Source organism: Dipteris shenzhenensis, chromosome 21 (assembly GCF_047967505.1).
Source record: "Dipteris shenzhenensis isolate YYH24624 ecotype China chromosome 21, Dip_SZ_1.0, whole genome shotgun sequence".
In the NCBI taxonomy this organism is placed as follows: domain Eukaryota; kingdom Viridiplantae; phylum Streptophyta; class Polypodiopsida; order Gleicheniales; family Dipteridaceae; genus Dipteris; species Dipteris shenzhenensis.
This window is the reverse complement of record NC_141616.1, coordinates 38,746,117-38,880,207: the sequence shown is the minus strand read 5'-3', so window position 1 is coordinate 38,880,207 and position 134,091 is coordinate 38,746,117. Positions and strand designations below refer to the sequence as shown.

At 44.5% G+C, this 134,091-nt stretch overlaps 1 protein-coding gene across 3 annotated transcripts; it reads left to right on the top strand.

The window, feature by feature from the left end:
* The first annotated feature begins 26,308 nt into the window (after window positions 1–26,308).
* LOC147888832 (holliday junction resolvase) lies at window positions 26,309–98,489 on the top strand. Of its 3 annotated transcripts, none has more exons than XM_087392537.1 (8): window positions 26,309–26,389; window positions 26,600–26,688; window positions 27,091–27,183; window positions 31,797–31,937; window positions 32,092–32,181; window positions 51,444–51,593; window positions 95,295–96,892; window positions 96,984–98,489. In XM_087392537.1, exons 2-8 carry the CDS (start codon window positions 26,638–26,640, stop codon window positions 97,906–97,908), a joined length of 3,048 nt encoding a protein of 1,015 aa, XP_087248663.1. In that variant the 5' UTR covers window positions 26,309–26,389; window positions 26,600–26,637; the 3' UTR covers window positions 97,909–98,489. The 3 variants fall into 3 exon arrangements, with proteins under 3 accessions (XP_087248663.1, XP_087248664.1, XP_087248662.1); XM_087392538.1 differs by lacking the exon at window positions 26,309–26,389 and having other exon boundaries at window positions 26,410–26,688; window positions 96,984–97,588; window positions 97,697–98,489; XM_087392536.1 differs by lacking the exon at window positions 26,309–26,389 and having other exon boundaries at window positions 26,410–26,688.
* Window positions 98,490–134,091: the final 35,602 nt, after the last annotated feature.

Sequence of the window (134,091 nt, the reverse complement as noted above, 5' to 3'; positions counted from 1 at the left end):
TTCCCTGCACATGTCACGGGAGGTGATTTATTACTAACTTGGTGATGTCCATATTTTGGAAGTTGAAGCCCAATAAATACATGAATAAGGTGATGCTCGTAAGAGCTCATAATTGATCCTTCTTGCAGTGTATACAATAATGTGACTGCATGGACTACAACCATATGAATAAAGGTGTCGTTTCGATGTTGCCTCCAGCTTGGATTTCTTTGCTCCCTTGCATGGAGAACATGCATCAAAAGAGAGGATTGTTGTAAGAATTCATATTGAAAACAAGCAATTTTGAATATGAGTAATTAAATTAATTTTTATGATAATATATAACATAATTATTATAATCACACATACTATAGGCGGGGAGGTGGCGCTCTTCCATCCCCAAAGAGTTATAATCCAAAGGAACGGGCCCTTTCTTGGGTGCCAAAAATATTAACACCAAGAATAGAATATTAACGTCGAGAATATTACGTCGAGAATATTAGCGTCGAGAATATTTACGCTAAGAATATTAGCACCAAGAATAAGTCTCGTGAGTGGATAAGATATTGGCATATTACATGAACGCTAGTGGTCGAAATCATAGTTGAACACTAGTAAAATTACTATGAGCAACGCACTAGGCGAAATTCAAATTCTCGTCTTCTTTTAGCGATTTCTTTAATCTTAGAGGCAATATTCCGAAAACTCGCCAATGTGAGCCTGAGAAAATCTACGTGTTTCCTTGAGCGGGATGATTCCAACATTCACAGATCGTTCAGTAGACTATGGACATCACAAAAAGACAAGTATGATTAGAGGAAGTCCAAAGTAGGGCTATTGAAAAGCAGAAAATAACCTTAAGGCATCATATTTTTTCGACAAGAACCTAATCAAAATACATTTTACACACTTAGATCAAGTTACAAATCTTTTAGTTCACATAGAATCAATCTATAGCATGTCACTTGAATCAAGTACCCAAGGGCCAAGATCAATCCACCTCTAGTACATGAGGCGCTGAATTTGGAGGTGCTCGTGGAGACTGCTTCGGATGTTACATCATCTTCAAATCACCATGCTGAGAATAGGAGAATCTCTTACACACAAACCACAACGCAACGCCACCCCATCTTCTTCAAATTCATGCTCTGTTGCCCTTAACGAATTGATGTGTATACTTCTTTGATCTTACACCGCACTTACCATCGATTCAAGATGGAGCTCGAAAGTGCAAGCTGATGGGCTTGATGTTGTAGGAGACTATATAGGCCTGCACGTTAAAGAAAAGCAGAGGGGAGCATCACTTCGCAGGGCATGGAGAACTCTTCTCATGGAAGGGCAATAGAGGAGGTCATGGTGTGAGCAGATGAGGTCTAGCCTGTAGCAATTGGGTTGCTTGACTGGCATGCTTCAAAATAAAATCCCTGGCGTGCCTTCTCCCGATCTAGGAGCTCGGATTTGGCCCGTTTCATATCCTCTTATTGTTGCTGACTCTACAACTCTAAGTTCTTTCTCCTTGAGTTGCAAGGCCTCAATTGCATCGTGGACATAGCCTTCTAATGAGGTAAATTCTAGATCATGCTTGCATTTACATCACTGTCTACAACTAAAATTAGATCAAGAACTACTTATCAAGGGCCACTTGGCAGGGTCTGAACATGCACTCTCGCTACTTTTGTCATTGGGAGCCTTCTCATTCTCTAGAATTGCATTCAATTGTGTGCATGGGTTTGGTTTCTAGATGCAAAATACCGTAGAACATCTTGAATAATTGGGTTTGATACAAAGGGTCTCATACACTTGTCGCTTAGCCATGTTATAGAGATTATACCACTAGTCTATGTACTATTGGTAATTGATAGTGATAGGGCAAGGCTCACTCCTATTCCATCTATATCCCTAATTTTCTCTAGCATTGATGTTTTCATCCACATATCCATTCTTAAGCAATCACATCTGCGACAGATGCACATTGTATCTCAACATCATTAAGATCTTCAGCAAACCATGAATATATCCAACCCAAGCCATGATATATAGAGTAAGTCGAAATATCGAGCTACTGCATTCGAGCGAGCACAGAGTTCGAGCGATGCTTGTGAGGAACTTTGTCTAAACCTATAGTAGATATAATTTTTACCAAAAATTGTTGAATCTACATGACACTATCAAATATTGTTTTTACTTATTTTTAAAAAGATAAAACTTACTATTGGATAACTCATAAATCTACATGACACTATCAAAGATTGTTTTTACTTATTTTTACAAAGGTACTATTGGATAACTCATAAATCCATGCAAGTGTGCAATCATTCAATGAATACCAAAGGTGAAATTCTTGGCAACATATAAAGAGAAAACCTATAATTCGATAAATAATAAATCCATGCAAATTAGTAGTCATCCAATGGATACAAAAGGGGAAATTTTGCAATGTCTACACCTCGAGGAAGTCACTCAAAATTATGTAAGGTAGCATGTGAGTTGAAGGGGTTTCTTTATTTTGTGGAGTTACATACAAACAACAATAGTTCCACCCATGATATAGAAGCTCCTCCTAGCAAAACCCATCGTAAATAGCTATTTGTAGCTCATTGATTTTTATGCTACCCATATGATTTGATCTCATTTGTACATGAAATGATCATACGAATAAAATGTTTAAACTATGAAACTAATAAATTATTGATCATCTTATGACCATGATGCTAACTAAATATAGATCACATTTATATGCACATGACCATGTATACACCTCTGGGATGGAGGGAGGAAACCAAGGACTCGAACTCTATATGAGAAAAATCCATGGTCATAAGAAAATATAGAGTTTGATAAGGTCTAGCTCTGATGAAACAAAGATAGGTATAAAGTTTCTAAAGATCTAGAATTTTGACACTTTAGCATGATAAATGGATTCATTCATATCTTTCTGATCATTTTGACTACAAACATGACCATATTTGGAGTCTGATTGATGAAGTTATGGGCCGAATAAAATTAGCAGGAAGAGCCTCCCAAGAGGCTGCAATATCGCGGTCTCCTGGAGGCTCCTCCTCCCATTATTTTTTCCTTGAAAATTGAAATTGCACAAGAAAAACACATACTTTAACCCCTCCTTCTTCCTTGACCCTAGCAAAAACATAGCCAAACATTTTTAGAAATTGTTGTTTATATGTAAGACAATTGATTACTCATAATATCTAGGTAGGACAACAACCATAAAAGTAAGCAATGCATTATGATACTTTTTGAACATAAATCATCACACTAGAATGTCAAATTTTATGAAAGTCTTCGCTCGAACCGCCACCTCGCTCGAACGTAGTCACTCGAATTTTGGTAATCCTCTGATATAGAGTGCTTTGGATAAAGCCCAAATATTCAAGCCTTGGATTGAACCCTTTGCATCCATCTTTCTAAGCAATTCCAGCAGCCATCGCGAACTGTACTGCTCTCCCATCACCTCTGTTATGCTTCTCCCACACACCACCTCTAGCGTAAGTACTCCAAAGCTGTACACGTCCATCTTGTTGGATGCATTCCTGATGATGCCAAAATTAAGCTCTAAATAGCCCATGTTCCTGCAATGTCTGAAGTTGGTGGTCGGGAATATCCTACTGCTATGAAAGCAACCGATTGGCATTGCCTTCAACCAATTTAGCGGAGGAAAATACTTGCCGTGTTCATCAATCCAGATGACAGAACTTAAAAAGCCATTAGCAAATTCAATTGCAACATCAGTAGAAAATTGATGAGGGACCTCTTTCCATCAACTCGCAAAACACCTCAACAGAAGTTCTATTAGCCCTAAAGCTATCACACAACGTTTCCATCAAATCTTTGGAAAAATCTTTCGAGTCCCTTGTTCATAGAACTTGAACCACGAAGGTAAACCGCTCTTCTGAAAATAACATACATTCTGGACTGAGACCTTTGATAGCCACCCATACACTTTGAGAGACATGATTGAAAGAATGCCACAACCACAAAAACCCATTGGACCAAGGAAAGCCTGAGGGGTCGAAGAAATTTCAACTTTAAAAGAAGCTAATCATCAAGTAGACATGCTTTCCAATAGACAAGCATGAATTGCTATAATTTTAGATGTTACAAACTCTCTAGCCCTACGATCAATTCAAGATCAAGGGCTAATAATGGTATAAGTGGCTCAAGGAGAGCTGAGAAAACCCAAACTTCCCCCTAGGCTGCCTTTGGACTATGATCACATGATTGACGGTGTTATGCATTCACCATGGTCATTACTTTGGATTCCCTAGCCCTCACTCACCAATCAAGAACATGCATTACAAAGGAGAGGCTAGTTTAGTACATCATATGTTTAAGTCTAAAATGCACTATAAAAATGGAAATCTACATATTTCAATTGCTAAATAAGAAGCTCTACCCCTTTTTAAAAGTAATGAAATAAATACAATTTTAAAAATTAAAAAACTCAAACAAATTATAAAATACAAAAGTTATAAAACAAAAAAAGAAAATCGATACATGAAGTATGGGGAGAGGTGGCACATGTCCTCTTTAGTTATTGGATATGAGAAAGGATGCCCCTCTCTCGTCAACTTTGGTATCAATTCTACTTTCATCTTTGCTTCATCTCTATTATCTGTTTAGCTATCCGTTATGCTTTACTAGATTCAAATCTCAAAATTGTTTTGTTAATAGCGATTGTGTTTGAATACCTACAGAGCAAGTTGCAACATAAACACATGAGTTCAATAATTGATGAGGGAAAATATTGGTTTCAGTATTTGTTTCATTGAAGAGAAAGGTAGATTGCTAGTATATGCAACCCAACACAAAGTCGATGCTTTTCTTCACATAGTTAAGGAGTGGCTTGGTTATGCATGTCGAAGATGGAACAACTATCCAACAAAACAAGAAACACAACACTTAAAAATCACTTTGGACACTAGGATTGCAAGATTAGTCCAATAATGTACTAAAATCATTCACCAGCCCAAACTTAGAGAGCTAGAGGAGAAGCTCCAATCCCAAAGAATGTCAAAAGATAGTTTCTCCTCTAGATGTGCCCTTGTCCAATTCTTTTCACATGGCAAAAACCTGCACAAGAAGCCAGTGCAACCTTCATGTTTCAACTTTAGCTCTAACACCCAAGGACATGCCTAATCCCATCACTAAATGCAAGAGCTCAATGCCAGCTTCTCAGCACCACTAACAACACAAGCAAGCCTTCTTAGTTGTCTTCCTCTCTCTTTCTCTTTCTCTAAAGTTGCCTCCTCTCCTCCATCTCACTTGGTCACTAACAATTCCGGCTAGTAGCCCATACAGTCTATAAATATGCTCCACAAATAGCCTAGCTAATTCTGGAGTTTTAACATCTTCACTGATAGGAATAAAATGAGCCATCTTGGTCAACTGATCCACAACTACCCACACAGAGTTGTGCCCCCTCTGTGTCCTAGGTAGTCCCACAATGAAATCCATGGAGATGCTTTCCCATTTACTAGATGGAATCTTTAATGGGTGTAGGAGACCTCCTACCTTAAGGCATTCAGCCTTGTTGACCTGGCATTTTTGGCACTTCAATACATAATCTTGGACGTCCTTACCTATTCCAGGCCAAAAGAATTGTCTTTTCAAAAGCACATATGTCTTTTGAATTCTCGGGTGTCCAGCACTCGGACTATCATGACATTTAAAAAGGATTTGGCACCTGATGTCATTATCATCTAGGACATACTCTACCTTTGTAGAGCAGGTAGCCATTTTCAATAGTATATTTTTTCCACTTGAGTCCTTTATCACTAACCTGTGGTGTGGCGACTCCTCAGTGAAAGCTTCTTGATTAGTTGGATCCCTATTTTTAATTACTTTCCATATTTCAGAGAAGTGAGGATCAAATTCAGATTTTCCCTTTAAAGACTCTAGGAAATCATTTTGAAATTGAGTAAAACTCAATTCATTAACAATTGGCATTCGGCTAAGAGAGTCTGCTACCACATTAAACTTCCCTTTCCTATGTGTTAATTGTATATCAAAATCTTGCATTAACTCAGCCCATCTAGCTTTTCTACCTTTAAGCTATGGCTGATTACAAATCCACTTAATGCTCTCCTGATCAAAGATGATCTCAAATTTTGCACCATATAAGTAGTGCCTCCACTTCTTTAAAGCATAGACTATAGCATATAGTTCCTTCTCATATGCCGAGTAATTCTATTGGGCAGATCTAACCCTTTGCTTTCAAAAGCCACTGGTCGACCTTTTTGTATAAGTACCGCCCCAACAACAAAATCACTAGCATCTATCTCAACCACGAATGGTTCATTGGGATCCACTACTTTTGAGACAGGAGCTGCCGCTATAGCTACCTTTAATTTTTCAAAACTTCTTTTTTGAGATTCATCCCATATGAAGGTGCTTCCCTTCCCCTTAAGCTGGTCCATCATTGAAACATCAATCTTAGCATAATCTTGGATGAATCTCCTATAGAATCCTGACAAACCTAAGAATATCTATAATTCTTCTAGATTTGTAGGATGTGGCCATTCCAATATGGCTCTTACTTTGTCAGGGTCCATACGAACCCCTTCTTGGGATATAATATGTCCCAAGTATTTCACTTCTTTTACAAAGAATTTACATTTGGATTCTTGAGCAAAGAGCGAATTATCCCTAAGCAGTTGGAAAACTTTTCGCAAATGTTCCAAATGCTTTTTCTTGGTTTTACTATAAATAAGGATATCATCTAAAAATACTACAATAAATTTTCCTAGATATGGCCTTAAGACACTGTTCATAAGTATCATGAAAGTTGCTGGAGCATTTGTTAATCCAAATGGCATTACTTTAAATTGATAATGCCCATACCTAGTACGAAATGATGTCTTAGGGACATCCTCTTCCCTAATTCGTACTTGGTGATATCTTGATCTTAAATCAATTTTAGTAAAGTATTTTGCCCCTTGCAATTGATCAAAGAGTTCATCAATGCGAGGCATGGGATACTTATTTTTTATGGTGATTTTATTTAGTGCTCGGTAATCTATGCATAAATGCATAGTACCATCTTTTTTCTTTACCAGTAAAATTAGTGCAGACCAAGGTGAACTACTTGTTTGGATTTGGCCGTTCCTAAGATATTCCGTTAACTATCTTTCGACCTCACGTTCCTCCATTCATATGGGGTTTACAAACGAGAGTAGATATAGGAATTAAATCTATTTTATGATCTACTTCTCTCTTAGGAGGTAAACCATTAGGTAATTTGATGGAAAAACATCTTTACGTTCAAACATTAAATTATTAAAAGAAGATTTATACTTTTTAACATTATAAAAAACAACATTACTTCTTTCCAATGCAGAAGACATAAAATCACCAATAAAAGTAAGTTCACAAAGATATACCTCGCATTCTTCTCGGTGTAGTAGTCATTCTAATTCCATCAAACAAATAAGAGGAGAGTTAGGCACTTCATGTTCTCCTTGAATCTGGAAGACTCTACCCTCTTTTTCAAACATAATGGAGTTGTTAAGATAACTCCTCTGTAAGCTATGCCCAAGACTATACAGCCATTCTTGACCAAGCACTACATCTGTTCGGTCGAGATGCATGATTTGGAAATCCAAGGCATCTTGATAGCCTTGAATATCCACCTCTACACCATATATCATGGTGTCCCAAACTTTTTTATCACTGCCCTTTGCCAAAGAGACCACATATTTATGGGCACTGGGACCCTCAGGCAATTTTAATTTCTTAACTAACGAGTACTTTTAGAAATTATGTGTTGCACTATCATCGACCATCACTCTTACTCTTTGCCCCTTAATTTTTCCATGCATCCTCATTAAATCATGAGGACCAAAGGTGGGTTGCCACATTGCCGATGATAGATAGCACATGTGGGTGCTATCCTCTTGATAGACCTCTACCTCAGTGTACTTTTCAGTACCATTAAGTGGCAACACTTGCACTGCATGCACTTGTTTTTGTGGAGGTTTATTTGGGGCTTTAGCTCCCGTTGGTTTATTTTTAGGGTAGTTCCAAGCAGCATGGTCTTTGCCCAAACATTTGAAGCAAAGATTTTCTTGCCTGGCCCTTTCATAATCCTCTTTCTTCAAGAGAGGATAATTTTGTGTTTGAGGTTTCTTAGGTGGTGCTTGAGGAACCTCCTTCTTAAAGTGCCCCTTCCTTTTCAAATTGGAAAATTTATTGAACTTTGGAACAAAACCTGTTTGCTCTGAAGTTCCAACTCTGAATTTCCCCACCGTATCATCATATATTTGGGCATACTTAATGGCTTCCGCAAAGGTTTTAGGAGAATTTCTTTTCACCTCAACCTTATAAGTATCTTTGAGACCTCTCACAAAACCCCTTATCTTTTGGAATTCATCAATTCCCTTCAACTTAAGGACTACCTCCCTATAGTTCGCTATGTATTGGACTAGAGTGTTTTTACCCATAGTGCAATTATCCCAAGCTTCCCACGCTATTTCTAATTCATTTTCCGATAAAAACTCTTTTAGGAAGGCTTATTCAAACTCAATCCAATATCTAGGAATTCTATCACTCTCCTTGAGGCTCATCCACCATTTATAGGCTTTATTTCCAAGGAAAGACTTGCTTCCACGACTTGATTTTCAGGGGGTGTATTCCTGAGTTGGTGGAAGTCTTGCCATTTTTGCAAGAATGTATTAATCGCATCTTTATTACGCTCCTTTTCTTCCCCATTGAAAATTGGCAGTTTTAAGTCCTTAAGGATGTCCAAGGTTTCTCTAAGTCGAGAGGTGGACCTCTTAACTTGATTAGGAGGAATCGGCGATTTTTTAATAATAGATATCGATTGCAAATCGGCTATCTTAGTTATAGCTTTAGCTAGGGTTTTTAATGTTTCACTGATAACCCCTAACTAAAAACAAGACCATTAGTGCTGAAACATCAGACTACAATTGATAGGTCCAACCTTATGAGCATGCGAGCATCCTTGAAGGGGACCAAGATCTACTTAGATGATGACCTCACCCTTCTACAGTAGGAACATAGAAGGGAAGGCATGACACGGGTCATGGCAGCAAGGGAAGCAAGGAAATGGGCTGCCTATAGGGTAGTCCATATTAATGATATTTGATGTCCTAAGGGGCAAAATTTTCTGACTAGGTGTGTTTTGTCTGAAACATCGACTGTCATTGGAAATGGGAAAGAGTATCCATTCCTCAAAACCATTTACATCAAAAGTATATTTGCTGGAGTCAGAGAGGGGACAATTGCAAATGTGATATACAAATTTCAATGCAATGGATACCAAAAACTCTGATGGAGAGTTTAGCATACTACGTTAAACTAACAATCCATAGGAGGAAAAATGCTACAAATTTGAAAAGCAAGCGATAGCTAGATATCACATCACGCTGTACTCGTCATTCTTCTTATATATCAAAAAATCTTCCTCAAGCTTGGCCAAAAGTAATCCTAGGGAATCTGTATCGGTTGAGAACGCGAGTAACATGTCATTTATGCAGACCTGCAAAACAGGCAAATTAACATGAGCCACCATAAAGACATCTCCCCCTCTGTTGGTGCAGAAGGCTTGATTACTTCCCCGCCTTCTCTACCTAAGCCCTCCAGTCTTTGAATACCCATGTCATGCGACTGAAATCATCCACTAATAAACCTATGAATGAATTTGTCGACATTGGGCCGCAGATGTTAACGTGAACCAACTCGAGCGGCTTTTTGCCTTCCATGCAAACCCAACAAACATCATCATTGCCTGCAATCGGTGGAAGTCCATCCGCCATCTTTGTCTTCTACATCTCGGCAAGAGTGCCACAGTTGACGTGATTGAACCGCTCATGCCACAATTTGGATCTACCATGGTTCCCGGCACCAACAAAGCGTTGAGCCGATATAGCCCATGCTCCTCGTTACCTTGAGCCACCACCTATCCGTTTGCCTTGGATGTGATAGTGACTTTGTTGTTGTCGAATAAGACCGACATATTATGCTTGTCCATGTGACAGACATACAATAGGTTCTTGCACAAGTTTGGTACATGCAATACATCAAAAATCAACTCCTCGTTTCCTGTAGTCGTGATGAATGGAATTCTACCAACACCCTTCATAGGGCATGACCGGTTGTCCCCAACAATCACCTTGGAATTGGGATGCGTAGCTTCCATGGTTTTGAACCACTCCTTGTTGGACATGTGCTTTGAAGCTCCATTGTCCACATACCAACCTTCCTCTCCTTCACTGATTACATAAGCAGAGTAGTACTCAGTGATGATGAAGAGAGCGCTGGTCGTGACGTTTGCAGATTCGATCTTTGGCTCCTCCTTGGACTTGGACTCCTTGAGATCCGCCCTAGGTGGCTTCTCGGAGACATACACAGGCAGAGACATCATCTTCTAGTACTGAGACACATGAGAGCCCAGAGAGAGGGCTGCCCATAGTGACAGGGTACATCTGGGAGTCTGCTAGTTGAGTATGAGCCTTTGGAGGTGTAGTTATCCTTTTCAAAACACACTTGAGACCACTCATATCTATGGTATGAAGAGAGGAACCATGTGGATATGAGTGCAGCTACTAGATGCCCGACTGATCTTCATTGTAGTTTGCTATTTCCCTCCACACACGTCATCATATGCCCATGATGTCACTACAGAGGGGCATAGTCCTTATGAGACGATACATGATGATATCATAGAGTTCTCCAGACAAGGAGACACCCTCCTTCTTGGAGATTTCAATGCAAGGATGAGGGATAGGCAAGTGGGCTTACTTGACTTGACATATGAGAGAGACCCCCACATGATGCCAGAGTTAGATGTAGCAGAACTTGGGATTCCAAGACTTTCTGCAAATACTTCACATGTGACAACATACGGGTGACACCTGATCATGGAGGCGGGACTAGCACAGTGGACTACCTATTGGGTCCATTGGCTTTTGTCTCACTGATACATGACCTCACCATACCCCCCCCACTTGGAGTCGGCCACTCATATCTAGCCTTCAATGTTCTTGCTACTACACTAGGCACAGGGAGAGTTCCTACTGCTGCGTGTACCCAGATCCACTTTGACCGTGCCCTTGATCCAGTTTATGTGTGTCACTTAGCCAGAGAGCTTCTGGCCTTATTGAAGGCTTATTTAGACCTCACCCACACCTCAGCCACCCTTGTCACAGTGCTCTTGGATGCTGCCACCAAATCCTTTCCTATGACTCGATCTTCACATGTACGAGATGGGAAGATGCCTCAAAACCCCTAGTTTGATGATGAGTGCAGAGAGATGCGAGCCCACCTCACACAGGAGCGAGCCTTGGGTCAGTTGATGTCACATGAGGCACAAAGGATCTTTCAGTGGTTGATGCACTGCAAGAGACAAGCCTTCCTCACACATAGGATGGATGAGATCATCAGATCATTTCACGGAGGAGACCCGACCAATGGGTGGGGATTCCTTTCAGAGGGGAAGCCACCCATCCCCATCACTGATCTGGGTGTGTGGCACACTTATGCATACTCCCTATATGATGTCCCAAGGCAAACACCACCAGACATGTCCTCTATGCCTAGGCCCACTAGTCATCTATTCACTACGTAGAATGTGCAGGCTGCACTTCGTTGGCTCCACAACCGGAAAGCACAGGATCATGAAGGCCTTCCGACAGAGCACTTCGCACATGGGTAGGAGGTCCTAGCACCGATCCTTGCACATATGTTTAACCTTGCAGTTTGTAATGGCTTACCACCACCAGCATGGAGCACCACCACTATCGTACTGATACACAAAGCAGGAGACCTCATGGACACTGGGAACTATCGCACCCTCATGATTGGCCACACATTGGCCAAGATCTATGGATCAGTACTAGAGAGAGAGATCAGTAGCAACAACAGTCATACAGAGGCACAGAGGTACCGAGCACTAGTGCAAGTAGGATTCAGGAGGCAACACTCTACTCTAGACCACATTTTCACTCTGAGGGATATCATTGAGGAGGTGAGGTTCAAACATCAGAGAGTCTACACATGCTTCACAGACTTTCAAAAGGCCTTTGACACTGTTCCACGATCCCACATGATCAGGAGACTATAGGAGATGCAAATCCTAGAGATGCTGATTTGGGGTGTGATGAGCTTATATGAGTCAGTTAGAGGTAGGGTCCATGCTTCAGGCGGTCTACTAGATTGGGTCAAGAGCACCATTGGGGTGAAGCAGGGTTGCCCTCTCTCACTAAATCTCTTTGGACTCTACATTGATGAGATCACATCTTTCATAGATTGCTTAGGTGGCGAGGGTTCACTACTAGGGGATCTCATCATACAAATATTGTTATATGCTGATGATATAGTCCTTATATCCTCTTTGGCGGAGGGTCTACAGAGAGACCTAGAGGCAGTAAAGGTGTTTTGCAGAGAGAGAGATCTGACAATCAACCTTGGGAAAACTAAGGTTATGATCTTCAACACCTCATGAGAGCAATGACTCACCGACTTAGTTTCACCTATAGTGGTGAGCCAGTGGAGATAGTGCAGTCATACACATATTTGGGAGTAGTCTTCACAAGACCCATCTTCATGATGAAACTTTCAGCCTAGGCATAGCTCACCGAGGGCGTAGTGCTTTGGTTAGACTAGAGCAACAGTGTTTCCAATGCACTTCCAAGATCCACAGACGAAGAGCTGGCTTTTCGACACACTAGTGCAACCAACTATCATGTATGCAGCACCTTTTTGGGGGTGCGACCTTCTGAGGATAGACTGGAGGAGCTTCTAGTAGCTATAGGTGATGATGGGATCCACGATGATCTGATGTAAGCCCTCAGTTCCACTTGAGATAGTACATGCTGAGTTCGCCATGACACCTCTCCAGGTTGATGCCATCTTTCAAAGAGTGACTATCATCCACAGAGTTTGGGACTTACCCCACTGAAGACTTTTGAGGTGGGCCCTAGAGTCATCCAAACAACTCTACATGGCTTGCCACTCCCTATGCAATTGATTAGAAATTGATCAAACCAAAGGCAACCCCAGCCAAATGAAGCGGGGTCACCCAAACCAAGGCCATGTGAGACAAACAAAAGTCGACATAACCAAATAAAGACTAGCAAAGATGGGTAGCCACTAGCAAAGCCACAGGATTCATCGTAGCATAGCCATTGCTACCACATGAGTACATATAGTTGCGCTTCACTATCACCGCACATATTGCAACAATTCGTTCCCACACAGTCCCGCAAAACTACCTCATGTTTGCATGTGATAGACCTACCAAAATCCTGCACATCTGTAGGGTTAGACTCCTCTAATACCATGTTGGCCCCCAAAAGGAGCCATGTGGATAGAGCCTCAGGTGCAGGATCCCAAACCCACCCTATAGCCAGTAGGCTGGAGCCTCCTCCTCCTCCCAAAAATACATGGAGGTATAGAAAGAAGGATCTCAAATGATCCAATATATCCAAGGCTCCTACGGGTACACAATTGCATATGGGATCAATTCCCACCAAGTAACGCACATGTTGATTGGTGGGATCAATTCCCACCAAGTAGTACATGTGTTGATTGCGTGAGACATCTTAAATCCAATCCTGGGAATATGCATCATCTGAAGTGCTAAGCAAGTTTGCAGGTAGACTAGTCATGAAGAGAAAGGCATTGTCACTATTATCAGTGACTGTATTAATCTCCTCGATCTTCATTTTTCCTTTTGACTCTCTTCCTTCTTATTCACACCCCAATTTGCATTCTTTTTCTTATCCTTTTGCTCTCTTTTTAGGTTGTAGCAATCATTTTTCATGTGGCCCTTCTTGCCACAATTGTAACACTCAATGTTTCATGCACTACGAGACTTCCCTCTTTCTTGGGAATTCCCTGAACTGTGATCTGCCCCTTTGCACATTTAAGGCTGCATCCTACTTGTTGCCATCCATAGACTTCCTTCTAATCTCCTCAGCCAACAAGCTACCCACAACATCATCGAACTTCAGTACTCCACTAGGTGCAGAGTTACTAACAGCATTGTATGGAAGGTATCCCCTGAGGATGGCAATGAACATAAGAGGAATATTGCCTTAGTCTTCATATCAAAATTCATCTTTTGAGCTTGAAGCTGACTGAAAATAATATTGAACTCATTCAACTCAGAAGCAATGGAGACCCCTTTCTTTACCTGCAATAGCTCAAATAACCTCTTCATGAGGTAAACTTTGTAAGAGGCATTTTCCTTTTCATAAGTGGCACATATTTACTACTATGAAATAAACTGACACTACAAGATGAAGTCTAACTTAATCGATGGGTTACGTAACCAACTAACCTAATCAAATCCAACTAACTAGACCTAACCTTAGCTAGTACTATATGTTCGTAGAAGCATGTCACATTAATGAGGTGATCTAATTTGAATCTTTAAAAAATTTATTTTTTTGTGCAGAATTTGGTGATTTTGACACCGCAAGCGCGTCCGGAACGATCCAAAACCCCAAGAACGGCACTGGAAACGCTGGAATCGGACATCCGGAGGCCCAGAATCGGCCAAAAAAAGCCAAAAATTGCGAAAGCGTCGAAACGGTCCAAAACCCCGAGAACGGCACTGGAAACGCTGGAATCGGACATCCAGAGGCCCGGAATCGGCCAAAAAAAGCCGAAAACTGCCAAAACCCCAAGAACGGCACTGGAAACGCTGGAATCGGACATCCGGAGGCTCAGAATCGGCCAAAAAAAGCCGAATCCGGGCCTTCGGATGTCCGATTCCAGCGTTTCCAAAAAAAGCCAAAAACTGCCAAAACCCCAAGAACGGCACTGGAAACGCTGGAATCGGACATCCGGAGGCCCGGAATTTTCGCAGTTTTCGGCTTTTTTTGGCCGATTCCGGGCCTCCAAATGTCCGATTCCAGCGTTTCCAATGCCGTTCTTGGGGTTTTGGACTGTTCTGGACGCGCCTGCGGTGTCAGAATCACCAAATTCTGCACAAAAAAGTGTTGCTCTTATATGAACATTGAATGTAAAGCATGTGAAATAATATATTTATTCCTTTTCACACTAACATTTCTCATGCAAGTATCCATATTTTCTTGCTTTTGTAGAGAGAGAAAAGAGAAAATAGTGAATTTCTTACAGGGCCCCAAAATGAGCTCCCTTTTTTCCTAATGTATGAGCTAATCTGGCCCAAAAGAAAATGCCAACTGCAATGGCAAAACAATGACAATCCCAATGCCAATAAGTGCTAAAATGCCTCAAGCATAACTGTAGTCCATGAGTATATGAATCAACAAAATCTCATCCAAGAGATCATAGCACAACATGTGCATCCACTGCAATTTGTCAAAGCTATCCTTCAGCATAAAATAGCATATGTGTGCTAAACTTCCATCAATAAAGCATTCCACAAATGCAATGTCTGGTCTAGTAGGGGTGTGATTTTTTGGTGAGCTTTTTGTCATGAGCTTTTTTTCAATTTTCATGAATATTGCGAGCTTTTCATTCACCTGAGAGAGAGAGAGGGGGGGGGGGGGGGTCATGGAGTGGGGTGGGTTGAAAGTCTGGGTTGTGGTTGCAGTTAAGAGGAGAGAGGGGGGGGAGGGGAGATAAAGGAAAGGGGGAGGGACGGGCGCATGGGTAAGGTGGCATGGAGAAGGGAGGGGAGGGGAGTTGGAACATATATTCATTATCATAGTGGATAACGTAGAGGGGGAACTTATAAGGTATGAAAAGAGGAGTGCAAGGAGGAGAGAGAGGATGAGGAATGTGAAAGTTATGTTCATCTACTAAATGTAAAGGGGAAGGGAGAGCATGTGGGAAATTTGTTTATTTTCAAAGTGTATAATTTGACAGATTTGACCTCATATTTGAGCGTAGACTCAAAACAGGCCCCAAACAGGCCAAAATGACAAAAACACCATTTTTCCAATTTTTATCAGAATATGGTCAGGTTGGTACTCAAAATGACCGGAATTCGACGAGGAATCCAAATATGAGGTCAAATCTGTCAAATTATACACTTTGAAAATGTACATATCTCCCATAATTCCTCCCTTCTACTTTGAATATGGACATATCTTCCATAATTTTTTGCCTCCTACTGCCACTCATATCCTCCCCCCCCTTGTGCATAGTATACACTCTTCCACCCCTCCCACATGCTATGAAAATGAACATATCCTATATTCTCTCCCCCTCTTTCTAACCTCCCCATCTTTCTTATAACAAAAACATGTATGGATTTCTAAAAAAAGCTCGCAAAAACAAAGGAAATGGTAAAAAAGCTCACATTAAAAAGCTCGTCAAAAGATTTCCCCCGTCTAGTAGCTTTCATAACATACATAAGACTCCTAACCGCTGATGCATAAGGAACCTTGGCCATCATGGCCCTCTCTTCATCTGATTTGGGACTATCTGTATGATTGAGTTTCACATATGGAGGCAATGGAGTACTCACTACCTTCCCCCCCTCCATATTGAAATGCTACAATACTTTTGGAACATACTCCTATGATGAAAGCCAAAGGAGTTTCCTACGATCACGTGTGATGCGCATACCAAGAATATGACCTGCAAGTCCCAAATCCTTCATATCAAAGGCTTTATCCAATTTGGCCTTTAATGCATCTAGCTCATAATATTCTTGGTAGCCAATAGCATATCATCCACATATAGTGCTAGGAGTATCAGGCTATTATCCTTAGCCCTTTTAGTGTAGAGGTAGTGATCAATTTCACTCCTTCTAAAACCCTGGGATCGAATGAAAGCATCAAACTTCTGATACCATTCTCTAGGCACTTGCTTAAGACCATAGAGACTCTTCTTCAGCTTGCAAACTAAATGCTCTTTGCCTTTTTCTTCAAAGCCTTCCGACTGCACCATGTAGATTTCCTCATGCAGATCCCCATGCAAGAAAGCTGTCTTGACATCCATCTGCATAAGCTCCATATCCTCTGATGCCACTAGTCTAAGCATGCATCTAAGTGTGGTTATCTTAACAACCGGAGAGAATATCTCATCAAAGTCCACACCCTTCTCTTTCTTGAACCCTTTAGTGACCAAACGAGCCTTGTACCTAGGCACATCATCACCTGTGACCTCCATCTTGTAGACCCATTTACATGGCAATGCTTTCTTTCCATGTGGCAAAGAAACCAAGTCCCAAGTCTTATTCTTTATAAGTGAAGTCATCTTTGATTGCATAGCATACTCCCACTTGCGTTGATCCTCGTGCATCATAGCCTCTCTGTAGCAAGGAGGCTCCCTACAATCAGTAAGCATCACATAGTTTACCCCTGGAACAAACCTATTAGGCGGTTTAGACAGTCTAGATGATCTTCTCAAGGGCATTTCAGCTTGCTGTCCCACCTGCATATCAGCCACATTTGGCTCATCATTTCCACCAATAGATGATCCATCATCTACCCTTGATTGTATACCTGTGGGAGTACTTGGTGGTACCATTTCTTGCACATTTGGTGCATGGACAGCTTGCTGTTTATCAACATATGTAGGTGGATTCATGTCCTGGAAAGTGATTCTCCTCATTTCCACATCCCTCATGGGTGCCTTATGCATCTTCTTCTCCTTGAAGGCTACATCATGGCTGTGTATGATCTTCTTTGCTTCTGGATCCCAGAGATGATAGCCCATCTCTTCACTTTCACCATAACCCAGAAAGACGCATTTCCTAGACTTAGGATCTAGCTTCTTTCGAAGCTCTTTTGGCACATGTGCATATGACACACCCAATATATACGCAAATGAGAGTAAGAGGGCTTCTTGCCACTCCATGCCTCTTCAGTAATACCACCATCCAAACTCTTACTAGGTGATCTATTGATCACGTGCACTGTAGTCTTCATTGCCTTAGCCCAAAAACCACAAGAAAGACTTAAATTGGAAAGCATGCATTGCAACCTTTCTTGAATGGTACGATTCATATTTTCTGTAACTAGATTTTGGTTTGGAGTACGAGGGGATGTGAGCTCCCTCTTAATCCCATGTGTATCATAGAAATGCTAAAAGTCATGAGATACTCTCCACCATTGTCAGTCCATAGGCATTTAAGTGTTCTACCTAATTGATTCTCAACCAAGGCCAGCCGTTTGTGAAATACTTGGAACACATCACTCTTATGAGCTATAGCATAAGCCCACACTTTCCTAGTTGCATCATCAATGAATGTCACATAGTATTCAGCCCCGCCTAATAATCGTGTAGGCAAGGAACCACATACATTTGAATGCACCAAATCAAGCTTTTCAAACTCTTTCTTTCCCCTTCTTTTATGGGCTGATTTAGTGTGCTTCCCATAGAGACAGTGCTCACAAAATTTAAAATCAGAGAAACTCAAATGTGGTACATAACCCAAATGGCATAAGAGTTTCATCTCATTTTAGCTCATACGGCCCAGCTGGCAATGCCATAAAGAAGTGCTTGGCTGCTCGATTATTGCAACAACAAGATCAAACACCCCTAATACATGTAAGGGATACAAAGTCCCACACTTGGCACCCTTGGCCAAGAGCATAGAGCCCTTTTGAATTTTTCAACTCCCAGAACCAAAGATGGCTTGAAAACTAGCATCATCTAGCTGACCCCTTGAAATGAGACTCTGGGTCAGCTTAGGCACATGTCTCACATTTTTCAAAATAAATGCAGACCCATTTGTAAAAGAAAACTTTATGTCACCTACTCCCACTATGTCACATGCATAGTCATTTCCAAGATGCATTGTGTTTCGAAAAGGCGAGAGAGGCAAGAGCTAACTCTTGGTACACAAGGCTACATCAATGAGCAGTACATCCTATATATCCTTGCTTTCCTGTGGAGAGAACCCGTCTGATTGTTGGTCCATGTGAAAGAGGTGTCTTCACAGATGTCAATGAGCAGTACATAATCTTTGAGTACAGCAGTCCAGGAGGAGAGCTCCCTGCCTCTTAGAGTGTTACCTAAGCTGTTCCATCTATCTCTACCGGATTCTACCATATTGAAGTCCCTAGAAGGATAGCATTGTTTTGCAGTATCTTCCCATCCCAAAGGAGAGCTCGATCTCTCATGGCATTAGGGGCATAAATGGAGAAAACCTGGCACCGAAGTTAAGGGTGGGAAAATTAAACTCCAATTCCAGTAGCTCCAAAAAGAGTTAAAGGGTGCGTGACTAACTCGACAAGGTGGCCAGCTCCACCTCTTCCTTCTTCGTGGGTGATGTAGAACCACTGCCTCTTATTGTCAATTTGGTTGAGCTGCCACCGTAGCTTATCCCCAAAAACTTTGGCCTCTTGACGTGCTAAAAAGTCTGGTTTTAGGCAAGTTGTTTTTAACCATCTTTTAAGAATGGCGGGCTTGAGGTCATTTGTTAAGTCCTGCACATTGATACCAAGAAAGGAAAAGTTGTCTTACTTCATTGCAGAGTGTTTTTATTTCTCTTCTTCTTAAAGCTTAGTGGACTGTTCTGAGAAGAAAGAGCGAAGCCTCTTGACATCCTCCTTTTTCCCCTTTCAATTGAGTTGATTTCCTTTCCCCTATTGTTTAACTCAGCCACTTGAGCCTTAGCCTTCCCTAAGCTTGTTGCTTTTCTGCCTTTGACAACTGTGAAGAGAGGACCCTCTTTGTCCGTTGACTCATGCTCTACCTGCTCCAATTGTGCCTCGAAGTCTTGGGTGGTAACCACAAATTCTTCCTCACCTGAACTATCTTCGATCTATTCTTCCCTTTCATTATCAATCTCTTTGCTTTTCCCTTCCGTCTCACCCCTTGGGCTCTCAAAAATTGGCTTACTTTGAGCCTCCTTTCATTCCATGACAAGAGGGGGGACCAGGAGCTTAGTAGGATTCTGAGTCTCCTTGGTTTCTTGAGGGTCTTGCCGGCCCGTGTCTTCTGGTTGTTTCTGGATGGGCAGCAGTCCTTGATAAGTGCCCCCCCATACAGCAAAGGAAGCAGGAGCTAGGAATGTTCTTAAAGAATACTTTTTGGATCAACTCAGCTCCGTCCTCGTCAAGGATACGGATGGCACTAGGAGGGTCGAAAGCGAGGTCCATTAGGACATAGGCTTGAGGGTTACCTCAAGGGCTTATAAACTCTTATGTTTGCACATTGAGGAACTAGCCAAGTGGTGTGCAAAGAGTCTCTATCTGAGGAAAAAGGGATAGTGGTAAATCAGGGAATTCCACCTAGATGGGGGCCTTATATGGAGGCGTGGAATCAAGACTAAAGGAGGGCTCCCAGAGCTAGACTGACAGAGGTTGATTTCTAATAGTCCATGTCCCTTTTTGCACTACTTCTGTCGCCAACTCTGATTTTTTGAAGATGAATACAATGTACCCGTTCCTAAGGAATCGAATGGTTGTGACAACCAAGCCTTTACATGACCAGAAGTTTTAGACCCAACCTTCTAGGAAAAGAGCAGGTGGTCTTGAGCCATGAATATATTCTATGACAATGCAAGAATAGAGCCATTTCATCATTTTGTTAAGAAGTCCGTTGTGTACTTTGACTGTTGGATCTCACCTTTGAGAGGCTCTGCAACCTTTGGAGCGTTTGGATCAATGGCGGCAGGGAGCTTTGCTGGTTCTCAGACGAAGGAGGGCAAGGTGCCACAAAAGATTCTCCTAGCTCGTAGCGAGAGCTGCTTCCAGGCTAACTATCTCGGCATCGGCGGAGCCTTGAAAAGGCTTCTGCCTCCTCTACTGATAGCACTAGCATAGGTGCTCTTCTGCAGCTCCTACATGGGGTTCCCCTTCAAAACCTGGTGCATTGTAGACTTGAGGGCTCCATTGGGTTGTTGATCCTTTGCAGGAAAGGAAACAAAGAGAGGTTTTTCTTTGCTCTGGCTGTTACTGTGGGAAGATTACTGGACGGTGCAGTTTTGAACTCAAAGAGAAACTTACGAAAAGCGTCCACTTTTCTACCACCTTGTTTGAGTTGAAGAATGTCGCTTTCCTCCAGGTGAAGGGTGAAGGGGGGGAGAGGGGTATTGTGTTAATCATAGTCTAGATCTTGCATGACGAAATCCGATGGACTGTTGATGTCTATTTGATCAGACTCCAGATTGACGGGAACAAGATTGATGGGATGGGACATGAAAGTTTCAGGAGAAGAAGACAGAGAACCGTTGTCTGTGCTGCCATAGCTAGGGCCGCCATCACCAGGGATGCCCTTGCTAGGGCAACCATCGCTAGAGGAAGGCATTGAGGGGACTCTTTGAGAACTTGAAACATGCTATTGTTTGTCTTTTAGGACTGTTCCTGATTCAAGGTTTGTAATGAATCTTCATGTCCACAATCCTTTGGACGGATGAGTCCACTTGGGATATTATGTTGTCCTGGCTCACCGGCTTCATAGGGATGATGGACCATAGACCATCACTGTCTGCTATTGGCTGGGATACTATAAATGTGTGCTGACATGGATTTTCTATCAAGGGCAAAATGGGGACTATATGTACACCTTTGTCCACACTGTTGATAGCCCCTTGTGTCTGAGTAAGTACTCTAACGAATGACTTGGGTTTTACCAACATACAGGTATAAAAGTTTTATGGCTCAATATTTATAGTCCCTAAATTATCGTTTTATGTGAAGTTGGTCTAGATACAATTGTTGGTAGTCCGTTGTATCTTCGTAGCCACCGCGGCTACGAACATGGCGGACGTGGAGTACATGGCTACCGCAGGCTTTTCCCTATAGTACATGGCCGCAGACTTTTCCCTTAGGGATGTTTGTGTGTCTATTTTAGATTTTGTATGTTCAGTTTTTATGACTTTGTTTGTGGAGTATTTGGACATATCAATCAGTTCTTTGATGTAGCTATTGCATGTTCAGACATGTGACTCCACTTTTGGATGTAATATTTTGAAGTACTCTGTCATATATGATTTTTTGGTTAGAGTATTTTGCTTGCATTTAAATGTTTCTTTTGTTATATTGTTGGCTTAAGAAATTTAAGCATCTTGAGACTTGGCGGAGCGGGTCTCTAGCCCGTTGTAGACGGGTCAGGTTACTCGAACAAAACCACCTCTTCTTATATGGACAACTTCAAATCAATGATGAACTTCATGGCCTGCTTATTCTCAGCTTCCTACACGTCCAACTTTATAGATAATTTGTAGAAGGTCTCCATATAATGCTTCATGCTTTGGTCCACTCTTTGCCTTAAGTTCTCATAAGACTTGTAGAGCTGCATAACATAGTTACGCGAATAGAGGAAATCTCTTATTTACAACATTCAAAAGTCTTTCTATTGAGACACCAAAGGATTTAGAGAGCTCCTTCTCTCGTACAACGAGTTTCCACCCCATGGTTGCATGCCAAAAGCTAAACCCTATCCACCACATGGTTGCATGCCCTTTCATCTTCAGTGATGCAATCCAAGTCCTACAATTTTTGGGGTTTCAAAATACTATTCTACCTTGAGCAAGCAATCCAACAACAGATGAGCATCTTATGAGCCATCATAGTCATCAATATCCTTGAGCACAAGGCATTTGCTTGGGCTTTTGGGAGATGATGGTATACTAGCATGTCTATGTACCTCTTTTTGGCTTGCCCTCTGGGTAGCCTTAGCAATGCTTCAAATTGGGCAAAGCAGAATTAGGCATTTTGAGATTTTTTAGAAGTGCATTTTTCCTAGTGGACAATATGTTAGTAGGTGGCTTGTCTTCATCAGCTCAATTTAATTGCTTTGCAGGTTTGCATTTACTTGAGTGATCTCTGCATGGTCCCATCTCCTTAGACTTCCAAAATGTTGTGAAGGCGCCAATTGTTCCTCCCATTTCTGCCATCCCTCCTCTAGTTTTTGTCTTTTGTCCTTCAATGTTTCCTCCTCAATGGCTTCAGTTTCTTCTTCAATGTGAGCCCTTGATCTATCTTATCATCGTCTACCTTAGAGTCATATCTCTGCTGTGATTGAGCTCGTTTCAATCGACCTACATGGCTTGAAGGTTTTAGCAGTGTCTGTTTGTATTATTCTTTAAATATGTCAGACGATTCTTTGCCTTTTATCCCCTATTGATGACTCTATTACCTGCAACCCTGGATGAAATCTTGCTTGAACAAGAAATCTCCGATTGTTTTGTTGCTCTCCAACTGCTGCTTCTCCTCTCCGCTCACCCACCAGCAGCCTCCCTCCCTCCTGTACCACTCCACTCTCGTTCCCTACCTACTTCATCTTTGGAGACTCCCTCGTTGACATTCATCGGCAACAATAAGTACCTCAATTGCGTCCAGAACTAATGCTCCCCCCTATGAAATTGACTTCCCCATCGGCCAACTTTATGATGGGAAAATCGCCACTGATTTTCTGTGTAATCCCCCTCAACGCCCATTATTATCTCCATGAAATTTGTTACCATTGCATTCACTATGTGGTCTTCATCCCTTTGCTTTTAGTTACGTTTTTCCGTGGTTTCCGCAAGTGAGCTCATTTCCCTACCATTCCCTCCGCCTTACCTCGCACTAGTTTTTTTGACCCACTTGCGAGTGCTTTGAGTGACGGTGTGATAGAATTAGAAGGACACTAACTATAAATGAATCGCAAAAAGCAAACGAAGTTTTGGCTTATATGTATAACCACATCTATGGCCTATCGATCACGGTGCTCAAGTAATAGTTGCGACGGTTGTCCTTTTACATAGCAGTTGAGATTGCCGTTGTGGCGTCCTAAGATTCCAAAACTTAGTCAGAGCTTTTAGCGTCGCAGATTTTTCACCGTATATGGTCCTTGGGGGAGGCCATACATGGCATATTTCTCATTCACGAGGAACATCGTGGAGGGCAAGGTAGGAAAACATGGTTTCACACTTACTCATTTGTGAAATGGAGGAGAAAGACATCGAGGGGTGAGCTAAACATACATTTGATCTGCAGCCTATAATGATCTTTCAAGGCCCTCACGGTGAGGAGTTGGCCAAAGATTTCACCTTCATCGATGATATCGTCCAAGGTTGTGTTGCCTCTTTGGATACTGTGCTTCCCAGCACAAGAAGTGGAGGACTGGCCATCCGGCAAGCCTCTATGCAACAACAAAGGTCGAAAATTTGATTCCATATGTGGATCTCCATTGCTCATCGTCAGGACCTACAACGAGCGGTAAAGCTCTGTTGCAGGGAGTGAGAACTATGGATCGGCAGCGGCTGGTGTTTTGCAAAGCACCAGAGGCACAACTTTGTGAGTGATCATCCATGAAAAGAGATGGTGTTGCTCAGTGTTGGCTCTTGTGCACGAGTGTTTAACAAGCCTCCACTTATCTGATTTTCATGTCGTGCAGATTGGGGGAGTTGACTTTGAGCCTCAGATAACTTGGTTTGCCACCAACATCCAAGAAATACAAGGGCTGCTAGGCACGTCAGCGACACAAGTCCTGCTAGCAAAGTGGTTGTATCCCACCTCGATCGCATCAAATGATTACATCAACTATTTTTTGTTATAGAACTCTCTTGTCTCTCTTCAATATACTATGAAACAATTCCAACAAGTCGAAATTATCCTCTCATTTGACGGTAAGTTGTGTCAAGTTAGACCTTCGAAGTTTGTGGCGTCTCTGTTTTCCCTCCTTGACTTTCTTTTCTTGTTTTGTGGATGGAGGTTTTTAATGCAACAATTGTACAACTTGGGAGTCAAACTCGTTACCGTAGACAACATTTGTCCCATTGGATGCATACCTTCACAACTGGCCCGAACGAAGAGCATCAATAAAGAGTGTTCAACCACTATGAATGATCTAGCTTTGAGGGCCTCTAGCAACAACTGAATATGCAACTGCCAAGGGCTAAACCTATTAATATTGACGCTTTAATACTGTTCTTGCTTATCGCAACGACCCACCAAAATATGGTTCGCGCTAGCTCGCTCTCTGACTCACATGTTTTTTGAAAGTTTTGGGGCGAAACTCTCTCTCTCACATAGATACACATATTCCCAATTACGGTATATGATTTCTTATACCGTGTGTTTGAGCAAATTTCAAGATCGATGATACGGCTTGCTGTGGCACTGGTAGATACAAAGGTCAGCTCATTTGGCTGCAATTTATCCAGCCATGTGACATAAAGGAAAGGATTACATCTTTGGAAATCCCACGACAATTTCTCTATAATTTTCAGAGGTTTTTTTACTTGCACCTACACCCATATTGGGTAGGCCTTATGAATATAATTCATCTTGTATTCTTATTCCTCTTGTGGAGATTTTAAATGCTTTTGTCTTTTGTTGGGTATTTCTCTCTAGAGATGGATGCTCTCTTTATCTCTTGTATGACACCACTCTTGCCAAAATAGCCACGTCCCCACTTTTATTTAATGGTCCATCCAACACACACACACACACACACACACACACACCTCTTTCATCTCTTTTCTCTAGTCTCTTTCACTCATCTACCTAGGTAAAAATCCTAAGGAGGCTCAAAAGGAAACAACATGACAAGATAGAAGGTGAAAGATGAGCGATACCATTCCATTAGAGGGTGTTTTCTTAAATAGGCAACATCCTCTTTTCCCAGTACACATGTCATCGATCCATTGACGTAACGTGCTTTACCAATCACATAATTTCTCTTAGTATTCTATGGTACCACATTTCTCAACACCCCTAAGCTACTTTACACTTACACTTATAATGACATTCCAATAGGCAGGGCCCTAGTGAGATCCTCACCTTGTTTTTAAACAATGTCTTGCATATTTTTATGTTGTTTTTGGCTTGCCTTCATGGGACGTTCTAATTGGAGGCTCTAGTTGGAGTTGAGAACAAGGTGAATGATATTTAATCATTCATAAGGCTTGCCCAAGATAAAAAAAGCGAAAAAGAATACACTGGAGATGCTGTTTAGGAAGACTCCAGGTGATAAAGGAAGGAGAGAGAGAGAGAGAGAGAGAGAGAGAGAGAGAGAGAGAGGATTCCAAGGGAAAGAAATAGAAAGTGGGAGGTGGACCAATCATAACAAAAAGAAATTTTTGAATTTTGGCTTTCACGGAACACACACCGGTCACTATACCCATCCCCCTGGGGGAGGCCAAAAAGATTGTATTTTTGAAATTAGCATTTTGATTTTTATGATTGGGTTAAGTTGCACTTGCTATTTGCATCCCATTTTTTTCTCCCCCTTTCTCTCTCTTCCTCTTCCTATTTCCATCCCAGCTCTCTCTCTCTCTCTCTTTCTAACTCTCTCTCTCTCTCTCTCTTGGGAAGGCCACATGAATGAAATTCATATTGTCTATAAAGTATACACAAACTGTTTTGCTTACCACTCGAGACTCTTCAACCGAGTCAAAGAGAGAACTATTTAAAAAAAATTGATGACCACATTTTGCCGAAGGAAAGGGCTCCCTAGTGGCGTTTCCCTATTTCCGAAGTTCCCGCCCTTTTTTTTTTTTTTTGGTTTAGTTGCATGTGCTGGCTCTTTGCTTTGGAATCCTCCTGCCACGAATGTAAGTAGAGAAAGCCAGGACTCGTTGTATGATTTGATTTTCAGAATTCAAATCATTTGTGCTCGCGCGAGAGAGAGATGTCTTTGAACGAGAAGATAATTTATTGTCAGCAATTTCATCGCTCCACTGGAAGTAGTTGCCATAGAAAAGACGGGCAATGATGCATGGCTTTACTTTGTGAGCTTATTTCCTCGTGCTATTGCGCGCCAGGAACGTTTGCAAGTCACGCCAGCTTTTCACAAACGCGTATGGCTTCTAACGCTATCGTTTCATGCCTGCAGAAGCTGAGGGACTCACAGGCAAGTTTTATTCCTTTCACACTCGCTAGCATGCTACGAAACGTGTAATTTGCTCGGAGTTGACCTCATTCTTAAATCGGCCTAGTCCTGCATTGAAAATTTGTGAGCTTTCGCATGTAGAAACATTGGATAACGTATTGGAATGTGAAAGTATAACGCTTAGAAGACTATAAAGATACGTGCTTAAGTTTCACTAATAGGAAGGGGAAGCGCAATTTGAGGACTCTTATAAATGCACTAGATTTGTCTCCGTTTGACTCAAAATTAGTTGCTCAGTGGACTAGCTGGGCCTCATTGTCAGTCACTGGTTTTCTCTTGGCATTGCGTATAGCTAAGTTTATTAGTATTGCCTGTCTTCAAGGAGCTAATGCTGCCGTTCCATATGCCCGTGCAAGATCTCAGGTTACTGAGGATTGCACTGATCTGTTGGAGCAGATTACAGAATTTTCTCCATGCAGCAATTCAGAGACATTACAGATCATTGACGGTCTTACCGTATCCTTTTGTCTCAACGCAGTAATCTCATACATGTGATCATATAATACGACAAGGGGGAAACTTCTGAAGCATTATGTTTGACATGCATCTTGTTTTTTTTGAAGCATGTTTGATAGCACTAGGATCAAATCAAACATTCATTTGACATAACCAGTCCAGGTGTCTTTCACATCACAACATTTTAAATCCTTAATGTCTGAGAAAACAAGACCAAGGTTGTTGGTTCTGCTGACAGACGCCAGGAATGATAAAGCCAGCTCTCAAAACAAATTAAATACGCTGTGGTTAACATGTTGAAAATGGCACTTTCTCTTTTATAAAAGCATTTATGCTAGCCCCACGTTTAAGAGAGAGATGCTGCTGATCTACTTGACACTATTCTTGGAGTTGCTCCAAGAAGTCGCACATTAGTGATCTGACTGATCAAAGATGTCTTCTTTATTGATTCCACGATTCTTTTAACTATGTTCTCTCTCGCTGTGTAAAAAATGGCCCACTATTAGTAGGCTGTGGCCTATCCAAAGTCCAGAAGCTGTCAATTTAACCTGCTCAGCTGTCATCCGGAGAAAAGATAAAGGATTATAGGAACTGATCTAGGAAGAAGAATTAGAAAGAACACAAACAGAAAAGAGCCTGAGACAGGTAGAAAGTTTGCAACATGAGGCTAGAAAACCGAAGAAAGTGCATGACAAGAAGAGGGAGAGAGTGGGCAGGAAAGCTCATGAAAACTGTTCTTCCTGCTACTGAAATTTACAATAATCTAAATAATGCAAAATGAGGCCACATACCACAGATGCGGAGCAAGAGAAGACATGCTGTACTCGAGAAGGCTAGCCTCCCCTGATACTTTCCATAAATGGGGCTTCTCAATCTGGAGTGTCCTTTCAATTGTTAATTTTGCCAGTTTACCGAGCTATTATAGAGTATAATTAAGATCAATCAGAACTTTGACCTTGTACAGTGAATGATCAACACCACTTGTGTAAAGTGTAAAATCATCTGCACAATCTGATTCAAAGGCTTCCCCTCATGCTAATGGGCAAGAATATACACAAATCCCTGGGACTACTAGCTTGCAGAACAAAAAGGAGATAAGACCTGAAATGCAATGCTGTTTAACTGAGTGGGGATCCCCGAAGGATCATATTGTCGAAATCATGAAGTATCAGGGCAATGTCTATGCGTGTTTCTTGAGTGAATTGAGTAACCTCTCAAAGAATGAAAATGCCATCTAGGATACTATGATCTTGGGAAGACCCTGACTGTGCACTGTAGTGTATGGCTCCAGTTGCAAAGCTAGGACTTCAGTCAAAGTCTTGCGCATTGAACAAAGGAGATTGATAGGGTATTCAATAAGATTTTATCACCTCTTTAGTGTTGGTGAAGATGAGCAAAATAGAGTGCATCTCTTGGCATAAGGATCCAAATTGTAGGCAGCTTGAAATTGAGGACGGTCAGGAACATCAAATCTTGGTCTCCAAAACAGAGAAGTGCCATCATCATTGGGGTTGAAGCCACATTTACATAGCAGCAAGCATGACTTGGTTCAACATGATGAGTGCATCCCCAGCTCTCATGCATCTATAAAGGTGGCAGAAGTTATGCAACAACCATTATACTCCGATCCCACGAAAAAATTCAGTTCTTATTAGGAATGGCAAACATTGATGGACACCAAGTTGAAGAGGGATAGAACATGATGGTTTCCAAATAAAATAGGCAGGTGCTGTTGGAGATGTCCCTGTCATGCCAAATCCGACAACAAGAGGTTCTGGAGCAGATTTCTAAAGGATTCTGAGTCTAGTTCAACCTATAACAGAAGAGGATGTCATAGTCATCTACACCCCACGGCCATCTACCTACAGCAACCGAAAGGGTGTCAAACAGCAGCAGCGTAGCAATCCATGTAGAATTGCCGCAAAAGTAGTCTGTAGGGGATTGCAAGAATAGAGAGCACAGGCGAATCAGCACCTGCCAACAATGATATGCTGCTGCAGAAGCATAAATATGCTGACTTGGTTCAAGATCATTGTTCTACTAGTAGCCAATGATATGTTGACTGATTGACTAACCGGCTGGCATGAGTGAGAGAATACACATGTGCACACTATGTTTATCACGCAGATATGCTGCCGCTCACAGCAGACACTTGATATGCTAAACTGTTTCTTTTTTATGGCCTTGGCAAGTCACCACAGATGTTTTTCTGTGGCTCCTCACGGAAGAAGCAGTTAATTCTCGATGAAGAAGCTATAGACTGCTGGCTGATGGACTGACTGTACAGGCTACTTGCCGACTGTGGAGAGAGATCTACTGAAGACTGAAGACTGCTGAGGCGAAGGACTGCTGCTGTTGCTACTGGAAGCTGATTCTGAAATGGGGTGTGAAGGGCTGCTTTTGATAGGTTGAACCCCCTGGGCCCCCTGCACTAGGAGAGTCTGTTAGAAGCCAACTTCTTCCTTAGTCTGTAAACAATTGACCTGGTTGTTTCTTCTTTGCCTATAAAATAGTCATACATTCAAAGTGAGCTTCCCTGCACATGAAGCCTTTGGCGGAGGTGGGGGAGGCTCACATATCTGTCTTCCCTTGCTTTGGATGAGGATAGGAGCAATTTTGTTGTTGGCTTCTATGTCTTTGCATGCAAGCTAGTCTCTCTTTCTTCTGGTTCTCTTTCATGCCTGGAATCCCTAAGGGTCTTATGGCTGTGTTGACAAAGCGTGTTGACACCATGCACTAGTAAGGTCTATTGGACTTGTTGCATCTCCATGAGGCTGAAGGAGGGAGAAAAGGCATGAAGGGGCTGTCCTTGCATTCGGGGTGTCTCAATGTCTTTCTGGCACCTCTCTGCAATCTCAATACCAATGCAACAGTCATGTAAGCTAAGATCTTCTCTCACAAGTGGCTCTGTTCTAACTTGCTGGCTGACTGGAATGTATGGATACTAACCAACACAAAAAGAGAATATACCTGTGCATATGACAGACCTACTGTGTCTGCCACACAAATATGCCACTGCTCACAGCAGCAGAATTGAGTATCTAAGTACTACTTCTTTCTTAAATTTCAGGCAAACCACCTTGTGCTGCACAAAGACTACTTATGTGGCTGATGGTCACTAGAAGGCTGAATACTGCTGGGGGCTGATCCTGAATGGAGAGTTTGTTATAGCTTATGGATTAGGAGGGCTAAAGGTCTCATCCCTTGCTGACTGTGGAGGCTACTTGGAAACTGACCGTGGAGGTAGATATGCTGAAGACTGAAGGGCTGATGAGGCTGAGGACTCCTGCCGATTGCTATCGGAAGCTGATGCTGAACTGAGAGGGTTACTTAAGGCTGCCCCCCCTAGAGCTGCACAGACTGAGCACAGTTGTAAAGAGCCAACCTGGACAGACGGGGGAGATAGACTGAGCTCAGTCAGCCTGTAAATGGCCGGGACCTCCTCCTCAGTCTGTAGCTGACTTGGCTGTTCCTGCTCTACCCATTTAGCAGCTCTATTTGCATGTCTGTGGTGCTGGCCTGCCTTTGCTTGCTAGTCCCACATGGAGTGCTTGCACGGCCGTCCTACATGGGTTGCTCTGTTGTTGCTGTAGCCTGCTGTGCTGCTGCTCTTTTGGCAGCCCTTGGGCTGCTCTAGGTATATTATATATGGTCCAAGCGTATAGATGCCCATGATATTGAGCCTTGTTCTACACTACCTTCCTCTTGATGCCCTCTAGAATTCACTCAAGTTGTTGCAGGGGAGACATGGAAACTATGGTACTATGAATAATTCCTTAGGAAACCCATGTGAAGCCCAAATTCATCCCTTATTTAGCACATCCCCAAGAGGTCTGGTGAAGAAAGGCATACTATCTGCTCCAAGCAACCTTTCTCTTGAGGCCGTGCTATTAATGTCAGATAGAGTCTTGGTCTTAGACAGCATGGCTACATGCCTTTTTTAAAAGTCCTTGTATCGTTTACAAAATCCAGTCTAATGGCAAGGGATAGGCTCAAGATGGCTTAACTCATGGCATGAAGAGACGACCCAAAGTTTACTCGTATGGAGGGAGCACGAGGGGACAAGGAGGGTGGCAGCAACGCACCAGGGAGAAGCTTGAAGCGACCATTATTTTCACCCTGTGGCTACTCATGACACCTTGAAAAGGGTCGCTAGGCTGTAGACCATACCCAAAGTACACAGTTTGCCTACTAAGTATTCAATAGAGTGCTGGGTGACAATCACATTCTATAATCAACCATCACGCTATTTTTGAGGAATGCAATTATGGTTTTGCTCCATGGATTATAACTTAATAGTGCAAAACCTTTTCAGATTTAATGTTTTGAAAAGCTTAAGTAACTTGCAAAATGTGTCAGAAACTTACCTAAACAAGGCCATTACCAATGAGGATTGGGCATGATGTTTGTGTACATGTGTTGTGAAATATTTGTCGGGGTGATCTCTTTAGGGCAAGAATAGTTTGCTTAGAGCAGTCCTGATACCTAGGGAGATTGTGTAGTTGAATTCTACAAGGATATCCATGAAGTATTCTGATCTTGTACTTGAGCCTTCTTTGCTTGTTGACCATGCTCTTGCCAGTATAACTTGTTCTACTATAACGACCTTATAGAATGTTTGGGAAAGATATGAAGACTTGGACACATCCTCTTGCAACTGGCGTCTTCTCATGTTTAGTGCTACTAGAAAGCAATTACTATGTTCAAAAGCAGGCAATGAAGTATTTTTCTTGCAGATCACTCTTGCTTCAAAGGTAATCGGTTGGGTTTTACTGCAATTGTTATTATTTTCCTTGTTCTATTCTTGTTTGGATGGCCAAATGCCAATTGGTATTTCCAGCCAGTTTTGGAGCTTTATGAATATTGGTAGGACAGAGGTGATTTCTCATTGTCAATATTACTTGGCAGATGCTACAGTGGTGTTGCAAAGCTTGTCTCCTTCTAAAGGAACAGAAAATCGATTTCCAACTGGAAGCCACCAGCTTTGAAATCCAAAAGGTGAAGAAAATGCTGCACACAGTCTCCTGCATGCAAGCATATGTCGATAATCTTGTCAAGCAAAGGGTGTCTTGAATGTTGCAAGGATGGCACTTCATAAGCTTAACAGTGGATAAGTTTAATGGGCTGTTGCATCAAACATGCACCCTTGTGCGTTAATGTTCACAAATGGCTTTCAAAGCAAGAGCGCTTATATAAATCAAGACCACATGTGAATAAATAAGTACATAAATAAATGTGTACGTGCGTACACGTGTGTGTAGAGAGAGAAAGAAAGAAGGAAAGATATATTAACGTCCACAGGAGACCTCGCGGGTCTATGGGACAAAAAACACACACCAAAAACATCAACATCAGTTAGAGACTGAGAGTCTTTGGGGGAGTATATCAGCTCAGCTCTAGTTTATTTAGATGCATAACTAGCTACTAATTTTATCTTAGAAAAAAACGGCTTGAGCAACATCAGTTTAAGACTGAGAGTCTTTGGGTTTAGATTTGAAATCACGGATCAAGGCTTGTCCATCCCTATATGTTGCCCATTTTCCATCTTTGCGTGCATCCTTCACTTTAGTAAGCTCAACATTCCTTTGTTTGAGCTAGAACAAATCCTTCACTTTAGTAAGCTCAACATTCCTTTTACCTCCGTATATAGATATGCTTTGTTGATTTTGTTGTTGGCTAGAATAGCCATCTCTTTCTTCGTTAAGCTTACCTGAGTGGTGATCATCTCTTCAACCGTGGAGACAAGTGTTGGTGCTACTGGAGATGTGTTGTATTTTTCCATAAGCTCTGCAATATATAGTGTGTGAATTCCTCAAGAGAGGTGGGATTAATGAATGTGCAAAGCATCATGTCCATCGAATAGTAGCACGTTCGAATAAGACTCCTTGGAGCGTGTTTTTCTACCGTTGTGCATGACACCGGTGAAAAACATGCAAGAGTCATTAGTATATATCACGGAGTTTCTTGCATCCATGGATCCCGATATGCCACAGGCTTGGCATAACAAGGATGATGATCGCATCGTTGGCGAGGTTCTCCAAGGAAAAGGGATTGAAAGAAAGATGGACGAAGAGCAAATGGAGAAATTCAATAAGTTTTGTATCCTCAATAGCAAGGAGATGCAGAAGTGGATTGAGAGATATGACGCGGCCAAAGCAGAAATAATAAATGCAAGGATGAGATTCAGAGTCATGAACAGGCAAGCGCAACCATATCCACGGGATCTAGCCCTTCTCCCCACTCACATGTGACTTGATTGGCTACAACTGGCTCTCCTCGTGGGAATTTTCCCTTTCTCTATTTGTAGTTCACTCTTAATATGCTTGGCATGCAGTTTTTTATTTCTTCTTGGTGGATTGTGGTTTGCTGGTATGCTCAAGCACAATGCTCAATTGCTAGGCTTTCTAGCTTTAAACCTCCTTTGAAGCTCAATCGTAAGCAATGGGGGGCATACTGCTCCATGTTTGAGCCTTTTGGTTGGAATTTACTCTTGATCTTAGAGAAATCTGGCAGCTTGACAGCTCTAAGGTCATTGTCAAGGCCAGGCCTAGGTCAAGGGACAAGGCAAGATTTGAATAAGAACACACAATTGCTTTACAACATGTCATAGAAGAACTTGAAAGTGTGATTTGTGACTGGGCTACCACAGCATTTGCAATTGGTTGGCTGGTAGCGAATCGCTGCACATTGGATATTGGACAAGCTATGCTCCTTTGGTAAACAGTGTGATAGTTGTACATGTTAGGATTTAGGCATCTCATGAGTGAGGGCTTCTACATGGGTGTGCCCGCCTTGGACAAGAGTAATATCCTCTTTGAGTTTGGGGCCTGTTTGAGCTGTATCTAGGGCTTTTTTCTCAGGGCTTGGGACCAAGTTTGGCTAACCTTGGTCAAGGCATTTGATTGAACAAGGTCAAGTCAGCTGACCTGATCTGTGATCTGGGTCAGCCACTTGGCAGCCCCTGAGTCGGCCACTTGGCAGCCCTTCCTCCCCCAATGGGAGCATAGTCAGAAGAAACGTTTCAAATGTAGAAACGTGAAATGTTTCAAAAAAGATGGAAATTTTTTGAAACTCTTGGTTGTACTCTCTAGTGCCTAAAATGTCTAACATATGTCCCATATATATCTGATATGTTCAAATGATGATAAACATGTAGAAATACCACTGACCAGTATTACTACCATAAACATGTAGAATAACAGCCAACCATTAAGATTTAACCATCAGATTTATCATTAAAGTTTTCAATAGACAATTGTCCTATAAAATGTACAGACCATGGTCCATTATCCACTAATTAATAGCAGCCAACCATTAATTAGCAATCAGGATTCAGATGTACCATTCAGCACAATTGTCAACCATAGTAAATACTAAAGAGTCAAGACTCACGACAAGTACCATACTGATACTACATAGATGATAACTCAAGACTCAAGATTCAAGTTCAACTGTTCAAAACTTCCAAGTTCAAACATGTATTTGACCACCCATCAGACAAGAAAGTGCATCCGTATCTGCTCCATGTTGTCTTAATAGGATACAACTCCTTCCTCAAACCTCTCTGTGTGTAGGTCTTGAGTGTACAATGTCTCTCAAGGTAGAGGCTTAAATGACGGTTCTGCGTCTCCCACTGCTTGCACAAACTCCATAAATGCAAGAGTACAAGCGCTTTTAAAGGGAAGATCACACTCGTAGAAGAACCTGCGACATGCCATGTGAACATTTCTTGATATAGCTGCAGCTCAATCCTGCCCTGAGCAGTGCTTTTCCTTTCCCCTTGCTGCCTTTGAATGGGTGTAGATACACCCTGTGTAGGTAATGCATCGGTTGACGATGGAAGCACAGGTGGTGGTCCACATGCAGCACTCAATAGAAGACTTGCACTTGGACTCCCAAGAGGAGATCCATGTACTCTGATATAGCATGGGGAGCCTCAATCCTCTGCCTCTTGGAATGCCGTCCAAACCAAGAACAATATCATCGGGGACATCTCCTATAAAGCCCATTGACTCCTCTCCTGAAGATGCCAAGCAAATGTGCCTTCACAGTGAGTTGCACTTCTATAAGGTGGTATACTTACAGCTGAGAAGCAGGGACGAAATCTATGCGATGGTCTACTGCCCGTTCTGGAGGCAAGCCTACCAGTAGTTGTTCAGGAGATACATCACTAAAATCACTCAACAACTTCTTTAATTCAATATGTTGTAGATTGGGCTAGGGTAGTGAGACTCCAGATTCTCATATGACCCGTAGTAAGTCGTCAGCTCCCTACTAGATTATTTAAGCTGAGTTTGGATCATCTCTGCCACAACTCGATGTAGCATTCCAAGTCATCCCATATTTATATCGCGTTAAGGCTAGCACTATCCTCCTCTATGGCCCTAGCAGCTGAGAGTGATAAGAGATACTGGTATGCGCATGCATGCAGGTGGTTGAGAGATTCAGACTCCAGATGGACATATTACCCTCCTTCTAGTACAACATTGAGGCTCCATCTCTCCTACTCCGAATATCATGAGGTCAATCAATTCATACGGGAGCACATTCTATAGCTACACATTCAGGACCTGGTTGGCACTGAGTGAGCTCCGGGTAGAAGCTTAGCTTCTACAGAGATCATTGCTTGCGCATCTCTGAGGAGGGCTTCATTGATCCACCAGGATGTACTCGGATTCACCTCCCACATTCACTGAGGATCTCTGTTCGACAGTTTCGTTTTTCATCACATCGACTCCGCATTGAGAGGACAAACTAAGGGAGTACCAGGGAGAGTCGCATCTGCACCAGGGGATTGAGTCAGAGGAGCACTTCGTGTTTAGATGCCTTGTATACTATGAGATTCGAGGTCGCTATCATTGTCGAACATTTCTCTCGATTCCTCTCCTATACAGGGATGCCTGGATACCTTCATCCATGAGGCAGTTAGGCATAGAGAGCGTTTACGCAGATTTTAGAGACAGGGAGAGGACACACAGACAGACTCATCGGAGAGTATGATTATGGAGTTCTTACAACCATATCACACAAAACCACTAGACCACGGGTGGTCGGCGAGGTAGAGATCCGCCGGAGCCATCGACACAACACACTCAACAGAGGGCAGACACACCAATCATGCTTGGTGACATCCCATCCATGTTCAAGATTGGGGCATGGGGCATGCCTCACCATCTACCCTACACTTTCACACACACCACCCGTTCCACTTGCCCACCGCCTCTTGGCTCAGTACCTCGTAACAATTGGTATGATGACGACTGTAAGGCTTTATGCCATCACTCGGATTTGAGACTAAGCATCACCTTCCCAATGAGGCAGAGACAATACGCGAGTATTGCCGGTTTGGTATGCTGAAAGAAACAGGCTTTTGTTTGCCAAAACAAGGAGTTGATAAAATTATTGTTTAGTAACAACACAAAGGACTTCTAGTCGGAAGTTTCTTCAGCGGTGAGCCCCATCTCTTCTCACAAAACTACACTTTGGCACTCTTACGCACACACACTCTGTGATGTACCTAACCAGCCTAACACCAGATCTCTTCCACTCACCACGTGTCTAAGCACACTTTTCATAGCCGGTGATGTCAAACATGTAGCTCTGAAGCTTCATAATGGCCAAGCGACAAATCATGATTTTTATTTGTTGGTGTTTCTATGATTATGATTATGTTGTATTCATTTGGGGTGTTGATGCCCACTTGAGGCTCCACCCATTCTTCTCTTTGTATCAGGCTCTTTTAATGTCATAGACCTGTCAATCTTTCGGAGATTTCTAATAGACTTTCTTTCTTTCTTAAACTTCATTTCTCTCTCTCTCTCTCTCTCTCTCTCTCTCTCTCTCTCTCTTTGCTTACCTTTTCTTACTGTTCCCTCTCTTTTCCCCTAGCTGCTCCGCTTAGCCTCCTCCCCTCCTGCTCCGCTCCTGCCGCTCTCGTCGCCTGGTGTAGCTCCTCCGCCTCTTGCAGCGCCGCCTCCTCCCCTCCTACTCCACCTCTGCTGCCCCTCCTATCTCGCCTCTCTTGCCTCTCTTGCTCTACCTCCTCCCTTCTTGCTCCGCCCCTCCTGCTTCGCCTGCTGTTGCTTCCTTGCCGGCTGCAGCTCCCTCCTGCCTCGCCTCCTATCTGTTGCAGCTCCCCCCGCTCCACTCCAGCCACCTGTTGTTGCTCCCCCGCCTGTTGTAGCTCCCTCCCGCTTGCTGCAGCTCCCTCTGTTGCGCCCCCTCCTCCCCTTCTACTTTGCCTCCTCCACTCCAGCCACCCGCCACCCTTCAGCTCCCCGCCATCCTCCTTCATCCACCCCCTCGTGACCCCTCAGCTACTTCCACTACTCCCGCTACCCCTTAGCCACCCCCGCCTGCTCTCCAGTCACCTCCCCTTCCCTACTAGCCACCCCGCCACCCCTCAACCTCTTTTCAGCCCCCTTGGGGGTACCTCCCATCATGGGGAGGGAGCTCATGCTCGTGCTTCCGCTCCCGCTCCCGCACTAAGACTTGCACCGAACATGGGTCAATCAAACAAAATGGGAAAAGGTGGCAAGGATACAGATAAAGCCACCAAGAAAAAACAGACATAGCTGAAACTCGAAGATGTGAACACACGATACAACCGTAGTGGACTTGGAGTGGACAATAAAGCAAAGGCTGACACATACATTTCCTACTTACTACAGCAGATCACGGGAGTAGCAACACGGAATATCCTCCTAGCCAAATCCTGTTGAAGCGTGAGAGCTCTCAGAGAAGTCGAAATCAGCAAAATCACGTAACAGTGCATTCTCCTTCTCTCACTAACTCCAACAATCCCCATCTCCCTAGATGGATCTAGATGCCACATGTCATCATCATAGGGCCTTTCCTAATGCATCTTTTCACCCCTCTCTTGGGATACTTTAATTTCCTTTGCCCCTAGGCACATTGCTTGCATTAGGCCCTTGGCCTTAGATCCACCTAGTCTGGTGCTATCAGCCCTCACGTAGGACCTTGACATTAATTCCCTCTCGATCATTTACATGAAGCGCAAACAGATATATTACAAACATAGATCCTTTAAGGGAAATGTCGACTGATTCTTCCGAGGTCATGCTACCTCGGCTAGAGCGTAACATTCCTTCCCTCTTCAGACATCAGCGTCCTCGATGATAAAGTCTGGGAACACTCTCCGCAACTGGTATACGGATTTCCTGGTAGCTTCTGATAGAGGCTGACCATGCCATGCAACCAACACCGTGGGTATCTTCCGATTGCGCACTTGCATTGTTCCTCGGTCCAGGATTCTTGTTGGTTTGCGCCTTGCATTATCCTCTATCTCCTGAAACAAAACCACACCTTCGATTAGTGAGTCACCTGTATGTAAAAATTTCTTTTAGCACGAAACATGAAAAACTGGGTTCACCTTGCAACCTTGTGGCAATTCTAATTTATAGGCCACCTTGCCTATTCTCTTTAGAATTAACCACGGCCCACAATATCGAGGTAATAACTTAGCACACTCTCCTGAAGTTAACGACTTCGAGTGCGAAGGAACTCTGAGAAAAACTTTTTCTCCTTCCTTAAATTCTCTTATAGACCGGTTTTCATCTGCGTACGCCTTGGCTCTATCCATAGCCTGGCGGATATTAGCTCTCGCAAGTGCTAGCATCTCCCGCATTTGAACCATAAAGTTTGCGGCACTAGGCACTCTCTGAGGTATTCCAATTATAGTTGGATTTGCTGGTCTATAGCCATAATTCAATTCAAACGGACTAAACTCCGTAGAGGAATGTTTTTCTATCATTGTAGGCAAACTCTAACAATGGCAACCACTTGTCCCATGGATGTTGCCTCAATGACACATATGCCCTCAGCATATTCTCTAAAATCTGGTTGACTCTCTCTGTCTGACCATCCGTTTCAGGATGATCCCCACTACTCATTCCTAACTCAGTCCTTAGTGTCTCAAATACCGATGTCCAAAAATGATCGGTAAATCTGACATCTCTGTCTGACACTATGGATCTAGGTAATCCATGCAGACGAAATATATGTCTAATAAACAAATCCGCCACTTGCGGGGCACTAACAGACTCTCTAGTCGGAATGAAGTGAGCCATCTTGGTTAGACGATCAACCACCTCAAGGATAGAATCATATCCACCTTGTGTCGTAGGCAACCCTACAATAAAGTCCATGGAAATGCTCTCCCACTTACTTAGTGGTATCTCCAAGGGTTGTAAAAGTCCGGGTGGCTTCACCCACTTGGCCTTGCGTACGTGACACGAAAAACACCGTGTCACATATTCATGAATATGCTTTTTTATTTTTGGCCAAAAGAAATCTCGCTTCACGAGATCATATGTCTTCTCGACTCCTGGGTGTCCCGCACATGAGCTATCATGGCGTTGTCGAATGACTCTTTGCCTGAGATCATTCTGACTAGGTACTATAACCTTGCCATTTCTTTTCAGCATACCATCCCTTATGGTATATCTTGCATATGTTTAGCCTTTTCTGGATGCCAGGTCATCCTTCTCTTCCCCGGGTCTAAACACATGAGCTTTAGGCCATAAGCTCTGGACAAACTCGTCCACCTTTTGAGTTTCTCTAATCTCGATCATTAGAGCACTCTCTAATACCGTAAAACTCATATTGTGCATAATGCGAGACAACGCATCATCAGCCTTATTATCCTTCCCTCTTCGGTACCGAATCGTCAAATTAAACTCCTGCATGAGCTCTGCCCACCTAGCTTGGCGGCCCCTCAAGTCAGGCTGTTTACAAAAATGTTTCAAAGTATCATGATCCACATCCACATAAAACTCTGAACCATACAAATAATGCCTCCATGTTTTCAAAGCATGGATAACAGCATACAACTCCAATTCATGAGTTGGCCAATTCCTTTGAGAGGGAGAAAGCTTCTTGCTTTCAAAGGCTACTGGCCTTCCCTCTTGAAGGAGAACTGCTCCTACCGCAATGCCACTTGCATCGGTTTCTAGGAACAACGGTTTGTGGGGATCAACTATTTTTAACACCGGTCCTGTGACCACAGCTTGTTTTATGGTGTTAAAACTTTCTTGTTGATTCTGTCCCCACATAAAAGATACTTTATCTGAGGTCAGATCAGTCAATGGCAATGCTATCCTTTGATATGCCTTCTATAAAATTGGACAAATCCCAAGAATGATCGCAAAGCGGTCAGACTCTGAGGGATTGGCCAAGTCGGTATCGCAGCCACTTTCTTTGGATCCATTTCTACCCCCTTTGGAGTAATTATGAATCCTAAATATTCAAGCCTAACCATACACAGTATAGTTTTCTTTTTATTTACATAAAGACTGGCTTTCCTCAAAGTACTGAACACTATTCTTAAGTGTTCACGATGCTCAGTAATACTTTTACTGAACACTAGAATATCGTCAATAAAATGTACTACAAACTTTTCGATATACAGACGTAGTAAATCGTTCATAAGCATGACAAATGTAGCTGGAGCATTGTAAGTCCAAAGGGCATTACCAAAAACTCATAATGACCAAACTTGCTTCTGAAAGCGGTTTTATGCACATCTTGGGGCTCTAATCCGGATCTGATGGTAGCCACATTTAAGATCTATCTTGCTGAAAATCACGGCTCCATGTAATGCATCTAGCAAATCATCAATTCGAGCCATCGGATACCTGTGCTTAATAGTGATATTATTCAATGCTCTGTAATCTATACAGAGGCGAAACGTATCATCCTTTTTCTTCTTTAATATCAGTGGCGAAGCAAAAGGTGAGAAACTTGGTTAAATCTGCCCCAACTTGAGGTATTCTTCCAGTTGTCTACGCACCTCCGCCTCTTCAGTAAAACTCATTCTATAGGGAGGTCTATTTACAGGTTCTGCCCCCGGGATCAGTTCAGTCTTATGCTGAACATTCCGCTCTAGAGGTAACCCATAAGGTAATTCAGCCCTAAAACAGTCAGAGAACTCCTCTGCTATAAGATTAGCCAGCTTGGCCATCTCACCACTTTGCGCAACATCAGTGCTAGCCGAAGAATCATCAACCGGCTCTACCGATGCTGTACAAAGGAATAAAAACTCTTCTTGAGCTTTTCGGATTTCCATCACGGAAACCAACGGTCCGTGAGGTACATCTTTCTCACCTCGTAATAGATAAAGCACATCATTCATCTTGAATTGATATACGTGCTTTTTTCAATCAATGGCTGGATTCTTCCTAGAATGCCACGCCATACCCAGGGCTATATCTGCATGAGCAAGCTTAGTCATTTCAAAATCAAGCTTCTCAGCATAGTCCTGAATACGAAGCTCCAACTGGGTAACCCTTTGGTCCCATACTTCAGTTGAACTTCCATCTGCCATCCTGACTGTATACGCATAGTCAGATGGGCTAGTCTTTAACTTCAGTCTCTTCACGAGCTTGGAGTTAATCACATTGTGCGTTGACGCTGAGTCAAACAACACAATGACATCATGATTGGCCACTTGCCCTTTCATCTTAATTAACTCCGTATCATTAAAGGCTGTATACCCCGTTGCTGCGGGCCTAGATAGGATGTTATCAGGTGCACTCGTTACTAGCTTAGCAACAGACACACATAACAAACAAGGTACTGACCTCTGAGAAGATCCCGCTAGCTGAATCTACATCTGTTCCGCTCTGGGACTTCCCTCCATTTCCACGTCGCATTCTGAGACTACCATCTCAGCCATCCGACGATCCTTATTTCGTAGACAATCCTTCCACTGATGAGGCTGAAGGCAACAAAAACACAAGCCTTCTCTCCTCGCTTTTTCTCTTTGCTCTGGGTTTAAGGGAGACTTTGACCAAGCATGGGCTACCATTGGTGTTACTTTCCTCTTCACTCCAATGGTGGTACTTGATTTAGGAGTTTCAGCTGGTTTCGCCTGCTTGGCTTGACTACTCGGCTGAGAACCACTCGCTTTACTAATCCACTTCTTCTTAAACCCAGATTTCTTCTGGTACCGTGCGCAAACCCACTTGGCCTGCTGCCCTTGGCATCTTCATAGTTGAGGGCTATGGTTATTGCATCATCCAACGTGTTCGCATACTTAGCCCGAACTTCCATTTTAACGCGATCATTCAATCCAAATATGAAATCTTTCACTTGGATTGATTGAGGTAGGGGTTCATCAAACTTCATTATGCTCTCTCGAAACTTATCAGTGTATTCTGCCACTGACAGATTTCTCTGACGAAGGTTTCTATACTGATCCCAAGCTTGGGATGCTTCGTCAGGAGGTAAGAAGTGTTTCCTAAATTCCCTTTTAAACCCCTCCCAGGTAGTGGATGCAATACCATCTTTCTGTTGTTTAATCCACCACTGATCCGCTGCCTCACTAAACATGTGAGTGGCCTCACGGATTTTCTTGATATCATTTCTGATTTCACAAATGGCGAACGCCTCGTGCCATTTGTGTAACCAGGTCTCAATGACATCAGAACTACGGTTATTCATCCGACCAGAATACTTTTCCGGCCTATAATTGGCAATATTAGGTACTTTAGCCTTTCTAGGCTCGACCGTATGGACATTAGACTCCGGTTCCATTGGAGCCTTTCCTTTCTCATCTCGAGAAGGTCTGGCAGACATACTGTGTATCACTCTTCTAAGTTCAGAGTGCCCTGCATTTGCCTGTAATTGTTGCGCTAATAACTGCTGCAAGGCATCCTCAAGTAATGCAATCCTGCCAGATAAGGTGTGAGCTACTGGGCGCGACACCTGCTGGGTCGGCCGGTCTCGTGACTCTACAGGGTCCATCCTGGAAGCTCCTTCTACTTCTTCCATTCAGGTCAATGGGTATTTTGGGTTTTTTAAAAAAAATAAAAAAATTTAAAACACCGCTAGAACACTGTATCTACAAACTGACAAAATTCAGTGTATTGGCACTCTGACACAATTCCCTGTTCTAGGGAATACCTGCAATCCCACATGCACACTGACTAGGCATTTGACACAGGCATAACCCAAATACTGCTTTTCCCTATACTAGGGAAATTCTTGCAAATAAAGTGACTTTACTACAAAGGCATATGCACAAGCATAGTCTCCCAGATTGCCCACAGGAATTTTAAGAAGTTAAAAAAAATCCCAAGTCTGCTATGTACCCTGTTATGGCATTGAACCTTCATGCAGACTAAACATTCATGAGACTCTCTTCATGCAAGCGGAGCATCAACAAAGACTAAGATCGGGGGGAAAAAAAAAACACAAAATTGACGAATGTCAAAGAAAGCTCCCTGGTTGATTCGCCTCTGCATACAGCTTGCACTATCTGCTAATTCGTCACGGTCTTATTCTAATTCTCTCTCTATATTTCGTCAAGTCAGCCCCTCGCGTGGAGGTCACGAGCCCCTTGACTCTTTTCCTTCGTTTGGCGTCACGCGTAGCAGAGTCGTCCCTTGTTCATCACAGGTAAATTATGCACAAAGGCAATTTAATGCACGTTTCGTCAATCACGTATCCCGCGCTCCCTTCATACGTAATCCCCTCGTCCACTTGAGTTTTACGGTATTAGAGAGTGCTCTAATGACTGGGATTATAGAAACTCAAAAGGTGGACGAGTTTGTCCAGAGCTTATGGCCTAAAGCTCATGTGTTTAGACCCGGGGAAGAGAAGGATGACCTAGCATCCAGAAAAGGCCAAACATATGCAAGATATACCATAAGGGATGGTATGCTGAAAAGAAATGGCAAGGTTGTAGTACCTAGTCAGAATGATCTCAGGCAGAGAGTCATTTGATAGTGCCATGATAGCCCATGTGCGGGACATCGAGGAGTTGAGAAGACATATAATCTCGTGAAGCGAGATTTCTTTTGGCCAAAGATGAAAAAGCATATTCATGAATATGTGACACGGTGTTTTTCGTGTCAGGTAAGCAAGGCCGAGCGGGTGAAGCCACCCGGACTTTTACAGCCCTTGGAAATACCACCAAGTAAGTGGGAGAGCATTTCCATGGACTTTATTGTAGGACTGCCTACGACACAAGGTGGATATGATTCTATCCTTGTGGTGGTTGATCGTCTAACCAAGATGGCTCACCTCATTCCGACTAGAGAGTCTGTTAGTGCCCTGCAAGTGGCGGATTTTACCCACGGTGTTGGTTGCATGGCATGGTCAGCCTCTATCAGAAGCTACCTGGGAATCCGTATACCGGTTGTGGAGAGTGTTCCCAGACTTTATCATCGAGGACGTTGATGTCTGAAGAGGGAAGGGCCTTAGATCCACCTAGTCTGGTGCTATCAGCCCTCACCTAGGACCTTGACATTTATTCCCTCTCGATCATTTACATGAAGCGCAAACAGATATATTACAAACATAGATCCTTTAAGGGAAATATCGACTGATTCTTCCGAGATCATGCTACCTTGGCTAGAGCGTAACATTCCTTCCCTCTTCAGACATCAGCGTCCTCGATGATAAAGTCTGGGAACACTCTCAGCAACTGGTATACGGATTCCCAGGTAGCTTCTGATAGAGGCTGACCATGCCATGCAACCAACACCGTGGGTAGGTATCATGATAGCAAATGACACATACATTTCCTACTTACTACAGCAGATCACGGGAGTAGCACCACGGAATATCCTCCCAGCCAAATCCTGTTGAAGCGTGAGAGCTCTCAGAGAAGTCGAAATCAGCAAAATCACGTAACAGTTCATTCTCCTTCTCTCACTAACTCCAATAAGCCCCATCTCCCTAGATGGATCTAGATGCCACATGTCATCATCATAGGGCCTTTCCTAATGCATCTTTTCACCCCTCTCTTGGGATACTTTAATTTCCTTTGCCCCTAGGCACATTGCTTGCATTAGGCCCTTGGCCTTAGATCCACCTAGTCTGGTGCTATCAGCCCTCACGTAGGACCTTGACATTAATTCCCTCTCGATCATTTACATGAAGCGCAAACAGATATATTACAAACATAGATCCTTTAAGGGAAATGTCGACTGATTCTTTCAAGGTCATGCTATCTCGGCTAGAGCGTAACAAAGGCGGGGCCCACTTCTGCCTCAACCTCAACTTCAGTCTCAGCTTCGGTCTCAGCTACATCAGCTACATCCTCATACTTAGCCTCAGTGTCAGCTCTAGTTCCAGTTCCAGCTCCTTTTTCAGCTCCATTTCCGCCCACAGCCTCTATTGTTACAGCTATTGGCTCTGATATACCCCTAGGATAGAGGGGTTGTCATTGACACCATCTCTTCCATCTCTCCCTTCTTCTCCTGCTACAGTTCTCTCTTCGATTATGACACCTACTTTGGAGGGGTCATACAGTGTTCCACACTACTCGACCTTTCTCTCTCCTCTGCCTCTTAGTCAGCCCACACTCCCTCACCCTGCTGGGATCGCCTCATCAGCCCCATACCGCACCCATCTTACCCATTCATCACCCAGTGTCCAGTCTCTTACTCACACCTTCAGGCCACATTCCTATCAGTTTCTGTTAGAGCACAGACGAGAGCTGACCCTTCAAAGGCTTGGGAGTATTTGCTGATGGAGGTCTAGAGCATCCGAGAGTGCGAGAGGGAGCTGTCATGCTTGGCACAAGAGTAGAAACATTTCACCCAGGAGCAGGCACGACTCATATAGGAAGTCTCATGCTATCCGAGTCCAAGCTGATCTTATTTAGGGGCTCAGACAGGAGATCTCACAGTTCCGACAGGAGGTCATTGCTGTACGTACAGTCCCAGGGAGCATCCTAGTTGTGGATGCATAGATTGCGAGCATGCAATCTGCCATCGAGGAGACGTCTAGATGGGTCGACGTAGCCAAACGAGAATCTGCAAGGGTAACTGTTTTGGCTACCCTCTTGGAGTAGCAGCAGCAGAGAGCTAGCAAGGCTCTCAGCATCAGAGTACGTGGAATCCCCGCATTGAGGCTACCTCGATGGCAGATGTGTAGGCCTTCGTGACCACTACCCTAGGGGCGATGGCAGATGTGTAGGCCTTCGTGACCACTACCCTAGGGGCGACTGAGCACATGATTGAGAGAGCGAGTACCAATTGCAACCCCCTCTCAATGAACAAGTAGAGGTTTGCCTCAGAAGGGCTCCGACTTAGCCCTATCTTCTGAAAGAATACATCAATCCTTTGGTACGAAGCTCTGGGGGCCTATTTCAGCCCGTATAGTGCCTTCTTCAACCTACAGACCTTTAATGGGGACCCTGGATCTTGAAAGCCCGGTGGCTGCTCTACGTATACCTCCTCCTCCAGGGTTCCATTAAGGCATGCAGACTTCATGTCCATTTGAAAAATAGGCCACTGGAATTGGGCAGCAAGGGCAATCACTGTCCGGATAGTAACCATGCGAGCTGTGGGAGCAAAAGTTTCATTAAAATCCATGCCTTCAGTTTGAGCAAAACCTTTGACCACTAACCTTGCTTTATACTTATCCAAGCTGCCGTTTGAGTCGTATTTAAGTTTGTTATAACCACTTAGTGCCAATGACTTTCCGTCGCGGGGTCTTGGCCACTAAGTCCAAGGTATTGTTCTTCAGGATAGCATCCATCTCTGCCTGCATGGCAGCCCACCATTCTGGATTGGTCCTTCGCCTCCTCAAAGGTCCTTGGCTCTTCAAGCTGAGCCACCACCGCAAAATTCACGGATGGGGTCTTCTGAAGACGTTGAGATCGTCGCAATCCAGAATTGTCACTCTCAGGTATTTCGGTGACCCGAGAGTCTTCCAATGTCTGTAGGTACCATTGGGGCAACCTCTTCTGCTTCTCAGTGGGAGGAGGAACCATAACTGCTTCTGGAACATCCTGCTCTTCCTCAGTATCTTGTGGAACATCAGCTTCTGATTTCGCCACCTCTTGGATGGTCAACCTGGGGCGGGGTGGGTGCGGGGGTTGAACAATCTCCTCCTCCTCAATCTGAGGCTCCTCCGGGGGTTCAGGTTCCTTTTCCTCGAAGACAACATCCCGACTGATAAGAATCTGCTTCTTTACTGGGTCGAAGAGTCGATAGGCCTTGAATTCTTCGCTATACCCAACAAAGGTACATTTTCTGCTCCGGGAATCAAGCTTGGTCCTGTCTTCCTTGTGCACATGCACCCATGCGTTAGAACCAAAAATACGAAGATGAGTGATAGAGGGCTTCTTACCAAAAAATGCCTCATATGGAGTCTTGTTCTTGACGGCCTTCGTCTTGGTCCTGTTGAGCATGTGTACGGTTGTATTGATAGTTTCACTTCAATAGGCTTTAGAAAGGTTCCTACCTCGGAGCATAGCAAGCCCTGTCTCCGTGGTGGTTCTATGCTTCCTCTCGGCTATCCCGTTTTACTGAGAAGTATGTGCTATGGTGAGTTGTCGCTTGTCCCATGCTTGCGACAAAATGTGTTGAACTCATTTGAGGTGAATTCTCCCCCCTTGTCTGTACGGAACGTCTTGACATCCTCCCCTGTCTCCTTTTCAACTCTGGCCTTTCAGTCCTTGAACTTCTCGAAAGCCTGTGACTTTTTGGCCAAGCAATACACCCAGGTCATTCTACTGAAATCATCCACAAAGAGAAGTGAGTACCTGGATCCTGCCCACGATGGTGTAGACATTGGGCCACAAATGTTGGCATGAACCAACTCAAGAGGTTTGCTGGCCCGAAACGAGGCCTCTTGTGGGAACTTGTCCCTGTGCTGCTTGCCTGTTAGACAAGCCCTATAGACACCATCCTTGTCTGTAATTGGTGGAAGTCCATCCACCATCTTTGACTTTGACATTTCAGCCAAGGTTCCATAGCTGACATGACTGAAGCGCTCATGCCAAAGTTTGGACTTTCCGTTTTCTTCATGAACCAACATTTCACTGAGGCGGTACAGTCCGTTCTCTTCAACTCCTTGAGCCACCATCTGTCCATTTGCTTTGGATGTCACTGTGACCTTGCCATCTTGAAAGAGAACTGCCATGTTGTTTTTGTCCATCTGGCTTACAAACAGTAAGTTCTTGCAAAGGTTGGGTACATAAAGTACTCCAGAGATATCCTTCTCCTCACCCGTGGTTGTAATGAAAGAAATGCTACCGATGCCCTTCACAGGACACCTCCGGCTATCCCCGACAGAAACTTTGGAATCCGGATGTGTACTTTCCATGGTTTTGAACCAAGTCTTTCTGTTAGACATGTGCTTTGAAGCATCGCTGTCAACATACCAACCCTCTTTTCCTTCACTGACTGCGTATGCTGAACAATGTTCATTGATTAAAAACAACTGTCCAGTCGTACATTGGCAGAATCATTCTTAGGCTCTTCTTTGTTCCTGGCTTCTCTCTTTCGCTTCTGATCCGCCTTCTTCTTTCGGCATTCTTTGGCGGAGTGGCCAAGCTTTTCACAGTAATAGCACTTCATTTTCTTCTTTCGGTTAGCGTCCTCTGACTTCTTGAACTCCTTTGGCTTGCCTTTTCCAGGCTTGTCTTTGGCCACTAATGCCTTCTCGTCGGTTTGCGTAAAGAGTTTCTCTCGAGCCTCCTCCTGAAGCAGGAGTGGGCCAAGCTCCTCAAAGGTGATTGGCTTAGTCCGTTGACCCATAGTGACCGTAGTCACAAAACTTTTGAAACTCCGTGGCAACTTTTGGAGTGTGAGCAACGCCAATTGACTCGAGTCCACCTTCTGACCAACCGCTGCGAGTTGGTCCCGCACGACTTTCACCTTTGTCAGATGGTCATGCACACTATCATCCTCATTCATATCAAGATCATAAAGCTGATGCCGAAGAGTAATGATACGGGCTGTATTATCAGTTTCATGCAGCTCCTTCAGTATGGCCCACGCCTTTGAAGACGTCTCTGCCAACTGGATATGAGGAATCACAGCATCTGCTGTCGTGCCAATTAGCATTGCTAAGGCTTGAGCATCCCTCTACTCCCATGCAGTGAGTTCATCCGCATCTGCTTTAAATAAAACTTCACCTCTTTTGTCCACAATGTCCTCCGGCTTCTCCTCGGTCCCAATCACTATCTTCCAGTGCTTCCGTGCCAACAGATGGCTTTGGATCTTGACTTTCCAGATTGGATAGTTCGTCCCATCGAGCTTTCTAGCTTCGCCAAAATTGGGAATAAATGAAGAAGGAAGATGACTGGAGAAGGAGGAACGACGAGCAGTGGGTGTAGAGGCTTCTGAATGCTGATCCATCTTGGTGAATAGCAAACTGAAAAACTGAAGCAAAAAAGATATACTGACCTCCCGTGCTAGCTTGAGCTGAAAACAGAATTGCCTTTTTGCCAAGGGACTCCTTCCTTCAGAGAGTGCTTTGATGAAGAAGAGTTGAGAGCCTATGGCTCTAATACCATGTTAGAAATCAAGAGGGAATGAATCACTCAAACCTCCACCCAAGATCTCTCCAACTCTTACACACACTCAACTCAGATAGATGATCATAGATGCAACAAACCCTCACTCAGAAATAAATATGGACGGAGAGAGAGAGAGAGAGAGTATATTCATCTACCGGATGGTGGGCAGAAAAATAGCTCCAAGGTACAAAACACAGCAAAGTGCTGGAGAATATTGATGAACTCTCTCTCTCACAAACTGCTCCAGATCTGAGTGCTGAACACAGCCTTGGAGAGGGGCTTTCAGTCTTGCACTGGATGCTGGAATGAATGGAGGAGTGGGCCTTTTATAGGCACTGCCCAGGCCCCTTGAGTTGACTGACCAGCAGGGTCGGTACCCTGTCTAGTGGCCGACCACATGGGCCCTAGAAAACTGACCAGGGTTGGCCTTGGTCGGTGGCCCTGGTTGGGCCGACTTGGCCTGCCACAGGTCCCTATATAAGGGTGCCCTGTGCAGCCAGTCTGTGCTGCTGCAGGAGCCTCCATGTGAGGCCTAAAGCCCTGTTTTACCTGCTGTTGCAGGCTGCAACCAGCCCTTGTGCTGGTTGCCTATGATGCCGGCCTGAGTCTCTCTCTCTCTCTCCCCAGCCCTCCTACCTCTCACTGCCCCTTGTCCCCTCAAATCGGGGGCTCACAGGTGGGCACAGTGAGTTTCTAACACATGGACGAGGACCTCACTCCACTACAGGTTGAGGAGAGGCATTTCTTGCTGCAGCAGCGGGATCAGGTCCGCAAAGAGGGGAAGTGGGCAGTAGTACGGGATGGACGACTCCTTACACGCTCCCGTCGAGCACCCACCTCTCCTCCCACATAGGGGGCGGGGTCTATGAGACCCAGACATCCGAGACCCTATCTTGTACCATATGGAATTGTAATGGTACCTTATGGTCGGAACCAGGAAACTTCTCGGAATCTTATACAAGTCACGACATAGTCTTTTACACAGAGACACATCAGAGTCCAGAGCGCCCCTACCAGCAGTCAGCGGGTATATATGGGAGTCTGCCTACAGAGATGAGACGAGGGATACAGGAGGGGTTCGAGGATCAGAAGGAGTCGCAGTCCTTTACAGATCCACACTTTTGGGGACCATCTCAGTGGAGTAGAGAGATTCACACTCCAGGTTTCTCTGGATTCGGATCCGACACATGGATAGTTGAGATTTGTTATCGCAGTTTGCTACTTTCCCCCCGATCCTGTTCGTGATAGAATCACAAAGGGATGCCTTGTATGCGAGTTTGACATCTGCATTTGGGTATTTACTTTCAAAAGTATACCATGGTATAGTCCTACGCAATCATATGACTGTCTTGGAAGCCACTGCCATTCAAGTCTTGCAGCCTTTCTTAATGTGCTTCTTATCCAAGCCCTGCCATTCAAGTCTTGCAGCCTTTCTTAATGTGGTGGCAATCTAATCAAAATTCCTTTAAAAACTCTCAAGATTCATTACTTTGAGGACAATAAGGTTAAGCTTGGTGCAGCAATGGTGGATTATAGAAAGCCGATGGATCCCGAGGGAGGAAGCAGAAGGAGAGGGGAGGGGGAAGCAGGAGGAGAGGGGAAGGGAGGGGAGGGAGGGGAGGGAGGAGAGGGCAAGGGAGGGGAGTAGGGAAGCGGGAGGAGAGGGGAGAGATTAAGCAGGAGGAGAGGGGAAGGGAGGGGAGGGAGGAGAGGGGAAGGGAGGGAGGGAGGGAGTACTTGGGTGGGGAGGTGGTGGAGGAGCTCGAGGAAAGTTGTGAGAGAGAATGAGGAGAATCAGAGTTTTATAGGAATGGGTAGCTTTTAGGTCACGTCAGCCTTTTTTAGTTTTTTAGGTTTTTTAGTTCTTTTAGGTGTTTGTAATTACGAGGCCTGGAAGGATGCTTATATTTATATTTGAGCATCAGTAATAAGAAGAATAGACGATGACATTAAGGTACTCTGTTCTGATGTTTTACAGGTGTTGCCTGAGGCTTTTATGCTAGCCAATGCTGTATATGCACACTTAGAGGAATGCTCATTTTTTACAGATAAGACATCTGTATGTAAAGTCGAAACATACATTTGCGAGTCTCTCAAATTTCTTAATATTTCTTGCTTGCATAGCCAGGTAACTCTTTCAGTCAAACTTGTAGAGCAATATCTGTAAAATATGGACATATATCTTCTTTGAATTTTTCTTGTGTTTCTCAGTCTGAGCAATGGCTTCAGGATTTATGATCAGTAACATATTGGATTTCTGGTTTGCTCAATGAAATCAATATTCATGTATGTCCTTTTGAGAATAAATCTGAGAGAACTTCCAAAATTGAGATAATTGGGAGTAATAAACCAAGGGGAGTATTGAGACAGCGGGGACTAATAAACCAAGGGGGCCTGATATGGAAGAAAAATTTGCAGTAAGCATTTTAGAGAAGGAATTATGAATTCTTCAAAATAATTCAATGTACTATTTTGCTAGTAGCACTATCTTGTATTGCACTAAGATCTTCCAAGAGCCTCTGAAGCCAAACTGCTTCACATGTACACTGGGCAAGATAAATATACTCAGCCTCTACTGGAGATTATGTGAGACCAAAATACTACACAATAACAATTTAGCATGCATGTGTATCTTGAACTAGACTTATAGTTGGGGCCACCTCCTCAATCTGCATCACAGAACCCTATATGGGATCTCTTTTGGATATGCTAGCTTATGGTTGGGTGTCCCATGAAGGTATTTGAAAAGATTGAAACTACACTATTTGATGTGTTTTTAGAGGATGAATTCCTTGCAGAAGCTGAGCTTCACTGGAGCTCTCTCGGTCCCAACCAGGTCTGGAATTTGTGTAGCTGTAAAAGATCCTCGCGGATGATCTGATTGACCTCGTGTGACAAGAGAGGAGAGAACAGTGCGTCAATGCTATACTGGAAGGGAGGGAGTCTATCCATGTGGAGCCCTAATTGCTAAAACCATCTCTCTGTGCGTGCATACCAGCATCTCTGGTCACCTGTTGCTGCTGATAGTGCCATAGAAGAGGACAATACAGCAATGGTAATCTGCTGCGCCCAGGAGTGCAAACCCCGTACCCCTTGACCCGGTATAGGTAGGTGATAACCTGAAATACTGCATCCAGCTGTAGTGGGGATGACCCAAACTCAGCTTGAATAATCTGGTGAGGGACGGACAACTTACCGCGGATCATCTGCGATAGCATGAGAACTTGTAGCCGCTCCGCACGAGCCCACTCTATATTTGATAGATCCGGCCCCCAACAAGGGTTGCTGTACATCCCCGTTGGAGGACCAAGGAGTCAAACAACAATCCCTTGGTCCGCGGATCCTGAAAGTGTGAGCGGAAGCATTGCCTCTCTAATCTGGCCAATGAAGCGTATCCCCTGCTCAGGCGGGCCTACATCGCGGGTCTCATGGTGAAGATAGGTCCAGAGAAGATAACCCCAAGGTATGTATATGACGAAACAATCTCAACAGGTGACCCGTCAAACGTGAAGTGCTCCTGGCGCATAACAGCTCAAGATGTATTGAAGATCATGACCTTGGTTTTACCAAGGCTGACCTTCAAATCATGGGACTCACAAAAGGACTAAAGTGCATCAAGGTGTCTCTGGAGGCCCTCTGCTGATGAAGACGAAATGCCACGTCATCTGCATATAGAAATATCCGGATCAGCGTGCCAGCTAGAGAGCATCCATCCCCCCCAGTGTCTGCATCGCCCTAGAGCTTGGGATCCCATGCTCCCAAGTGGAACGGAGGGTGTAGATGATATCCTCCAAGATGGCGACCAAGGTAGCTGAGGGTGAAACCGGATGCTCACCCATCAATAGATTGTAGCGAGAGCAACCCAAATGTTCCATACCGTGATATTGGCTACCACCTCCCATACGCTATCCTTCGGAGGAGAATGAGGATCGGGTCATGGAGCTCTATCCTTTGAATGCTCTGACCCTTTATCCGGTAAGCTGGGGAGACCTCATCAATCTAGAACGTGTGTCCTCCCTCAGTCAACCAAGCCACCATCCCCCATGTGTAGTCCCTCTGAAGGCTTTGCATACGAGTCATAATCCTGAGGGCTCCCATCCAAATCCTCGCTCCGCTACGACAACTGCAGAGTCAGTGAGGGATTGTCTCCAGAATTTCCACAGAGCAACAATGACATTGCCCCTCCACCCGCATCTGCTCCAACCATAGGCCAATGGGCAAGCCTCCGTGGGCGGCCAACCAGAAGAAGTAGGAGATCTTCCTTGGTTGCAAACTGGACCATAACCGCGTCCAAAACTGGAGCGGATTTTGTGGGGCACTCTCTGGGCCACCCAGCTAGGTCAATCTCCCTCATCCGCTGCCCTGTCCCTCGCAAATGCGCTAAGGCGCCAAGCCTTGCCTTTGCCTCCATGGGTAATCTGCTCCATTTGCCAAAGGAGTTGGCCGGTCCACTGTCCCACTGTGCCCAACCGATATGAGTCCGTTGCTTGAGCACACGCCCATCTTGATCCTTGATCTCCGGGTGCCAAGGGCTAACGCTCAAACTCCTCTTTGCAGCGGGCCTGAGCACGAATGAGGCCCCTTGCTAATCTCTGCCAGACCCTATGGAGGCTCCTCATCAAGATGGAACTCTTTCCCGTAAGGAGGCCTCTAAGAAGATCCATTTGTGTGAATGCAGCCACTGCCCCCCACCAGTGCGTGGGGTGTTCCTGAGAAGCTCTCGCTGTAAGAGGAGCTTCCAAGGCTCTGCACCTGGGGTGAGGCCGCACAAAACCAACTTGCCCAAGACGGCTCTGCTCTGCATCTCCGGATCAATGATGCCCAAGCCTCCCAATGCCGGCGGCATGATCAACATTTGCCAAGCGACCCGGGCTCTAGTATTCCTCGTGCCGTCCGATTGTGCCCAAAGGAAGTTCCGAACCAATCGTCGGAGCTGCCCAATGAACCCTTTGTAAAAACACTAGCAGGAGAGGCGATATACTAGGCCGTGGCAAGAAAGACCTGGTTTGCCACTAAGGCACGGCCCGCTAGGGAGAGTTTGGTCGTGCTCCAGTAGAAAAGCTTGCGTCGAATACTCTCGAGGATCGGGGCGATCTGCTACTCTACTGTAATATCAATACCCACCTGGCATCCTAGGTATCTCGCTGTCTGGCCTCGCGGTATCCCCACTTTTGAATCTTCTATGTCTCCTCAGAGCCTGTGAAGAAACCTATTGATTTTGTCCAATTGATCCGTGCACCAGAGACCTCACAGTAGATAGCCACGGCTCCCTTGACTCTCTCCAAGCTCGCTGTAGTGCCCTCTACGTACAAGGCTATGTCATGTAAACATAGAGTCGTGCAGACAGTTGCTCTTGTCGAATCGGGAGCCTCAACCCTATGAGGCCCGCCACTTGTGATCTCAAGTAATAGCCCAAAGCGTCCGCCAACAAACAAGAAGAGAAAGGGAGCGAGGGGACAGCCCTAGCGGATCGAGTGAGAGAGAGGAAATGCCTCGCCCGTGTCCACTGACAAGCATCTGACTAGAGCTCTTCGCATAAAGCGCATAAACTCCTCTGATCCATCTGTCTGAGAAACCCAACCTCTGCATAGTACCCTCTAGGAAAGACCACTCCACCTTGTCGTAAGCCTTCTCAAAATCCAAGAGAAAGACGGCCAAAGGTTGTGACTCCTCTCTGGTCCAATTCACTGCCTCCCAAAATGTGAAGATGTTGTCTAGGATGCTGCGCTCATGAACGAACCGGTGTGTGTGTCGTGGATGATGTCAGCGAGATGGGGCCATAATAAAAAACTCAAGACCTTAGCGAGGATCTTGTATGTAGTATCAAGCAAAGTGATCGGTCTCCATTGCCGGATGTCTGACCTATCTCCCCCTTTCGGGATCAAACAAATCCACCCCCTGCTCAGGGACTGAGGAAGGGAGCCCGTGTCGAAGATCTCCTGGCAGGCTAGGCGAAAAGGGGTGGAGATGATCTCCTAGAAGTTCCAAAAGAAGGCCAGAGTCAAGCCATCCTCACCAGGACTCTTTTGGGTCGAGAGAGCCTCGAGGGCTTCCTAAAGCTCCTCATCGATGAAAGGCTTCTCTAGACTCCTGCACAAATCTTGCGAGACCACCATCTGAATGTGGTCTCAAACTACCTCACGGGCCACAAGACAAGCTGGAGTCATCCTCTCCGTGTGAAAGAACTAACTGTAAAAACCGGTGGTCAACTCTAGAATCTCATGCGGATAAGTGTGCATAATGCCCTGTAGGTCCCGTAAACGCTGCAATTGGTGCTTGTGTCGATCGAGGTCCAATGGTCTAAAAGAACTGCTTCGTCAACTTCTCACCCTGCTGTACCCACCGGGCCGGGGAGGAGTGATAGGAGAACTCAGCTCGCCAAATCTCTGTATCCTGAAGCTTAAGGCGCGCGCTCTCAAACTTGCCACTAAGCCACAGGTATCCTAGGTCCTGCTCCCTGAGCCTCTCTATGGAGGCGAGGTCTCTCCGTAGTGCTTGCTCGTGCTCCTAAAGAGCCCTCCTCCGTCTAAGGACATGAGCCTGCAACTCCTCACTGCTCCTCTGGATTGCATTGGCCACCCACGAAGCCTAACCCTCGCAAGGTGTTGCCTCTGACTGCTTCCAAATCTTTGCCATAGCTTGCTGAATCTCCCCATCCTACAAGAGGTCCTCTGGAATGTGGACCCCTTTTTGGGAAAGACCTCGGCGGGACTGCTCTAGGTGGAGTATTGCTGGAGAGTGGTCTGACATCATGGTGCTTGCTAGAATCCCGATAGAGCCGCCTCTATGCAGTGCCCAGTCCCCAACGAAGAAATGCTCCAGCCTCTCAAGCAATCCATCATATCTCCTCTAGCCGAAAGAGAAGAGGAGGTTTCTAGGTATCTTGCTGAACTCTGGCTCTCGCCAAGGATCTCTACCACTGATCATGAAGATGAACTGCTCCAAGGTGCTTTGCTCTGTTGCTGGCATCTCAGAGAATGATGCATCGCCTTGCTTGTCCTCCCCAAACTCCAGGTTGTTGAAGTCATCTTCTAATGATCCAGGAGTCAACATCCGGAAGACACTGTCAGCCTTCTCCAAAAGGCCGGACGGTGCTGTCTGCACACTGGGGCATACACGTTTAGGATCCCAATTTTACTCTCTCATCCTAACTCCCATCCAAATTGCCCGTCTTGGGATAAGCTCACCCTAATCATAGACCTTTGGAGCCATTGTCTGTGAGACCGATATGTAGACTGTGCTCCGTCCCATAGCAGCGGACCACACCTCTGAGCCTCTCCCCGGAAGGAGATGGTGTTGCCACGTCTAATGTCTGATGTTGAGAACAAATGCTCCTGAATCAAAAGGATGTCCATTGCCTTTGCAACTCTTGCCGAAGGATCAGGTACTGTGGTTGACTATGAGCACGGTTGTGGAGCCCGTGCACGTTCCAACTCACTATGGTCCAGCTCATGAGGACGATGAAGCAAAAAACAAGACTCTCCTGTGCGTGGGTGCCTGTTCTAGGAAGACTACCTTTGGGGACTTTGTCGGGGGTTTAGAGGGCGAGTAGTCCGTGTCCGTATGTCGGTGTACTAGGGTGGACACCGGCTCAATACTAATCTTCTGTGCCCATTTCATCATGAAGGAGACTTCCACCCCGAACAAATCAGTATACTTCTGGAGTGGCCAGTAGTATGCGTGATCAATCTTTGCCTCAAGCGGCAATCTGATAACCCTTACTGCCAAACCACAAATCGTCGGAGTGTGGGCACACCTCTCTTTGCTGACTTTGAAAGAGAGACGCTGCTGCTCCTCCCCGCTCCCTTGCTGCACCCTCTCCCTCAGCCCGTCCCTCCCTCTCTCCCTTGCCCTCAGCCCCTCCCTCTCCCTCAGCCCCTCCCTCCCTTCTCCTCCCCTTCAGCCCGCCCCCTTCCAGCCCGCTCTCTCTCCTCCCCCTCTCAGCCTGCTCCTCCGCCCCCTCCCTGCCTGCTCCTCCGCCCCCTCCCTGCCTCTCCGCCCCCTCCCTACCTCTCAGCCCGCCCCCTCCTCTCCCTCTCCTCCCCCTTCCCTTCAGCCCCCGCTCCCTCTCCTCCCCCTCTCAGCCTGCTCCTCCGCCCCCTCCCTGCCTCTCAGCCCGCCCCTTCCTCTCCCTCTCCTCTCCCTCTCAGCCTGCACCGCCCCCTCCCTGCCCCTCCCTGCCCCTCCCTCTCCTTCCTCTCCCTCTCCTCTCCCTCTCAGCCTGCCACAGCCCCCTTCCTCCTTCTCCTCTCCCTCCTCTCCCTCTCCTCTCAGCCCGCCCCCTCCCTGCCCCTCAGCCCGCCCCCTTCTTGCCTCTCCTTCCTCTCCCTCTCCTCTCCCTAGCCTGCCCCCTCCCTCCCTCTCAGCCTGCCCCCTCCCCTTCAGCCTCTCAGCCTCTCCCCTTTACCCCTCCCCTCCTCGCCCCTTCCCCCGCTCCCTCCTCACCTCCTTTCCTTGTTTTCTACCCCCTATCTCCCACAGCATTTTTTGGAGCGGAAGGAGCCTCCAAATTGTCAGAGTCGGCCTCCTCACCTTGATTGGCGATGGATACTCCGTCAGCCAATCCTACTCCACCTCCACCGGCCGCGAAAACTATTACCTTTTCTAAAGACGAGTTGCAGCAGCTCAAGAAGGATGTAGAGATTGAATGCTCTACCATGTTGCTAGCACGCATCTTCAGGTCTCACCCCTGGGACGAGGTTTTTTCTAGGTTGTTTTTGACACTCCAGAGGCTGCGAGCACTGTGCTCAAAGCTTAGTTTTTACACCTGGGACACATGAAGATCTTATTTGAAGCCTTTCATATTGGTTTTGACCCAGTGGAGGCAGATAAGGAAATCTTTTCGCTCTTCATTAGATTTCCCGGGCTTCCCCAGGTTTACCATCGACTTCTTTCTGTTATTGGGGAGCATTTTGGCGCAGTTGCTGAGATCCCACCCCTCCCTGGGTTGCCATTGATTGCAGCAGAGGCAACCAAGGCTGATGGGGTATCTAGAGTTAGGGTCCTCTGTAAGGATCCTAACCTCAAGATGGATCATGTTATGATCTAGCGCCCGGATGGTTCCTTTTTTCGCTAGAGAGGAGAGATTTCAGGCAGACAGGACCAGTGCAGGATATGCAGGACCATTGGACACTTTGCCAGGGATTGCCTCAGGAAGAAGAAAAGGTCCAAGAAGCCCTCTGGTACAGCTACCGCCCCATGGCCTCGACAGGGGGGACAGGGGGGTGGTACAGGTCTAGCACTTGCTCCTCGGCCTCGACAGAGGGGTGGTACAGGTCCAACACCTGCTCCTCGACCTTCGCATGGCAGTCCTCCTTAGGATGGTGGTGGTACAGGTCCAGCACCTGCTCCTCGGCCTCGACAGGGGGGTGGTACAGGTCTCGACCCCCACCTACCTTAGGGGCACGCGACGCTCTCCAGTGGGTTCTTGCACGTGTGCAGATCCCTCCTTCAATTCACGAGGGTACATTAGTGGACTCTGCTTCACCTCGAGCTGTCCCTCCAGTCTCACCTCGCACAGTCCGAGACACTAAAGCTTCGACCTCCTCCCCGGTTGCAGCTTCTTCCCTAGATCCAGCGGTGCCAGACGCTCTTCTTGAGGCAGTAGAGGTCTCCGCGGTTGGGTAGGCACAGGATAGAGAGCAGTCCTCACTTCCTCCCTTGGATAGGGGGAAGGGGATGGTTTACACTATTGATCCTCTTTCCTCAGAAGGGATTCTTCGCACTCCGGTGTCTGGCTTGCTTCACAGGAACTCGTTTTCAGCCCTGGCAGATGGTTCAGATTTCCCAGAGGAGGAGTTTGTGCCCGCTACTTTTGGGGAGCCAGTGATTGGGTTTCGTGTTGACAGGGCTTCTTCTTCAGGTGGCAGGGTTCTTTCCCCTGTTGATTTTTCGCCACTTGGTTCCATTCCTCCCTCCTCGAGCAGGAGGTCTTCCTTTGTTGAGGGGTTTGTTTCCGCCACTAGGTCAGGTAAGGTGTTCCACTCTACATCCTCCCGTCGATGAGGATTATTAGTTGGAACATACAGGGCCTAGGTGGCGTCCCACATCGCCGCCGTAGACAGCTGATCTAGGATCAGCTTCATCCAAGTGTTACTGGGGGTTCCATTGATATCTTTTTTATTCAAGAGCACAAACTGGATTCTAGAGATTGTGCCAAGTCAGGCAAGTTGCTTTCTGGCCATACTTTTTGGTTGCCTGCCTTGGGCACCAGGGGGGGCATTTCTATTTCAGTTTCGCAGTCGGTTCTCCCCTTAGTTGTTGGACACGGAGTCATTATTCCCTCTAGAGCTCAGTGGATTATTCTTTTGATTGGAGGGCGTAAGGTTGGTTTTTTTAACCTGTATGCCTCCAACACTAGAGGGGAACGTGTCCTTATGTGGAAGAATTTGCTCTCTTGGGTCCCCATTGTGGATTCATGGGTGATTGGAGGTGACTTTAACATGGTCGAGTTACCGTCAGACAAAAAAGGGGGTAGAGAAGGCGGACTTCACTCTTTGGAGAGAGCAGCTTGGGATGCCTTCCTTTTTCACTTTTGTGGTAGAGATACTTGGTGGGATGATGCCTTTCTTATTCAGCCACAGTCCCTCCTGTTCTCTTGGTCGAACAGGAGGCAGCAGATGCCTATTCTGCACGCATTGACAGATTCTATATAGATGATTGGGCACTAGACAGAGGTGGATCGGTATGCATTGCTGCTGGGGTTTTCACTTCAGACCACTTTCCTGTTGTGCTGGCTATCTCAGAGCCTCACTTGAGAGGCCGGTCTGCCAACATCAGGATATTTGGCAGAGCATCCCTGTGTTGGTGAATCCGGGTATGCATGTTCTACTTGATGCACCTTTCACCAACACAGAGTTCAGGACTGCACTTTCAACCCTTCACAAGGGCAAGTGCCCAGGTTTGGATGGCCTCACCCCGTCTTTTTTCATTGCATTTTGGGATATGATTGGAGACTATATTACTTCAGCCCTACAAGCCATTTGGGACTCTGGCGAGATGCCTGGGTCGCTTATAGAGGGTCTCATCCACCTTATCCCAAAAGGAGGTTGCAAAAGTTTAGTGTCCCAGTGGAGGCCTATCACACTTCTGGGGACTTGTTACAAGATTCTGGCCAAGGCTATCAGCCTCCGATTGCACCCCTTCTCCCTAATCTTATTCATGACACTTAGACGGGATTTGTGCATGGCAGAAGCATTTTTGATAACATTTTCTCTTTCTGGGAAGCTTCAAAGTGGGCCATGTAGAGTGGCCAGAATCTAGCCATTCTACTTTTGGATTTTGAGAAAGCTTATGACAGAGTAGATTGGGGTTTTTTGGAGGGCACCCTTCTACGCTTTGGCTTTACTGATGCTTGGATCAGAGGTGTTTTCTCTTTGTACAGATCAGCCCACAGCCAGGTACTTATTAGTGGGGTAAGGGGTGAGAGATTTCAGATTTCGAGATCAGTCCGTCAGGGATGCCCCCTTGCTCCTTTCCTTTTTTTGTTCGTGGCCGAAGCTATGAGTATCTATGTTAGATCTCAAGCTGACATCTTTGGGCTGAGACTTCCCATCAGAAGGGAAGAGGAGCTACTTGACAGTGAGTTGGCAGATGATACAACAGTTTACTTGGATGCCACTCCACAGATGCTCACTTCTTTCAGGACAGCATTGGATTTATTTTGCTTGGCGGCAGGGGCGCAGATAAATTGGCATAAATCCAATGGCTTTTGGATCAGTGATGAGGACACTCCAGTTTGGGGGCTTGACATAGGATTCACTTGGGTTCAGAGGGGTGAGCCTATCAGGTATTTGGGCTGCCAGGTCGGCTTGGATATTTCTACCATGCAGCAGTTTGCTCCCGTTTTGAAGAGCATCAGGAGGAAGCTTCTTTTTTGGAGCTCAGCCAAGCTGGATCTTGCCTCTAGAGTTGTGGTGGTCAACCAGGTCCTCTTGGCCACGGCCTGGTTTGTTTGTTCATGCTGGTGCCGTTCTAGGGACTGCATCATTCAGCTCAGAATACCGATCAGAAACTTTCTTTGGAGTGGGCTTGATGGCACAGCAGATGCCTTAGCCAGGGTGGCTTGGGAGACCCTCATCCTCCCTACACAAGAAGGGCGTCTCAATATTATTGATCTAGATTTACAGTGCAGAGCTTTACTTTGCAAGATGGTGGTGCGGGGACTTATGCCAGGGTAGGAACCATGGAAGGACTTTCTTATTAGCAGCATACAGAGGTGCACACCTTCTTCAGGAGGAGACTGGATGAGCAGTGTTAGGTGGATCTTCACCACAGCACACCTCAGATCATTGGGTGCCTCACTCTACATGCAGTGGTCCAGGTGGGAGAGGGGACCTGCATTATCTATGGGGTCTTGGAAAGCTTTCCGCAGGCTTCCAGAGGAGACAAAATCAAGGTTGACAGGACATCTCAGAGGGAGTGCAGGGAGGATCTTGCAGATTGAGGCAGCTCTCCCAGAGGTTTGGGTAGACACAGATGATATGCCACTCACTTCCTCCACTTGGGCAGGTACTTTTACGAGAGGCGGTGTTCCGCTCAGGTTTTGGCCTTTCGAGATGCACAGGAGGATGCTTTAGTTTTTAGTGTCCAGGATGGTGGCAGATTGCTCAGGTCCACAGAGGACATCTTGCTTGCTTTTCAGCCTATCAGGGTTGTAGGTCTTTTGGTGCAGGGATCAGATTCAGAGTGGTTCCTAGACTCAGACCCTCGACTACTCTCCACCGGGTCTTGGAGGCTCTGGCTCTATGGAGGAGTTCCCATCAAGTATTTGCAGTGGGACCCTGGAGAGTGGGAGTGGATTGACGCAGGGCATCGAGAGAAGAGCATCCCCTTCTTTCGTTACACGGTCAGTAATGCCAGGAGATATCAGCTCAGTAGTAGAGGTTGGAGAGCTTCCAGAGTTCCTCATTGGGAGACATTTGATATCACTGTGGATCGGAAATCCCACAGGAATAGAAAGATCACTATCTTCTTTTGGCTTTCTATCCATGGTGGGATTGCAGTGAATCTTTGGAGGTCCAGGTTCAGAGCCGACCCTACTTGCCCTCGATGCCTCTCTGCTTCGGAGACTATTCAGCATTGCTTATGGGATTGCAGACGGGCGAGGATGATTTGGATGGGGGTAGCCAGGATTTTCAGTCACTTTGCCCACTCCCCATTTTTTATGACATGGGGCTCAGTGGCTTGGCTTTCTCTTACAGGGCCTCATGTATTCTATGAGAGATTTGACTCCTCTCGGCAGTGGCTTGGATTTCTCTTACAGGGCCTCAGGTATTCTATGAGAGATTTGACTCTTCTCGGGCCATTTCGGTTCGACGTCATCGGACTGAGTCCTGTTCGTTGGATGTGGTACCACACCTTCCTTTTACAGCTGTACATGCCTCTGTGGATACTTCTTGGGAGATTCTAGCGAGCATAGCATCCTGGCATATCTGGAGAGCCAGATGCACAGAGGCTTTGGAGGGTACTCAGGTTCATCCCTCGCACACATTGGCTAGTATCTGGACAGACACCATACATACTTTGATGGCCGTATGGACGGGTATGCAGGGAGACTCCCGTGCAGCCTCAGCTAGGAGGGCTTCTTTCTTCAGGGAATGGAAGGATTCTCCTTTCTTCTCTGAGACTACTACAGGGTTGAGGTGGCACTTTCAGCCTCAACCTCAGCCTTGGTTGTTTTTCCACCTCACTCAGAGGGGGTTTTTTATTTATCCTCATGATTTCATGATGTATTCCGCTTTGAGCTTGCTCTCCCGGGTTTTTCCTCTTACTTAATAGAAGTCTCTTTCTTGAAAAAAAAAAAAAAACCACAAATCGGCTTCTCTCGCATGAAGCACAACTGAAAATTCACTTCAACACCATGGGCGTGCCAAAGGTCCAGTCCCTATGGCCCCATCCACTCATCCATCATGCATGAAATCTGATCTCACAGCATAGCATCAAATACCACTGGGGACCACTTCTCCAAGCTTGTGGAGGCGAACTGGAATCTCCAAGCTGGGTGTGTTTGGGAGCTCACTACGCTGATCGAACCCCCTCTCTCAGGCTGCTAGATCACAAGCATTACCTCCAAGGGTAGAGGGTAAGAGTCCGGAATCTCAAGATAATTCTAGGACCCCTATCTCCAAAAGTCCCGCGGTAGGGGATGCCTAGGTTGGAAGTTAGGAGCTGCTGATTGGGAGGACGAGCTTCTTCCCTCTGGCTCCCGCCCGAATGGAGAGAGGGGATGAGATGTTGTGACAAAGAAGTGGAAGGAGGCATGTCTTACCTTTGCCTGCTAGCAAGGGAGTTGAGGCAGGTGCAAGGGAGGGGGGGGAAGGGGGGGAGGCTGATGAAGAACCTGCTAAGAAGGTGGAAGGGGGGGCGGAGGGGGAGAGTGGGGTTGGAGGAGGGGGACGAGTGGTGAAGATGACCATAGTAGGAGGGGCGAGGGTGGGGGAGGGGGGAACTCAGGAGGAAGGGGGGAAAGTGGAGAGGGAGAGGGATTTGGAAGGGGGGCAGGGGGACGTAGGGGCAACCATATGCCCACCCTGATGATCAGGCTCGTTGGAGTTCTGAATCCGCTCCTCCTCAAGCTCACTTCCGCAGTTTTCGTCATTACAGCATCAGGAGCTCCTGGGGCTCGCTGCTGATACAAGGGTGAATGCGGACGTTGGACCTCCATCACGGGAGGATCACCTGACTAAACTGTGGCCCCTGCCACTGTGGGGGTGGGTCTCCACGTATGGGCTCCTGTTGTTGCTCCTTCGCAAGTGCCTCTTGAAATACTCTCTCTCTCTCTCTCTCTCTCCGCCCCTCTGTCTCAGCCCCCTCTCCCTCACCCGCTCAGCCCCCTCTCTCACCCGCTCAGCCTCCCCCTCCCTCACCCGCTCAGCCCCCCCTCTCCCCTCACTGCTCAGCCCCCTCTCCCCGCTCAGTCCCCCCCTCCCTCACCCGCTCAGCCTCCCCCTCCCTCACCCGCTCAGCCTCTCCGCCTCAGCCCGCCCCTCACCCGCTCAGCCCCTCCCCCTCTGCCTCAGCCTCTCTCTCTCTCTCAGCCCCTCTGTCTCAGCCCGCCCGCACAGTCCCCCTCTCAGCCCTCTCTCCGCCCCTCTGTCTCAGCCCGCCCGCACAGTCCCTCTCAGCCCCGCAAGCCCACTCCCTCCCTGCGCAAGCCTCAGCCCCGCAAGGCCACTCCCTCCCTGCGCAAGCCTCTGTTGGAAGGGAAGGGGGTTTAAGGAAAGTCTTAAACTCCTCCCCCCCCCCGCGGGTGTGAATAGACCTACAGCAAGTGTCCTTAAAGTGCAGGAAACAGAAAACAGAGTAAAAAGGGGCAAAAAGAGGCAGTTTTGAGGGCAAAAAGAGGCAGTTTTGAGAGCAGAGAATTCAGCAGCTCCACCATGGCCCTCAGAGGCAGTTTTGAGCAGAGAATTCAGCACTTCCAGGAGTAAGGAGATGCCACAAACAAGGACCTCCACCATGGCCCTCCAAGGAGCAAAAGTAGAGAAAGATAAAAGCATAGGCAGCAGTACAAGAGCCGAAGAGGCAAGTTCTTCTTTACCCTTAACATCTCCTTCCCCACCACCTCCAACGACCTCCCTTGCCTCCACCCCAACCCTTTCCTACCCACCTACTTTACTCAATCCTCCTGTGGCTCCGACCCCATCTCCTTTACTTCCATCTCCCCCATCACTTCCGGTTACCTCCCTTGCCTCAATCCCAACCCTTTCCTACCCACCTCCTCTACTCAATCCTCCTCCTCCCCCTCCTTCAGTTTCACCTCCTCCTCTTGCTCCCGTTGATTCCTCCCTAGCCCTTTCCCTTGCTTATTCCTCCCCTCTCCTAGTCCCTACCCATCCTCTTCCTTCCTCTTCCTCCCCTCCCCTAGTCCCTACCCATCCTCTTCCTCCCTCTTCCTCCCCTCCCCTAGTCCCTACCCATCCTCTTCCTTCCCCTTCCTCCCCTTCCCTATTCCCTACCCAGCCTCTTCCCTCCTCTTCTTCCCCTCCCCTAGTCCCTACCCAGCTTCTTCCCACCTCTCCCCACCGACCCTCCCTTTCAGCCCCTTCCTCCCCTAGTGTAGGCTCTTCTTCGGTCCCTGACTCCCTACTTCCTTCTACCGGATCTCTCTCTTCAGGACCTCCATTTTCTGCACCCCTCCTTTACTCACCTTCTTACCCTCTTACCCCCTCATCCTTGTACCCCCTCTCCCCTTCACCCTCCACAGCGGAAGCAGTCCTGGCAGATAATCTGCGCTTGAGAGATTTAGTTATGCAGTGCATGGAGACTTGCAGACTTCAGGGCGCTGCGATTCAGTCTCTCACAGCACAGATACACACACTGACTGATCAGCTATCGACAGTTGAGAGTCATAGATCTGATCAGGACTCCCATATTCGCCAGCTTCATACCAGAGATATTGATCGGGACATCCAGTTACGGACACATGCTGAGCGCATAGTGCAGCTGGAGGCACGCATTCAGGAGCATGTTGTGGCATGCGATGATTGCCTCCAGCAGCTGCATGTAGCTCCTCCAGCTAGTGCAGCAGTTGAGGAGAGGTTGGTCACACTGCAGACAGAGGTACAGAAGACCTCAGAGTGGGTGGACGTTGTGCGTAGAGCCCCACAGGCCCAGTAGACCACAGTCTCTGAGACTATTGCCGAGAGTCAGCGGCGAGCTCAGAAGGCCCTCAACATCCGCATCCGCGGAGTTGAGCGATGAGATACGAGATCAGCCATGGATCAGGCGACAGATTTCATATCTGGGACACTCGGAGTTCAGGATCATGGCATAGTAGCTGCATATCGAGTGGGCCGGGATCCAGCACGGCACCAGCCACTTATCATCAGATTCAGAGATGCTGAGGCCCGTCTCGCAGTATTACGAAGGAGATCCAGATTGAGGGACCATCCACAGATTCACATGGATGAGGACCTTACAGCTCTTCAGTGGGAGGAGCATAGACGTCTCATTGCACAGAGGGATGTTGCCCGTCGTGAGGGCAAGTGGGCCGTGATCAGAGAGGGCAGACTTTTGATAGGAGCTATGCGATCTAGACCGGCTGGAGCCCACAGTTGACGACACGAGGCCTATGGGACACGTAGTCTGCCAGATAGCTTGAGTTTCGTAGTTTGGAACTGTAATGGTTCCCTCACAGCTCAGCCTGGCAACTTATGAGAGGCCTTTTTTGATCAGGACATCGTCTTCTTTACAGAGACCCATGAGAGCCCAGAGAGAGGCTTGCCGCAGGTGACAGGGTATGCCTGGGAGTCTGTCTTTCGACAGCAGACTAGACGATCAGGAGGAGTCAGAGGATCTGGCGGTGTGGCAGTTCTTTATAGAGAGCATCTCAGATCGATGCTCACAGTCATGAGGAGAGACCATCGGGCCAGATATCTTTGGGTACGGATTAGGAGACCCCCCCTGAGAGACTTGTTTATTGCAGTATGCTACTTTCCCCCGAGACAGTCTCGTTATGCCTCAGATGGACCAGGACAGTCACCTTTTGAGGATTTGTCAGCCGATGTATTGGAGTACTCACGCCGCGGAGAGGTCATCCTTTTAGAAGACTTCAACGCGAGGACATCAGACAGACAGGCAGAGATTTTGGACTTTGCTGAGGATCCAGTCTTAGTTCCAGCTGCCCCAGATGAGAGTTTTCCACGCTTATCTTCAGATAGAGGGGTAGAGGTGACAGATCAGGGACATCGCCTATTGGAGCTTCTCTCATCGCACGGCATGGTCATTTATAATGGACTTCGACAGTGGCCGCATTCATCCACAGCCACATGTTTTCCCTTCGCAGGTGGTGGTACGAGCGTCATTGATTACGTCTTGGGTCCCCCGACTTTAATCCCTTTTGTACATAACCTCACAGTCGACCCTTTTATGCCTTCAGCCGATCATGCACGTCTGCACTTTATTCTTACCCAGATTCCTCATGCCCCCCCTTCTAGACATCATGAGCGTCAGCCATACTATGAGGTTCATTTTGACCACCAGTTTGATGATATTTATAGCCAGCACCTGAGTGATCTTCTCCGTCCGCACCTTCTCGATGCCCTACCCTCCACACAGGATCGGTGGGACCTTGTACATACCTCCATCATCTCGGCAGCCCACAAGTCCTTCCCCGTCACTTGCCACACATCCAGTCCTCCACCAGTCGGTCTTGTGCCTTGTAATGGATGGTATGATGAGGAGTGTAAAGAACTCCGCAGGAAGCTTCGCCTTGAGACACAGGAGAAGTCTCCCCTCCTCATTGAGACCAAGAAGAGTTACAAGCGTTTGGTGCGACGCAAAAAGTGCCAATTTCTAGCCCGGAATGAGGAGGAGCTGAGAAGTTTACTTTTCAGCTGTGATTTTAAGGAATTCTGGAAGAAATTCCTTCGCTTGAAATCTCAAACTCCTCTTACAGACCCGCAGGTTTGGCTTGCCTATACTTCCACTTTATATGATATTCCAGACCAGCCACAGATCGATTTATCCCATGTGCCTAGACCCACCTCCTCTGCCTTATTCTCATCCAATAGTGTCCGAGCAGCAGCTCATCGTTTGAAGACTGGGAGAGCTAAGGACCATGATGGATTGCAAGCGGAGTATGTAATCCATGGGATTGATGCCTTAGCTACAGTCCTCTCCCATCTTTTTAACGAGTCCATTTGTACAGGTCTTCCACCTAGTTGGCTAGAAAATACTATAGTACCCATACACAAGTCGGGGGATCCTTTGGAGGCGTTGAACTACAGGACCATTATGATTGGCCATGTCATGGCCAAGATTTATGCGACCATTCTAGAAGGACATATAAATGACCATGCCGAGGCGACAGGCACGAGAGCTAGAGGGCAGGCAGGATTTCGTGCAGAGCACTCGACTCTAGATCATATCTTCACACTCAGGGCTTTGATTGAGGAGGCGAAGTCACGTAAGCAACGGCTCTATTGTTGCTTCGTGGACTTCAGAAAGGCATTTGACACTGTGCCGCGTTTCAGACTCTTCCAGCGACTTCGTGACTTGGGATTCAATGGGGAGATTCAATGGGCGATCATGGCCTTGTATGAGAGAGTCACAGGTAGAGTCAGGACACGGGCGGGGCTGTTGGGGGAAGTACGCAGTACGATAGGGGTGAAGCAGGGGTGTCCTTTGTCTCCGACACTCTTTGGTCTCTATATCGATGAGTTAGAGATGTACATACAGACGATGGGTGGTACAGGTTCTTTACTGGCAGGATCCACGATACCGATTCTCCTCTATGCAGATGACGTGGTTCTTATTTCTTCCTCCCAGCAGGGTTTACAGGCACATCTCCATGCACTCCACAGCTTTTGTCAGGACAGAGGGTTGTCTGTAAACCTTGGGAAGACCAAAGTCATGGTCTTCAACACGTCATACCAGGTTTATAGGAGAGGCGAGTTCTCTTTCACATTTGATGGGCAGGAGGTGGAGCTAGTCAGGGAGTATACATATTTGGGTGCCACATTTAGAGGTCCAGTCTTCACCATGACGCATGCAGCACGAGATAGGATCAGTAGAGGGTATGCCGCCTTGGCTCTTCTCGAGAGGCAGTGTGCACAGTCACATTTTCAGCATCCCGACACGAAGTCCTTACTTTTCGATACGTTGGTGAGACCTGCAGTCATGTATGCTAGCCCCTTTTGGGCAGGAGATCTCAGTGTTGCAGATTGGAGACGAGTAGAGAGGTTACAGATCATCATGTTCTCCAGATTGATCAGAGCGAAGCCCACGGTACCGCATCAGATTACGTTCGCAGAGTTCGGAGCTACACCCCTAGCGCTAGATGCAGCATTTCAGTCAGTTACATACTTGCATAGGATCAGGGCGCTCGGAGACTCAGCAGCAGGCAGAGCACGATTACCGTGGCTAGCACTGACATCCTCGCAGATGTTAGCGGAGAGAGGTCATACTTTTTGTTGGTACCACACACTCTCCACATGGCTCACCTCGCTGGGCTTGGATATGGATAGGCTGCCACCATTTCGATACAGCATAGATGCCCCTCGCCTCCCTCTCACTCGACATGAGCTCAGCCAGGTTATCAGGGCAGATTTGTTGCAGCTACACACGTTTCGCACTTGGGTTCATCCCACGGAGCTTCCTACGAAGATGGCCACATATTGTGACCATTTTCTCAGGATTTCAGAGGATGGCTTCATCATATCCCCAGGATATATCGGCGTTGATATGTCGCACTCACTCAAGATTGCCTTGGGCCAGCTCAGGGTATCTTCCCACAGATTAGACGTTGAGGCCGGCAGGATGCGTCGTACAGCTACCGGACATAGACCCAGGCGAGAGACTAGGATATGCCCTTGTTGCACTATGGGGGAGGTGGAGACTGAGGAGCACTTTGTTTGCAGATGCCCTTTATATTATGAGATCCGTGGCAGATTTCACTGTTTATTTGGGCACGGATTTGGACCTCTCTCTCGGATTATGGAGTATGAGGATCAGTATTGCTTAGCGTTGTTCATCAGGGAGATCACCAGATACAGAGAGAGATTCCTCAGAGAGCACCGTCGCATCCCTGCCAGAGACCTGGTTATTCATGAGGAGCAGGACGAGGCGCAGGACCATGAGCACAGAGATAGCCCATCTTGCCAGAGAGCACCGATGGTTCCACCCCGAGGATGTACATATGACATGATCCGGCAGCACCGCAGGATGATCTTACACAGAGGCCGTACCCGTCGCTTTATTTCTAGACGACGGAGGATGATGGCAGATTTTCAAAGGAGATTGCTCCATGGAGACTTGGCACCGCCAGCAGCCCATTTGACACTTGCCCAGATCTTCACACTCATGGCAGGAGGCATGGTCGATGGCCATGACTTCCATCATTTCTTTGGATCACAGACTCCTTAGGGAAGACGATGTTCCTCATTTTTCATATTTTACATTTTGTATCTAGGCATTTTTGGTACTCTATTTCATTTCATTTTGTATCTAGGATTTTTGTAGCCATTTTTGGCATCTTAGCGGTATTACGATGAGGCCACCTAGTTGGCGCATCGTTGATGATGTATTTTCCTTTCGGATGATTTTGTGTCCCATAGGCCATGTATGGCCTTCCGTGGACCTTTAATAAAATTTCTTTCTTTCTTTCTTTCTCTCTCTTTGCGTCTAGCCCTCTGCGTGCGGCACTTTCGAGTCAGTTTGCTTGGTTTCTTTTTCTTTTTAACCTGTGTCCAGTCTCCTTCTGAAGGGGTCACCCAAGGGGTCTGAGACTCTTGCTGCTCTTGTCTAGGGCGGTGCTGGGCTGTGGCTTGTTGACTCTGCCTACTCTGCGGGGGTGGGGGAGGGGGGAGCCCGGCCTTGGTCGCGAGGGCAATCTTTGGCTAGGTGACCCATCTATCTGCAACGATGACACTGGCGTGGTAACCCAGAAATCTCCACACGTTGGCGAAGTGTACCCCCCTCAAGGGTCTCTAGGAGAATCAAATCTGGGAGGGACTATGGGTTCTCAATCACCAGTCTGATCCTGGGGACCCCATCTTCTGTTACCACTGATGCGGCCGAATCTGCGGAAATGGCTCTATATTCTTTTGGGAGCCTCAAGAAGTGGAGCGTAACCGGAAAACGGGAAACATGGTGTGTCGTGTCCGTGTCCTCTACTGTAAAGCCATGGTACCAAGGTACCATGGTGTGTCGTGTCCGTGTCCTCTCTGTAAAGCCATGGTACCAAGGGAAGAGGTACACCAAAAGTGGGCCAAGGAGGATGGGGCTCTGCTCCACTAGTGTCGAGGCAGTATCATGGGAGCTCAGTTGGATGAGGAAGACGCCTCTTCCGTAGATGGTGACCTCCTCAATGTGGTCACCCTCTAGTGCCAAGCTCGCGTAGATCCACTCTCGCACCTGTCTCCTTGCGGGTGTGACACCCACAATTCTGCCCACGATCGCCTTGTCATGGAGGGACTGAACTGTAAGAAAATAATACAACGTCTGTGCTCAACAGATAACAGGATCTCGTACGCAAGAGAGAAAACAAGATAGTATGGAGAATCAAAAAATTTGATTACTGTAGAACTGATACAATAGATGGCGCTGCCTCCCAACCGTGCGCTCTTGTGAAAGAAGCTTCAATGGCGTGCTGGAAACAGTAGAAGACGGAGGTTGGATGCTAAGGAATCAGGGTTGCTATAGCCAGTGATGAAATGGGCTTCACGGGCTTGCTCTTATATAGCCACCAGTCGTAGTCGGTTAGGCTCAATTGGGTGACCGACCCAGTCCGCCCAAAACGGTCGACTGGGGGTCGGTCCCGAAATAGGCCACCGACCATACGATAGAACCGGTGCGCAAAACGGAGCAACTAACCTACGGTTACCGTTCGGCCCAGAGCCATCCGAGATCATCTTAGGCTCCAAACGGGCCCTGCAACTCGAGAGTGGGCTGCCTCGGGAAATGCTCCGTCTACCCTCAGTGTGGTCAGTCAAGGGATGCCTTCCCGTACTTGCATGTAGCCTAGTTGGCGGTGTGTCAACTCTATCTGAAGTCGTCCAGCCATCAGGCCACACATGGCCCCCATCTGGTGTCCAAACCAGGACCTACCGGATAACCGAGCTACTCAAATGCCTTCTCCTCATATGGGGGGCTTACAAGTAGAGTTAGTTGGTTCCCGCGTAGTTACATGAGAGTGGAGCATTGATATCTAACATGAACAACTTCCTGTATTGTTGCTTGTCGGTTGGAGAAAGAAGGACCTTAACGGCTGTGGGATTTGAGGGTACTGCCATAGAGCCCCTCTGGCCAGACCAAGGGTCTGTTAGAACAAATTGATGAAGGTATACCTATGTTTGTGTGTGCTTGTGTGTCCATGTGTGTGACCACCTATGTGGTAGTGTGCCTCTAGTAGGTGTGATTGATGATGTGTTAGTCAGTAGGTGTGAGTGTGGAAGGTTCTAGTGGATGAGAGATCAATGGAGTGATTTGTGGATCTGGGATGCTCTCTCTTGAGCTCACATACAATGTATCACTGGCCTATATATTGGTACTTCCTCTCATGAATAAACAATACTTTCTCCTTCATTGTTGATCTCATCATGTCTTCCTTTGAGTTACTTCATTTGGTATCAGAGCAATATGATCCACCATGGCCTAGTAGCCCAAATCCTAGTGAGATGCCACGTCATCATCCCTACCAAACCTCTTTCTTCCTCTTCACCATTTTCCCCAAATTTGAGCTGATCTTGGGAGCTCGAATTCTCAGCTTATACTGCACCATTTCGAGCGTCCTTCCAGCTGTAGAACCTTCATGATAAGGTGAATTTCTGGCCGTTTGCGACTCAATCCAGGATGAGACCTAGCACCTGGGAACGAAAACTTGCTCTGACCTAGCATCTCGTCCTCAATACAACTAGAATCATAGAGCAGGTGCCTCGATCCTCCCGACCACCCCCGAGCACATGGGCTACAGCTCGACTCATCCATAGGCCCGTATCTAACCCAGGCGTCCCATACTACCTAAGCCCGTCCAGAGGACCTTCGATACACCACCTATGATCCGCCATGTAGATATGGCCAGAGTCCCCAAGTCCCATCCATCACTCAACTGATCTACACAATAGCACTGGCCCTCCCTCTATATAGAAGGAAGCCCGCTATAGATAGCACAATGCTATGAATAGCTCCCTCCATATAAAGCGAGCACTATATATGAATCAATCTCTATATATAGCAATCTCGGCTAAAAATAGCCATCTAGTCCTATTCTATCCCGTAACCCATGTTCACTTTGATATCCAACCCTAGGTACACCATGCACATGACATACTCCCCTTCCTCTAAGAACTCACTCCTGAGTTCACCAGAAAGTCCGAAAACTCTTTGCGAAGATGAGTCCATGCCAATAACTATACTCTGACTATCAGTTTGAGTGTGCTATACTTTCCATGAGATTCAAATCAAAGAAAATCTAAGGTCAAAGCCACAATCTTTGATAACTAACCCAAGGAAAGTAAATCTCTCAATCTAAACAAGGTTACATATCGTCGAGTAAGCTTCTCGAGAAATCAAGTAACGCCTGAATCCACAGAGTTAATTCCGTTGACATATCCGTACACAAGCATGGTAAAATCCGTACTTGAAGGTAAATGATTCTATCAACCTTATCTATTGAGTATCCTTGAACTCAAAATCTTAGGTTGAGATTGAGGAATCATTGCTCGAACATCCCCATCAATTGAACCCCTCGAGGCCAATTTTTGGGTTGCAATTTCTATCAACCCTAATTCTTGAATTACTTAGTATTCAACAAATCCGTCAACGGAATACCCTTGTAATTTAAATTCTTGGGTTGAAATACATGACAGACTTTCCATTGCAGAACAATTACTTATTAGTTCATAACTCATGATGGAAGAATCTTCATGGAAAAGATATGGTCCCCCTGATCTATCCTCGAAATGCCCCTTCATGAGGATAATCGGTAAAAATTCAGTTGGCTATATCCAGTCAATGGTATTGTTCTAGACATGTATATAGTCAACCATCATAGGAATAACATCCTATGGGATCCAAAGACTACGGAAACATACAATCCGAAATCTCTTAAAACAAAATCCACTATCGAATATCCTGTATAAACTTGTGCACAACAAAGCCGCTCCAATCACAAGATCATCCAGTTCTTAGGACCTCTTATCTAGGAACATCAAGTTCCAAACAAGGCACTGATATACCATCATCAGAAGAGATGCGGTAACCCTCTCTGAGATTGAGTCTAGACTATGGAGCTCCAGGGTTGAACCCAAAAAATATATGGCTTCTCTCAAGTAAAGAATCTTAGTCAGCCCTCGTTTAAAAAAAAATAAAAATAAAATAAAAATCTAATTAGGTAGCTCCCAATTCAATTCAGCCTACTTATAGAGGTCCTTGGGTATTATTTCACGCTGGATTATGCCACCACATCAGAGAATCTTAAGTGTAACATACCTTAGTGTCCCATACCACCAAAGTATATTGCAAATAAAAAACTCAGTGGACAATATGAGTGAATCAGGTAGCCAATCCCTCTTCAACAATGATTTCAGATTGAGTCAGGGTGGCAAATCCGTACTTAATCCTTTTCTTAATGTGATTATATCACCCCCTTGTGTTACAATACCCCAACCAATAGGTCAAAGATGTAAACAGCAGGTAGCATCCCTAACAACCTTGAATCCCGACTATCCACGACCTCGGGCTAAAAGAGTGAGAATTAGAATGACCCCGCCTTTGGACATGATTCAAAGAAGGTATCCAACAAGACTCATCCTGGTCTAATCAATAAGAACCTTCATATGTCCAAACGGTAACTCGAAGAAATGCCATAACTCACAATCACATCGAGATCAAAACTTCAAATAGAAACCAAACAGGAATCTACGCACCAAGATTCGAGAAAGGGAAATCCAATTGTCTTAGTTAAGTCCAGTTTAAGATGTAACAAAGTCTCAGGCATCCTCAATGTACCATATATCTAAAAAACTGCAAGATATATGGAACAAAAGTACACGTTATATAATTTGAAAGAACCAGTCAAATTATAAATGCCACTTAGTTACAAATCAAATCCAAATTAACCAAAACCTGGTCAATTTAATAACAAGACAACTTAGAACATAATTCATACAAAATTGGGGAGCTTCTTGAACCAAGAGTGGTTCAAAAGATCCAGTCGAGCAAGAAATAATTAGGTGTCGGTCAAAACTGAGGATTTCAACTTCTTCATCGCTTCTCAATAACTCGGAAGCGGTATAAAGACTCTAAAACAAGCTGTCTACATTTAGAACAGCATGAGCCTTCTTCAATATATTTCTGGTACTGAGGGGTTTTATAGTAGTGAAGAGCTTCCCAGAGTCATGAGGTCTACGAGGATTAATCTCTCGTAGCAGGTCATGAGGTCTACGAGGATTAATCTCCGATGTAGCCTCATCCTCCATCTCAATAAAACAGTAATCCAACGTAGGTGTCTCATTACGTTGATGTCCTTCCATGGCTGGAAAATATCTCGCACGGGAGAGGGACTAGAAGAAAAACAACTGCGTCCAAACGCGTGCTCTTCACACTAACAAAAAGAGAATTTGGGGCTGCGTGGAATCAAGGAAGAAGGCGAGTAGAGGACAGCAAGAAAGATGGCGGAATCTGATAGGCTGATCTCAGACGGAAAGAGGGTGGGAAATTCGCCTTCATGCGCTGAACTGCTGAAGTGAGAGAGAGAGAGAGAAATTCCGAGTATATAAATAGCCAGGAAGGGCCATCAAAAGCTAGGTGAATTCTGGGTGGGTGCTTGATTTAGAGCAAGTGCTTTCCTTGCTAGAGAAAAACAAAAAAGCAACCTGCTTTTTTTTTACCAAAAACAGTCTCGCTTTTAATAGATCTGGTCCCGCTTTTCTCCAGCCAGCCAAAAATAGCCAAAACGTGCTAAAATCAGACCATACGCCCCTTCCCAAAGCCAAGCGCCTGCCCCCAATCATATCGCCCCTATCTCTGATGCCCGAATTTCCTAGACAAGCCGTTCTCTGGCTTACGAACGCCCTCTCTTTCCTCCTACTTCTCAATTGCAGCAAATCTAGGTCTCTAGGGTAGGAATCTCATTCTTGAGAACCTAGAGCGAATTCTTTCCCTAACCAGCCCACTCTTCCCCACACAGCCAATCACATCAACAACCCAAGCGTGGGAAGTTATAGGTTAGAAACAACACATACTCATATCTCTTGCTGAAACATCAAGTCTTCTCATCGCCTACCCTTCTCAGGGAATCTCGATTTCCAAACATGTAGCATAGTTACCAGCCGAAACGGAAACGGAAGAAACGGAAGAAACGGAGTTTCCGGGCCCCGCCGAAACGGAAACGGAAGAAACGGCAATATGATACAATTTATGTATAAAAATTTATTTTTTATACATAATATAATTATCAATAGAGTGCAAATCATACATAATACAAATTACAATTATCTATACTTGAAGGCTGAAGCTTCAGGCTTTAGCCTTCAAGCATCAATGCATCATTCATGATTCATGCCTCTATGATTCTAAATTCTTGAATGATGCTTCAATAATCTGAAATCAACATGTATCATGAGTCATGACTAACAAGTTTGGCATTACAAGAATCTGAAATTTAGAAGTTTGAAGTACTTAAAAGTTTAAAGTTAGCACACAAGTTGAAACTTGAAACTTGAAACTTGAAAGTATTCAATGTCCAGGCTCCATAGATGATCATGATTCATGGTCCACAAATTTCATGATCATGATTCATGACTCATGACTCATGAGTCATGCAAGACTCAAAATAAAAGCACTCATGGATGATATAAAAAAACAGCAGGACTACTGATCATCTGCATCATCCATGGCCTCCTCGTCATCGTCATCCTCTGCGTCCTCAGATAAGTTCGAGGCATCTGTATCACTGTCTGAAGAAGAATCATCAACATCAGGATCAGGACCATCGGATGCAACTGAAGTACTAGCACCATCTCCAGATGGTTGAGTGTATGATCGTGTGTGGTGTGCTGGTGCTGACAGCTCCTCATACAACATGGTGTATATGTCCAGCTCCTCCCGTGGGATATCTGGTATGACCTCCATCTTCTCCACGTCCACCTTGTCTACATTCACTTGGCGAGGTTCGGGGCAGCCGGCGGTGAACTCAAGGAGACGAAGGTTGCAATGACAAAACACCAACCGCTCCAATTGAGCCGTGCTCAATCTGTTCCTCTTCTTTGTGTGAAAGAGGGCCCAAGTGCTCCAGTTCCTCTCACAAGGACCGGAACTGCAGTCCTGTGAGAGAACACGTATAGCAAGGCGTTTCTGCCATAAGCCAATTAAGCCGAGATAAGTATCAGGAACTTGATAACTTTAAACATATTTGTAGTAGATAAAACTTCAAATTACTTAACGACTAAGCTCCAACTAGTGGCGTTGGAACTTGTCTCTTAGACTCTTACCAAAGTAGGAGTACAGTTGCCATATTTCTCCCACCAGGAGACAGGTTGCAACTGTGTCTCTCGGAGCCTAGCTGTAGGTCGACCAAAGGAGAGGCTATGATTGCGGAACAATAGAAGTTCATCCTCCAGTCTTCGTTGCATCTCCAAGTCACCACCCGTCCAATTTTGTAGATACTGTTGCATCCCCTCCTCCAACTCGTCATTCTCATATTGCTCTTGACTGCGCCAGAGCGGATGCAATACATGTGCCACCGCATGGATTGGGCGGTGGAACCAATTCCACCGCTTATTCCATATAGCACGGATGGACTCAACCCTAAATCATGCCACAAGAAATTAGAATGCATTATGCATGCAAAATTCATAGACTATAGATAATAGTACATACATAATATATATCTGAAAATTCCAGGCTTCATGATAACAAATTGCCATTTAGTAATCGCAATAATTATACATATTACAAAAGTAAAAAGTCTTACTTATCAGGTGATAGGGAAGTGTTTCTGTTGAGGGCCTCTCCAATCTTGTCCATAAACTCGTACAAGAGCCCTAATGTGCTTCCCTCCATGTCTGTGATGCGAAGCACCGTGTAGATAGGATTAATCGATTTGATTAATGCCTCCGCCTCATTCCACCAAGACTCATCCATGATCATGCGAAAAAATTTGATAGACTTTGCTTGGCCTCTATCATCCCAATCTCCCTACTCCCGAGACACAACCGTGCGCAACAAGCCCTGGCGCACTCGCACAAGCCTCTCCACCACTATGAACATGTAAACAAACCTTGTGGTTGGAGGTTTCAATAGCTCAAGGTCACTGTAAGCCCGATAGATGCTGAGGACTTTGGGTCTCTTCGTGACAAACTTCACGATACTGCGGGCTGTGGAGAAGATGGCATCAATCCAAGGTATCTTCCCTAGGTCCTCGATCAAAAGATCAAGGCAATGTGAGGCACAGGGTGTCCACACAATCTTAGGGAACTCATCTTCTAACATGGCACCCATTGACACACAATTGCTGCCATTATCTGTCACCACCTGCACCACATACTCAACACCTATCTCCATAATGGCTGCCCGTAAATGCTCCCAAATATACAGCCCTGTAATCACTGTACCTGCAGTGGAAGCGTCTATGGCTCTCAAGAACATGGTTCCCTTGCAAGAAGATACTAAAATATTGTACACATTCCTCTTGCGTGCATCTGACCATCCATCGCATAAGAGTGTGCATCCATATTTTTTCCAAGTCTCTTTCAAGGGCTTCATTTGGTCTTCCACACATTCCCTCTCTCTTCTTAGCTCTCTTGTCCGCAAGGCCTCATATGTAGGTCCTTTCCATTCATACCCAATGCGGCTTACGGCTCTCATGGCCTTCCTCCATCGTGTAGTCTTCGCCACATGAAAGGGTATTGCACATTGTATGAAGAGCTTTGTGAGCTCACTAGTGGCCTCCTTCATTGCTTGCTTTTGCAAGCGTGCTTGAATGCTAGACCTTTGCAGTGATCCTCTTTTCCCCGCACTAGCATCCACACTAATTGATCCATGTGGCAAGGGTGTTCTTGTGGCACTAGGACCTGCGCTCGATGTAGTTGATGCCCCTCTACTTCTCTTTGCAGAACCCAATGTGCTGGCATCATCCAATGGCTCAGTGTCAGCAGCCTCTTCTTCATCTTGCAGCCCTTGTCCTCCACTTTTTGCAGCCAAGGCTGCCATACGCGCACGCTTGCATTTTGCTAGGCCACCTTTCACTGCAGTAGGCACGAACTCACAAGGTCCTACATCCTTGCAGGGAACACCTGCTAGATGGTCTTTCACTCGTGTGACAGACCCCGTCTTGCTTATGCCGCAATAGTTGCATCTCCACTTCTTGGAGCCACCGCCTCCTTTATAACTATCCAGGAGGGAGACATGGACCCAATAAGCATCTCTCGGCATTGAGGAGGATGGAGAGGTGAGAAGGAGGATGGAGAGGTCACAAGTGACTCGTGAGAAAGGATGGGAGGTAGACTGTAGAAGGAGGATGGAGAGATAGAGGTAAAAGAGGATGGAGAGGATGGAGAGGTAGAAGTGAAGGAGAATGGAGAGGAGGAGGATGGAGAGGTAGAAGGTAAGATTAAAGAGAGGATGGAGAGAAGAAGGATGGAGGGATGGAGTCAGGAGAGCAGGCTGCCAAGGATGGAGAAGATGGAGCAAAGGATGAAGAGGATGGAGAGAGCTCAGAGAAGGATGGAGGTGAGGGCAGGTCCAAGAGCAAAGGATGGGATGGAGACAGCTTGAAGGATGCTGAAAGGATGATGGAAGGAGGCTGGATTCTGGAAGGAGGCTGAAAGAAAGCGGGAGGCGGCGAAAAACGGAGCAGGCCGCAGCGAAATTTTGAAAGAAAACAGAGAAAACCCCATTTTAGGGTTTTTGGGAAAAACAGCAAAAACGAAACGCCGTTTCTTGACGAAACGGCGTTTCCGTTTCGCCGTTTCCGTTTCCTGTCACGAAACGTGCGTTTCGTGCAACTATGACACGTAGCAACTGAGAGAGAGCACACAGCCTATGGATGTCTATTTCTTCCACAACTCTCTCAAACATGAGCGTGCATCATCAGCCAACGATTCAGCCCATACATGAGCGGAAATTCAGATTTGCAAAAGCAATCTCAAAAAGCATACTTGGAAGACATCTTTTCTGCATATCTCGCGTTGAATTCAATTGTGATAGGATGGCTCTGATACCAGATGACACGACCCCACAGGATCTGACCCTATCACTGACCTAGAATCTCGTCCTCAATACAACTAGAATCATAGAGCAGGTGCCTCGATCCTCCCGACCACCCCCGAGCACGTGGGCTACAGCTCGACTCATCCATAGGCCCATATCTAACCCAGGCGTCCCATACCACCTAAGCCCGTCCAGAGGACCTTCGATACACCACCTATGATCCGCCATGTAGATGGCCAGAGTCCCGGCCTGGGTCCAAGCCCCATCCATCAGTTGAGGAGCGCTCAACTGATCTACACAATAGCACTGGCCCTCCCTTTATATAGAAGGAAGCCCGCTATAGATAGCACAATGCTATGAATAGCTCCCTCCATATAAAGCGAGCACTATATATGAATCAATCTCTATATATAGCAATCTCGGCTAAAAATAGCCATCCAGTCCTATTCTATCCCGTAACCCATGTTCACCTGATATCCAACCCTAGGTACACCATGCACATGACATCATGTAGGTTCCTAGCAAAATGTGAGGCCTCGGGAGGAAGTAGGAGACTACAATGAATAGGTTCGTGGGGGCCGTTAGATCCGAACCCATAGGAACCTAGCGTATGTCTCGATGGAGCTCATCCCGATATGGGATGATCGATATAGTATTGCCAATCTTCTCGGTTCTCTGACTCTTCTTGACTCTTGGGTCTCATCTCGGTAAGCTACTTTCCATGTGTATCCTTTGACTATCAGCAAAGGGTGCTTTGGGCTCTGGTGTGTGTCAAAAGCTATGTCTCAACCTATGTAAGATTTCGAGAAATTCCCTGGATCTGACCATAAAGTATTGTTGTAGTTCCAGAGACTGTAGGTCAGGGTCTCGATGCTCTGTCTCGATGCTTTGAATCTCATAGACCATATGCCCGTCAAGGACCTATCAAGAGGTGTCCCTCTTGGACTACTGTCTACTTCTCCTCCTTGTGGGTGACATCTCATTGCTATATGATGGTACACCTCTCTTCCACTTGTAGGGGTGCAAGGTCCTCATCAACTAGATCTCTAGGTGGGAACGTAGAACCGATTGCCTACACAATGCCACAAGGTGGGCTTGGGTGCCTCTGAAGTGAATGATGAGGACTGCTCTCGATTGGGGTTCCGTCTTATGCGCCAGACTTCCTCGATCTTGTGCTCTTGAACTCCTAGGGTGGAAGTCAAGAAGTTGATCGTGTCATCCATGGGAGTAGTAGCTATGCGAGGAATGCCCAATATTCTGACATTGAGAGCCTTTGTTGCTGCTACAAAATGGTGGCTGAAACGGTGGCCTTCGCAGGCTCCCATTTTGCGACATCCATCCACTTGGAGGTCTTTGCACTGGTTGACTGCATGGTGGCTATCTGTGCCTCAAATGAATAGGTCCGTGGGAGCGGTCAGATCTGAACCCATAGGAACCTAGCGTATGTCTCATCCCGATAAGGGATGATCGGTATCCATTGATTAGCAACAAAGGGTGCTCTGGGCTCTAATGTGTGTCAAAAGCTATGTCTCAACCTATGTAAGATTTCGAGAAATTCCCCAGATTTGACCATAAAGTACTATTGTAGTTCCAGAGACTGTAGGTTAGGGTCTCGATGTTTTGAATCTCATAGACCAGATGCCCGTCAAGGACCTATCAAGAGCTGTCCCTCTTGGACTACTATCTACTTCTCCTTGTGGGTGACATGTCGTTGCTATATGATGGTACACCTCTCTTCCACTTTTAGTGGTGCAAGGTCCTCATTAACTAGATCTCTAGGTGGGCATGTATGGCCAATTGCCTACACAGTGCCGCAGGGCTTGGGTGCCTCTGAAGTGAATGATGAGAGGCTGCTCTTGATTGGGGTCCCGTCCTATGGGCCAGACTTCCTCGATCTTGTGCTCTTGAACTCCTAGGGTGGAAGTCAAGAAGCTGATCGTGTCATCCATGAGTGTAGTAGTTTTGCGATAAATGCCACATATTCTGACATTGAAAGCCTTTCTTGCTGCTCCAAAATGGTGGCTGAAATGGTGATCTTCAAGGGCTCCCATTTTGTGACATCCATCCACTTGGAGGTCTCTGCAATGGTTGACTGAAATGCATCAACTACTGGCCCACTGTTTGGGGCTATCATTGCGGCTGCCACCTCCTTATAGAGCTATGATACCTCCTTGATTAGGGTATGGATGAGACGGTCCTGCTCTGCCTCTTGTTGGTTGCCATCTGTGTGGCAGTGCTATCCACCTGTAGGCCACTACAGTTGTTGTGCTTGTTCACATCCTCGATCGTGAGTTGTTTTTGTTGCTTCTCCTCCTTGATTTTCTCTTTCTCCTCATTTTTCCATTTCCTCTTCATATGCTTGAGAGAAAATATTTCCCTTGTTTAAATTTATAGAGGGGGGAAGGGCGTACAGCCCTTTTTGCCTTCGATTGTTTAAGGATGACTTTATCACCTTGTGGACTGAATAGGACTCCTGCGGGCCTGGAACAGCCACACTTCTCCCTGCTGAGTCTTGCACTGGATCTTGACAAGTCCTTGAGCTGGAGCAATCCACAAGTGTTTGTGGATGTAGAACTCGGGCAGACTGGTTACTGAAGGCTGTCAACAAGCTGGAAATGGCACAATCTGAAATAGTCCCTAGAGGTTAAATGGCACAATCTTCGGAGCGGAGCTGTCTCAAGTGGCTGGAGCATTGGTTTGCGGCATATTCTTGGCCTCCAATGCTTGGTACAAGCTGGCTGTGAGGACTAAGGCTGATGGCGCAGGTTGCAGCAGTCTCCTGGAGCAGAAAATACAAGTTACGACCCCCTTTGGAGCACCCAGCAGGTCTGGCGAGTGGTCGTGACTGGCTAGGAGCCTATGTGAGTTGTGGGGGGCAGGAAGAGTTGAAATGTGCAGCAAGAAAGACGTGTAGCTATGGCGGGATGGAGAAGCAAGGTGGATGTGAGGTGACCAGTAGGGTGGGAGGCAGGATGAGTAGCAGGGTGGCACGATGGAGCAGCAAGAAGGGAGGCGGGTGAGCAGCAGTGTTGGATGCGCTAGGAGCAGGAAGGTGGGAGGTGGGTGGGAGGCACGATGAGAGAGAGAGAGAGAGAGAGAGAGAGAGAGAGAGAGAGAGAGAGAGAGAGAGAGAGAGAGGTATTAACATCTTCGAAACGCCTCATGGGCCTATGAGACAAAGTACACATCCAAAAAAGAGTAACCATTACATCTCTGAGTGTGAAACAGAGTGGAGGAGTGCATAGGGTGACTCAGCTCAAATTATTTAGCACACTACTAAATTCTAGTCCTATCATGAAGTGGCCTTCATTACATCATTTTATAGAGTGAGAATCTTCGGGTCTAGCTTTGAAGTCTCTGATTAGTGCTATACCATCTCGATAAACAACCCATTTTCCTTCCTTTTGCAGGCAGCCTATGCGTATGATCCAATTATTTGCAGCCCTGGTCTCTTGCTCTTTTACCTTATACTTGTTGATCTTGCTATTGACGGTTGTTGTGAATTCCTGCTTCATAGACTTGAGCTGGGTGGTAACTAATCCTACATTGGCCCTGTCTGCTCGCAATCTTGACTCTCTGCCGAAAAAAAGAACATCAGGGTGTTAGAGCATGATATGGTCATCGGATAAGTGAGGGTCATCAAGGACAACCCGAACTCTAGGAACCCCATGCAATTTGACCGGCTCTACTGTTGAACATGGTAAATTAGAGAGGGGGGATCTCTATGACCACTTCGAAGGTAGCTCTGATCGAGGTGAGGAGCTGATTGGCGATAATAAACCTGAGGAAGGCCACGGAACCTCGTGAAAAGTGAAAAGACCTGGCTATCCTCTTCTACTGGGCCAAAACCTAGCGCGAAAGGCCCCAAAAAGATCTTACTAGAACCCAAGTGCAATGGGCTGGCTTTGAGAATGTGCTCGCAACTGATGGAGAATCAAAGACCAATTGGAAGAAACCAGTCCCAAAAACAAACATCATTAAGGCGTGGGATGAGTAGAGCTGCTAGCATCCAAACTTTGGCTTGAAGTCTAGGAGGGTGGGATCCATAGATGTGAGCAAAGAGGGTGGTGGAAGAATCCCATTCCACATCTTTTTGAAGCTGCAGCAGCAACTCATCTTTTGAAAAAGTGCATGTTCTTGCGGTCGGTGGAGTGGATGGGGATTGATTGAATGTGCCACTCGTCAAACGAGGGTGAGAGTCCGATGCAAACTGAAAGTAAATGGCTCTGTCCATCTGATGGGAAAAAGAGAAACTAGAGGGATGTTGAAAGGTAGAGAGAGGGAAGGAGAGAGGCTGAAAGGGAGAGAGAGGAAGCGGGGGAGGGCTGAGAGGGTGGGTGTGGGGAGGGCTGAGAAGAGGTGGGGGGGTTAAGAGGGGGGGGAGAGGTAGGGAGGGGAGCGGGGAGGTTGAGAGGAGGCGAGGGGGTAGAAAGGCAGGGGGGAGGGCTGAAAGGGCGGGTGAGGGGTAGGGAGGGGAGGCGAGGTGGTTGAGAGGGGGGCTGAGGGGCAAGGAGCAAAGGCGAGGAGGTAGGGAGAAGGGCCGGAGAGGCTTAGAGGAGGCGGGGGTAGAGAGGGGAGGCGGGGGGGCTGAAAGGGAGGTGGGGGGTTGATGGGGAGGCAGAGGATTGAGAGGGGAGGCGGGGGGGCTAAGAAGGGAGAGAGGGGGCTGAGGGAGGCTAGGGGTCTGAAGGTGGCTGAAGGGGGGGATGGAGAGGAGCTGTAGCTCCTTGTCTCTTCTTTGCCATCTTGTTGTGCCTCCCTTGTGAATGATAAAGTGGGGAGTGAGAGAGAGGAGTGCACACGATATAGCTACCTGTATACTAAATTGTATTGAACATAAACATGAATATATACATGAGAATTTCTTAGGGTTAGGGTTTGACCCTATGAACCCTATCTAGATAGTGCAATTTACACTATCTTCAACACCCCCTCTTAAATTGCACTAGGTAAGTAGAGGGTGCATGTACAATGAGAAAGCTGAAAAAGGAATCAGAGTAGTATGTACTACAGAGTGACTACGTAACGGAAGCGTGTACAATGAGTATAATTTACTTCTTGTACATGATGTGCATTTTTCCCTCTTAAGTTGTGGGTCATCCTTCGCCTTTTGGAATAAAGCCCAAAAGATAAGCCAAAGGGAAGAGGAAGGAAATATGCAGAAAGTAAAGTCCATTTGGATCAAAGACTGGTCAATTGAAAGATGACTGCGTACATGATTGCATGTATGGTTGCGTGCTGAACATGTCATAAGTCGCCATGGACCTTGCAGTTGGTCTCTAGAAGAGGTATCCGGATGTGAAGCTAGTTGATGTAGCTATGGAGATGTGATCCGGTAGGTTATGACATACAAGAGTGTCACCAACCCAAAAGAAGTGACATCAATGGCGGACATATGCTGCAATAGAATAATCTCTATCATATAATGCGGCGTCGTAGAAGACCACATAGTCGGTATGGACAGAGTGATCCAACGGGCTGAAAATTTGAGGCCGAAGGTGCAAGTATGATACATTGCTCTGTTGATGAAGAGGCACGTAAAACTGACAAGGTACGGCAACTTGTCAAACCTGTATGCCCAACTGTCATGAGCTGAAGGTCGTTTGATATGTGCATGACTAAACATCCGTCGACATGGGATGTAGCATCAGTCAAAGACTCAAGGTGGAGCTGACAGTATAAAGGCGTAGAAGCTTGAAATATCACTGAAAAGTCATAAGATATCCTTGAGGCATATGCGGTGCCAAACGCTGATGTTGGGACGGATTTGTAGTCTTGGATCCAATCACTAATCTGCATCAAGTAAGGACTATATACTACAGCCATAAGTGTATGTTGAAACTGAAATCCTTCTCGTTAAAGACAGCAAAGACTCTCATTTTCTCTCCCTCTCTCAACAGATACACTAGGGCCTAGGACAATCGTCGGGTTGGACCCCCCCGAAGGTTTTTATTACTTGAGAGAAAACTGAGTACAAGAGTTCAGCGTGGAAGTTGTTCATACAAAATCCAAAACGTGAATGAAATTACATGAGCTCGTAGGCTCTCTTTCTTGGCAACAAGCCACTTGTCAAATTCTACATTACTTTCCTAATTACATGCCACTAAGGGCAACTCTGGAGTCTTCGAAGCACTTGGTCACGCGAACCGTCTCCTAGACTCTTGTTAGGCTCCATTGCGCTTAGGAAAATAACTCTTTCTAGTACCTGCAACAATTAATTGAAGCGCACCACCATGGTACCCATTAATTGTTAGCACTTTGCATGCAAATAACACATTGTGGACTAATTCTAGTCACGGTGGGCGTCCCCATTGAACACGCGTGCACACATAACAAATATAAAAATATATATTTATTCTCTGGTTGATCGAAGTCAACGCCCTTGATCATAATTAAGGGGCTTTGACCAAGGGTCGAGGCGCCTTAATTATAGTCAAGTCTCTCCAACCGAAGTTGGCACGACTCTCCAACCGAAGTTGGCACATTTCGGTTAACCGTAGTTAACCCTCTTGGCGCATGCCAGGTCTCGTTGACCGAAGTCAACACTCTCTGACCGGTCAGCTCTGTGGTTCTCTAGTTAACCGTAGTTAACCCTCTTGGTAATGAACAAAGTCTTTCCGATCGAAGTTAGGTTTACTTGACCAGAGTCAAGTATCTTTGACCGTAGTCAATTCTTTGACCATAATTAACACATATAAAAACTCTTTAATTATGATAAGATAAATGGTCAACTGTACTTTGACTTATGATATTTACATTGTGGTGACATCCCCTCGGCTTCTATTCAGTTGACCTCAATTGAAAAGCTTCCTTGTAAACATCCAGAAGCTTTTCAAGGAAGCTTTTCATCCATCCACTTGGCATCTAATGCCGTATAATTCTTGAATTGTACAAGATACCTGTAAAACTCCTTGCCTTGAGGGCCTTTGCGTACAGTATGGTACACAATCTGTTCTGGCTGAAGGACTTCTTCCAACTCATCCACTTCTGGTGGATCCTTTGATATTGGCTCTGTAGGCTCTGGTCCCTGGAATTTTTTTAAAAGACTCACATGGAATGCATTGTGAATCCTCCAATGCTGTGGCAATGCTAATCTGTATGCAACCTCATTTATTCTTTCTGTAACCCTGAAAGGGCCATAATATCTGGAAGATAACTTTGCATACACTTTCTGTTTGCCTTTGAACTTACGGAGCCTAGCTTTCTCGAACTTTAAAAGTACCCAATCCCCTTCCTTGAGATCTAACTGTCTCCTATGCTTATCTGCAGCTCTTTTATGTTTCTCTTGAGACCTTTCGATTTCTGTCCGGACTTGGCTGTAAGCTGTCTGGAGGTCTCTCACAAACTGATCAGTTGCAAATATTTTGTCCTTGGTCCTCAGGATAGGTGGCAAAATCACCTTTCCATAGATGACCTCAAGGGGGGCTTTCCCTGTAGAGCTGTGTACTGTATTATTGTAAGCAAACTCTACCAATGGTAGGTACTTTTCCCAGTCTGAACCTTGGTCACCCACGTAGCATTTCAGCATATCCAATGCTGTAGAATTTGCTACTTCACTTTGACCATCTGTCTGGGGATGGAAAGAAGAAAAGTTTAAATTCGTCCCCATATTATCAAATAAAGCTCTCCAGAATAGACTGGTCATGACTTAGGCATACCATGGTGCTTAAAGATCTGTGCCATGAAAAGCTTAGCCATATGATCTGCCTTTATGGTTTTGCGAACCGGAATGAAATGAGCTTGCTTGTTGAATCTATCAATGATAGTCCAAATCCCATCATTCCCTGACTTCGATCTTGGCAAATCAAAAATGAAGTCCATTGTAATACTTTCCCATGGTGCCTGAGGCACGGGAAGAGGCATAAGTAGGCCAGGTGCCTTCAATCATACTTCACTTTCTGACACGTAAGGCATTCAGTAACAAACTGATGTATATCTTTCCGCATCCCTCAAAAGAAATACCTCTCTTGTGCTAGAGTTGTTGCTGTAATTCCTCTATGTCCAGCATAGGGAGGTGCATGGCATTCCTCCAAAATCTTTTTCCTCATCTCTTGGGTGATGCATAGGCAGTCATCTTTCATTAGATACCCATCTTTTAGGGAATAGTGATTGGTGGACTGCCCCTCTTGCATTTGTTGTAAAATCTCGCCAAAATCTGCATCATTAGCATATTGCTCCCTCATGCCTTCCAGGTCCTGATGATAAGCAATAGTCACATTGTTGACTTGGGGTCTTCGGGACAAGGCATCTGCCACTCTGTTCTGAATTCCTGGGGTATGGACAATCTGAAAAGGATACATTGACAACATATTTGTCCATTTCATATGCTTCTCAGAAAGTTTTGTATGAGTTATAAAATATCTCAGACTTTGGTGATCTGTTTTAACAGTAAAATCTGCACCAAAAAGATAGTGCTTCCATGTGTTCACAGCATGAACTACAGCCAACAATTCTTTTTCATAGATTCCTAGATATCTTTCAGCATCATGCAATCTTCGGCTCTCGTATGCTACTACATGTTCATTCTGATGTAATGCAGCCCCAACACACTCTCCACAGGCATCGCAATCAACGTCAAAAGGTTGATAAAGATCCGGTACTACAAGAATAGGCTTTGTACTTAACTTCTCCTTGAGTGTATTGAATGCTTTCTTTTGTGATATTCCCCATGTGAAGGCTGCATTTTTCTTAGTAAGGTCATGTAATGGAGCTGCGATATCAGCAAAATGCCTGATGAATCTTCTATAGTAGGAGCAAAGTCCTAAAAAACTACGGACTTCATGCACAGTTTTTAACTCAAGCCATTCTTGGATGGCTCAGATCTTTGCAGGATCCATCTGTATCCCATTCTCGGATATTATATGTCCCAGATAATGGATCTCTTCCAAAAAGAATTCACTTTTCTTGCTATTGGCAAAAAGCTGATGATTTCGAAGTTCTTGAAATACCAAAGCAAGATGTTCTCTGTGCTCTTCTTTTGTCTTTGAAAAAACTAGGATATCATTAAAGAAAGTACCCGTGAAATGCCTGTACTTTCAGAAGATGCGATCCATCATTCTATTGAATGTGGCTGGAGCATTTGTCAACCCAAAAGGCATCACTAAGTATTCATACAATCGAATGTAGTGCGAAAAGCTGTCTTATGCACATCTTGTGGTTGTATCCTGACTTGATGATAGCCACTCTTCAAGTCTATCCTGTTGAAAACTGTTGCTCCTTTGAGCTGGTCAAGCACATCATCTATGCGTGGTATCGGAAATCTATTTTTGATGGTCATCTTATTCAATGCACATTAAAAAAGAACCATCTTTCTTCTGTACTAGAAGTACTGGTGAGCAAAAAGGAGACGAGCTGGGCTGAATTAACCCTTTGGACAGCAAGTCCTGCACCTGAGCCATAATTTCCTCTCTCTGAGTCGCACTGACTCTATAAGGTGGTCTATTTGGTGGCTCACTACCAGGCATTAACTCTATCTGATGATCCTTTGGTCTCTCTGGGGGTAACTCCCCTGGCAAAGCATCGGAAAAGCAATCTTTAAAGTTTACAAGAAACTGAAATTTATCTTTGTCTGAATCATTCATTTCAGCATGCATATCATTCTCTTTTTCATTTACAAAAACCATGTACGCGGAAATTGCAGACTTTATTGCTTTACCACATGTAACATCAGATACAATGGGGATAGTCTCCCCTTTATCCCTGGCAACTAAACGTCGGTTTTTCCCCCTATGGATAAAACTCAGCACCCTCTCAGGGTATTCTATCGTTACTTCCTTTCGATGGAACCACGGTGTACCAAGTACAACATCATGCTGCTTGAGAGGAGAGATTAAGAAGTCCTCCTGATCTACATAGCTCTGCACATGGACACGAAGCTTTCCAATCAAAGGAGTAACTTGCACTGGATTCCCCTGGAACATTTGATCAGCATCAAGAGCTCTGCCTAGCTCTTCAGTTTTTATCCCTAATCTCAGGGATAAATCTTCATATATGAAATTGTCTGTAGACCCTCGATCAAATAGGATTAATGCTTGCTGATCTCTTATCTTTCCCCATGATAGCAAAAGCTCTTTTTCCTTTGGGTCTGAGGTACTCTCCAAAACATCTGGGACTGCTCCCACCATTGGCCTCGGTGGTACTTGTGGCTTTTTCTGCTCCTTAGACCCGAAGGCTTCTCAGGGCACTGGGCAGCTATATGTCCCTCTTCCCACATCTAAAGCATTTCCCATCTCTGCGAAATTCAGCTATCTGTTCAGGAGTGAATGGGGATTTGCCTTTATATGACTTTGAAAACTGAGTACCCCTCGGCTTCTGAGGCTGAAACCCTTTCTTTTCAACCTTGGGATACTCTTTCTTTTTTGATTTTGAAAAATCATAGTTTTCTTTCTTTCAGCACGTCCTGCATGCAAGGATAGTACTGTGGATGGATCTTGTAACGGCACAAGACTAGCTACTGAAGCTGAATGCATAAGATCTTGAATGTTCTTTGCTCCCAAAGCATTCACTACTGCCTGAATTCTTGGATCGAGACCTGCTCTGTACTTTCTCATTTGGGTTCCTTTGAAGATCTTTTTGAAAGGTGCAACTTGCAAATAAGCATCCCAAAAGTTTTGGTTGTACACATCCACTGAATCTCCTGCATCCATATGCAAACTGTCCCAATCTTGAAGAACATGATCTCTAAACTGTTTAGGCATAAACTGCTGGTAGAAGGCTTTCTTGAAGTCCTTCCACCTCTTTGGGGCTGACCCATCTGTGGTGTGTGCACTCCACCATGCACTAGCTGTCGTTGTCAAGTGCAAATTGACCATTCTTAACTTGGAGGATTCTGAAAACTTTTCTGTACCTAATGCAACATCAAACTGCCTGATGAACTGCAATGCTTTGTCTGTATGACCATATTGTCCATTATAGGTCATAAACTGGACAGATTTACCTCCCTCTTTGAATTCCTTGGTCTCTCTGGAAGATTTACTCTTCCTAGACTTCTTGTGTTTCCTTCTTTTCTTGGATGGTTTATCTGATAAAGAAGAAGATATAGAAGTTGAGCTCGAGGTAGACGGTGAAGGATTGGGATATCGGTGATGATGCCTCGATCTCTTCCTGCTATGAGACCGTCTCCTATGAGATCTCTCTCTCTTTGGCTGTACACGAGAGTGTGCCTCTGGCATTGGCACATCATAAGTTGCATTAGGCATATTTTCTACTTGAAACAAATGCTGAGCTCTTGGATTTCTTCTGAGATTTTCCATCTCTTGCATATGAGTGCGTACCATCTGCTCAAATTCTTGCTGATTTTGCTGCACACTTCTCTGTCTTGGATGTGCATCCCTATCTTGTGAATCCCACTGGATAGGTGATTGGGCCATTTTCTTACACCTTGTCTGAGATCTGCAAGTTTCTCACACACTGTGTATGCAACTGATGCACGCAACCTTTGCTTTTCAAAGAGAAAAATTACCTCAACAAGAGGTGTCTTGCATTCACAATCTATGCCAGTACTGGGCTGTCAACTCAAGGCATATACCCACAAAGTTGCCAAGGCATCAACAACTATATTGCCCCTTTTTCTGGCTGCTGTAAAAAGCACTGAGTATGCATCTGATTCCTCGTTTCCTGAGCACAAAGGCATGCATTCCTTTACTTGTGCAAATCTCTGATTTCTGATTTTTCTGACAGTAAATACTCTCTCAGATAGGTGAAAGACTGGTTCTGGTTTGGTTAGTTTGCAATTGGACTAACTGGATTGGTCACAGTCTGGTTACAATGACCAGACTGGTCTGGTTAGGCCAGATTAATTGGGCCAAGGTTGAACTGACTGGGTACTGGTTCAACTAACCAGAGTTAACTAGCTATAGTTAACTTAACCAGGGTTTCACTAACCATGGGTCAACCAACTAAGATTAACTGTACCAGGGTTAGGTGTTAGGCCAGCACTAGGTCACATGTGTGCCACATCAGCATCCACTCAGGCCTGCAATTGTCTGCCACATCAGCAAGCTCTAGCTATATGCCATGTGTCTTTTTGCCACATCAGCATATGACACGTCATTGCCATGTGTCAGGTGGCCAGGTCAAGGCCACGTCAGCCACCTGCATGTGCCATATTGCCACATCATCCCGCATGTGTGGATGCCTAGCCACGTCACCTGTCACATGTCTTGTCACGTTAGCATTTGAGCTGGTTGCCACGTGTACTGCCACATCATCAAGCCTAAGGTTCTAGACCTTCTGGTTGGTCGACGTCGTGTGTCGCGCCGGCGCCCTTCTCCTTCAGCAACGCCTTGTGCCCGCGTGAAGAATCAACACTTTCCATCAAGGATACACCTGTGTGGGAGGGAGTAATTGTCATGCATGTAGGTGTCTTTTATTCTTGCTAGCCCTCCACCTAGGGCGTCAAGCAATTGTCTGTTCCGTCATTTCCTTTGCCATACATCCCCGTGAAGGTGTCGCCAGTCACAACGCCAACCAAGCCCAAACTCTATGGTCAAGGGAAGAGCGTACTGCAGCTACATACGGATCCCACAGCTCCTATTGCATCTTCAACTAAGCCTTCAGAGGCCGCGCTAGCACCCAATAATTCAACCGCATAGGAGCTCATCATCAACCAAGGTCTCCTAGGGAGTACACGCAGGTCGTACGATGTCCAAGCGGCTCTCTGCCTGTAGTGCGTCAGTAGGAAAAGTAGCCCTTCGTGGGCAGCCAAAAAAAAACTCGCGACGGCCAGCCAAGGTCTTTTGAAGCCTCTCCTCGTGCATACGCTTCAGATTCCGCCCATCGCTTGTTGCCTTTTTGCTAGATCGTCATAGCCTAGGGAGGCCATGAACCTTGGCTCTGATACCAATGAAATCCTCCTCGTAAAAGACAGCAAAGACACACTCATTTTCTCTCCCTCTCTCCCTTCATACAAAATCCAAAACGTGAATGAAATTTTATGAGCTCTTAGGCTCTCTTTCTTGGCAACAAGCCACTTGTCAAATTCTACATTACTTTCCTAATTACATGCCATAAGGGCAACTTTGGAGTCTTGGAAGCACTTGGTCACGCGAACCGCCTCCTAGACTCTTGTTAGGCTCCATTGCGCTTAGGAAAATAACTCTTCCTAGTACCTGCAACAATTAATTAAAGCGCACCACCATGGTATCCATTAATTGTTAGCGCTTTGCATGCAAATAATACATTGTGGACTAATTCTAGCCACAGTGGGCGTCCCCACTGAACACATGTGCACACATAACAAATATAAAAATATATATTTATTCTCTGGTTGACCAAAGTCAATGCCCTCAGGTTTACTTGACCAGAGTCAAGTATCTTTGATCGTAGTCAATTCTTTGACCATTAAAAGAACTCTTTGACCATAATTAACACATATAAAAACTCTTTAATTATGATAAGATAAATGGTCAACTGTACTTTGACTTAAGATATTTACATTGCGGTGATACATTGAGGTTCCCTAGGTTGCGCTATGGCTGAACCTGATGATGTCCACTGCATTGGGGCAAGATTGCACTGATGCATAAACACCCTCATGCTAAGGAATGATCTGTTGATCTGAGGTGGTGGTGATAATTGGATCCATGTGTGATACAATGTGGCCGATTGAGTCAATGCTCTGATACCATGATAAAGTGGGGGGGGGAAGAGAGAGAGAGAGAGAGAGAGAGAGAGAGAGAGAGAGAGAGAGAGAGGAGTGCACACGATATAGCTAGCTGTACACTATATTATATTGAACATAAACATGAATATATACATGAGAACCCCTTAGTGTTAGGATTAGGGTTTGACCCTATGAACCCATCTAGATAGTGCAATTTACACTATCCTCAATGGTACAATTTTGCTAAGTTGCCATTCTGAGAGAAATCCTTCCTCTAGAGCCATATTCATGAGTCTTGTAAGCATTTTCTTTGTCTTCTCTTCTCCCGATGTTAGCATTTCTACCACCAGCTCTTGTGTGTCAGGATCCTTTCCATTACCTAGCTTTTTCAGACCTTTGCCCACATCCTCTCTTTATTTGCTGCCTTAATAGTATGGTTGTGGTTGAAGGAGTAGTTGCTACATCAGGCTCTACCAGCACACGAGTGGGGATATACTTTTATAATCCCCTTATAGGGTTTCCTTTTAGTCCTCCTAAAACAAATACCCACATCCTAACCGCCACTAGCTGAGCTAACATTGTGTCTTTAGCAAATTGATTCTCCTTGGACTACCATATAAAAAATTTACATGCATACATGACATGTTTTGGAAAAAGTTTGAATATCACTAGAACTTCTCTTCCACAAATAGTCTTCTGGGTTTCTCTTATAGGCATATCTAGAAGATGCACACACTTGGGGAGTAAATCTGTCTATAAAGCGCTCTCTTTTGCTTAGGTCACTAGCCTTAACTAATCTTTTGCAAGTATTATGGACCCAAGAAAAGGAGAGTCAGCTTTTGTAGAACATGCATCAAAAGCACCCTTGTTAGAGAAGAATTTGACATATATGTGACCCTTATTCTCTATGCATCCACAATACAATGTGTCAATGTACGCAGTCTTGAGAAAACATGTTGCCAAGAGAATGGAGTGCTTGTGGGTCCTAACTGTGCCTGGCCCAGCGTAAGGTGTGAGGCTGTTATATGAACCCCGTGATAGTATCTCTCTACTTATCGGCATGCTTTGAGCAAGTCACTGACAATTGTTTCATCCTTTGTAGAGGTGGGGTCTCACACTTGAAGGAGCTCCTTCAGCCTGTGCAACCAAGCTCCAGCTCCGCAGCTGGTAAATTGTGGGCCCCCTTGTGAAAAGAGACCTTGCCTTCCATCTCTTGCTAGGCTTCCTTTCTATATCCTCTTTTGAAGAGGTAGCAAGACAACACCAGCAACAGCTACTATGGTGATGATACTAATAATGGCACGTTAGCTGACATAATCAACTAGAAAGGTTCCCTCTAATGCAACCATTCGTTTTGATATTGTTCTCTTAATGTCTCATGGTAAAGGTTTTAAGGCCATTCTTTTTTATGAAGTTATGCAAGTATTGTTTACATGAAGCAATTTTAATTTGTGTATTGCCTTAATCTTGGTCACTACTTTGGTTTGTTCTCATAAAAAACATCTAGAATAAGCTTCTCTTTCATTCTGTGTTTCTTGTCCGCTGATCTTTTCCTTTTGAAGTTTAATGCAGATATTTCAGCTACATGATTTTCAGAGGGCTGCTCAGGAACTTTTGAGCATGGCTCTAAAGGTTCTTTTAAAATTTCGTGTAAAATTTATTTCTGCCCATGAAGAGAAGTTGTTACAGCACATAGAAAGCACTCCTTCCGACTATGCCCGGGTTGTAGGTTATGGTGTCACTATATTCATGGGCCTGGGGAAATTTGCAGCTGCAAATGGGAGAAATTGGGTTGGAATCTTGAACATAGCATGGAAAGGAGTCACTGCACTACTGCAAATCAACTCTGGAAGGGAGGTAATCACAAACACGATAGACATTTCAAATATCATTAGTGTGACAATTGGCTGCACCATTGAGTCTATGAGAAATGCAGCTGACAGCTGGGAATCTTTACTTGATGAAAGAGACGGTTTAACCAAGGCTGTTGACATGAAGAGGCTTTGTATCCCAGGAAAATTCTTCCTAATAAATGCAATACGCATTGCTTCCAACTATCCACATCAGGCAGTCAATGCCTTCAAAGACATAGCAACATGTGCATTGAAGGTTACGGCTCTCAGATTTGCCTTGAGTAAGCATGCTTTGCTGAAAGTTGCAGCTGAGGCTATTGTTGAGACTTTAGAACCAAGTTTGTTCCTCCTCCTTCGTACTCTGTTAAGCTCATCAGAGTTGGAGCTGGATGTCAAGTTGCAATTTCTGGAACATTTGATCGAAAATGACAATGGCATTGAATGCTCTTCAACGGATGAGGATGCATGCAGGCCTTCTGGAGGTAGGGGGGTAATGGATGCAATATTTTCTGGGCAAAAAGAGGTTGTAAAGCTTGGCAGACTTGCCATATTTCTGGAGCTTTTGCAATCATCTCGTGATTGTGGAAAGGATATTGGGTCTGAGTTGGCTAAGAGGCTTGACTTCTTATTTGAGATGATGTCGGATGCTACCATTTACGTAGAAATGTTTCAAGTGCAAGTCTTTGCGACTTATCAACTGGAGTCTTCATGTAAAGCAATTTGGCAATGTCTATATATAACAGTTCTGATGGCATTACAGGTCTTCACTCTTTCCATTGCTGCAACGGAGGCCTGGGTTGAAGTTGAGGAATTCCTTTTCAGAAATACAGTCCATCCTCATGTGCTTTGTCGTGAGCTAATACTGGAACTTTGGTGTTTCATTGCACGTCATAGTGATGTTGAGCTAGTTCAAAACCATGTTTGCAGCCTTTTCTCAATTTTGAGTGATATGACAAATTCTCCCAACGCTACTGCTTTAGAATGGCCCATAAGAACAATTGCCAGGCTAAGCTGCTTAGTTATGAAAGCTGCTCCAGATGCCTCAGCCATCCAGGTGTACCAGCTCGCTTTTAGCAAGGATCCCTTTGTTTCACAAGCAACAGCAGCGGTTGCAGCTGCACTGTTCAAGGAACATTTCCCAACGCACACCTTGTCCGAGGATATTAGAACATCTCTCACTTCATTCGTGAAGCATGCTCTCTTTGAATTCAGGAACCAAGTTACGGAGACTTTCAAAGATGTAACAGAGCATATTCCAAAGTTGCTACTTGTTCAGGAGGAAGTGTTGTGCTGCTTCTTGGAACTCCTAATTCAAGAGTAGGATTCTTATGCCTCTGTCAAATATGCATTGTGGTTGATCTTCCAGAATTGGAACTCTAATTCTCTTATGTACTCTTCTGGAATGCAGGACCTGTGAACAAGGTGTTCAAGAGGAAGATACAGCAGGGCTGATAGAAACTACTATTATGCTCTTGAGAGCATTTCCAACTCAACCAAGCAGAACCCAGAGAGCTTACTATGCGAGCAGCTTGAGTCAGTCCCTGAAAATCATTTCTCAGCTTTGGCGGAAGATGCAGCCAAACGAGATTAAGAGTGTCGTGATTGCATTACATGATTTATTTAAGAGTGAACTTTCTGATGATGATTTGAAGGAAGTCAAGCCTGTTCTTGCGGAAACTTTGGCAGGATTGAGTGAAATCTCGATAGCAGAAATTGAAACAAATCCAGTCATTCATGCATTGTGGGAACTCTATCACCTAGTTTTGAGAGAGCGGCATTGGGCACTTGCGCACTTGGCTCTCACTTCTTTCGGCTACTTTGCAGCACGCACATCTTGCAAGGAATTGTGGCGTTTTGTGCCACCTGATGCAACACTCGCATATGATGCTAGAACAGGAATACAAACAGATGAAGACTCCTTTATGACTCACCTTCGCTGTTTTTTGGAGAAAGAGGCAGCTCATCCTGCCTTGATGATCAATAATGAGGAGTTGAAAGTATTGGAGCAGGAAGGTGAGTTGCAACAGAAGGCTGTGCATTTATTGTTCCATACACAGACCAAACTGGATGACTCAGAACCTCAAGAACTAATGGAGCAAGGCCACATGGATGTTGATGCAGATGTGCACGCAGATCTTGCAGATAGTCAGTTACCTTTGGAAATCGACCAAGCCATGAAAATGTTGCAGGAGGGACTGTCTTTACTGAAAGAAAAATTACCCTCGTGGCTTAGAGAGTCAGGTCACAATTTAGAACAGCAACACCAAATGGGCGATCAGCTTTCATTACTTGCAGACATGATTGCTCAAGTGGATGCAATTCTTACAGTCTGAGTATGCAGCATGTAGGACTGATCATTATTGGATGTATCATGACAAATGAGCGTTGGAAAGCCCTTGATTTAAACCTGCTTTACTAGTGAAAATGACATTGTCCTGAATGCTTCCTGGGAGAGGGCTCAAGTTAGAATATCCTACGCCTTTTAAGTGGAGATAGACAAATTGAGTGAGGATTGTGGCTTGCACGGAGATTCTAGACTGGGACAGATAGGATGTGTTGTAAAACATACAGACCCCATGAAGCCATAGGTTTGAGGGATTTAACTGCTATCTGCACATACTGAGCCTATAATTTAAAGGATCTCTAACACTATCTGCAGCATTTTGAGATTAGACCAGGGGCAACAAAGCAATTGTGTTGGGTGTATAACCCACAAATGCAGCAAGGACAGGTTGAAAATGGCTCCCCCTCCTATGTTACATGTCTCCCCTATAGTTTAATTATGCTCTGGCTCTCTTTATTTTCCCCCTCTTCTCCACAACTAATTGAAATTTGATTTTTGTTGAGTACGGGAACATACTTGCATCACATGAGAAGCTCACATCATACCTAAGGCAACTAAGCTTTTGTTGTGAGCAACTTCCCTGTAGTCATCACAACCAAATGCAAACCTGAAGTGTAAAAGAGCTGATTTCTTGGGGCAGATTACTACATCCTATCGTCAAGGATAGACCCTCGTAAAATACTCAGCATGTGTGGCAATCATGTGTCCAATAGAATACTATATCTTATCTTCAAGGATAGACCCGTGTAAACACTCAGCATGTGTGGCAATCATGTGTCCAAAAGTCATTGTACCATATCTAGAATATGCTCATCATCACTAATTTTTGTTATTCTATGGTCCAAGACAGCTTTTAAAATAACCATGTGTATTCTGGTCCACAGTGTCACTATAGTAGTGTACATGTAGTATTGAGGTACACATAAATGTGGCACCTACGAAAGGTGGTGTTGGATATAAGTTGTGATGGGTTGGCATGCAAAGTAGGCACAGTTAGACGCTAAATCCTACCCTTGTTTCGACCAAAGTCATTGTGCCATAATTCTATATAGATATGACTATGATGTATACATAAGGCATATTTGAAATAAGATCCTTACAAAGAAGACATTACAATGTTTGAAGGGATTCTTGGCTTCTCATGAATCCATGTCTATACTTGATTGGAAGAAGGTTACTTATTGTTTTTCCTCCTCTAGTCTATCTTCTTCTAGGCTTGGTAACCACTAAGTGCCTGTGAGGGTTGGTAACCACTAAGTGCCTCCAGTCTATATTTCTTCGAGGCTTGGTAACCACTAAGTGCCTGTGAGGGTTGGCATGCACGAGGTGTCTAGGTTTTCAATGTAAGAAAGATCTAAGAGGAGATCTTTTTGGTGAGGGTCTTGAGGGAGGCTCAATGAACAATGATTGTTCAAAGATTTGTCTTGTTGGAGGAGAGGTTGCGGGACCTTGCCTAAGAATACGTGCCATATGAGGAGAAGCAGTATAGGGGGTAAGTGTAGAAGAGGCAGGAGAAGAGAAACCGTGGAGATCTTATGCGGAGATTGTGTCTAGGAAGCTAGAAGGGGGGCTAGGAAGAAGTGTGGCGGATGACGTAGCACGGAGAGAGACCGAGACAAGCTTTGTTTGACAGTATCAAACTACAACAATCGGAAAGTGTGGCGTGCGAGAGAACGGTTGTTGTAGTTTGATACTATCAAACAAAGCTTGTCTTATAGTGGGGAGTCTACGTTTTCTGTACAAGTAGATGCCGAACAACGATGGGCGCAACGAAAGGCTATGCGATGATTTATGGTTCGCTCGGGGGACATAGGTATATATACACATTGATAAATGTATAAACATATATACATTTATCAATGTGTGGGGGGACATACCCGCTCAATTTTATTATGTTCCTATTTGTTTTAAACCATAGAGGTTAATTAACATATGTTTGTCCATGGATTAATTGATTTATTTGGGTTAATTAATTTATTTAAAGCTATGTCTAAGAAGAGTGCACATTCTTTAAGAGGATAGGATTGGAACCCACAATGTTGTCTTTCCCACATGTGAGCCCTACCACTAAGCTATAGAGTGCAAGAGTATATCTAGTGCTAACTAAATTATTATAAATGGCCTCTCTTCCCCCTTCCCCTTTAGTAGTGCCTTCTTTAAAGGCCCCTTCAAATGGTCGCCATTCCCCCTCCCCCTTTAGCATGTGCCTTTTTCTTTAATGTTCCCTTCTTGATTGGTCCCTCTTAATTGAAACTCCTCCCTCCCTTCTTTATCCCCTAGTTTAATCATGTCCTTTCCCTCTTTCTTTTCACCCCTATTCTCGTTCCAACAACTAATTAATGGGAATTTTTCATTTTTCAATGTATAGGGGGACATACTTTCACGATTTTGAAAAATTCGACTGACAATTAAGACGTCGGGAAAGACCTTTCCCGCCTGCAAGAGGGGGAAAGGTGGACCCTCCCTTTCACGATCACCAAAGGTGTGGGAAGCGTGCCACATCGTTTTGTAAATCTGGGCAATGATTTTGGGTAGTTTGGAAATTTTCAGTCAAAAATTTTGATCTTACAGTTTACATTTGTTACACACACCCCAGTCTTTCATGATAACGTAATGGTGTTAGTATTAATATGCATTCGAGGAGTTTCCTAGAGGCGACGAATTCAAGAAGGCTCGAAATTTGGAACGTTCTTAGCTACTGCTATCCTTCGCAAGTATATAAGAGGAAGGGGGGGGGGGGGGGGGAGAGTTGAGGGAGGGTGGAGGAAGGAGGAAGAGAGCAGGGTAGGGAGAGGTGGCGTTGGGCAGTGAGGTAGGCGACAGGGAGGAGAGGAGAGCAACCAGTCAAAATTTCACAAATAGCTTAGCGCGACACACTAGTTAATCGATTTTAATTTTGAAGAGCGAGTAGGGGGATGGGATTAACCTAAGATATGGAAAGATCAATAAGTCGATTTCTTGAAGCTTCCTTTTTAAGAAACTTTCTACAACCTCGAGCACCTATATAGAAGGGAAGGGAGAGAGGAGTAAGGGGGAGGGAGAAGGAGAGGGAATGATATTCTTGGTCGGTCTTGCATGTTTTTTGGTGCCGTGGTTTTGGCTATCCCTTGGAGTGCATTGTTCAATATCAATGAATTCATGTTTTAGCTCGCTCGAGAATCAATAAGCCTGGAAGGAGTTTGGAGCCAAAAGTGCTTGGATCCTTTGGGGTCGGGGCGACAATACACTAGATTATATGGATGTCTAGGTCACTCAAAAGGTTAGCTTTGGGCTATTCCCATATGCATGTTATATTTGCAAAGAAGACATGACATGCAAGATGCATCTGGACATAGGGATAAGATAGTGACGTATGAGAAAAACGTTCAGAGGCGGTTGATTTTATTCCAACACAATCAGGTGCCATGCAATTAGAGCAAACGGCTTATGGTGCGACTCCCAAGTACTAAGGTGGATGACGTTGGAGATCCTTTAGAGATTGATGGTGGTAAGACAAGTGAAAGGAAGGGGAAGCTCTAGTCAGTACTAATGATGAACCTTGGAGGATTGTTGGAAAGGAAGGGAGGACTCAAGAGGATTTACATGAGAAGGAACGTTTAGAGATTGACCTCCAAACAACCGCCATTGAGGAAATTGTGAAAGTAGCATGTTGTGTTGAAGGTTCATCAAGAGAGCTTGATAGCGAAAGTTCAGCAGTCCCAGAATCTGGGCATAGCAAAGATGAAACTTTTGGAGGCAAATCACAAGAAGAGAATGTTGGAGAAAAAATCACTTAACAAGAAGCCGCTAAAAGAAGAAAACTATAGGCATGTAGCCAAGTGTGCCTCTAAGTGTCTCAAGGGATTTGGCCAAAAGTGTAGGAGGTGGAGAGGATTAACTTCTTTTGAGATGCATTTAAAGCACTTGATCAACAATAAGGTGGGGAAGGTGAGCTAGAGTGTGTCAATGATCTCTTGGAATATACAAGGTTGTTGTGACAAGATCAAGCAAAAGGGATGTGTGTCTACTTTTCATAGATGGTTGTCGAGCTTGTTCTTATGTAGGAGTTGAATTGTGGAGTGGATGATGGGTTATGCATGGCATTCAACAAGATTGGTTATGATGCCTTTCTAAATTGCCCTATCAAAGGGAAAGGGAGAGTTGTTGTTCTGGTGAAGAAGCCGGTGGAGGCTAAGGAATGGTTTAAGGATGAGGATGGCCAGAGTTTCTGGCTGTGTCAATTTGGGTGGAATGCACAAAATGTTTTATTGAGCATGGAAAAGGGAGAGTTGTGGGATGTGGAGGAATATAACATGGTATGATTGCCTTTGCGTGTGGTTCCCACTTAAAATTGTGGGATCTAATCTAGTTGGTGTGCTTGTTGAGGCTTGGAAAGCTTGCGGCCATCTGATGGTGTGGAAAGGAAGAACACGGGGATGCAAGCTTGCACGAGAATTGGTGCAGGAGTTGGGCTATCACTTTGAATGGTAAATCCCTCCCATTGCGTGGATTGATCTTCAGTGTGGGAAGTATTCATAAGAAGGGTATGTGCCCATGGTTATAATAAGAGGGCATGTTGGAGTCCTACCATGGTTGTGAAAGAAACAATATAATCTCAATAATAGGGAGACACCTCTTATTTCACAGGTACTACATAATGTCCCTAATGGATGGCCTATCCTTCCACTAGTTGGCGAATCAATTAGTAAAACCTAGGGAAGTCTGGTTCTAGGAGGATGATTGCAAGGGTGGTATGCTGGAATCTATTGAGGGATCAATCTTTATTTGTGAAGCTCAATGATAAGTGGAAGCTTTGGCAATCCTCGAAATGGTGGAAGGAGCGATTTGGAGACATTTGGAGAGGATGTCAAGTTGGTAAAAGCTAGTTTTCTTTTTGTGGAAAGTCATTTATATGTGGCTACCCTCAGAGGTACCACGTCTATGTGGTCAAAAATCAATCCTTGTTGCTCCCTTTGTGGGAGAAGTGTCGAAGATGTATCCCATTTTTTGTAAGTGCGTTGTGATCGGGAGAGTTTAGTGTAGAGTGGTCGGGTCCATCACAAAGTTGGTTTGATGGCTCGTTTGTTGTTGAGGTCCAAATGGCAGCTAGCATTCTTGGGAGACATGATGGGTCTTTCTTCGAGACTTGTTGCTTGTAAATCTTATGTTCATGTTGTGGTACTACTAGCGGTATGGAATGTTTGCAACAAGGTTGTATTCAATCAAGGGATTGGTGTAGAACACCCATTTCATTTTGGAACATTTTTTCCTATTTGGACTCTGCTCAAATATCCTTCCCAAATGAAAAGTTTACTTTTTGAAAAATTTCCTCCCAAATCAGAAGTTTATTTTATGGCACTATTCTTTTCACACAAAAACTTTATTCACTCACACAATCATTTTGCACTAATTAATGAAAAAATCAAAAATATAATTCGCATCTTGCTCTAGTATAAATTTGTATTTTTAAGAATCTTCTTCAAAACTTAACGTATTAACAATTTAAATTAACAAAAATTGTGTGTGTGTGTGTGTGTGTGTGCGCGCACGCGCGTGTGTGTTAAGAGTCCTCTAAAATCTCCAAGATATTATAAAGGTGTCAATAAAGTTTCAAAACTCTGAAATCTGGTAGATATGTAGTCATAGGGGCAATGCACATGCATGCATGGCACAAACATGCTTGTGGTTCAACGATGGAAGGCCATCAGTACATACACCCGACATGGGCATGCTGCACTTGCATGTGTTATGGACATACCTACGGGCCTTTTAGTTTATCTATGTCGGCATGGCATTCACGCTATGGTGGCTATTGATGGAGGGGAGGGAGGGAGAAAGAGAGGGAAAGGGAGGGAGGCAAGGGGGGGGAGAGAGAGAGAGAGAGAGAGAGAGAGAGAGAGAGAGAGGGGGGGGGGGGGGGGGGGGGGGAGGGAAGGGAGGGGAAGAGAAAGAAGGGGGAAGGGAAAGGGGGGGGGGGGAGAGGAGAAGGAAAGGGCTAGGGAAGGGAAGGGAAAGGGAAGGAGGGGAGAGGAGGGAAGGGAGAAGGGAAGGAGGGGATGGGGAGAGGAGAGAGGAAGAGGGAAGGAAGGGGCAAGGGGAGAGAGAGGGGAGGGGGGAACGACTGCGGCCACATACCCTCCCTTTCTCCTCCTCTTCCCCCCCCCCTCTCTCTATCCCCATCCCCCCTCCCAGCCTCCCTCTTCCTCTCCCCTCCCCTCCCCTCTTAGGAAGCCACAACCACACGAGAGAGGAGGGGAGGGGAGGCGAGAGAGAGAGAGAGAGAGAGAGAGAGAGAGAGAGAGAGAGAGAGAGAGAGAGAGAGAGAGAGGAAAAGGGAGAAAGAAGGGGGGAGAGAGAGAGAGCGGCCTCAATCGCACACTCCCTCTACTTCCTTCCCCTCTTCCTCCCCTCCCTTAATACTCCTACTATCCCTCCCCCTCCCTAATAGGAACCTCCTCACACAGCCAACATGGTGGTAGCCGTGCAACATAAATTCTTACATTTTCTTGCAATTTCCCATGGCCGTGTGATGGGTTTTGGGGGGAAAGGGAAGGGGAAGGAAAAGAGGGGAGCGGGAAAGTGGAAGGTGAAGGGAAGGAGAAGAGGGAGAGGAGAGGGTGGGAGAAGAGGGAGAGGAGAGGGGTGGGAGAAGAGAGAAGGAGAGGGGAGGGGAGGGGAAGGGAAGAGAGGGAGAGGGAGAAGAGAGAGGGAGAGGGAAGGGGAGAGAGAAGAGCAAGGGGAAAGGGAAGGGAGGGGGAGCAGGGGGGAAGGGAAGGAGGATATCCTCCTTTGGGTTATGGGAGGAGTGAGAGTTACTATATAAGCCATGAAACCCTTAAAAATCAAATTTCTTTCTTTTTTTCCTTTTCCTCTCTCTCCCTGGAATTCAAACTTTCCACTCTGCCTCCTCCCCCTCCTCTCCCTTCCCTTCCCTTGTCTTATAATTCAAACTTCCTGCTCCCCTCCCCTCCCCCCTTCCCTTCCCTTTCCTTCCCCCCTCCCCTCCCCTCCCCGCTCCATTACCTTTCCCCTTCCCTCCCTTCCTTCCCCCCTGCCCTCCCCCAGCTTTCCTTTCCTTCTCTTCCTCTCCTCTCCTCCCCCTTCCCTTCCGTTCTCCTTCCCTCCATTTCCTTTTTTCCCTACCCTCCCGTAATCGTGACCACCCTTTTTAATTGATTTTTGCAAACAAAATAATAAATAAATCCTTTCATGGATTTGGATTATAGTTACTCTTTTTTTCCAACTCCTTTCACGGATTATAGATAAGGCATGCTCATGAAACTTTGCAAATACCTTTACCATACTTTGCAAATACCTTTACAATACTTAAATTCTACATCCCAAATTCTATACCACATATTCTAAACGCTGAACTCTATACCCTTAATTCTAACCCTTATAGCCTAAACTCTAATCCTGATACATTAAATGCATGCAAATGATATTCAATGAGAAAGATACTTTGCATGGGATTTACAGTCAATGAGAGTAAGTCATGCGCAAAGTATTGTGCCCATCAAAGATTCACATGTTAAAATAAGACACCATGATGCATGATTTTTGACCCTTGTGCATGATGGGTGGTGAATAAGGAAAAATGCATCTCCGACCATGCAAATGATATTTGATGGGCATGATATTTTGCACGGGCCTTAAAGTGGGTGATACTAGGATCGTGTAGAGTATTGTGCCTTTCAAATACTTACACATTTGAATAAGACACCCCCATACAACCTCTTGGTCCTGGTGCATGATGGGTGGTGAAAAATAAGAAAAAATGTGTCCTCAACTGTGCAAATGATATCCAATGGACACGCTACTTTTCATGAGTCTTAAAGTGTGTGAGATTGAGTATCATTCTAAGTATTGTGCCCATTAGAGGCTCTTCACACCGGAGAATGAGAATTCCCAATGCAACTTTTTTAACCCAGTGTGCATGACGGCTAGTAAAAAAACAAGAAAAAAAGTGTCCCTAACCATGCATATCTGACAAGAAAGATACTTCGCACGACCTTAAATTAGGCAAGATTGAGGCCCACACAAAATGTTGTGCCCATCCAAGGCTCACACATTCGAATGAGACACCCCTATGCCTGCTTTTTGACCCTTGTGCATGATGGGTGGTGAAAAACAAGAAAAAATGCATCCCCAACCATGTAAATGATATCCAATGGGGATGATACTTTTCATGAGCCTTTAAGAGAGTGAGATTTATGTCCATAGAAACTATTGTTTCCATTGAAGATTCACAAGGTTCGAATGAGATACCCTGATGAGAGTGATTTTTGACCCTTGTGCAAAGAACAAGAAATATAGTGTACCTACTATGCAAATGATATCCGATGGACATGATACTTTGTATGGGCCTTACATTTGGCGACATTGAGGCTCATGAAAATTATCGTGCCGCCCATGGGAGACTCACAAATTTGAATGACACACCCCCTAACTTTTTAACCTTTATGCATGATGGGTGGTGAAAAACAGGAAAAAATGTGTCGCCAACTATGCAAACGATATCTGATGGACACATTCCTTTACATGGGCCTTAAAGTTGGTGAGATTATTAAAGACTCACAAGGTTCTAATGAGATACCTTGATGAGTGATTTTTTACCCTTGTGCAAAGAACAAGAAAAATAGCATACCGACTATGCAAATGATATTTGATGGACATGATACTTTGTACGGGCCTTAAAGTTGGTGATATTGAGGCTCATGGAGATTATCGTGCCCATGGGAGACTCAAAAATTTGAATGACACACCCCCATGTAACTTTTTTTACCTTTGTGCATGATGGGTGGTGAAAAACAAGAAAAAATGTGTCATTAACTGTCCATCAAAGATTCACTCCTGCAAACTCAAATCACCATCAGATATGGTTTGCACATATTATACCATGTTTTCCACCTCTCATCATGCACAAGGGCTAAAAAAGACGCTTCGGGGTGCATTATTCAAATGTGTGAGTCTTTGATGGGCACAACATTTTATGCATACCTCTAAGTAACCTAATTTAAGGCACATGAAAAGTATCATGCCCATCAAATATGGTTTTAGGGTTTAGGATGCATTATGCATTCTTTTTCACCACCCGTCATGTACTACAGTAAAAAAACACATGTGAAGGTATCTTATTTGAATGTGCAAGTCTTCGATGGACATGATAATTTGCACACACCTTCATGTAATCTATCTTAAACTATGTGTAAAGTTTTGTGTCCCCATAAGAGATGGTTTGCATGGTCAAGGACACATTATACGTGTTTTTTATCGCCCTTCATGCACATTGGTAAAAAATCACTTAGAGGCGGTGTATTCAAACGTCTGTGATAGAAATGATACTTTGCACATGCCTCCATGTCATCTACCCTAAGGCCCATGACAATTATCATTTCCATTGGATATGGTTTGCATGGTCAGAGACACGTTTTTACCATGTTTTTCGCCACCCATCATGCACAAGAGTCAAAAAACATGCTTTGGGTATCTTATTCGAATGTGCGCATCTTTGATGGGCACGATACTTTTCATGTGCCTCAATGTAACCTAGCTTAACATGCTTATAAAATATAGTGCCCATTGAATAGGGTCTGCATTGTGGGGGACTCATTATATCATGTTTTTCACCACCCATCATACACAAGGTTCATAGAACACGCTTCGGGGTGTCTTATTCAAATGTGTGAGTCTATGATGGACATGATACTTTGCATGCATAATTTTTTCATCCACCTTTAGGCCCATGCAAATTATATTGCCCATCAGATATGGTTTGCATGGTCAGGGATGCACTATACCATGTTTTTCACCAGTCGCCATGCACAAGAGTAAAAACACGCTCTTCGGGGTGACTTATTTAAATGTGCAAGTCTACGATGGGCATGAAACTTTGAATGAATCTCCATGTCACCTACCCTAATTTATATACAAAGTGTCATGCCCATCGGATATGGTTTGCATGGTAGGATCCACATTATCCCATGTTTTTACCATCGCATATAAGGGTCAAAAAATGCTCTTTGGGGTGGCTTATTCAAAGATGTGAGTCTTCGATGGATAGGATACTCTACACATGCCTCTATGTCATCTAATTTAAGGCTCATGCAAAATATCATGTCCATCAGATATGGTTTGCATGGTCCAAGATGCATTATACCATGTTTTTCACCACCCATCATGCACAACAGTTAAAAACAAAGGGTTTCTTATTCAAGCGTGCAATCCTTTGATGGGCATCATAATTTTCACACATCTCAATTTTACCCACCTAAATTTGTGTACAAAGTATCATGCCCATTAGATATAGTTTGCATGTTTGGGGGTGCATTATACCATGTTTTTCACCACCCGTCATGCACAAGGGTCAAAAAACACACTTTGGGGTGCCTTATTTGAACGTGTGAGTCTTTGATAAGAATAGTACTTTGGATGAATCTTCATGTCCGGTTTGCATGGTCAAGGATGCATTATACCATGTTTTAAACCACCCGTCATGCACAAGGGTCAAAAAGCACGCTTGGCAGTGCAATATTCGAACATGCGAGCATTAATGGACATGATACTTTGCACGTGCCTCAATCACATCCACTTAAAGGCCTCATGAAAAGTATTTGATTTGTCAAGTATGATTTGTATGGTCGGGGGGCCATTAAACCATGTTTTTTACTCAAGTCAAAAAACACGCTTTAGGGTGCCTAGTTCAAACATGTGAACCTCTATTAAGCATGATAATTTGAACATGCCTCCATGTCACCTACCTAAAGCACATGAAAATTCTCATGCCCATCAAATATGGTTTGCATGGTCGGGCACGTATTATACCATGTTTTTTACCACCTGTCATGCACGACCAAAAAACACGGTTCGGAACACCTTATTCAATCGTGCGAGCCTTTGATGGAAATGATATGTTTCACATTCTTACATGTAGCATAATCTAATTCTTATACAAATTATGATGACCATAAGATATATTTGCATGGTTGGGAACACATTATACCATGTTTTTCACCACCCGTCAATGTATAAGGGTCAAAAAACACGCTTTTGGGTGCATTATTCAAACGTGCAAGTCTCTGATGGGAACAATACTTTGTAAACGTCTCCATGTCAACTACCTTAAGTCTAGTTCAAAGTATTGTGTCCATCACATAAGGTTTGCATGGTTCGAGATGCATTATGCCATGTTTTTCACTACCCATCATGCACAACAATAAAAAAACACGCATTGGGATGCCTTATTTGAACGTGCAAGTCTACAATGGTTACAATAATTTGCATGTACCTCCATGAAACCTATATTAAAGCTTTCACAAATTATTGTGCCCAATACCATGTTTTTCACCACCTGTCATGCACAAAGTTCAAAAAACATGCTTTGAGTTCCAACATGCGAGTCTCCAATGGGTACAATGCTTTAGACATGCATGCATGTCACATACCTTAAGTCTTGTGCAAAGTATTGTGTCTATCAAATATGGTTTGCATGCCCGAGGATGCATTATACCATGTTTTTCACCAAGTATCATGCATAAAGGTAAAAAAGGATGCTTCGAGGTGCCTTATTCGAGCTTGTAAGTTTTTATGGGTTCTATGCTTTTTATGCACCTTCAAGTCACCTACCTTAAGGTGTGTGAAAAGTATTGTGCCCCCATCAGATATGGTTTGGATGAGCAGGGATGCATTATACCATGTTTTCCACCAAGTATTATGCATAAGCATCAAAAAACACACTTCAAGGTGGCTTATTCAAATGTGCAAGTCTTTGATGGAACAAAACTTTGTATGCACATCATTATAACTTGCCTTAAGGCTCATGAAAATTTTTGTGTCTATCGAATATGGTTTGCATGGTTTGAGATGCATTATACCATGTTTTTCACCATCCGTCATGCATCCAAAAAACACACGTTGAGGTGTGTCCTATTTGAATGTATGAGTATTTGATGGGAAAGAAAGTTTGCATGTACCTCAATCACACAAACCTTAACATGTATGCAAAGTATTGTGCCCATCAGATATGTTTTGCGTCATCGAGGATGAATTATACAATTGTTTTTCACCATCTGTCACATTGACAAGGGTCAAAGAACACATTTTGGGATTTCTTATTCAAAAGTGTGAGTCTATGATGAGCATGATACTTTTAAAACACATTAATATCATATATTTTAAGTTTCCTTCAAAGTACCGTGTCCATTGGATATGATTTGTGTGGTTGGGGATGCATTATACCATGCTTTTTGCCACCCACCATGCACAAGGTTCATAAAACATGCTTCGAGGTGTCTTATTTGAATGTGTCTATCTTGTATGGAAAAAATACTTTGCATGTGACTTAATTGCACCCACTTTAAAGTGCAAGCAAATTATCATGTCCATCGGATATGTTTTGCATGGTCAGGGATGCATTATACCATGTTTTTCACCAAGTATCATGGAGGGTCAAAAAACATGCTTCGGGGTGGCTTATTCCAACATGCGAGTCTCCAATGGCAAGAATTACAGTTCTTTGATGGAAATGATACTTTGCACATGCCTTCATGTCACCTACCTTAAGTCATGTCAAAAGTATCATGCCCATCGAATATGGTTTGCATGGTCAGGGCGGCATTATACCATGCTTTTACCAAGTATCATGCATCGGTTTAAAAAAGACACTCCAGGGTGGCTTATTCGAATGTGTGAGTCTTCAAATGGGCATGATACATTTCATGGATCTCTATGTCACCTACCTTACGATGCCTACAAAGTATCATGCCCATTGGATATGGTTTGAATGATTACACCATGTTTTTCACCAAGTATTATGCATAGTCTTCTCTTGCTCTTGCTCTTCTCCTTGCTTTTCCTGGAATTAATAGAGAAAAGAATGAATGGTGAGAGTTTATATAAGATCAAGGTTTTTCTCCTCTCCTTTTCCCCCTTCCTCCTTTCTCCTCCTCCTCCTACTCCAGTCTCCACCATTTCCTCTCTCTCATTCAATCCAAAATTTGAAAATTTTTAAGCCTTCGTCTCCTCTTCACTCTATTTTTTTTTGTAGAATATCAAATTTGCATTGATCCCCTCTCTGTTAATAAAGTGTGAATTTATAAGCCTTCCTGAATCCCTCCACTCTTTTTTTTAATATCAAAATTGGAAAAGGTTTCGCTCTTTACTCTCCATTAACAATGTGTGATGATTATATTATTATATTTATAATCCATCTATAGCTATATTGATATATTGATGTGTCTCTCAAAGACTTATGCCATGTGGCATGCATATGGACCTCCACACTAAACGAGGCCCTTTCTCTTCTCTCCTTCCCTACCTCTCTTTACTCTCCATTAACAAAGCGTGATGATTATATTATTATATTTATAATCCATCTATATCTACATTTATATATATTTATTTTTAAGATTGTTGTGTCTCTCAAAGAGCTATGTCACGTGGCATGCATGTGGAACTCCATACTAAATGAGGCCCTTTCTCTCCTCTCCTTCCTCTTCCTTCCCTACCTCTCTTTGCTCTGTCTCCTCTCCCCTCCGTTCCCCTCTACTTCTCCCTCAGCTATGCCCTCCTCCCCTTCCCTCCCCTCTCCATGCACTACTCCCCTCCACTCCTCTCTTGGCCTTTGTCCCTTTCTCATGCAAAGTATCATGCCTATCCGATACTGTTTGCATCATTTGGCATGCATATTTTCTTGTTTTCCACCCTGTCTCATAGTTGAGTATCAAAAAATATGCATCAGTGTGCTCCCATTGCATGTGCCTTTGTTGGATGGGTACAATACTTTGCACATGCCTTAACAAAATTCACTTTAAGGCCCGTGCAAAATATCATACCCATCCAATATCATTTGCACGGTTGGGCATGCATATTTTCTTGTTTTTCACCACGTCTCATACATAAGTATAAAAAAATACGCATCTTCTTGTTCCTATTGTATGTGCCTTTGTCCGATGGGCATGATACTTTGCACATGCCTTATCATTATTTCCCATGTCTTGTAGAGATTGGACTAGAAAGTCCTAGTTCAATCTATCATATGCCTTGTCAAAATACACCTTTAGGAGGCAAAGGTTCTGGTGTGTCTCTTTGGCATACTCACAGCCTTCCCAAACATTAGTAAAAGATGTCTTCCTGTAATAGACCCTTTCTACTATTGATGTATCCATTTTTCCACTTTGTTCTAAAGTCTCAGAGCTAAGGCTTTGGCCAAAATCTTATAACTACACTTGAGCATTGTGAGAGGCCTCCAAATTTTTAGCTCAATTTTATCCCCCTCTTTTGGAATGAGTTTTAATGACCCCACCATTTAAGTGAAAAGGGATCTATTCCAAAGTAATGCTCTCATTCCACACTTTCAATAAGCAAGGGCTTACAATTTCCCAAAAACACTTATAGAACTCACAAGGGAGTCCATCTTGACTAGGTGTCTTCCCATCAACCATAGCAAAGACATCTTTTACTTCCTGTAGGGACAAGTCCTTGTCCAGATGCACGTTGTCAAAACCAAACTTTCTGGGCTGATTGCATTGCCTCCTTGCCTCAATAATTCCATCATTGACCTCTAAAGTAGCCCTAAAAGTGTTGCAGTATGATATCCAAATTTTCTTCATTTAAAGCTTCTGCTACTATGCCATTTCATTTTTTGAGTAGAGAAATTTTTTCTTGAAGCCTCTTTCTTCTAATAATCTTGAAATTTCATCTAAAAGGCCTATCTATCTTTCCTACCTACCAATCTCCAAATTATATTTTAGTCTCCCTAATTTTAATTGGCTCTTGTGTTCTTATTTCTTTCTTTTTTCCCAAGAGGCTCACCAGGGCTTGAGTATCGTGTTGCCTGGCTTTTTGTTCCAACTCTTCCAGTTTTTCTCTGAGTTTGTCCATCCTTCTAGCACATATGATTGCCCTGTTCTTGCTGGCATCCTTTAATATTTTTGTGTGCTAGAAACTACCAATTGCCAAGCCTCTAAAGTAGGAGTCTCAAAAGAGAAGGCATGAATCTAGGCTCTAGTAATGTCTTGTTGAGCTACCAATAAGTTAAAGAGCTTGGGAACCTTGAGCCAAGTGGTTCTTTTGGACCCTACTCCAAAATCAAAAGTAGCTAACATAGGCTTGTGGACTAGATAGGCTTAAAGAAAACAAAATAGTAGATTTGTGGGTAATAATCCATCCAATAGACTTTGAGAGATGTAAATTCTATCTAGTCTTTCTTCCCTCCCAAAATCATCCACTTGTCTGTTACACCAAGTAAAAATCCCAAGAGGGCCCTAATCAACTAGTTGTAGGTTTTCTTTGAGTTCCTCCCAAGCCTGGACTTCTAAACCTCTCATAATGGAACCCTTTCTTAGCCATCCTTACTCTAACACTTCCATAATGTTGAAGTCTCCAAGAAAAATAGTGTTCAACCCTAGACCATATTCCAAGTACTCTTCTTGATTGTAAACTAGGAAAGGCATAAACTGAGGCAACTATGAGAGATAATTTTTTACCTTATACCTACCTGCAACCCATTTGCCATCTTGATTAGTTTGGATGTCCACAATACCTTCATTGAAAATGAGATAGCACCCCAAAGTTGTGCCACCTCTACCATCCTCATGCTTAGTGACAAACCAAACCCTTCTCCGGTCAACTATCCCCAACCTTTATTCTAGAATATCTTCAATTACTTTAACTTCTTGAAGAGTAAGAAAAGTGGGGGAGAGAGCATTTGCTCCCAATGAGCTAGAAAGTTCCTGACCTCTCATAGGGTCAATGAGACCACACACATTTAGTGTGAGAAAGGAAATGGGAATACTTACCATTTTTATTCTTCCCCTTTTTAGCATTGGGGGCAGAGCTCTTTGGGGGGGCACTCTGGCTCTTGACCTGAGATAATCTTCTCCTGTTTTGGATACTATCTTGAGCTTTACCTTTCAGGGTGAATTATTAGCTTCATTATCACTCATGTTGATATCCTATTGGTTTATTTCCTTCTCGAAATCTCGAGACCATCCTAGTTTGACATCCTCCTCTTCCATTTCCTATTCCTGAATCCATTGCTCTTAGTTTCATCCACCTTGGGAGGGGGGGTGACCTCCTACTAGGGCAAGGGAGTTTTGATAGGCTTGCTTGGTCTAGCATGAGATTTCTCTTTATTGGCTTTAATTGACCATTTGGTCTAAGGAGGTGGACGGGGAGGGGCGGCTTCTTTAGCAGGCTTAGCTTCACCTCTTGGAGCTTCTCTTAACCTTTAGTTGCACCCTCTATACCTTCTCCCTCTCTCTCCCTCTATCGGAGCTGCTCTCTCCCTCCAGGACTGTTACACCTTATGAAGCATGGAAAGGCAGGAAGCCTTCACTTTCACACATGAGAGTTCTTGCATCTCTTGCATATGTACATGTGATCAGCAGTCACCAAGGTTCGTAATTTCGTCGTTTCATCCTCTCCATCAACGCATTCTTAAGAGGATAATTTTTAACCATGTGAGAGGACAAACCACATAAAAAGCAAGAGTTTGGAAAGTTTTTGTATATTAAGGGTTGTTCCTTATAAATGCCTCCATTCCTAGTGAAAATCACTAGTGTATTAGAAAGCTCCTCAGCAACATCAATTTTCACTGTACCTATGGGTTCCCCCTAGGATTTATCAATTGTTTTTTTAATACTCCTACCACCTCACCTAAGCTTCAACAAATATTGGTAGCTTGAGGGACAAGGGAGAAAGGTAGATTTGGAATCTCTACCTAAACAAGGATAGTGGTAGACCTGGTGTCTGATTAGACTCTTTTCACCAGTATTCTAGATATAGGGGTTGGCTTCTAATGGTCGTGAGCCCCTATTGCAAAGCATCATAAGCCATTTATTCTTGCTGAAATAGGAAAATTTTAAAACCTTTTAGTGATGACCACCATGTCTCTTCTCCCCCAATTTGTTCTAATCCAATTTTCCAGGATAGTAGCAAGGAGCAGGGAGCCTAGGTCTAGGCAAGAATCCAATCAAAGCATTCTTGTTAACTAGCCTGTGGACTTTTCATTTGGGTCTTCATCTAAGAAGGCAACTACCTTACCTTTAGCAAATGATGCTATCTCCTCTCATGAGGTTCCTTGCCCCCCTCATGTATCTCTTGTGAAAACTTTGCTGAATGAGCTCTATGCTACCTTGTTTGCTCACCCCAATCATATCTGGTTGAGTCATCTCTTTCGTTCCCTATGTGGGGGGCTTCTTGAGTGACTGACAGAGGTGGTTCATTCATGTTGCTCATTTTGTCCGATCCTTACTATGTTCCTCCACCCTTCGAAATGGTTGGGAGAGGGTGTCATGGTTTGTGTACCACCCTCTTCTTTGTTGCTTTGATATCCCTTTGAAGAAGAACTATCTGAGGCTCTAGTGGGTTGTTCAGTGGCGTCTCTTTTTCCTTGCATGTCACCATGTCTTCCATGGCCGACTACACTCTTGAGAGATTTGGGACTTTGGCTTTGTCTTTCTTGCTACTCTTCACCACCCCTCAAGTTATATGGCACCTTAACCAAGTGGACTTCACTGCATAAATGGACCCCACACCTACCTTGCAATCACTAAACATAGGTCATTCCACTCACACAAAGTGCACATCATGTTCAGCACCAGCATCCTTACTGCTAAAGAACTCTATCTCCAAGAGATGTTCAAACTAACCTTGCACAAAGTGCACATCCCCAAGTTCTGCCATATTTGTGGAAAGGAAGGACTAGACATCACAACATGTTACAAAGAAGAACTCAAACTTCAAAAGAAAACTTTTATTTCAATGAAGGTGTTGAGCCTTGCTCACCATCTTTCACTCCTTAACACTGTAAAACATAGCAATAATTAATGTGTACAAATCACCAAATCAAGTACAAACCTCCTTATTCATGTAGTTCATGAAATGGTTAGTGCAATAAACTCTAATACCCCAACTTACATCGTAGGAGACTTTAGTGTTGACTACATCAAGAAACACAAAACATGGCAAAACTCTGAGCGTTTATGAAAAAACATGAAATGGAAGAGCTCATTAACACACCCATGGCAATCAACGGATTCACCCTTGATCATATTTGGATGAACATAATCAACAATACAGAAAAAAATGGGACAAACTATGGTGGTCATACCATTCTCTACTATACACTACAATTTAAGCAACCAAACCACACCCCTTGGTAACAATAAACATGAAATGTATTTCAATGTCAATCCAAAGAAATGGCGGGGATGAGTCTTTCATCTATACTATGGAGTGTAGTAATCTAGATTGCATATGGGTTTAATAATGCCAATTGCATATCCCATCTCATAGGTAGGATGCCCAATGTACTGATCCAATTTAGTTAGAGGTTGTATAGGGTTACATAGACATCAATGTGAGGTAGCTCTATTTCAAAAATGTATCCTAGAAATCTCTCAAACTAGGGACTCCTTGATTTTGGACTTGTTGAGTAAAGATTTCCTGATTCAAAAATTCTTGATTGAAATTATTTTTTTATGGGGTTAACTGGTGGACTAGGGATATCGGGTGGGCTTTCATCTCCCCAAGATGTAGAACTTGTACATAAAACCCCTAATCCTCAAGATGTAGAACCCATATGTAATACCCCTAATCCTTATATGTAATACCCCTAATCCTCAAGATGTAGAACCCATATGTAATACCCCTAATCCCTAAGGAAAAATAGCTATGTTCCCCACCCTATCCATTTTTCATTTGCTCCTTTCCTTTCAACAGTGTTTGGTACTCCACGTCGGTCCTCCATTGAATGATATATACCAGCAGGAAAGACATCTCCCTTAAGTATGACAAGTCAGAATTGGATTGGGAGATGGCATTAAAAAATATCTTAGAAAGCCATATTCTGTGGCCCAAATTGAAGAGAATCTCAAATCTCCCACTCTTTTAGTAAGATAATAAGTAGGGATATAGCTCAGTGGTAGAATATCACCTTGATGTGGTGCAATTCATTAGTTTCAGCCTGATCAATTTGTTCCTTGCAAGTGAGTGATCACCCGATAGGAGAGTAGCAAAGTAGGGATATAGCTCATTGTTGGTAGAATATCACCTTGATGTGGTGCAAGTCATCAATTTGAGCTTGATTATCCCTAGGCACAAGTTAAGTGTTTATCTCTACCCACTCACAAAAAGGATTGGAAAATGCTCATGGGACTGACATGGAGCATTAGGAATAAATATACTAGGAGTGAATTTTGAGCTAATGAAACCCAACGTATGCCTGAAGTAAGAGATAAATTCAAATCAACATCTTTTCTATAGGAGGCAGCTCTAAGTGAAATAACTATGAATCTCATAGAGAGTTTGATATTAGCTTAGGATGAATGTTGGTGGTATGCCTAACACATGCACAAACTCGGATGGGAAGCATGGTGTTTCTAGTGGACAGGTGAGTAATGCATAAGAACCTACCTTTAGGAGGGGGACAATAGCTAATGATTAGCTACATGAGGATTAGAACACCACCCAGACTCTATGGGAGGAAGTAGTGGGGAATCTTTTGTAATGGGAAAAATCCTAATAGAGCAATGCCATGAGGAGGTAGAAGTCCCATGGGTCATACACTCCTTTTAATCAGAGAAGAAACAATGAGCGTCTCTCAAGAAGAAGCATCGACTAACTCTATGCCAATTGCCATGGTAAGACAGAGGATGCAAGCATTATCTAGAATGATTGGGTGTAAAGCATTTGTAGGTGGCTTTTTAAGTATGCCTCTCCAGTACTAAACAAAACAAAATAAAATCCCCTATAATTTCATACATATCTTTCTTTCAGGCAGGCCTAACAAATATCATTCACTTGTCTAACTACTAAACGTAAGGTCATCCAAATATTTTATAGCCTTCAATTCTATCTTTACTTGTCTATGTTGTAGATTTGTTTGCATTTGTTATGGTGGCTATGTGTTTTTTGTTTGGTCTGTGAGCTTTCCATGTGGTCATCTTTGCCCTTGAGCCTTGTATTTAAATGGCTGCCATGTTGCACTTTGTGTTGTAGTGTTGTTCAATGTATTTTTGCCATGAATTGCACTCTCTATTTATTGTGAATCATCTTTTTTGAAAGGGCATGTAGTTGAGCTCATTGATTCCACAAGTAAACAATCTCTTAGAGAGGCTCACGAACTCCAATGGATCTTTAGAAAATGGCTGATGAGCATTGAGCATATAAATCTATTTTACAGCTACTTGTGCACTATGTATAAAAGACTATTTATTACATGTGTATTGTTTTCCATAAATTGTGCCTATTGCTGTTAGTTTTGTTATATAATACAAAGAGAAGCCACTAATTGCTCACATCAATTACTCACAATGCTTTATCTAAATGTAGTTCTTGAATCTCCGAATTGAGGAGAAGTAATGACAATGACATTGACAATGACAAAGGTAAAAGGCCATAAGTGAGTAGCTTGCTCCTGGTCTTTATCAATTATGGATGAAGCACATCACCTCTCCCTCCCCCACACATTGTGTCATTATACTAAATATGAGAGTTGTATGAATGGATGCTATCTTTACTTACATTCCTATTTTTGGGGTTTTTATTTTCACATGTTGAATTGAGATCTAGCTCTCTCTCTCTCTCTCTCTCTCTCTCTCTCTCTCTCTCTCTCTCTCTCTCTTTGTAGGATTTTACCATGGGTGAATAACTAGAGATTCAAAGAGCTAGATAATTGACATACATACAAAATTAACACATTAATGTCATCACTTTCATCAACACCACAATTAATGTGCTTATTCAAGTGGTAACATTGCATTTAAAGTATTTCTTAGGCTCAAGGGTTCATCTAGAATTTTTAAATTGCATTGTATTTGTGTATACAATTTTCAATTTGATTTTTTAAAACAAAACATATGTTTGTATACAACAAGGGATCTTTTTATCCATGTAAAATTTATGGAGAAGTGTTTTTTTAACACCCCTTGAATGTAGATGGTATTGAGGGATTCTTCATAGTGAACCCCCGAGTTCTCAATTCTTGGTTGACAAAGAATTGCCAATAGTTTTTATGAGAAACTATAACATTGCATGCATAAAAAGATGATAATACTGAACTCCTATGCTTTTATGTGAAAATTAGATTTACCATGGAGTTCCAAAAAATAGATAAATTTCTACCATCTTTTCCATCATATTCTAAAGAATATAGAAAATCCTAAACAACTTTTTACACCATCTCAAAGTACCGTTCATGCCTCTACACACTAGGCGCTTCACGTGAAAGATATTCTTTTCATTCAACTTTTTGTGTAAATACCTGAAATATGGGACTTTGAGTATTTCCTCTAGGTTCTATTCAAGCCAACCCAAATCAACAGATGTGTAAAAGATAAAAAGCATTTAAACATAATGATTCATGCAATGCCTACATCTAATTATGAAGAAAATGGACCATACTTTAATTCCCTAACCATGATGACTTATTTAACAACAAGGTCAAGAAAAATAAATCTCTCTTTTTTGTGGAATTTTTACTTGAAATAAAAGCAAAAGTACCAAATTTGAATGCCAAAGTAATGTGTCATGACAAATACATATACAAAGACAATCGATGTCGATGATGAAAGGTAAAAATGGTTGAGGTGGCAAGCTTACTCATGTACTAACCCCTCCATGTTGATGACTCCCTGTGTGCATTTGATAAGGTGGTTTTTCCTAGTCTAAGCATATGGCATACTATAAGGGTAAAGTGGGATGAGGTGGCAAGCCTACTCATGTGTCAACCCCTCCATGTGGATGGCCACATGTGTGCATTGAATATGGTGTATGCATAGTCCAAGAATATAGTATATTATAAGGGAAAAGTAGGATGAGGTGGCAAGCATCTTTATGCTAACCCTCCACTTGTCCCCATAAATGCTTTGTATGCATATTAAAATAGGGGAAAGGTCGAAGGAGGTGAGTCATCCACTCTTGATGTAAAATAAAAAATCTTCATTTATGTGGCAAACAATGCTAAGGGTTGTCACACCCTTTGAGAGATATTAGACAAGGATGCTCACATGCAAGATGCCTCCTTGAGCATGTCATATGCCTACTATTTGGAGCCCGCCCCCCCCCTACCCCCAAAATTTCAAATGTCAATATTTAAAACTTGAATTTGGAATTTGGATTTTTCCTGCCTCCTCCCCTGCATCCACTCTCCTTCACCTTTCTCATGAGTCCTCCCACTCCTCCAATTCCACTTCCATCTTCCAATGTGCTCCTCCTCCTCCCACTTGCTTGCCACCTACCCATGTGCACTCTCTTCCTCTCTCTGATATGCTCTCTCTCCTTTGCGCACACTTTCTCCTCCTCCTTTTGCATGTAAGAAAACAATACAACATTTGTGCTCAACAGATAACAGGATCTCGTATGCAAGAGAGAAAAGCAGATAGTATGGAGAATAAAAAATTTGATTACTATAAAACTGATACAATAGATGGCGCTGCCTCCCAGCCGTGTGCTCCTGTGTGAGAAGCTTTGATGGCATGCTTGAAATAGTAGAGGACGGAGGCTGGATGCTAAGGAATTAGGGTTGCTGTAGCTAGTGATGATGATGGGCTTCACGGGCTTGCTCTTATATAGCCACCAGTCATAATTGGTTAGACCTAATTGGGAGACCGACCTAGTCGGCCCAAAACGGTTGACTGGAGGTCGGTCCCAAAACAGGCAACCGACCACATGTTAGAACCGTGGCACAAAATAGAGCAACTAACCTACAGCCACCATTCAACCCAGAGCCATCCGAGATCATCTGGGGCTCCAAACGAGCCCCGCAGCCCGAGAATGGGCTACCCTAAGAAATGCTCTGTCTACCCTCAGTGCGATCAATCATGGGATGCCTTCCTGTACTTGCATGTAGCCTAGTTGGCAGTGTGCCAACTCTATCTGAAGCCGTCCAGCCATCAGGCCACACATGGCCCCAATTTGGTGTCCAAACCAGGACCTACCAGATAACCAAGCTACTCAAATGCCTTCTCCTCACATGGGGGCTTACAAGTAGAGTTAGCTGGTTCTCGCATAGTTACACGAGAGTGGAGCATTGATATCTAGCACCCCCCCTTAATATCCACCTGCAAGTGAACTTACTTTTTTGGCCTAATGCCAAGTCGATGAAGATGCCTCTCCAGCAAGTCTCTTCCAAGAGCCTTTGTGAAGATGTTCGCAACATTCTCTGTAGTTGGACAGTACACCAAGTCGACCTCTCCATCCATGGTGAGCTCGCGTACAAAGTGATATTGAGGGGTGGATTTCTGTTTTGTGTATTCAGCGCTGTAACAAGACCGTTGTACTTTGGTGGGAGGATCCGTATGCACCTTCGTGCTAGATTCTCACTGGTGATGATGATGCCAATTGTAGTCATCTGATCACGCAGATTCTTCACCCTGGTGATGAACTTCTCTACCATTTCAGACTCAGACAGTTTCTCATTCGCGAATTTAGTCTCCAGATTCTGAATCTGTGTCTGATTCATGGTCTCGTACTGATTTTTCAAGACCGTCCATGCCTCCTCCACTCTGGTGACATGTTGAAATAACGCCATGACATAATCACTTATATTGCAGACAATAGAACACAGTGCATCTACATTTCTTCTTGTCCACACGAGAATCTAATCCGCAGTTGGTACTATCTGTTGTCCTGCATTGGCTAGGTTCAGCCTCGCAATCGGCTTCACGTCCACCCCAGTAGTAGTATCCCAAAGCTCGTATGCACTTAGAATGGTCTTCATCTTGAACTTCCAGAGTGGATAGTTAGTGCTGTCCAACTTTCTGCTTTCACCAAATGGTGGGATTCGCAGTCTTCCGGGCTGGGCCATCTCTCATAATCTGCTCGCAAACAGAAACACACTACCAAATCTTCTTGCTAGAGTCCAAGCTCTGATACCATGTAAGAAAATAATACAACGTCTGTACTCAATAGATAATAGGATCTCGTATGCAAGAGAGAAAAGCAGATAGTATGGAGAATCAAAAATTTGATTACTGTAAAACTGATACAATAGATGGCGCTGCCTCCCAACCGTGCGCTCCTGTGTGAGAAGCTTTGATGGCATGCTAGAAAAAATAGAGGACGAAGGCTGGATGCTAAGGAATCAGGGTTGTTGTAGCCAGTGATGATGATGGGCTTCACGACCTTGCTGTTATATAGCCACCAGTCGTAGCCGGTTAGACCCAATTGGGAGACCGACCCAGTCGGCCCAAAACGACAAACTGGAGGTCGATCCCAAAATAGGCCACCGACCACATGTTAGAACCGTGGCACAGAATAGAGCAACTAACCTAAAGTCTCCCATTCGGGATCATCTGGGGCTCCAAACGGGCCCCGCAGCCCAAGAGTGGGCTAATGCTCCATCTACCCTCAGTGCGATCAGTCATGGGATGCCTTCCTGCACTTGCATGTAGCCTAGTTGGTAGTGTACCAACTCTATCTGAAGCCGTCCAACCATCAGGCCACACATGGCCCCCATCTAGTATCCAAACCAGGACCCACCGGATAACCGAGCTACTCAAATGCCTTCTCCTCATATGGGGGGCTTACAAGTAGAGTTAGCTGGTTCCTACGTAGTTACACGAGAGTGGAGCATTGATATCTAACATTGCATCCTCTCTGACCTTGACTTAGATGCAAATCTCTTGACTACCTCCTTTCCTCCTCAATATTTTGTATCAACCTCATGTCTCCCTTCCTTATACTTTAGTTCCTTTTTTGCTGCTTTTGTAGCTATGTCTGGCATAGCAACATTGGATACTTCACCAATAAGAAATTGAAGTTCTACATGCATCTAACATGTCTGACTAGTTAAAAAAATATAAAATACCACTAGCTTGTCTAACTCATTGGGTTTGGCCCTTAAGATTTTAAGATGGTCTAAATTTTTGTGTAGTTTTAGCAATAGGAAATGTCTTCAATAATGCTTTTCATTTTGAATGAAAAATTTGCAAAATCTCACAAAAAACATTGAATTGATGTACTAAATATTTTGATGAATACAGACCTTAGTTTTGACCTATGTGGATTAAGTTAAGATAAAAATGTGTGAATTCATGGTTAGAACTAGCACTTTGCTTAGGAAAACTAATGACATTTAAATGGATGGCTATTGGGCTTTAAAAATTCCCTTAACTTGAAATTTTCATGTATGAAATCTAGGTTGATGGGGTTTACTTTGGTGCCCAAACAACCAAGATATGGCCTTCAAAATCTAGGTTAAAATTTGGTTGAATTTTCCCCAATAAAAGGGTGGGATTGCTAGTGGCAATGGTGCATTTGTTGCAGGCACTACTAAGGATGGGAATGAGAGAGGGGGCTGGCAAGTGGGGGAAAGAGTGGAAAGGGTAGGAGGGGGGGAATGTGATGATAGGTAGGTGCATTGTGAGTGAGGAGAATAGTGGCCAAGGAGGGAAACAACACGCAAAGAGAAGAGTGTACAACAATGGATGCATCACCAATGAGTGGTACAGGGAGGGGAAAGGAAAAAGAGGGGGAGGACAAGGAGGGGGTGTAAGTATTCAAAGAATGAGACATCACAGGTGAACAAGGTGAGGAGGGGGGATGGAAAGAGAGGAGTATAAGTTGTGAGCATAGCCAACAATGGTAACTGAGAGTACAAAGGCATAGGAGTGAACGAAAAGTGGATAGGTTGCAGGAACCATGAGTAATGACAATGATAGAGAGGGAGGGAGAGGGAAGGGGTGGTAGTGACAATGACAATAGAGAGCTAGAGAAGGAGGCACATTGTGGTCAGCCGGCATGCATGCGAGAGAGAGAGAGAGAGAGAGAGAGAGAGAGAGAGAGAGAGAGAGAGAGAGAGAGAGAGAGAGAGAGAGAGAGAGAGATGGAGGAGGGAGGGAGGGAGAGAGAGAGAGAGAGAGAGAGAGAGAGAGAGAGAGAGAGAGAGAGAGAGAGAGGGAGGGAGGGAGGGAGGGAGGGAGAGAGAGAGAGAGAGAGAGAGAGAGAGAGAGAGAGACTCACAATGTGATGAACCGATCTTGTGGATGATCTTGAAGTTCAACTCTTGGAGCAATAGCATCCATCAGATCAATCATGGCTTCATGATCATTTCATTGGTCAAATAAAGCAATGATTGATGATCCACATATACAATTGGGTTGCTAAGTAGATATGTTAAGACTTGTGGATACTATACACGTTCCCTTGGGCTTCTCTTTTGATCGAATAGTTCATCTCCATCGATGAGAACATTCGGCTCACATAGAAGATTAGGAATACAAGTTCCCTATGAGCGGAGCCAAGATGGACCCAATTTCCATCCCTGATGCATCCACATGCACATGAAATATCAAATCCATTTTGGCTCTCAAAGAATCAGTGCTTTTATCACCATTTCTTTTTTTTTTGGGGGGGGGCAAATTTTATTACCATTTCTTGTAGGACTTGGAATGCTTTTCTCCATTACAACGTTCAATTGCTTCATCTTTTGTATGGCATTGATCTTGAATTTTTCGGTTACAATGCCTTCACTGAATTGTGTGACCCAACAACTCCATTGAGAACACACTTATATGGATTGAGGGAACTTTTGTCTCCCCTACATTTCTAGAAGACCTTTTGTAGGCTTTCCAAGTGTACTTGCTTCATACTTAGATTGAGAAGTCATCCAAGAATATGTGTGAGAAATCCATCAAGGTACTCTTGGAAAGTTTTTCACAATGAAGGATGAAACATGGCCAATGCATTCTTCAATATGAATAACATCAATTTGCTCAAGTATGCTCCCCATTTGATGATGAACATCATCTTTTCTTGGTCTTCTTTGGGTAGTTTTCTTTGATTATACCCATTGTATCATTCCATGAATGAATACAACTTGTGCCCTGCTCCCTCATCTTGTGGGGTTAAAGGTCACTGTGCCTTAACCCCAGTTATGTACAATACTCCAAACACATATATAAATGAATGAAAAAGAAGATTAGGGTGGTTCTGCACCCACCAAACTTGTGTGGCTCTCTGTCTCTCTCTCTCCTTCTTCCATTCTTGCTTTCGTTGAGAGCACTCTCAACTGGTATCAGAGCCCGGGTGATCTAGCTGAGCGTGCGTGAATGCTTGGAAGCTCAGCAGCTCTGTGGGAGGAAGGAGAAGCTCTGTGGGAAGCTTTGTGGGTGACTTTACTTGCATCCGAGTGTGCAGAGACCTTGGAGAAACCTTTGGAAAAGTCACTTTGGCTTTGCGAAGTGGTTTTGAAAGCCTGTTAAGTGCTTTCAAAGAAAAAGTCGTTTTTTGAGCTTTTCCCTGTTCCGTTCGATGACAGAGACTCCGTATTGACTTGTAGAGGCAACTATTGCTTGCTTTTGGTGTCCACATTACTTCAAGAGCCTAGAAACACCTTTATTCTTGAATCCGGGATCATTTCATTGGATTTCTGACTCACTGTTTCAGTTTCTGTGTTTTTTGCCCGGGTGTTGGAACTCAAGTTTGGAGCAACCATTTGTAGATCTGTCAGTTCCGGTGGACTCAGGAGGTCCTAAAACTTCTATGTTGCTCATCATTCGCACTCCGGTGGAGTTTACAGATAGCTCTGTTTCAAAAAACTTTTTTCAGTCCGTGTGTTGGCCCCAGTGATTGAGACCACGTTTTCCAAAACCGTATGTCCCACTGCGTTCTGGACGCCCAAAAACCCCTACCTATCAGTTCTTGCACGATTCGGTGAAGGATTTTCAGAGTTATAAATCTCTGTGTATTCGATTTTGTCTCTCTGTTATGCATTTTTCATACTAAGGTTTTGAAACCTTAGATTTATGCCACATGGCAGTGGATAAGTGTTGACTCCCATTTCTCACTCATCGGTTGGGATTTTGGAGTTGTGGCAAAAGAGAGATATTTGCAGATTTTTTTGTGCGTCCGATTATGCAATGGCGCCCATGTTTTGAAGCATCTCAGGTTCTATTTTCAGTAGCGCTCATTATCGTGGGACTATGATTTCTTGAGCATACCTTATGCAGATCACTCTGGTTGCAGGTGCGCTCATTCGTGGTATGCATTGGGTTGCAATGGATGATTTATAGGCCATTTGGATGCATTGCGGTCCTTGTTGGATGCGCTGATAGGCCCAAATTGCCTTGTGGGATGCTATTTTTTATGGACGCTTTGCACATGGATGCTATTTTATGCTGAGGGACAGCTTTGAAACATTGTAGGTGATGCACTGATAGTGCTATGCTCTCTTGGATGAGACATTATTGATGCATATGCCAGTGGACAGTGTTTATGCTTGAGTCATTTGGCACTTATTGGCATTTTCTTTTGGGCCAGATTTGCTCATATGGATGCATAGTATATGCACATGAGTCAGATGCATCTTTTGATGCTTTGAGCTTTGAGTTTTGGTGATATTTCACACTATTGTGGCATACACATTTGGGTGCACCTGGTATTTGGTGTGATTCTCTCTTGCAGGCACTAGCATTTGGGATTTTGCTTTATTTGCATCATGGCATCCTCTTCCATGCCTGAAAAGGAATTTTTTAGCATTAAAAAGTTTGATGGGACAAACTTTTCTTTGTGGAAAGAACAAATAAGGGATGTGCTTATTCAAAAGAAGCAGATTAAACCCTTGGCAGGGATTGAAGCTAAGCCTGCAAATATGTCTGAGGATGATTGGAATGAATTGGATGCATTAGCAAAGTCTACTATTAGACTTCATCTTGTAGAGTCAGTTTATTTCACAGTAGTAAATGAGCAGACTACAGAAGATTTCTGGAAGAAACTGTGTGCCACTTATGAGAAGGAAACTACCTCTAATAAAGTTTACCTCATGAAGAGGTTGTTTGAGCTGCAAATGAAGGAAGGGGTCTCCATTGCTTCTCACTTGAATGAATTCAATATTATTTTCAGCCAGCTTCAAGCTCAGAAAATGAATTTTGATGCGGAGACTAAGGCAATATTTCTCTTATGTTCATTGCCATCCTCATGGGATACCTTCTGTACAGCTGTCAATAACTCTACACCTGGTGGAGTACTGAAATTTGATGATGTTGTGGGTAGCTTGTTGGCCGAGGAGATTAGACGGAAGTCTATGGATGGCAACAAGCAGGATGCAGCCTTAAATGTGCAAAGGGGCAGATCACAGTTCAGGGGGAAGTCCCAAGAAAGAGTGAAGTCACGTAGCAAATCCAAGGCATGGAACATTGAGTGTTACCATTGTGGCAAGAAGGGCTATATGGAAAAGGATTGCTACAAGCTGAAAAGAGAGCAAAAGGATAAGAAAATGAATGGAAATTGGGGTGCAAATCAAAAGGAAGAGAGTCCAAGGGAGGCAAAGGAAAAGTGAAGATCGAGGAGATCAATGCAGTCACACGTGATAGTGACAATGATGTTCTCTTCATGTCTAGTTTATCTCCAGAGTTGCTTACCACTTCAGATGATGCATATTCCTAAGATTGGATTTTGGATTTTGGTGCTTCATTCCATGTTACTCCCCATAGGGAATGGTTCTCCACTTATGATAGTGGAAAGACAGGTTGTGTGCATCTTGGAAATGACTATGCATGTGACATAGTGGGAGCAGGTGACATAAAGTTTTCTTTTGCAAATGGGTCTGCATTTGTTTTGAAACATGTGAGACATGTGCCTAAGCTGACCAAGAGTCTTATTTCAGTGGGTCAGCTAGATGATGATGGTTTTCACACCACTTTTGGCTTTCAAAGTTGGAAAATTCAAAAGGGCTCTATGCTTTTGGCCAGGGGTGCCAAGTGTGGGACTTTGTATCCCTTACATGTATCACGGGTATTTGATCATGTTGTTGCAATAACCGAGCAGCCAAGCACTTCTTTGTGGCATTGCAGGTTGGGGCACATGAGCCAGAATGGAATGAAACTCTTATGTCGTTTGGGTTATGTACTGCATTTGAGTTTCTCTGATTTTGAATTTTGTGAGCACTGTCTCTATGGGAAGTAGACTAAATCAGCCCATAAAAGAAGGGGAAAGAAAGAGTTTGAAATGCTTGATTTGGTGCATTCAGACGTATGTGGTCCCATGCCTACATGGTCATTAGGTGGGGCTGAATACTATGTGACATTCATTGATGATGCAACTAGGAAAGTGTGGGCTTATGCTATAGTTCGGAAGAGTGATGTGTTCCAGGTATTTCAGAAATGGCTGGCCTTGGTTGAGAATCAGTCAGATAGAACGCTTAAATGCCTACGGACTGACAATGGTGGAGAGTATCTCTCTCATGACTTTCAGCATTTCTGTGATACTCGTGGGATTAAGAGGGAGCTTACATCCCCTCGTACTTCAGAGCAAAATCCAGTTGCAGAAAAGATGAACCGTACCATTCAAGAAAGGTTGCAATGCATGCTTTCCAATGCAAGTCTTTCTGGTGGTTTTTGGGCTGAGGCAATGAAGACTGCAGTGCATGTGATCAATAGATCACCTAGTAAGAGTTTGGATGGTGGTATTCCTGAAGAGGCATGGAGTGGAAAGAAGCCCTTTTACTCTCATTTATGTATATTTGGCTGTGAGGCATATGCACATGTGCCAAAAGAGCTTCGAAAGAAGCTAGATCCTAAGTCTAGGAAATGCATCTTTCTAGGTTATGGTGAAAGTGGAGAGATGGGCTATCGTCTCTAGGATCCAGAAGCAAAGAAGATCATACGCAGCCATGATGTGGTCTTCAATGAGAAGAAGATGCATAAGGCACCCATGAGGGATGTGGAAATGAGGAGAATCACTTTCCAGGATGTGAATCCACCTGCCTATGTTGATAGACAGCAAGCTGTCCATGCACCAAATGTGCAAGAAATAGTACCACCAAGTACTCCCACAGGTATACAATCAAGGGTAGATGATGGATCATCTATTGGTGGAAATGATGAGCCAAATGTGGCTGATATACAAGTGGGACAGCAACCTGAAATGCCCTTGAGAAGATCATCTAGAGTGTCTAGACCACCTGATAGGTTTGTTCCAGGGGTAGACTATGTGATGCTTACTGATTGCGGGGAGCCTTCTTGCTACAAAGAGGCTATGATGCGTGAGGATCAATGCAAGTGGGAGTATGCTATGCAATCAGAAATGAGTTCACTTATGAAGAATAAGACTTGGGACTTGGTTTCTTTGCCACATGGAAAGAAAGCATTGCCATGTAAATGGGTCTACAAAATGAAGGTCAAAGGTGATGATGTGCCTAGGTACAAGGCCCATTTGGTTGCTAAAGGGTTCAAGCAAGAGAAGGGTGTGGACTTTGATGAGATATTCTCTCCGGTTGTGAAGATGACCACACTAAGATGCATGCTTGGACTAGTGGCAGTAGAGGATATGGAGCTTATGCAAATGGATGTCAAGACAGCTTTCTTGCATGGGGATTTGCATGAGGAAATTTACATGGTGCAGCCGGAAGGCTTTGAAGAAAAGGGCAAAGAGCATTTAGTTTGCAAGCTGAAAAAGAGTCTCTATGGTCTTAAGCAAGCACCTAGAGAATGGTATCAGAAGTTTGATGGTTTCATTCGGTCCTAGGGTTTTAGAAGGAGTGAAATTGATCACTACCTCTACACTAAAAGGGCTAAGGATAATAGCCTGATAATCTTGGCACTATATGTGGATGATATGCTATTGGCTAGCAAGAATACTTATGAGCTAGATGCTTTAAAGGTCAAGTTGCATGAGGCCTTTGATATGAAGGATTTGGGACTTGCAGGTCATATTCTTGGTATGTGCATCACGCGTGATCGGAGTAGGAAACTCCTTTGGCTTTCACAAAAAGAGTATGTTACAAAAGTATTGCAGCGTTTCAATATGGAGGGGGGGAAGGCAGTGAGTACTCCATTGCCTCCATATGTGAAACTGAGTCATATAGATAGTCCCAAATCAGATGAGGAAAAGGCCATGATGGCCAAGGTTCCTTATGCATCAGCGGTTGGGAGTCTTATGTATGCTATGATAGCTACTAGACCAGAAAGTGCATTTGCAGTGGGAGTTGTTAGCCGATATATGGCTAATCCACGAAAGAGGCATTGGGAGGCAGTTAAGTGCATCATGAGGTACATGAAGGGTACCAAGGAGATGTGCATTTGCTTTGGTAAAGGAGACATGCGTGTACTTGGGTACACAGATTCAGACTATGCTTGTTGCAGCCACAGAGGGTTGCAAGGAGGCTATATGGCTTGATCGGCTAGTGGGAGATTTGGGGATTCATACAGGTGTACCGACATTGCATATGAGAGTGCTCTCAACGGATGTAAGAATGGAAGAAGGAGAGAGAGAGATAGAGAGCCACACAAGTTTGGTGGGTGCAGAACCACCCTAATCTTCTTTTTCATTCATTTATATATGTGTTGTACATAACTGGGGTAAAGGCACAGTGACCTTTAACCCCCACAACCTCCCACTTAAAGGACAATGTGCCTTTAAGAGGGAACAACTAGTGAGCATACTATCCAATGCCCATCAATACACGACAATACTCAAACCGCTGACTAGGTAGACTCTTCGTCAGCATATCTGCAGGGTTATCATCTGTATGAACCTTGACAAGCTCTATGCGCTTGTCCTCAAGTACCTCCCTGATGAAATGGTACCTGACCTCAATGTGTTTGGTCTTTGCATGAAAGACCGGATTCCGTGCTAGCTGAATAGCACTCATGGAATCACTATGCAATGTCAGTACACCTATATGAATCCCCAAATCTCCCACTAGCCGATCAAGCCATATAGCCTCCTTGCAACCCTCTGTGGCTGCAACATACTCAGCCTCTGTGGTAGACAAAGCAACGCACTTTTGTGTGCGAGACATCCACGACACTGTACCACCTGCAAAGGTGAACACATAACCAGAAGTGGATCTCCTACTATCCACATGCCCTCTGCATAGTCTGAATCTATGTACCCAAGTACACGCATGTCTCCTTTACCAAAGCAGATGCACATCTACTTGGTACCCTTCATGTACCTCATGATGCACTTAACTGCCTCCCAATGCCTCTTTCCTGGATTAGCCATATACCGGCTAACAACTGCAAATGCAATGTCTGGTCTAGTAGCTATCATAGCATACATAAGACTCCCAACTGCTGATGCATAAGGAACCTTGGCCATCATGGCCCTCTCCTCATCTGATTTGGGATTATCTGTATGACTCAGTTTCACATATGGAGGCAATGGAGTACTCACTGCCTTCCCCCCCTCCATATTGAAACGCTGCAATACTTTTGTAACATACTCTTTTTGTGAAAGCCAAAGGAGTTTCCTACTCCGATCACGCGTGATGCGCATACCAAGAATATGACCTGCAAATCCCAAATCCTTCATATCAAAGGCCTCATGCAACTTGGCCTTTAATGCATCTAGCTCATAAGTATTCTTGCTAGCCAATAGCATATCATCCACATATAGTGCCAAGATTATCAGGCTATTATCCTTAGCTCTTTTAGTGTAGAGGCAGTGATCAATTTCACTCCTTCTAAAACCCTAGGACCGAATGAAAGCATCAAACTTCTGATACCATTCTCTAGGTGCTTGCTTAAGACCATAGAGACTCTTTTTCAGCTTGCAAACTAAATGCTCTTTGCCCTTTTCTTCAAAGCCTTTTGGCTGCACCATGTAAATTTCCTCAGGCAAATCCCCATGCAAGAAAGCTTTCTTGACATCCATTTGCATAAGCTCCATATCCTCTACTGCCACTAGTCCAAGCATGCATCTAAGTGTGGTCATCTTCACAACCGGAGAGAATATCTCATCAAAGTCCACACCCTTCTCTTGCTTGAACCCTTTAGCAACCAAACGGGCCTTGTACCTAGGCACATCATCACCTGTGACCTTCATTTTATAGACCCATTTACATGGCAATGCTTTCTTTCCATGTGGCAAAGAAACTAAGTCCCAAGTCTTATTCTTCATAAGTGAACTCATCTCTGATTGCATATAGCATACTCCCACTTGCGTTGATCCTCACGCATCATAGCCTCTCTGTAGCAAGAAGGCTCCCCGCAATCGGTAAGCATCACATAGTCTACCCCTGGAACAAACCTATCAGGCGGTCTAGACACTCTAGATGATCTTCTCAATGGCATTTCAGCTTGCTGTCCCACCTGCACATCAGCCACATTTGGCTCATCATTTCCACCAATAGATGATCCATCATCTACCCTTGATTGTATACCTATGGGAGTACTTGGTGGCACCATTTCTTGCACATTTGGTGCATGGACAGCTTGCTGTCTATCAAAATATGCAGGTGGATTCACATCCTGGAAAGTGATTCTCCTCATTTCCACATCCCTCATGGGTGCCTTATGCATCTTCTTCTCATTGAAGACCACATCATGGCTGCGTATGATCTTCTTTGCTTCTAGATCCCAGAGACGATAGCCCATCTCTCCACTTTCACTATAACCCAGAAAGATGCATTTCCTAGACTTAGGATCTAGCTTCTTTCGAAGCTCTTTTGGCACATGTGCATATGCCTCACACCCAAATATACGCAAATGAGAGTAAGAGGGCTTTTTGCCACTCCATGCCTCTTCAGGAATACCACCATCCAAACTCTTACTAGGTGATCTATTGATCACATGCACTGCAGTCTTCATTGCCTCAGCCCAAAAACCACTAGAAAGACTTGCATTGGAAAGCATGCATTGCAACCTTTCTTGAATGGTACGGTTCATCTTTTCTGCAATTGGATTTTGCTCTGGAGTACGAGGGGATGTGAGCTCCCTTTTAATCCCACGTGTATCATAGAAATGCTGAAAGTCATGAGAGAGATACTCTCTGCCATTGTCAGTCCGTAGGCATTTAAGCGTTCTACCTGACTGATTCTCAACCAAGGCCAGCCATTTTTGAAATACCTGGAACACATCACTCTTCTGAGCTATAGCATAAGCCCACACTTTCCTAGTTGCATCATCAATGAATGTCACATAGTATTGAGCCCCGCCTAATGACCGTGTAGGCATGGGACCACATACGTCTGAATGCACCAAATCAAGCATTTCAAACTCTTTCTTTCCCCTTCTTTTATGGGCTCTCACAAAATTCAAAATCAGAGAAACTCAAGTGCGGTACATAACCCAAACGGCATAAGAGTTTCATTCCATTCTGGCTCATGTGCCCCAATGTGCAATGCCACAAAGAAGTGCTTGATTGCTTGATTATTGCAACAACATGATCAAATACCCCTTATACATGTAAGGGATACAAAGTCCCACACTTGGCACCCCTAGCCAAAAGCATAGAGCCCTTTTGAATTTTCCAACTTTGAAAGCCAAAAGTGGTGTGAAAACCAGCATCATCTAGCTGACCCACTGAAATAAGACTCTTGGTCAACTTAGGCACATGTCTCACATGTTTCAAAACAAATGCAGACCCATTTGCAAAAGAAAACTTTATGTCACCTACTCCCACTATGTCACATGCATAGTTATTTCCAAGATGCACACAACCTGTCTTTCCACTATCATAAGTGGAGAACCATTCCCTATGGGGAGTAACATGGAATGAAGCACCAGAATCCAAAATCCAGTCTTGGGAATATGCATCATCTGAAGTGGTAAGCAACTCTGTAGATAAACTAGACATGAAGAGAACATCATTGTCACTATCACGTGTGACTGCATTGATCTCCTCGATCTTCACTTTTCCTTTGTCCTCCCTTGGACTGTCTTCCTTTTGACTTGCACCCCAATTTGCATTCTTTTTCTTATCCTTTTGCTCTCTTTTCAGCTTGTAGCAATCCTTTTTCATATGGCCCTTCTTGCCACAGTGGTAACACTCAATGTTCCGTGCCCTGGATTTGCTACGAGACTTCCCTCTTTCTTGGGACTTCCCCCTGAACTGTGATCTACCCCTTTGCACATTTAAGGCTGCATCCTGCTTGTTGCCATCCATAGACTTTCGTCTAATCTCCTCGGCCAACAAGCTACCCACAACATCATCAAATTTCAGTACTCCACCAGGTGTAGAGTTACTGACAGCTGTACGGAAGGTATCCCATGAGGATGGCAATGAACATAAGAGAAATATTGCCTTAGTCTCCGCATCAAAATTCATTTTCTGAGCCTAAAGCTGGCTGAAAATAATATTGAATTCATTCAAGTGAGAAGCAATGGAGACCCCTTCCTTCATCTGCAGCTCAAACAACCTCTTCATGAGGTAAACTTTATTAGAGGCAGTTTCCTTCTCATAAGTGGCACACAGTTTCTTCCACAAATCTTCCGTAGTCTGCTCATTTACTACTGTGAAATAAACT

Coding starts and splice junctions, on each gene's coding strand:
- LOC147888832 (XM_087392536.1), top strand. CDS start 26,554: ATGGCTTTACTTTGTGAGCTTATTTCCTCGTGCTATTGCGCGCCAGGA. Junction 32,182..51,443: donor CCAGCTTTGAAATCCAAAAG/GTGAAGAAAATG, acceptor GATGTTTTACAG/GTGTTGCCTGAGGCTTTTAT. Junction 51,594..95,294: donor TTTCTTGCTTGCATAGCCAG/GTAACTCTTTCA, acceptor AGTTTAATGCAG/ATATTTCAGCTACATGATTT.